Source organism: Bufo bufo, chromosome 1, assembly GCF_905171765.1.
Source record: "Bufo bufo chromosome 1, aBufBuf1.1, whole genome shotgun sequence".
Lineage (NCBI taxonomy): Eukaryota > Metazoa > Chordata > Amphibia > Anura > Bufonidae > Bufo > Bufo bufo.
In genome coordinates this window covers 838,983,148-839,127,326 of record NC_053389.1, presented here as the reverse complement: position 1 = coordinate 839,127,326, position 144,179 = coordinate 838,983,148, and the positions used below count along the sequence as shown (strand labels likewise).

The 144,179-nt window shown below is 49.1% G+C and overlaps 4 protein-coding genes and 3 non-coding genes across 7 annotated transcripts in view; 6 read left to right on the top strand and 1 right to left on the bottom strand.

Annotated features, from left to right (window-relative positions):
* Positions 1-29,455: 29,455 nt before the first annotated feature.
* SENP3 (SUMO specific peptidase 3) lies at positions 29,456-64,826 on the top strand. The gene is made up of 11 exons (XM_040415366.1): positions 29,456-29,623; positions 40,303-40,705; positions 40,785-40,985; positions 42,699-42,810; positions 48,455-48,602; positions 49,186-49,233; positions 49,624-49,701; positions 51,629-51,766; positions 63,989-64,072; positions 64,150-64,200; positions 64,281-64,826. Exons 2-11 carry the CDS (start codon positions 40,312-40,314, stop codon positions 64,389-64,391), a joined length of 1,365 nt encoding a protein of 454 aa, XP_040271300.1. The 5' UTR covers positions 29,456-29,623; positions 40,303-40,311; the 3' UTR covers positions 64,392-64,826.
* A 4,238-nt stretch (positions 64,827-69,064) lies between these two features.
* On the top strand, positions 69,065-77,894 carry EIF4A1 (eukaryotic translation initiation factor 4A1). Its single transcript, XM_040415364.1, has 11 exons — positions 69,065-69,162; positions 74,531-74,579; positions 74,663-74,795; positions 74,876-75,015; positions 75,273-75,441; positions 75,666-75,775; positions 76,053-76,196; positions 76,410-76,547; positions 76,762-76,851; positions 77,137-77,216; positions 77,434-77,894. Exons 1-11 carry the CDS (start codon positions 69,140-69,142, stop codon positions 77,576-77,578), a joined length of 1,221 nt encoding a protein of 406 aa, XP_040271298.1. The 5' UTR covers positions 69,065-69,139; the 3' UTR covers positions 77,579-77,894.
* Positions 70,197-72,323, bottom strand: LOC120986684 (serine/arginine repetitive matrix protein 5-like). Its single transcript, XM_040415365.1, has 4 exons — positions 72,067-72,323; positions 71,479-71,893; positions 70,404-71,056; positions 70,197-70,369 (listed from the first exon to the last, which is right to left on the bottom strand). Exons 1-3 carry the CDS (start codon positions 72,133-72,135, stop codon positions 70,620-70,622), a joined length of 921 nt encoding a protein of 306 aa, XP_040271299.1. The 5' UTR covers positions 72,136-72,323; the 3' UTR covers positions 70,197-70,369; positions 70,404-70,619.
* LOC120987537 lies at positions 75,844-75,983 on the top strand. Its single transcript, XR_005776128.1, has one exon. It is a non-coding gene; the product is annotated as a small nucleolar RNA SNORD10 (small nucleolar RNA).
* Positions 77,895-81,874: 3,980 nt separating the features above from the next.
* Positions 81,875-82,014, top strand: LOC120987535. Its single transcript, XR_005776126.1, has one exon. It is a non-coding gene; the product is annotated as a small nucleolar RNA SNORD10 (small nucleolar RNA).
* Positions 82,015-82,619: 605 nt separating this feature from the next.
* On the top strand, positions 82,620-82,759 carry LOC120987536. Its single transcript, XR_005776127.1, has one exon. It is a non-coding gene; the product is annotated as a small nucleolar RNA SNORD10 (small nucleolar RNA).
* A 42,356-nt stretch (positions 82,760-125,115) lies between these two features.
* Positions 125,116-144,179, top strand: part of CD68 (CD68 molecule) — a 20,343-nt gene continuing 1,279 nt past the window's right edge. The window contains exons 1-5 of the mRNA XM_040415363.1: positions 125,116-125,280; positions 141,952-142,167; positions 142,480-142,700; positions 143,068-143,178; positions 143,317-143,374. Of these exons, the coding sequence (XP_040271297.1) occupies positions 125,199-125,280; positions 141,952-142,167; positions 142,480-142,700; positions 143,068-143,178; positions 143,317-143,374 (688 nt within the window). The 5' untranslated portion in view covers positions 125,116-125,198. The remainder of the gene's footprint in view (positions 125,281-141,951; positions 142,168-142,479; positions 142,701-143,067; positions 143,179-143,316; positions 143,375-144,179) is intronic.

Here is a 144,179-nt window from a genome sequence, read left to right as displayed (position 1 = left end):
GTTAGTAAGCCATTCACCGTGGCCCCTGTAAAGCTGAGCAGGAGGAAGGAGCCAGTGGGTTTTATTTCCTTTTAGGTCATGACAAAGCCAAGATCTTACACCATAAAGATATCCCAGGATCCTGCCGGCTTACTGGGCTGTATACAGAGCGTGGCCTCTGTCCCTCAGCTTCTCCAGTACTCTGTATACCACCTCCCTTCTCTGAAGACCATTCCGGTCCGTGTGGCTTTCCTGAGAATGTATGCAATTACCCGGTCTGATGCTATATGTGATGGGGTGCGACTTCTGCACAGTCTGACTCTATCCAAACGGCGCTGCCATCGTCAGACTGTTTAATGACACGCCCCCAACTGGTAACACCCATCTGTACCTTTACTGCAGCCTCCTAGTAATTTATTTATAACTTCTAGTAGAAATAACAGAGGAACGGCACAACATAGAGCCATGAGAATAGATGCTCTAGAATTGTCATTACATGGGGAATACAAGGGGTTACGGAGAGGGCCCCTTTAGGTAGTTTACTGCTGTGTCTGCGGCCTCTCAATCCTAGACAGGTCCAGCTCAGCCGAACGTGGGAAGTTGAGCTTGGTTCTGGATGGGAGACCTATGCTTCCACTCAGCGGGTGCTGTCCTTCATGAAGTAAAAGTGGATAGGTCACCAATATCAGATCGGCCGATCAGCTGTTCGTACGAGCGCTGCCTTCTTTTCACCGTTTACCTGCTCCTCAGAGCTGAGCCAGTGTAATTACATCTCAGTCGATCTATTCAGGCCCACTGGACGGCTCCTTCCTATTCAGGCCTACGGGACGGCTCCTTCCTCTTCAGGCCTACTGGACGGCTCCTTCCTCTTCAGGCCTACTGGACGGCTCCTTCCTCTTCAGGCCTACTGGACGGCTCCTCCCTCTTCAGGCCTACGGGACGGCTCCTCCCTCTTCAGGCCACGGGACGGCTCCTCCCTCTTCAGGCCTACGGGACGGCTCCTCCCTCTTCAGGCCTATGGGACGGCTCCTCCCTCTTCAGGCCTACGGGACGGCTCCTCCCTCTTCAGGCCTACGGGACGGCTCCTCCCTCTTCAGGCCTACGGGACGGCTCCTCCCTATTCACGCCTACGGGACGGCTCCTCCCTCTTCACGCCTACGGGACGGCTCCTCCCTCTTCACGCCTACGGGACGGCTCCTCCCTCTTCACGCCTACGGGACGGCTCCTCCCTCTTCACGCCTACGGGACGGCTCCTCCCTCTTCACGCCTACGGGACGGCTCCTCCCTCTTCACGCCTACGGGACGGCTCCTTCCTCTTCACGCCTACGGGACGGCTCCTCCCTCTTCACGCCTACGGGACGGCTCCTCCCTCTTCACGCCTACGGGACGGCTCCTCCCTCTTCACGCCTACGGGACGGCTCCTTCCTCTTCACGCCTATGGGACAGCTGAGATGTAATTGCACTGCCCAGAACTGAGGTTTGCTGACAGTGGGCAGGTAATCAGTGAAGAGAAGGCAGCACTTGTACGAGCGCTGGTTTCTCTTCAAACATCTCATCGGTGGGTTGCTGGTTATAGATCCCAAATCTGATATTGATCACCTATCTTGAGAATAGGTCATAAATATTAAAGCGTACATCCCCTTTAAAGATACAACCACTGACTTTTAGCTGATGAGTGACACACCGCTGACATCAGCATTTCGGTCACTATTTTATACCGCCCTCAGTGAGGTCAGCATAAAGTTGATGACAGGTTCCCTTTAAATGTGTGATATTCTGCTACCTCCCAAAAACCAAGGAGAGTGCATTTAGTGGCCATCCAGGGCTGCATAAAGGACTGAAATGGGAGATTAGATGGAACTTCTCTGACCTGTGGGGTGGTGTCCCAAAAGCTGATTTAGCAGTGGCAAAACAGTGGCTGTATTTCCCTCAGGGAAGTCATCACATCTGAAGACATGGATAGGAAAGTACATTCATTATTAAAAAATAAAATACCTCACCTTCAGCGGCACGTAAAACCGCCTGACATCTATTTCTAGGACAAGGGCACTGCAAATCGTGTCAAGCTGGGTAAAAGCAGAGCCTCGGGGACAGAACCTACCCTTACTGAAGTCTACATCTGGGTTCCTCTGTGAACATTAAAAAAAATAAAAACATTTCCTCTACATTCTTGGCAGAAGAGCTATTGGGGTCAAACAGTGGCCTGCTAATGTACAGTACCAATCCAAGACCCATTGTCACAGGTAATGGGGAGGGGAAAACACAAGATAACACACAGAAGGAAATAGACCGGAGTCTAGGCCTCAAAGCTAAGGGAGAGGGATGGTGACCTCCTAGGAATTCCTAGACCTCTCCCCGACTCCTGCCAGTATGAGTAGACCCTGAAGGTGGAAATACTCATACACTGGAACCTAAGCCCTGGAAATCCCAAGGAGTGGTGGCAGGGAATGAGACTACGGGTTCCTTCCCAGATGAAGGAACCAGCGTCTCCCTGAGGCGTAGAAAACTACAAACACAAGCGAACAACAAAATGCAAAACAAAATGCACTTAGCTTAAAGAAGAATGGAGGAGCAGGAGATCCAAAGGAACAACACACCAGCTCAACCAAGCAGGAAATATCAACCGCATGGTAAGCAGTGTGAGTCAGAACTAAATAGAGCCTCAGTAATGATCACAAGCTGCACCTGACAAGAGGTGTGGACATTACCAAACAACGACACTGCAAGGAGAAAACAGAGACTGTCAGATACCCTCACGTGCCGCCAGTCTCTCAGATCTTTTCACCTCTGTCATAGGAGATACATTACCCCCCCCCCCCCCCCCTCTACAGGCGACCTCCTGACACCCAGGGCCGACTTTATCAGGATGCGCCCTGTGAAAGGCCTTCACAAGGCGACTGGCATTAACGTCGGTCGCAGGAACCCACATTCTTTCCTCTAGACCATAACATTTCCAGTGCACAAGATACTGAAGAGATCAACGGAGAATTTGTGAGTTCACTATCCTGGCAATCTGAAATTCAAGATTACCGTCCACCAAGACAGGAGCAGGAGGAAAGGAGGACGGTTCAGCAGGTTCGACATATCTTGTGAAAAACATTATGAATTTTTAAAACCTGCGGAAGTTCAAGATGAAAAGCAACCGGATTAATAATTGCAGAGATCTTATGTGGCCCAATAAACCTTGGGCCCCACTTCCAAGAAGGTACCTTCAACTTAATGTTTCTTGTGGACAGCCACACAGAATCACCCACTCTCAGGTCCGGACCACTCATACGTCTATTGTCAGCCATACGTTTATACTTTTAGCCCTTTTTTTTATATTTTTTGGTTTTGAATTTTCTGCCAAATAGATGACAACGAAGAGGAAAATCATTCCTCTTCAGGTATACCAGAAGTCTCAGTACCAGAAAATGTGCCAAACAGACTCCTGCCTACAGTTATTCATGGCAAACTCAGCCAAGAACAAAAATGAAGACCACTCCTCCTGATTCTCTGAGACAAAACATCTCAAATAAGTCTCCAGATTCTGGTTAGTGCGCTCCGTCTGTCCGTTTGACTGAGGATGAAAGGCCGAAGAGAAGGACAATTGTACCCCCAGGCGAGTACAGAACGCCTTCCAGAATCTGGAAACAAATGGAGTCCACCGATCAGACACCACATCAGAGGGAATGCCATGTAGCTTCGCGATGTTATCGACAAACACTTGTGCGAGAGTTTTAGCATTAGGTAGACCTGATAATGCTATAAAGTGCGACATCTTGCTGAAGCAATTAACAACCACCAGAATCACAGTTTTGGAGGAAAAAAGGAGATATAGGACGGCTCACCTTCTCACTAGTGATGTATAGGTGCTCCAAGCTGGTGTTACACCCAACACACCAGATGGGAAATAGAGGAGATATGCAAAAATGGATGGGCACTCTGATAGATGGAGTCACGTAGGGCTCAAGTATGTCACTACAATTTTATTTATGAGAAATAACACATTACAATAAAGTATCTGTCGACATTTTATATTTTTTATTCATTTTTATTTATTTTCTTTATTTATTTTATCAATTTTATTGCTCATATATTTGATGTATTTTGGCAGCCATATGTCGTGATAGAGACTTTATTGTAATGTGTTATTGCTCATAAATAAAATTATAGTGACATACTTGAGCCCTACGTGACTCCATCTATCAGAGTGCCCATCCATTTTTGTAGAATCACAGTTTTCCCTGAGGAATTAGGCAAATCTGTAATAAAGTCCATGGACAAATGAGTCCACGGTCGGGACGGGATAGACAAGGGAAGTAGAGATCCTGAAGGCCGAGTATGGGTCACCTTGGCACGCGCACAAGCTGACACATAACCCTCAACACATTTACACAACCCCGGCCACAAGAATCTCTGGGAAATGAGATCAACCGTGGATCTGCTCCCAGGGTGTCCTGTAAGAACAGTACTGTGATGTTCTTGAAATACCTTGTGCCGTAGTTCCTAAGGAACAAACAACTTCCCTGAATCAGGTGCATATCCCTGGGTCGCTTTGACGGTCTTAACCAAAATTAAATCTGGTAAAAAAACAACGACCATCTGGCTTGCTTTGGGTTCCGACGTTTAGCCGACTCCAGATAAGCCAGATTTTTGTGATCAGTAATTACCGTAATGGGATGAATTGCTCCTTCCAACCAATGACGCCATTCCTCAAAAGCAGACTTAATGGCCAGCAACTCTCTATTACCTACATCATAATTTCTTTCAGCAGTAGAGAGGTTTTTTTAGATAAAAAAAAAAGCACATGGGCACTATTTGCTAGCAGAAGGACCCTGCGACAAGACTGCTCCTACCCCACCAGTAGGACCAGAGGCAAAACATTCCTCACTGCTGAAAAGGCAAATAATGCCTCATCAGACCAGACTGAGACAGCCGAACCTTTCTTAGTCATATCTGTTAATGGTTTAGCAACAGTCGAGTAATTCAAGATAAATTTACGGTAGTAGTTGGTGAACCCCAAAAATTGCATGAGCGCTTTCAGATTTTCGGGTCAATCTCACTCCAACACAGCACAGACTTTTTCCGGATCCATACGTGCACTTCAGGGACCGCAAATACACACTTCTCCATCTTAGCATACGTCCTGTCTCACATGATCCTGATGCGTCTCCATGTCGGGGGAATAAATTAAAATATCATCCAGATACACCACCACAAACCTGCCCACCAGATGATGAAAGATGTCATTGATGAAATGTTGAAAAACAGCAGGATCATTGGTCAACCCAAAAGAATGACCAAATTCTCAAAATGACCTTCAGGGGTATTAAAGGCCGTCTTCCATTTGTCCCCCTCCTTGATCCTTACCAGATTATATGCCCCCTTTAAATCCAACTTAGCGAACACCTTGGCACCGACAATCTGATTGAACAAATCTGGGATCAAAGGAAGAGGATAGGGATCACGGACAGTAATGCGATTAAGCATTAAACAGAAGTCCAAACATGGCCTAAGAGTCCCGTCCAAAGAAGAACCCTGCAGCCACTGGTGATTTGGATGGTCTAATATGACACTAGCCAAGCTCTCGTGATATATTCTCGCATGGCAACTCTTTTGGGTTCAGAAAGATTATACAACCGAGAATTGGGCAATCTAGCTCCGGGAATAAGGTTGACGGGGCAATCATACTCCCGATGTGGAGGCAACTCCTGGTCTCCACTTTCAGAGAATACATCAGAAAAATCTGAAATAAAAGAAGGTACTATTTTAGTGGTTACAACAGAAAGGGACATGCTAAGACAGTTGTCTATACAAAAATCACTCCAATCAAGAATCTGTCTCGCTTGCCAATCGATGATAGGGTTATGTTTGGATAACCACGGTAAACCTACCACCAGAGGAGCAGGCAGACCCTCCAGCACAAACCATGAAATGGATTCTTGATGAGAATCTCCCACCTTTAGGTGAATTTCCTGCACCATTTGTGACAAATACTTTTGTGAGAGTGGAGAGGAATCAAGCGCAAACACCGAAATATTTTTGTCTAATGTGCTTGTTGTCAAACCATGCATACGGACAAATTGGCCATCCACTAGGTTAACCCCTGCCCCACTGTCAATAAATACTTCAATTCCCACAGTTTTGGAGTCTAGCGTCACCTTGGCAGGCAGGAGAAATCGGGTGAATTACAAAAGTACATTCTCAGATTCCCCACCCACACCACCAAGAGTGAGAAGAGGACTAAACACATTCGTTTTTTTCCTTTTTCACCTTGACATTTAACATAAGGACATACGTTAACAAAATGTCCCCCTTTACCTCAGAAAAAGCAGAGTCTTTTTTTAACCCTAACGTTTTTATTACCAGGTCCAGGAGTGACTTCCCCCAACTGCATTGGCTCATCATCAGACATGAGCTCAAATGCCTTCCTACCCAAAATGTCAGAAGAGGCCGCTTCCTCATATGATAGTGCATATGATAGTGGAACCTTAGATCTCTCCCTCAGGCGTCTATCAATATGTACAGCCAGAGACATGGCTGCCTCCAATGACTCTGGATATTCGTGAAATGACAATGCGTCTTTCAAGTTCTCGGATAACCCTTGACAGAATTGACTACGGAGGGCTGGGTCATTCCACACAGTATCCATCTCCTAAATTCAGAGCAACAGCAACTCAGCAGAATGCTCTCCCTGCCGTAAACCACGCAACTTAGTCTCGGCCAGGGAGACCCGATCGTAGATAAGTCCCAGAGCTCTGAAAAATGTATCTACCGACCGGAGGGATTGTGATCCGGTCGGCAAAGAAAAAGCCCAAGACTGAGCATCACCTTTCAGTAATAAAATAATAATCCCCACTTTTGGCCATTATTTCTGCTCAGCGTTAATCGACTTTCATCAGTGAACAGCACTGAAGCCTACTGGTCCCTCATCCAGCGGAGATGACAAGAGATGACGCCTGTGCCTGGTGGTGTGGTCAGGTACCTTGCAGGTCGTCTAGCACGCAGACCACGCTGATGTTAATAGTTTTGAATAGTCCGATGTGACACTTGGCTGCCTCTCACCTCCCTTAAATGTGCCTGGAGTTGTGTGGTATTTATCATCTAGTTGCGCAGGGCATTGTTCACAATGAATCGGTCATCAGTGTGGGATGTGGCCAAAGGACATCCACTTCTCTGCCTGTGACTCTTCCAGTCTCTGTATCTCCGATACAACCTGCTGATGACTCTGTGACACTCTAAGCTCAGTGGCCACTTACATCTGAGAACATCGCGCTTAAAGCCTCACAATGGCGAGGTCTTGGTCTCATGATGTCAGAATGTGAGCAGCATGATGAGGAAGACTGTTTAAATGCCAATTCTAATTGAACTAAGAAATTTATTGGGCGATTCATGGATCAAACACTTGTTATGAAATTTGACGTTAAGCTCCTTGTTAGAGAACAGTAAGTTATGCAAATAGTATCGAAACATTGAACAGTTGGACATGTGCATTCAGAAGGTTAGAGAAGGTCACATTAGGTTCTCCTGTAAAGGTTAAAGGGCATTTTAGGTTCAACCTGAAATTTCATCCACAAGCCAAATATCCCTAACTTTTTGTGAGTAGTGTATATCCATAGCTTCTGTTATTGCTCAGAGTGTTTAGGAAGAGTCTGGAGGAGCAGACAGAAGTCATAGTCCTTCTCTTATTATGGCCTCACTTGGCTTGGTTACCGTTTCTGGGATCACTCTCGAAGGACAGTTACTGGAGTCTGCCAGGTATTCCACTCCTTCTCTTCCAAAAGGGGTTTCTTCTGCTTCATCCATACAAGTTGCATCTCACGGTGTAGAATCTGGCATGAACAACCTGTTAAACCTTGGATTTCCAGTGAGGTTGTTAACGCTATTCTAGCTGCCTGAAGGCCTACAAAGTTTCTCACCACCATCTCTTCAAGGTTTTCATTCAGGGCCTTAAAGAGGTCCAGACATTATAAACTAAGTATCAGGATATGTAGGGCATAGTGCAGGGATCTAACTGGGCGCCGCTATTTTTCCTGGGCGCCGCTCCATTTGCCCGCTGTGGCCCCCGTTGTATTCTCCCGCCTGGTATGGTTATTTTAGCATCGGAGCAATGAGGAGGAGACCAAGTCTTTCTCTGTGGGTGTCTCCTTTTTCCTGGCTGTGAGCTGTCCAATCGCAGCAGAGAGTGTCAAAGCCAGGGAGGAAAAAAAACTCACCTTCTCCGTGGCTGTGACGCGCTCCGCTGCGATTGGACAGCCAGGGAGAAGGAGACGCCCACAAAGAAAGACTCAGTCTCCTCCTCACTGTTCCGATGCAAAAATTAGTGGATTAGATCTGGACCCATTAATTTCAATGGGGGCCACAAAAAATGTGCACAGCACACATGTGTTGTCCGCATCTGTATGTTCGTCTGTCCTGCAAAAAAATAGAATATGTCCTATTCGTATCTGTTTTTTTGGATAAGAATAGGCATTTTGACAATAGGGCCCGTAGATATTGCGGGTTGCACACAGCCAGTATCGGTATTTTGTGGATTCATGGGTTGTGGACTAAAAAATACATACAGTCATGTGTATGAGGCCTAAAACATTGGGTTCATCATTTTCAAGATCCTCTTGACAGTTGTCATCACCTCTATAAGGCGCATTAGTGAACTACAGGATTCGTACATACAAGTGACCTTATTTCAGAGATCCAGGATCCGCCAGGTCAGGGGCAGGAAGAATGGCACTCCCTTAATGTCAGAAGTACAGTGTCAGCATATATCCAAAGGACAGATACCTTCAGAAAATCTGAGCCCTCATTTCTTCAGGATCAAGGCCAGAGAGCAAATAATGCCACTAGCTCGGTGGACCAGGGTATCTATCGAGAAGAGCCACCAGTTGCACCAGTCACTTCACCTGCTCCACTGCCATGTCCTGGGCTGAACTGGAGCACAAACCACTGGAACAAATCTGCCACATGCTTAACATCTTCACCATTGCGGAAGGATTACAGGATGGGTATTCTCACTACATAGGCATCTATTTAGAAGAATAGAATATTTGAATGGGGTCTTCTATCCCACCCACTGGGGACCTACAATGCATTGCTTTGTAGGTCCCATTCTGACTGTGCTGCAGTAGGACGTCCAGTAAAACAAAAATGTATTTACCTGAAACTTTCATTTCCTGTAGTCCAAGGGCAGCACAACTTCCCCTCCCTTTAATAAAGCTGTATAAAAATACACCGGCTCCTTCCTCCTGCTCAACTTTATAGGGGCCACGGTGGTTGGTTAATTGATTGATCATTTCTTGCTAGTTGTACATAGGGGGCTTTAAACACACTCATGACTGTGCTACCTACAGACAATGAAGATTTCAGGTAAATACATTTTTGTTACCTCTTCACACAATCTCCAGTCCACAGCCTGTCCTCTCCATACATCTCTGACCTAATCTCCTGATACCTCCTCACATATATTCTCCAGTCCACAACCTGTCCTCTCCATACATCTCTGACCTAATCTCCTGATACCTCCCCACATGTAATCTCCAGTCCACAACCTGTCCTCTCCATACATCTCTGACCTGATCTCCCGATACCTCCCCACATGTAATCTTCAGTCCACAACCTGTCCTCCCCATACATCTCTGACCTAATCTCCTGACACCTCCTCACATGTAATCTTCAGTCCACAGCCTGTCCTCTCCATACATCTCTGACCTAATCTCCCGATACCTCCCCACATGTAATCTTCAGTCCACAGCCTGTCCTCCCCATACATCTCTGACCTAATCTCCTGACACCTCCTCACATGTAATCTTCAGTCCACAGCCTGTCCTCTCCATACATCTCTGACCTAATCTCCTGACACCTCCCCACATATAATCTCCAATCCACAGCCTGTCCTCTCCATACATCTCTGACCTAATCTCCTATCTCCTCACATATAATCTCCTGTCCTCTCCATACATCTCTGACCTAATCTCCTGATACCTCCTCACATATAATCTCCTGTCCTCTCCATACATCTCTGACCTAATCGCCTGACACATCCCCACATGTAATCTCCAGTCCACAACCTGTCCTCTCCATACATCTCTGACCTAATCTCCTGATACCTCCCCACATGTAATCTCCAGTCCACAGCCTGTCCCCTCTATTCATCTCTGACCTAATCTTCTGACACCTCCCTACATGTAATCTCCAGTCCACAACCTGTCCTCTCCATACATCTCTGACCTAATCTCCTGATACCTCCCCACATGTAATCTCCAGTCCACAACCTGTCCTCTCCATACATCTCTGACCTGATCTCCCGATACCTCCCCACATGTAATCTTCAGTCCACAACCTGTCCTCCCCATACATCTCTGACCTGATCTCCCGATACCTCCTCACACAATCTCCAGTCCACAACCTGTCCTCCCCATACATCTCTGACCTAATCTCCTGACACCTCCTCACATGTAATCTTCAGTCCACAGCCTGTCCTCTCCATACATCTCTGACCTAATCTCCTGATACCTCCTCACATATAATCTCCAGTCCACAGCCTGTCCTCTCCATACATCTCTGACCTAATCTCCTGATACCTCCTCACATATAATCTCCTGTCCTCTCCATACATCTCTGACCTAATCTCCTGACACCTCCTCACATGTAATCTTCAGTCCACAACCTGTCCTCCCCATACATCTCTGACCTAATCTCCTGACACCTCCTCACATGTAATCTTCAATCCACAGCCTGTCCTCTCCATACATCTCTGACCTAATCTCCTGATACCTCCTCACATATAATCTCCAGTCCACAGCCTGTCCTCCCCATACATCTTTGACCTAATCTCCTGATACCTCCTCACATACAATCTCCAGTCCACAGCCTGTCCTCCCCATACATCTCTGACCTAATCTCCTGATACCTCCCCACATGTAATCTCCAGTCCACAACCTGTCCTCTCCATACATCTCTGACCTGATCTCCTGATACCTCCCCACATGTAATCTCCAGTCCACAACCTGTCCTCTCCATACATCTCTGACCTGATCTCCCGATACCTCCCCACATGTAATCTTCAGTCCACAGCCTGTCCTCCCCATACATCTCTGACCTAATCTCCTGACACCTCCTCACATGTAATCTTCAGTCCACAGCCTGTCCTCTCCATACATCTCTGACCTAATCTCCTGATACCTCCCCACATATAATCTCCAATCCACAGCCTGTCCTCTCCATACATCTCTGACCTAATCTCCTATCTCCTCACATATAATCTCCTGTCCTCTCCATACATCTCTGACCTAATCTCCTGATACCTCCTCACATATAATCTCCTGTCCTCTCCATACATCTCTGACCTAATCTCCTGACACCTCCCCACATGTAATCTCCAGTCCACAACCTGTCCTCTCCATACATCTCTGACCTAATCTCCTGATACCTCCCCACATGTAATCTCCAGTCCACAGCCTGTCCCCTCTATTCATCTCTGACCTAATCTTCTGACACCTCCCTACATGTAATCTCCAGTCCACAACCTGTCCTCTCCATACATCTCTGACCTAATCTCCTGATACCTCCCCACATGTAATCTCCAGTCCACAACCTGTCCTCTCCATACATCTCTGACCTGATCTCCCGATACCTCCCCACATGTAATCTTCAGTCCACAACCTGTCCTCCCCATACATCTCTGACCTAATCTCCTGACACCTCCTCACATGTAATCTTCAATCCACAGCCTGTCCTCTCCATACATCTCTGACCTAATCTCCTGATACCTCCTCACATATAATCTCCAGTCCACAGCCTGTCCTCTCCATACATCTCTGACCTAATCTCCTGATACCTCCTCACATATAATCTCCAGTCCACAGCCTGTCCTCTCCATACATCTCTGACCTAATCTCCTGATACCTCCTCACATATAATCTCCTGTCCTCTCCATACATCTCTGACCTAATCTCCTGACACCTCCTCACATGTAATCTCCAGTCCACAACCTGTCCTCTCCATACATCTCTGACCTAATCTCCTGATACCTCCTCACATATAATCTCCAGTCCACAAGCTGTCCTCTCCATACATCTCTGACCTAATCTCCTGATACCTCCCCACATGTAATCTCCAGTCCACAGCCTGTCCCCTCTATTCATCTCTGACCTAATCTTCTGATACCTCCTCACATATAATCTCCAGTCCACAGCCTGTCCTCTCCATACATCTCTGACCTAATCTCCTGATACCTCCTCACATATAATCTCCAGTCCACAGCCTGTCCTCTCCATACATCTCTGACCTAATCTCCTGATACCTCCCCGCATATAATCTCCAATCCACAGCCTGTCCTCTCCATACATCTCTGACCTAATCTCCTGATACCTCCTCAAATATAATCTCCTGTCCTCTCCATACATCTCTGACCTAATCTCCTGACACCTCCTCACATGTAATCTCCAGTCCACAACCTGTCCTCTCCATACATCTCTGACCTAATCTCCTGATACCTCCTCACATATAATCTCCAGTCCACAAGCTGTCCTCTCCATACATCTCTGACCTAATCTCCTGATACCTCCCCACATGTAATCTCCAGTCCACAGCCTGTCCCCTCTATTCATCTCTGACCTAATCTTCTGATACCTCCTCACATATAATCTCCAGTCCACACCCTGTCCTCTCCATACATCTCTGACCTAATCTCCTATCTCCTCACATATAATCTCCTGTCCTCTCCATACATCTCTGACCTAATCTCCTGATACCTCCTCACATATAATCTCCTGTCCTCTCCATACATCTCTGACCTAATCTCCTGATACCTCCTCACATATAATCTCCAGTCCACAGCCTGTCCTCTCCATACATCTCTGACCTAATCTCCCGATACCTCCCCACATGTAATCTCCAGTCCACAGCCTGTCCCCTCTATTCATCTCTGACCTAATCTTCTGATACCTCCTCACATATAATCTCTAGTCCACAGCCTGTCCTCTCCATACATCTCTGACCTAATATCCTGATACCTCCCCACATATAATCTCCAGTCCACAGCCTGTCCTCTCCATACATCTCTGACCTTATCTCCTATCTCCTCACATATAATCTCCAGTCCACAACCTGTCCTCTACATACATCTCTGACCTAATCTCCTGATACATACCCACATATAATCTCCAGTCCACAGCCTGTCCTCTCCATACATCTCTGACCTAATCTCCTGATACCTCCTCACACAATCTTCAGTCCACAGCCTGTCCCCTCTATTCATCTCTGACCTAATCTTTTTATACCTCCCCACATGTAATCTCCAGTCCACAACCTGTCCTCTCCATACATCTCTGCGCTGATCTCCTGATACCTCCTCACATGTAATCTTCAGTCCACAGCCTGTCCCCTCCATACATCTCTGACCTGATCTCCTGATACCTCCTCACATGTAATCTTCAGTCCACAGCCTGTCCCCTCCATACATCTCTGACCTAATCTATTGATACCTCCTCACACAATCTACAGTCCACAACCTGTCCCCTCCATACATCTCAGACCAAATCTCCTGATGCTTCCCCACATATAATCTTCAGTCCACAGCCTGTCCCCTCCATACATCTCTGACCTAATCTCCTGATACCTCCCCACATGTAATCTCCAGTCCACAGCCTGTCCTCCCCATACATCTCTGACCTAATCTCCTGATACCTCCCCACATGTAATCTTCAGTCCACAGCCTGTCCCCTCTATTCATCTCTGACCTAATCTCCTGATACCTCCCCACATGTAATCTCCAGTCCACAGCCTGTCCTCCCCATACATCTCTGACCTAATCTCCTGATACCTCCTCACACAATCTCCAGTCCACAACCTGTCCCCTCTATTCATCTCTGACCTAATCTCCTGATACCTCCTCACACAATCTCCAGTCCACAGCCTGTCTCCTCCATACATCTCTGACCTAATCTCCTGATACCTCCCCACATGTAATCTTCAGTCCACAACCTGTCCCCTCTATTCATCTCTGACCTAATCTCCTGACACAATCTCCAGTCCACAGCCTGTCCCCTCCATACATCTCTGACCTAATCTCCTGATACCTCCCCACATGTAATCTCCAGTCCATAACCTGTCCTCTCCATACATCTCTGACCTAATCTCCTGATACCTCCCCACATGTAATCTTCAGTCCACAGCCTGTCCTCTCCATACATCTCTGACCTAATCTCCTGATTCCTCCCCACATGTAATCTCCAGTCCACAACCTGTCCTCTCCATACATCTCTGACCTAATCTCCTGATACCTCCCCACATGTAATCTTCAGTCCACAACCTGTCCCCTCTATTTATCTCTGACCTAATCTCCTGACACAATCTCCAGTCCACAGCCTGTCCCCTCTATTCATCTCTGACCTAATCTCCTGACACCTCCTCACACAATCTCCAGTCCACAACCTGTCCTCTCCATACATCTCTGACCTAATCTCCTGACACCTCCTCACATGTAATCTCCAGTCCACAACCTGTCCTCTCCATACATCTCTGACCTAATCTCCTGACACCTCCTCACATGTAATCTCCAGTCCACAACCTGTCCTCTCCATACATCTCTGACCTAATCTCCTGATACCTCCTCACATAATCTCCAGTCCACAACCTGTCCCCTCCATACATCTCTGACCTAATCTCCTGATACCTCCCCACATGTAATCTTCAGGCCACAACCAGCCCTCTCCATACATCTCTGACCAAATCTCCTGATACCTCCTCACATAATCTCTGTGGCGAAACCAACCTCGCCACTGGGTTTTGGAGGGGCCTGGTTGCCAGCCTCTTGCCCCAGGATTATGGGCCCTCTCATCAGCCCATGCTAAACTTAAACCCCATGGCGATTTGACTGTGTTTGTGGCATCTGAGCGCTGTTTGGATATATTGAGCGCTCAGATCCAAGCCATCTGGGGATATGTTAAATGTCTATGTTTACTGTAATGGTTGGGACATTGTATGTTTGAGTATTGATGTCTGTCCTATTGTCTCCATGTGTGTATTGGCGATTTCCCTTTGTCCTGAGAGATAATTGAATTACTCCTCGGTTGTCTCCAGGACAGAACACATTGTGTATTCTCCTGCCTGTGATAATTACATCAACCCATTGTGTAAGGTAATTGTATAACAGGCAGAGGGGAGGATTTTGTGTGGGAGTGTTTTACTGTATTGTACGTGTTTATTGGCTGTTTTTACAAAACCCTGTGGGTGGTACTAGTGTGTAACAATGTTATATAAGATCAATAAACACACAGCTCTGGCTGACCACTGCTTGACCCTCAACACGGAGCCTCGTCTCGTTCTTGGGGGGATTCACTGTATGCTGTTAGAGACTGATTGCTAGGAGTGTAAGCCGCTTGGGTGCGTTTCCTATTCGTCTGCTAGCAGCTATTCGTGAGGTTCCGTTCGGAGTTTGGAGCATTCCCTTGTATGCCGTTACAATTGGTGGCAGCGGTGGGATCGTTCTCACAGCCAGAAGGACAGCTACAGGAGACACCATTCCCTGGAATTACAATTTGAGGGCAACGCATGTCCCAGTACAGCGACCCGGACAGCAGCAGGATGGAACCAGCAGTGGCATACGATGAGAAATCAAATCTAAAGTCCCTTTACAGACCCTCGGGATATAATATTCGATATGCTTAACGGTCTGTCAGACCAAAAAAATATATATCTTTATTTAATCCATTTAAAATATATGCTCAATAAGGAAACTCTTAATGTTAAAATTATCAGGGTTCAGTGAGATATCAAAATTTGTAAACTCCTGTCTGCTGATAGTTGCTAGTAGCAACTCATGGAACTTGTCCAAAACCAGCCCTTATTTTGTATTGATGTACCTCACTTGTGCATTAGCTATGAGCGTATTAGAATCAGGAGGCTGATAGGTGGATGGTTTGCGCCACTTTTCAGGACAATTTTAATCAACCAACATTGGATATTTATGAAATGTAGATCTTAGTTTTTATTTTTATTTATTTATTGTTTGTTTGTTTTGGTGTTTAGATGTCGATCTCACCAGCTGATTTTACATAACAGCTTGCACACAAAATCTAAATGTATCAGCTTTTCAGGGCCTTCAATAGCTCTTGATATGCCTGTGTTTTGAGGATGTTGCAACTTGGGCAACAAAATATCAATTGTTTATCTCCTCATATATAAACACTCTGCACGCTGATACAGGTCACTGGTGAGCGTGCTACTTTCCTACTGACTGCTAGTTGCCTGCTGCCTTATAATTATTCTGTTCTCTGTGAGAGTTAATATTTAACTCAATGTTGGATGAACTGTCTGCTTGTCCACCACCATTTACACTGCCTATAACCTGCTGGTAAACGCTCCTAATAATCGTGGGTCTCTATCACTGGCCGCTGTCTAAAATGGTAAGCGCTGAACTAATGCACCCCTCCCGACATGTTTCGCCACTTGCGTGGCTTTGTCAGGGGAAGTGGGGTATTAGGCGCCTAATACCCCACTTCCCCTGACGAAGCCATGCACCAGTGACCTGTATCAGCTTGCAGATGGCTTATATATGTGTCACGGATGGTGTTGCAGAAAACTGGAAGTTATAAATAAACATCCGACTGACTTGATCCCCAACTAAGGAAGATATGGGTGAGCCCTATAAAACCCCTAGAGCTCTCCCTGACTGCTATGCCCATGCAAAGATCTTTATGATAGAGGATTGCATGCCCTCGTACCTAGACTGTGTGACACCTGAAAACCCTATAATAGTGAGGGGACTCGACCACCAGCTCCTTGCACTTAATACGGAAGGAGTCAGGGTCACCTACAATCAAGCCAGCAGGGAAACACAAATAAAGGAAAAAGACTTATCTGAGGAACCAGCAGTTGCAGCCTCTGGCAGTGAACACAATCCAGGAAGTAGTATAAACCGCAAAGTGAGGCAGTATGGGAGGGAATATAAAGGGAGGCAATCAGTGTAAATAGGTGACAGCTGGGAGAAGGAAAGGAGATGACAAAGTGAAACCAAAACAAAGAACATCATGCAAGAGGTAGAGAAGAACGTCTGCCAGAGCTTCTCAGAGTCATATCAGTGAGTGGTTTAACAACAGAGGAATAATTCAAAATTAACTTTCTGTAATAAATGGCAAAACCCAAAAACCGCATCAGCGCCTTCTGATTCTCAGGAAGCTCCCAATCAAGCACAGCGCGGACCTTCTCAGGGTCCATCCGAAAACCAGAAGCGGAGAGAAGAAAACCAAGAAATTGAATCTCCGGAACCGCAAACACACATTTTTTCAGTTTAGCGTACAATTTATTCTCCCGCAGAATCAGCAAGACCTGACGTAGGTGATCCCGATGAGTCTTGAAATCAGGAGAAAAAAATCAAAATGTCATCCAGATACACCAGTACAAATTTCCCCATTAAATAATAAGAAATGCTGTTCACAAAATGTTGGAAGACGGCCGGAGCATTCATCAAACCAAAGGGCATAACCAAATTCTCGAAATGACCCTCAGGGGTATTGAAGGCCGTCTTCCATTCGTCCCCTTCCCTGACCAGGTTGTATGCCCCTCTTAAATCCAACTTAGAAAAAACCTTAGCCCCAACAATCTGGTTAAACAGGTCCGGGATCAGAGGAAGCGGATATGGGTCACGAATCGTGATACGGTTCAGCTCCCTGAAATCCAGACAAGGTCTTAAAGAAGCATCTTTTTTCTTAACAAAAAAAAAAACAGCGGCAACAGGTGACTTCGAGGGTCGTATGTGTCCCTTTCTCAGGCTCTCAGAGATATAAGCACGCATCGCGACCCTCTCACGTTGGGAGAGATTGTATAAACATGATTTTGGCAGTTTGGCGCCTGGGATGAGATTAATAGGGCAGTCGTACTCCCGGTGAGGGGGCAACTCCTGGACACCACTCTCGGAAAACACATCCGAAAATTCAGAGAGAAAAGATGGCACAGTCTTGGTAGAAACCTCTGAAAGAGACGCCGTGAGGCAATTCTCTCTGCAAAACTCACTCCAACCATTTATTTGCCTCGCTTGCCAATCAATGGTGGGGTTATGTTTAGTGAGCCAGGGTAGCCCCAACACTAGAGGAGTAGGTAATCCGCTAAGGACGAAACATGACATATCCTCAACATGAGCGTCATCCACAGTCAAACGGATATTGTGAACTATGCCCTTTAACGATTTCTGAGAAAGTGGAGCGGAATCGATAGCAAAAACAGGAATATCCTTTCCCAAAGTGCACACCTGGAAACCATGAGTTATAGCAAATTGATTATCAATGAGATTGACAGCTGCTCCACTATCCACAAAAATCTCACAAACAATGTTCTTGCTCTCTAGCGCCGCCCTGGCAGGTAGGACAAAACGGGAACTACAAGCAAACGGCAAACCTTCAATTTCCGCATCAACCTTGCCGATAGTAACAGATGGAACGTTTTTAGAGGGTTTTTTCTTTGTTTCTTTATTACTCTCAGAAAACTCCCTGAATCTCCTAGAGGGGCAAACATTTGCCAAATAATTTATACCCCCACAACAGAAACAAACCCTCCTCTGAGAGCTGAATCCTCTACTATCAGAGGCAAGCAAACCCAGCTGCATGGCCTCCTCCTCAGAGGGGATTGAGACAGACTGAGACCCCTGCGCACTGAATGAGACCGCCCCACTGTCCTTGGACTGAATATGACAGGAAGGAGTGGTCTCTCCTCTCTCTCTAAGACGCCTGTCAATACGAACAGCTAGAGACATGGCAGACTCCAACGAGGCAGGTCTCTCATGAAAAGCAAATGCATCTTTCAATCCCTCCGAAAGACCATGGCAAAATTGACTTCGGAGTGCAGCATCATTCCAACCAGTATCAGCTGCCAATCTCCGAAATTCTGAACAATATATCTCTGCGGACTGTTTACCCTGGCATAAAAGACGCAGTTTAGATTCAGCCAGAGCAATACACTGAGGAAGGGGTGTATACCCTGAAACGCATTTGGGCAAGTCAGGACAGTGAGCCTTCTCTCTCCCCCAAGTATTGCAAGTGACCGAGCAGTGACTACGTCGGTTGGGGTGATCTGCAGAGCCAGTCTCATATTGAGGTGTTTGCAAGCATAACAAGATACGCCACTACAGCTTCAGCTGGTGAGTCACGTGAGACGTCACGCTCTGACTCTATACTACGTGGGACGCCGCGTTCAGCTGTGTTTGGCTGTTACCTTGCTTTACCATAACGAGCACACTGTAGGCATATGGTAAGAAGCATTCACTGCTATCATTTTTGCTACATTTGAAAAGCGCTACAATCTGCTACATTTGTGCTATATCTGCAAAGTGATTATCTCCAGGACTTGGTCTAACCATCTATTTTCCTGCCCTGGAGGTTTTTGAGGCTGGACATTGTGTGGCAATTTATCTCCATTTGGTATCATTTATCCACATGCTCCTGGAACTGCATTACCTGCTGGGACTCATTCTCATTGTGGGCAGTGTCCCATGAACTTTTGAACTTTCATGTGCAACAGTTTTTTCAGGTTTCCACCCTTTTATCTTCATTGCTATTGATTTGATGTTTTTATGCATGACAATTGGATGTGATGTGTGTTATATGTAACAAATTTTAATTGTTAAATATTTTATCTTGATTACCGCCTTTTGTTCCCTTATCCGGAGTGCCCCTCATTTCTCTACTACAATCCGGGTCATCATATATCTGTCCCCACCGGCAGCAAAAAGGCCCAAGACTGAGCGTTATCCCTGAGCAGCGAGATGATGATCCCCACCCTCTGCTCCTCATCACCATAGGAATGGGGAAGTAGGCGAAAATGGAGTTTGCAAGCCTCTCTAAAGCAAACTAAATTCTCACTACCCCCGGAGAACGTATCCGGAAGCGAGATCTTAGGCTCAGAACAAACTCCATGAACACAAGCAGAACCGGTCACCTGAAACTGAGACACAGTTTTACGGAGATCTGCTACCTCCAGTGAAAGACCCTGCATGCGTTCAATCAAGGCTGAAACGAGATCCATACTTAAGACAGTATTGGCAGTTTATAATGTCACGGATGGTGTTGCAGAAAACTGGAAGTTATAAATAAACATCCGACTGACTTGATCCCAAACTAAAAAACATATGGGTGAGCCCTATAAAACCCCTAGAGCTCTCCCTGACTGCTATGCCCATGCAAAGATCTTTATGATAGAGGATTGCATGCTCTCATACCTTATACTGTGTGACACCTGAAAACCCTATAATAGTGAGGGGACACGACCACCGGCTCCCTGCACTTAATACGGAAGGAGTCAGGGTCACCTAGAATCAAGTCAGCACGGAAACACAAATAAAGGAAAAAGACTTATCTGAGGAATCAGCATTTGCAGCCTCTGGCAGTGAACACAATCCAGGAAGTAGTATAAACCGCAAAGTGAGGCAGAATGGGAGGAAATATAAAGGGAGGCAATCAGTGTAAATAGGTGACAGCTGGGAGAAGGAAAAGAGATGACAAAGTGAAACCAAAACAAAAAACATCATGCAAGAGGTACAGAAGAATGTCTGCCACAGCTTCTCAGAAAGCTGGCGGTGACAATATGAGGAGATAAACAATTGATATTTTGTTGCCCAATTGCAACATCCTCAAAACACAGGCATATCAAGAGCTATTGAATGCCCTGAAAAGCTGATACATTTGGATTTTGTGTGCAAGCTGTTATGTAAAATCAGCTGGTGAGATCGACATCTAAACACCAAAACAAACAAACAATAAATAAATAAAAATATATAAAAAATAAAAACTAAGATCTACATTTCATAAATATCCGATGTTGGTTGATTAAAATTGTCCTGAAAAGTGGTGCAAACCATACACCTATCAGCCTCCTGATTCTAATACGCTCATAGCTAATGCACAAGTGAGGTACAGTACAGACCAAAAGTTTGGACACACCTTCTCATTCACACACCTGAACCCAATCGAGATGGTTTGGGGTGAGCTGGACCGCAGAGTGAAGGCAAGAGGGCCAACAAGTGCTAAGCATCTCTGGAAACTCCTTCAAGACTGTTGGAAGACCATTTCAGGGGACTACCTCTTGAAGCTCAGCAAGAGAATGCCAAGAGTGTGCAAAGCAGTAATCAAAGCAAAAGGTGGCTACTTTGAAGAACCTAGAATATGACATATTTTCAGTTGTTTCACACTTGTTTGTTATGTATATAATTCCACATGTGTTAATTCATAGTTTTGATGCCTTCATAGTCATGAAAATAAAGAAAACTCTTTGAATGAGAAGGTGTGTCCAAACTTTTGGTCTGTACTGTACATCAATACAAAATAAGGGCTGGTTTTGGACAAGTTCCATGAGTTGCTACTAGCAGCTATCAGCAGACAGGAGTTTACAAATTTTGATATCTCACTGGACCCTGATAATTTTAACATTAAGAGTTTCCTTATTGAGCATATATTTTAAATGGATTAAATAAAGATATATTTTTATTATTAGTTAGAGACCCCTAAAGGGATTTTTTGGTCTGACAGACCGTTAAGCATATTGAATACGATGAGGAAGACCTGGATGGCCGGGATGCATTAAGCAAAGGCATCTGGTACCAGGCCCTGGATAATATACAGGGTGGGCCATTTTTATGGATACACCTTAATAAAATGGGAATGGTTGGTGATATTAACTTCCTGTTTGTGGCACATTAGTATATGTGAGGGGGGAAGCTTTTCAAGATGGGTGGTGACCATGGCGGCCATTTTGAAGTCGGCCATTTTGAATCCAACTTTTGTTTTATCAATAGGAATTTTGGGAATTTCACACGAAAAACAATGGTGTGCTTGGTTTTAACGTAACTTTATTCTTTCATGAGTTATTTACAAGTTTCTGACCACTTATAAAATGTGTTTAATGTGCTGCCCATTGTGTTGGATTGTCAATGCAACCCTCCTCTCCCACTCTTCACACACTGATGGCAACACCGCAGGAGAAATGCTAGCACAGGTTTCCAGTATCCGTAGTTTCAGGTGCTGCACATCTCGTATCTTCACAGCATAGACAATTGCCTTCAGATGACCCCAAAGATAAAAGTCTAAGGGGGTCAGATCGAGAGACCTTGGGGGCCATTCAACTGGCCCACGACGACCAATCCACTTTCCAGGAAACTGTTCATCTAGGAATCCTCGGACCTGACACCCATAATGTGGTGGTGCACCATCTTGCTGGAAAAACGGAGGGAACGTGCCAGCTTCAGTGCATAAAGAGGGAAACACATCATCATGTAGCAATTTTGCATATCCAGTGACCTTGAGGTTTCCATTGATGAAGAATGGCCCCACTATCTTTGTACCCCATATACCACACCATACCATCAGTCTTGGAGGGATCTATCCACTGTGGGTTAGTGTCAGACCAATAGCGGTGGTTTTGTTTGTTAACTTCACCATTCACATAAAAGTTTGCCTCATCACTGAACAAAATCTTCTGCGTAAACTGAGGGTCCTGTTCCAATTTTTGTTTTGCCCATTCTGCAAATTCAGTGCGCCGATCTGGGTCATCCTCGTTGAGATGCTGCAGTAGCTGGAGTTTGTAAGGGCGCCATTTGTGAGTAGCTAATATCCGCCGAAGGGATGTCCGACTAATGCCGCTCTCCAGTGACATGCGGCGAGTGCTACGCTGTGGGCTCTTGCTGAATGAAGCTAGGACAGCCACTGATGTTTCTTCATTAGAGACAGATTTCATGCCTCCACATTTTGGCAAATACAACACTGAATCAGTTTCACGAAACTTAGCAAGCAGTTTGCTAACTGTAGCATGGGAGATGGGTGGTCTCGTAGGGCGTCTTGCATTGAAATCTGCTGCAATGACCCGGTTACTGCATTCACCAGACATCAATACAATTTCTATCCGCTCCTCACGTGTTAACCTCGGCGACATGTCAATGGCTGTAAACAAAGAGAAACTTGTAAATAACTCATGAAAGACTAAAGTTACGTTAAAACCAAGCACACCATTGTTTTTTGTGTGAAATTCCCAATAAGTTTGATGTGTCACATGACCCTCTTCCTATTGAAAAAACAAAAGTTGGATTCAAAATGGCCGACTTCAAAATGGCCGCCATGGTCACCACCCATCTTGAAAAGTTTCCCCCCTCACATATACTAATGTGCCACAAACAGGAAGTTAATATCACCAACCATTCCCATTTTATTAAGGTGTATCCATATAAATGGCCCACGGTGTAGAATACCAGCGGGGTGAGAGTCTCCCCAGTAATAAGCAGCGGTTGCAGAAGCAAGTGGCCCTGCGGATGCCCTTCCTGGGAGAGCAGCCCCTGGAGGAATGGGTGAAGGAACTAGAGCACCGGGTATGGCAGGAGCTATGGCTGGAGGATGCCTACCAGGCGCTCTGGTGGTATATGGCACAGTATATACCCTGGACAGCCGAACATGGCAAGCCAGAGGGAGAGGAGTTTTATGGTCCTGGCTTGTTATGGGAGTCCTTTGCAGAGCCTGACTTCGGGAGCCCTGCACAGTCCAGACTTCAGGACATTTTCTATGAGAGGGAGGCTAGGCATGAGTGGGAAGACCCCCATGAGGTAGAGCAAGACCTGGCTCACCTAGCAACTCTGGAGTGGGAACTGGAGCAGGACTACCGAGATCTCTTCCACTCCATTGGGAAGGCTCAGCAGGACAGTAAGGTGACAGACCCAGGTGCAGAGCCCTTCAGCTGGGAGGATATTGTGGAGGTGTACTGGGAAGAACCCAAGGTGGCCGGTGGAGATGGGACCGAGGTCACTCCACCAGTCCTGCAGGGAATTGGGAGCCCAGTCTCCATTCCCCAGTGGAAGGCGGAGTTACAGGGGGCAGAGACAGTCGGTCCTGTCCCCCAGCGGCAGAGTGTCCAGCAGGGAATAGAGAGCCCAGTCTCCTTTCCCCAGCAGCAGGACACTGTATTGGGAGCGGAGACGGTCGGTCTCCCTCCCCAGAGGCTGGAAATATGTATGGGAGAGAAGCTTGTTACCCCCTCTCCCTATTGGAAGTGTGAATTGCAGGGAATTGGGAGCCCAGTCTCCATTCCCCAGCGGCAGCTTAACGCACCAGGGGGAGACAGTAAGCCCCACAACCGTGCAGATGGGACCGTGGTCTCTGCACTCACAGCACAGGGGGTAGGGACAGTCGGTCCTGTCCGCCAGCAACAGGGCTGTTGTCACGACGGGGAGTGGGGGAAACCCCCCACCGTGCGGTGTCAGAGGGTAAAGGGATCAGCCTGGCCAAAAGGAGTGATAAGGGAGCAGGTCACCTCCTACCGCGTCCCTAATCCTCTCCCTGACTATTAACCGTATGAGCGGACCCCGATGGTAGGACGGCTCATACTCTGGATTCCTAGAGACCCTAAGTCGCCCTGGTAATCCCTCACCAAGGAGCAGGGGAGAGTCTCTATCTGAGGCCAGGCTGCAAGGAGAGGGGAACACATACAGCATAAGGAGATGGCAGGTAAGTGAGACCAGTAACACACTTACCTGCCACAGACACACTGACTGGAACCTGTGCACTAGTGCTAGTGTCCACACCAACATTAAAGGACACAGCACACACCACAAACCACACAGGGACCCAGGACACCATAGCTGCAATAAACGTGAGACACCATAGGAACATCTATGACCACAAGGGTGGCCCTCACTGGACAGATGGAATATGAAGACCAGAAGGATGACTCCAGCATACACCATGGCTGGAGGACCCCCCAGCTTCAGGCATCGAGCAGAGGCTAAATAGCCCAAGCAGCCGCACCCACACAGACACACACTAGGAAGAGAGTTAACCCTTCCAACACCAGACAAGGGGAGGAAGCCACTTAAAGGGGAAGTGCACACACAAGCATACAAATCCACATGTTACCACCGGCAACAGCATGGGTGGCAACCATGTCCCGGCAATCACCCAGAAGGCCGAGACACTGCCACTGCATACTCTCACAGCAACACGTTGCCATGGGCAACCACAAGTGTAGCAACAGTATCACAGCGAAAACCAAAGGCCGTGACAGCTGTTTAGCCAAAGGGGAGACAGTTGGTCTCCCCCAACAGCAGCATGGTGGTTTATCTAAAGGTGAGACAGTCAGTCTCCCCCTCCAACAACCAGGCTTCTTCCGTGGTAGCGCTGGCACCAGGGCAAAGTACCGCTGGTCTCTGCCCACTCAGCAACCCACCAAGGCAGTCTACCAGTCCCCCACGCAGCCGTGGTGAGGCACATGGACATGGACAAGTTTATCCCTTGCTCAGGTGTAGTAACCATTTATTGTGGGTGGGCTGTACTGCTGTGTCTATGTTTACTGTAATGGTTGGGACATTGTATATTTGAGTAGTGTTGTCTGTCCTATTGTCTCCATGTGTGTATTGGTGATTTTCCTTTGTCCTGCGAGATAACTGAATTACTCCTCGGTTGTCTCCAGAACAGAAGACATTGTGTATTCTCCTGCCTGTGATAATTACATCAACCCATTGTGTAAGGTAATTGTATCACAGGCAGAGGGGAGGATTTTGTGTGGATTCACTGGGGAGACTCTCGCCTCGCTGGTATTGTACATTATCTAGGGCCTGGTACCAGATGCCTTTCCTTAATGCATCTCGGCCATTCAGGTCTTCCTCATCATATGCCACTGCTGGTTCCATCCTGCTGCTGTCCGGGTCGCTGTACTGGGACATGCGTTGCCCTCAGATTGTAATTCCAGGGAATGATGTTTCTTTGTAGCTGTCCTTCTGGCTGTGAGAACGATCCCACCGCTGCCACCAATTGTAACTGCATACAAGGGAATGCTCCAAACTCCGGACGGAACCACACGAATAGCTGCTAGCAGACGAATAGGAAACGCACCCAAGCGGCTTACACTCCTGGCAATCAGTCTCTAACAGCATACAGTTACATGTTTATGCAACAGCTGCACAGTTAAATATTCTTATGTCTTTTGCTACCATGTGGCTAATGGAGTTTTGCCGCTGCCCTTGGAGATAAATTGGATTACTTCCCAATTGTCTCCAGGACAGAAGACATTGTGCATTCTCCTGCCTGTGATAATTACATTAACCCATTGTGTGAGGTAATTGTATCACAGGCAGAGGGGAGGATTTTGTGTGGGAGTGTCTGAGTGTATTGTACGTGTTTATTGGTTGTTTTACAAAACCCTGGGGTGGTACTAGTGTGTACCAATGTCATATAAGATCAATAAACGCACAGCTCTGGGTGACCACTGCTTGACCCTCAACACGGAGCCTCGTCTCGTTCTTGGGGGGGATTTATTGTATGCTGTTCCAGTTCGACTGCTAGGAGTGTAAGCCTTTCCTGTTCGGCTGTGTGCAGCATTCATATGGTTTCCAGTTCGGGAGTTTGGTGTCTTTAGTAGCTGCCTTTGCATCTGGAAAGGGAATATCTCTTAAACGGCTTTTACCCCCTTTTATGCCCGGGGTGGCGTTACAATTTGCATATGTATCAAATTGTTTTTTTTACACAATAAAAGCACACAGAGCTATGGGGACTGGGTATTGTGGATGTGCTAGCGGCCATCTAGCAACCCATGTCCTCAGCTCTATACCCAAAATCCCGGTGACAGGTTCCCTTTAATTACAATACACAAGATAACACTCTTGGCCATTGTCTTGGTAAAGACACAATGTCTACTTGTAAGCCATGTGACCCAGCCCCTGTTTGTGAGAGCGTTATCTGTAGTTTGTGTTCCTGCATAAAAGGCCGAGCTGTGGCCATCAATAAAGTAGTTCTTCTTCACCCTCAATCTAGAGTCTTGTCTCTTATTGGGGGTAACAAATATACAGATATCACTACTGGATGCTGAGAAGACTCCTCAATAATCGGGAAAGGACACCCTCCAGCGGTGGAAACCCCTCTATGCTCCGGGGTAACCTCTACAAGCATACACTGCTATTACCCCATATACATCTAGTATACACTGATATTACCCCATATACATCTAGTATACACTGATATTACCCCATATACCTCCAGTATACACTGATATTACCCCATATACATCTAGTATATACTGATATTACCCCATATACATCTAGTATACACTGCTATTACCCCATATACATCTAGTATACACTGCTATTACCCCATATACATCTAGTATACACTGATATTACCCCATATACCTCTAGTATACACTGCTATTACCCCATATACATCTAGTATACACTGCTATTACCCCATATACATCTAGTATACACTGATATTACCCCATATACATCTAGTATACACTGATATTACCCCATATACATCTAGTATACACTGATATTACCCCATATACATCTAGTATACACTAATATTACCCCATATACATCTAGTATACACTGCTATTACCCCATATACCTCCAGCATACACTGATATTACCCCATATACATCTAGTATACACTGATATTACCCCATATACATCTAGTATACACTGATATTACCCCATATACATCTAGTATACACTGATATTACCCCATATACCTCTAGTATACACTGATATTACCCCATATACATCTAGTATACACTGATATTACCCCATATACATCTAGTATACACTGATATTACCCCATATACCTCCAGTATACACTGATATTACCCCATATACCTCCAGTATACACTGATATTACCCCATATACATCTAGTATACACTGATATTACCCCATATACCTCCAGCATACACTGATATTACCCCATATACCTCCAGTATACACTGATATTACTCCATATACCTCCAGTATACACTGATATTACCCCATATACCTCCAGTATACACTGATATTACCCCATATATCTTCAGCATACACTGATATTACCCCATATACATCTAGTATACACTGATATTACTCCATATACATCTAGTATACACTGATATTACCCCATATACATCTAGTATACACTGATATTACTCCATATACATCTAGTATACACTGATATTACCCCATATACATCTAGTATACACTGATATTACCCCATATATCTCCAGCATAAACTATTACCCCATATACCTCCAGTATACACTGATATTACTCCATATACATCTAGTATACACTGATATTACCCCATATACCTCCAGCATACACTGCTATTACCCCATATACATCTAGTATACACTGATATTACCCCATATACCTCCAGTATACACTGATATTACCCCATATACATCTAGTATACACTGATATTACTCCATATACATCTAGTATACACTGATATTACCCCATATACATCTAGTATACACTGATATTACCCCATATACCTCCAGTATACACTGCTATTACCCCATATATCTCCAGCATACACTGATATTACCCCATATACATCTAGTATACACTGATATTACCCCATATACCTCCAGCATACACTGATATTAAACCATATACCTCCAGCATACACTATTACCCCATATACATCTAGTATACACTGATATTAACCCATATACATCTAGTATACACTGATATTGCCCCATATACCTCCAGTATACACTGATATTACCCCATATACCTCCAGCATACACTGATATTACCCCATATACCTCCAGCATACACTGATATTACCTCATATACATCTAGTATACACTCATATTACCCCATATACATCCAGTATACACTGCTATTACCCCATATACATCTAGTATACACTGCTATTACCCCATATACATCTAGCATACACTGATATTACCCCATATACCTCCAGTATACACTGCTATTACCCCATATACATCTAGTATACACTGATATTACCCCATATACCTCCAGTATACACTGATATTACCCCATATACATCTAGTATACACTGATATTACCCCATATACATCTAGTATACACTGATATTACCCCATATACCTCTAGTATACACTGATATTACCCCATATACCTCTAGTATACACTGATATTACCCCATATACCTCCAGTATACACTGCTATTACCCCATATACATCTAGTATACACTGCTATTACCCCATATACATCTAGTATACACTGCTATTACCCCATATACATCTAGTATACACTGATATTACCCCATATACCTCTAGTATACACTGATATTACCCCATATACATCTAGTATACACTGATATTACCCCATATACATCTAGTATACACTGATATTACCCCATATACCTCCAGGATACACGTGACTATAGGGGGAGGGGACACATTACAGAGGCGGGGAGATTAAACTAGTTTCCAAGGATACGAGTCATGTGACCCAGTGGATCAGACCACGTGGGGCTCCCAGTGAAAGTAACAATGGCTGGCCACGTGCCCGGCCGCTCTGGGTGTTCCAAGATGGCGTCAGCCCATACTGGGGGATGTGAAGGACGCTGCAGGACCCCGGGCACGGCCTTCGAAGACCCGACAGCCCCTCGGGTGACAGGGACTATACAGGGAGGTTTACTGGAGCACCAAGATGGCGCCCAGTGCTTTATACCGAATCCTAATGCCGCATTAGAGAGGTTAAAGATGGCGGCGCTTCCGGGATGGGGGCGGTGTTACCATAGCGATCCGGTCCCACTCCCTGCAGGAGGCGGCGGCGCGATGTTGTGACGTTACTGTCGTGCGACTGCCTGACCGACGACGACAGAGAGAAAAGAGCGCGACCCGGTGACCAGGGAGGGGATGAGAGGACGCGGGGGAGCCTGGAGAGCAGCAGCGGACGTGTATGTGAGGGGCTGACCCGCGCCCCATTGTGTCACTGCCCCTCCATGACCTGCACCCCTGATATCACTGAGCCCCCTCCATGACCTGCACCCCTGATATCACTGAGCCCCCTCCATGACCTGCACCCCTGATATCACTGAGCCCCCTCCATGACCTGCACCCCCTGATATCACTGAGCCCCCTCCATGACCTGCACCCCTGATATCACTGAGCCCCCTCCATACCCTGCACCCCTGATATCACAGTGCCCCCTCCATGACCTGCACCCCTGATATCACTGAGCCCCCTCCATGACCTGCACCCCCTGATATCACTGAGCCCCCTCCATGACCTGCACCCCTGATATCACTGAGCCCCCTCCATACCCTGCACCCCCTGATATCACTGAGCCCCCTCCATGACCTGCACCCCTGATATCACTGAGCCCCCTCCATGACCTGCACCCCTGATATCACTGAGCCCCCTCCATACCCTGCACCCCCTGATATCACTGAGCCCCCTCCATGACCTGCACCCCTGATATCACTGAGCCCCCTCCATGACCTGCACCCCCTGATATCACTGAGCCCCCTCCATACCCTGCACCCCTGATATCACTGAGCCCCCTCCATGACCTGCACCCCTGATATCACTGAGCCCCCTCCATGACCTGCACCCCTGATATCACTGAGCCCCCTCCATACCCTGCACCCCCTGATATCACTGAGCCCCCTCCATACCCTGCACCCCCTGGTATCACTGAGCCCCCTCCATGACCTGCACCCCTGATATCACTGAGCCCCCTCCATGACCTGCACCCCTGATATCACTGAGCCCCCTCCATGACCTGCACCCCTGATATCACTGAGCCCCCTCCATACCCTGCACCCCCTGATATCACTGAGCCCCCTCCATACCCTGCACCCCCTGGTATCACTGAGCCCCCTCCATGACCTGCACCCCTGATATCACTGAGCCCCCTCCATGACCTGCACCCCTGATATCACTGAGCCCCCTCCATGACCTGCACCCCTGGTATCACTGAGCCCCCTCCATGACCTGCACCCCTGATATCACTGAGCCCCCTCCATGACCTGCACCCCTGATATCACTGAGCCCCCTCCATGACCTGCACCCCTGATATCACTGAGCCCCCTCCATGACCTGCACCCCCTGATATCACTGAGCCCCCTCCATGACCTGCACCCCCTGATATCACTGAGCCCCCTCCATACCCTGCACCCCCTGATATCACTGAGCCCCCTCCATGACCTGCACCCCTGATATCACTGAGCCCCCTCCATACCCTGCACCCCCTGATATCACTGAGCCCCCTCAATGACCTGCACCCCTGGTATCACTGAGCCCCCTCCATACCCTGTACCCCTGATATCACTGAGCCCCCTCCATGACCTGCACCCCTGATATCACTGAGCCCCCTCCATGACCTGCACCCCTGGTATCACTGAGCCCCCTCCATACCCTGCACCCCCTGATATCACTGAGCCCCCTCCATACCCTGCACCCCTGATATCACAGAGCCCCCTCCATGACCTGCACCCCTGATATCACTGAGCCCCCTCCATGACCTGCACCCCTGATATCACTGAGCCCCCTCCATGACCTGCACCCCTGATATCACTGAGCCCCCTCCATGACCTGCACCCCTGATATCACTGAGCCCCCTCCATACCCTGCACCCCTGATATCACTGAGCCCCCTCCATGACCTGCACCCCTGATATCATTGAGCCCCCTCCATGACCTGCACCCCTGATATCACTGAGCCCCCTCCATGACCTGCACCCCTGATATCACTGAGCCCCCTCCATGACCTGCACCCCCTGATATCACTGAACCCCCTCCATACCCTGCACCCCTGATATCACAGAGCCCCCTCCATACCCTGCACCCCTGATATCACTGAGCCCCCTCTATGACCTGCACCCCTGATATCACTGAGCCCCCTCCATGACCTGCACCCCCTGATATCACTGAGCCCCCTCCATACCCTGCACCCCCTGATATCACTGAGCCCCCTCCATGACCTGCACCCCTGATATCACTGAGCCCCCTCCATGACCTGCACCCCTGATATCACTGAGCCCCCTCCATGACCTGCACCCCTGATATCACTGAGCCCCCTCCATGACCTGCACCCCTGATATCACTGAGCCCCCTCCATGACCTGCACCCCTGATATCACTGAGCCCCCTCCATGACCTGCACCCCTGATATCACTGAGCCCCCTCCATGACCTGCACCCCTGATATCACTGAGCCCCCTCCATGACCTGCACCCCTGATATCACTGAGCCCCCTCCATACCCTGCACCCCCTGATATCACTGAGCCCCCTCCATACCCTGCACCCCCTGATATCACTGAGCCCCCTCCATGACCTGCACCCCTGATATCACTGAGCCCCCTCCATGACCTGCACCCCTGATATCACTGAGCCCCCTCCATACCCTGCACCCCTGATATCACAGAGCCCCCTCCATACCCTGCACCCCTGATATCACTGAGCCCCCTCTATGACCTGCACCCCTGATATCACTGAGCCCCCTCCATGACCTGCACCCCCTGATATCACTGAGCCCCCTCCATACCCTGCACCCCCTGATATCACTGAGCCCCCTCCATGACCTGCACCCCTGATATCACTGAGCCCCCTCCATGACCTGCACCCCTGATATCACTGAGCCCCCTCCATGACCTGCACCCCTGATATCACTGAGCCCCCTCCATGACCTGCACCCCTGATATCACTGAACCCCCTCCATGACCTGCACCCCTGATATCACTGAGCCCCCTCCATGACCTGCACCCCTGATATCACTGAGCCCCCTCCATGACCTGCACCCCTGATATCACTGAGCCCCCTCCATGACCTGCACCCCTGATATCACTGAGCCCCCTCCATACCCTGCACCCCCTGATATCACTGAGCCCCCTCCATGACCTGCACCCCTGATATCACTGAGCCCCCTCCATGACCTGCACCCCTGATATCACTGAGCCCCCTCCATACCCTGCACCCCCTGATATCACTGAGCCCCCTCCATACCCTGCACCCCCTGATATCACTGAGCCCCCTCCATACCCTGCACCCCCTGATATCACTGAGCCCCCTCCATACCCTTCACCCCCTGATATCACTGAGCCCCCTCCATGACCTGCACCCCTGATATCACTGAGCCCCCTCCATACCCTTCACCCCTGATATCACTGAGCCCCCTCCATACCCTTCACCCCTGATATCACTGAGCCCCCTCCATACCCTTCACCCCTGATATCACTGAGCCCCCTCCATACCCTGCACCCCCTGATATCACTGAGCCCCCTCCATACCCTGCACCCCCTGATATCACTGAGCCCCCTCCATACCCTGCACCCCCTGATATCACTGAGCCCCCTCCATGACCTGCACCCCTGATATCACTGAGCCCCCTCCATGACCTGCACCCCTGATATCACTGAGCCCCCTCCATGACCTGCACCCCTGATATCACTGAGCCCCCTCCATACCCTGCACCCCCTGATATCACTGAGCCCCCTCCATACCCTGCACCCCCTGATATCACTGAGCCCCCTCCATGACCTGCACCCCTGATATCACTGAGCCCCCTCCATGACCTGCACCCCTGATATCACTGAGCCCCCTCCATACCCTGCACCCCCTGATATCACTGCCCCCTCCATGACCTGCACCCCCTGATATCACTGAGCCCCCTCCATACCCTGCACCCCCTGATATCACTGAGCCCCCTCCATACCCTGCACCCCCTGATATCACTGAGCCCCCTCCATGACCTGCACCCCTGATATCACTGAGCCCCCTCCATGACCTGCACCCCTGATATCACTGAGCCCCCTCCATACCCTGCACCCCCTGATATCACTGCCCCCTCCATGACCTGCACCCCCTGATATCACTGAGCCCCCTCCATGACCTGCACCCCTGATATCACTGAGCCCCCTCCATGACCTGCACCCCTGATATCACTGAGCCCCCTCCATGACCTGCACCCCTGATATCACTGAGCCCCCTCCATGACCTGCACCCCTGATATCACTGAGCCCCCTCCATACCCTGATATCACTGAGCCCCCTCCATACCCTGCACCCCTGATATCACTGAGCCCCCTCCATACCCTGCACCCCTGATATCACTGAGCCCCCTCCATGACCTGCACCCCCTGATATCACTGAGCCCCCTCCATACCCTGCACCCCTGATATCACTGAGCCCCCTCCATGACCTGCACCCCTGATATCACTGAGCCCCCTCCATGACCTGCACCCCTGATATCACTGAGCCCCCTCCATGACCTGCACCCCTGATATCACTGAGCCCCCTCCATACCCTGCACCCCTGATATCACTGAGCCCCCTCCATACCCTGCACCCCCTGATATCACTGCCCCCTCCATGACCTGCACCCCTGATATCACTGAGCCCCCTCCATGACCTGCACCCCTGATATCACTGAGCCCCCTCCATGACCTGCACCCCTGATATCACTGAGCCCCCTCCATGACCTGCACCCCTGATATCACTGAGCCCCCTCCATGACCTGCACCCCTGATATCACTGAGCCCCCTCCATGACCTGCACCCCTGATATCACTGAGCCCCCTCCATGACCTGCACCCCTGATATCACTGAGCCCCCTCCATGACCTGCACCCCTGATATCACTGAGCCCCCTCCATGACCTGCACCCCCTGATATCACTGAGCCCCCTCCATGACCTGCACCCCTGATATCACTGAGCCCCCTCCATGACCTGCACCCCTGATATCACTGAGCCCCCTCCATGACCTGCACCCCTGATATCACTGAGCCCCCTCCATGACCTGCACCCCTGATATCACTGAGCCCCCTCCATACCCTGCACCCCCTGATATCACTGAACCCCCTCCATGACCTGCACCCCCTGATATCACTGAGCCCCCTCCATACCCTGCACCCCCTGATATCACTGAGCCCCCTCCATACCCTGCACCCCCTGATATCACTGAGCCCCCTCCATGACCTGCACCCCCTGATATCACTGAGCCCCCTCCATGACCTGCACCCCTGATATCACTGAGCCCCCTCCATGACCTGCACCCCTGATATCACTGAGCCCCCTCCATGACCTGCACCCCTGATATCACTGAGCCCCCTCCATACCCTGCACCCCTGATATCACAGTGCCCCTTCATGACCTGCACCCCCTGATATCACTGAGCCCCCTCCATACCCTGCACCCCCTGATATCACTGAGCCCCCTCCATGACCTGCACCCCTGATATCACTGAGCCCCCTCCATGACCTGCACCCCTGATATCACTGAGCCCTCTCCATACCCTGCACCCCTGATATCACTGAGCCCCCTCCATACCCTGATATCACTGAGCCCCCTCCATACCCTGATATCACTGAGCCCCCTCCATGACCTGCACCCCTGATATCACTGAGCCCCCTCCATACCCTGATATCACTGAGCCCCCTCCATGACCTGCACCCCTGATATCACTGAGCCCCCTCCATACCCTGCACCCCCTGATATCACTGAGCCCCTCCATACCCTGCACCCCCTGATATCACTGAGCCCCCTCCATACCCTGCACCCCTGATATCACTGAGCCCCTCCATACCCTGCACCCCTGATATCACTGAGCCCCCTCTATACCCTGATATCACTGAGCCCCCTCCATACCCTGCACCCCTGATATCACTGAGCCCCCTCCATACCCTGCACCCCTGATATCACTGAGCCCCCTCCATGACCTGCACCCCCTGATATCACTGAGCCCCCTCCATACCCTGCACCCCCTGATATCACTGAGCCCCCTCCATACCCTGCACCCCTGGTATCACTGAGCTCCCTCCATTCCCTGCACCCCCTGATATCACTGTGCCCCTTATATCACCGTGCTCCCCTCCATACCCTTCACCCCCTGATCTCACTGAGCCCCTCTCCATACCCTGCACCCCCTGATATCACTGAGCCCCTCTCCATACCCTGCACCCCCTGATATCACTGAGCCCCCTCCATGACCTGCACCCCCTGATATCACTGAGCCCCCTCCATGACCTGCACCCCTGATATCACTGAGCCCCCTCCATACCCTGCACCCCTGATATCACTGAGCCCCCTGCACCCCCTGATATCACTGAGCCCCCTCCATGACCTGCACCCCCTGATATCACTGAGCCCCCTCCATGACCTGCACCCCCTGATATCACTGAGCCCCCTCCATACCCTGCACCCCTGGTATCACTGAGCTCCCTCCATTCCCTGCACCTCTGATATCACAGTACCCCCTCCATACCCTGCACCCCCTGATATCACTGTGCCCCCTCCTTCCCCTGCACCCCCTGATCTCACTGTGCCCCTTATATCACAGTGCTCCCCTCCATGACCTGCACCCCCTGATCTCACTGAGCCCCCCTCCATACCCTGCACCCCCTGATATCACTGAGCCCCCTCCATACCCTGCACCCCTGATATCACTGAGCCCCCTCCATGACCTGCACCCCCTGATATCACTGAGCCCCCTCCATGACCTGCACCCCTGATATCACTGTGCCATCTCCATACCCTGCACCCCTGATATCACTGAGCCCCCTCTATGACCTGCACCCCTGATATCACTGAGCCCCCTCCATACCCTGCACCCCCTGATATCACTGAGCCCCCTCCATGACCTGCACCCCTGATATCACTGAGCCCCCTCCATGACCTGCACCCCCTGATATCACTGAGCCCCCTCCATGACCTGCACCCCCTGATATCACTGTGCCCCCTCCATGACCTGCACCCCTGATATCACTGAGCCCCCTCCATGACCTGCACCCCTGATATCACTGAGCCCCCTCCATGACCTGCACCCCCTGATATCACTGAGCCCCCTCCATGACCTGCACCCCTGATATCACTGAGCCCCCTCCATGACCTGCACCCCTGATATCACTGAGCCCCCTCCATGACCTGCACCCCTGATATCACTGAGCCCCCTCCATGACCTGTACCCCTGATATCACTGAGCCCCCTCCATACCCTGCACCCCCTGATATCACTGAGCCCCCTCCATGACCTGCACCCCCTGATATCACTGAGCCCCCTCCATGACCTGCACCCCCTGATATCACTGTGCCCCCTCCATACCCTGCACCCCCTGATATCACTGTGCCCCCTCCTTACCCTGCACCCCTGATATCACTGAGCCCCCTCCATGACCTGCACCCCCTGATATCACTGAGCCCCCTCCATACCCTGCACCCCTGATATCACTGTGCCCCCTCCATGACCTGCACCCCCTGATATCACTGAGCCCCCTCCATACCCTGCACCCCTGATATCACAGTGCTCCCCTCCTTACCCTGCACCCCCTCATATCACTGAGCCCCCTCCATACCCTGCACCCCTGATATCACAGTGCTCCCCTCCTTACCCTGCACCCCCTCATATCACTGAGCCCCCTCCATACCCTGCACCCCTGATATCACTGAGCCCCCTCCATGACCTGCACCCCCTGATATCACTGAGCCCCCTCCATACCCTGCACCCCTGATATCACAGTGCTCCCCTCCTTACCCTGCACCCCCTCATATCACTGAGCCCCCTCCATACCCTGCACCCCTGATATCACAGTGCCCCTTCATGACCTGCACCCCTGATATCACTGTGCCATCTCCATACCCTGCACCCCCTGATATCACTGAGCCCCCTCCATGACCTGCACCCCTGATATCACTGAGCCCCCTTCATACCCTGCACCTCTGATATCACTGAGCCCCCTCCATACCTTGCACCCCCTGATATCACTGTGCCATCTCCATACCCTGCACCCCCTGATATCACTGTGCCCCCTCCTTACCCTGCACCCCCTGATATCACTGTGCCATCTCCATACCCTGCACCCCTGATATCACTGAGCCCCCTCTATGACCTGCACTCCTGATATCACTGAGCCCCCTCCATACCCTGCACCCCCTGATATCACTGAGCCTCCTCCATGACCTGCACCCCTGATATCACTGAGCCCCCTCCATGACCTGCACCCCTGATATCACTGAGCCCCTTCCATACCCTGCACCCCCTGATATCACTGAGCCCCCTCCATGACCTGCACCCCCTGATATCACTGAGCCCCTTCCATACCCTGCACCCCCTGATATCACTGAGCCCCCTCCATGACCTGCACCCCCTGATATCACTGAGCCCCCTCCATGACCTGCACCCCTGATATCACAGTGCCATCTCCATACCCTGCACCCCCTGATATCACTGTGCCCCCTCCTTACCCTGCACCCCCTGATATCACTGTGCCCCCTCCTTACCCTGCACCCCCTGATATCACTGTGCCCCCTCCTTACCCTGCACCCCCTGATATCACTGTGCCCCCTCCATGACCTGCACCCCTGATATCACTGAGCCCCCTCCATGACCTGCACCCCCTGATATCACTGAGCCCCCTCCATACCCTGCACCCCTAATATCACTGAGCCCCCTCCATGACCTGCACCCCCTGATATCACAGTGCCATCTCCATACCCTGCACCCCCTGATATCACTGAGCCCCCTCCATACCCTGCACCCCCTGGTATCACTGAGCCCCCTCCATACCCTGCACCCCTGATATCACTGAGCCCCCTCCATACCCTGCACCCCTAATATCACTGAGCCCCCTCCATGACCTGCACCCCCTGATATCACAGTGCCATCTCCATACCCTGCACCCCCTGATATCACTGAGCCCCCTCCATGACCTGCACCCCCTGATATCACTGAGCCCCCTCCATGACCTGCACCCCCTGATATCACTGAGCCCCCTCCATACCCTGCACCTCTGATATCACAGAGCCCCCTCCTTACCCTGCACCCCCTGATATCACTGTGCCCCCTCCTTACCCTGCACCCCCTGATATCACTGTGCCCCCTCCTTACCCTGCACCCCCTGATATCACTGAGCCCCCTCCATACCCTGCACCCCCTGATATCACTGAGCCCCCTCCATGACCTGCACCCCTGATATCACTGTGCCCCCTCCATACCCTGCACCCCCTGTTACACTGAGCCCCCTCCATACCCTGCACCCCTGATATCACTGTGCCCCCTCCATACCCTGCACCCCCTGTTACACTGAGCCCCCTCCATACCCTGCACCCCCTGATATCACTGAGCCCCCTCCATGACCTGCACCCCTGATATCACTGAGCCCCCTCCATGACCTGCACCCCTGATATCACTGAGCCCCCTCCATGACCTGCACCCCTGATATCACTGAGCCCCCTCCATACCCTGCACCCCTGATATCACTGAGCCCCCTCCATACCCTGCACCCCTGATATCACTGAGCCCCCTCCATACCCTGCACTTCTGATATCACTGAGCCCCCTCCATACCCTGCACCCCCTCATATCACTGAGCCCCCTCCTTACCCTGCACCCCCTGATATCACAGTGCCCCCTCCATGACCTGCACCCCCTGATATCACAGTGCCCCCTCCATGACCTGCACCCCCTGATATCACAGTGCCCCCTCCATGACCTGCACCCCCTGATATCACAGTGCCCCCTCCATGTCCTGCACCCCCTGATATCACAGTGCCCCCTCCATGTCCTGCACCCCCTGATATCACTGAGCCCCCTCCATACCCTGCACCCCTGATATCACTGAGCCCCCTCCATACCCTGCACCCCCTGATATCACAGTGCCCCTTCATGACCTGCACCCCCTGATATCACAGTGCCCCTTCATGACCTGCACCCCCTGATATCACTGAGCCGCCTCCATGACCTGCACCCCCTGATATCACTGAGCCGCCTCCATGACCTGCACCCCCTGATATCACTGAGCCCCCTCCTTACCCTGCACCCCCTGATATCACTGAGCCCCCTCCATACCCTGCACCCCCTGATATCACAGTGCCCCCTCCATACCCTGCACCCCCTGATATCACAGTGCCCCCTCCATACCCTGCACCCCCTGATATCACAGTGCCCCCTCTATACCCTGCACCCCCTGATATCAGTGCCCCCTCCATACCCTGCACCCCCTGATATCAGTGCCCCCTCCATACCCTGCACCCCCTGATATCACAGTGCCCCCTCCATACCCTGCACCCCCTGATATCACAGTGCCCCCTCCATACCCTGCACCCCCTGATATCACAGTGCCCCCTCCATACCCTGCACCCCCTGATATCACAGTGCCCCCTCCATACCCTGCACCCCCTGATATCACAGTGCCCCCTCCATACCCTGCACCCCCTGATATCACAGTGCCCCCTCCATTCCCTGCACCCCCTGATATCACAGTGCCCCCTCCATACCCTGCACCCCCTGATATCACAGTGCCCCCTCCATACCCTGCACCCCCTGATATCACAGTGCCCCCTCCATACCCTGCACCCCCTGATATCACAGTGCCCACTCCATGACCTGCACCCCCTGATATCAGTGCCCACTCCATGACCTGCACCCCCTGATATCACTGTGCCCCCTCCATACCCTGCACCCCCTGATATCACTGTGCCCCCTCCATACCCTGCACCCCCTGATATCACTGTGCCCCCTCCATACCCTGCACCCCCTGATATCACAGTGCCCCCTCCATACCCTGTAATATTGCAATGTGGACCCGGTCGGAGTCCTGCGTTTCTTCTGTGGGGGTGGTGCCATGAGGTATCTCTGCTTTGTCTTGCAGCTCCCCACGATGAGGCACACCCCAGTCCAGCGCCCCTTTGCCAGCCACTTCCTGCCTCCCGGGAAGCACGATAAGCTGTTCAGCATCCAGGAAGATGGCTGCTGGGAGACGGAGGAGTCCCCCCAACTGAAGACCACATGCAGGCAGCCCCCGCGACAGCGGCGAGGGCGGAGACAGCGGCTGCGCGTGTTGCGTTCTCTGTGCATGCGCCTCTACAAGAAGACAATCTCGCTGCCCTTCTACTGGAAGATATGGGGCAGTTTGGGGGGACGCAGGAGACGTTTAGGTGCCAGGAGGAGGGAAGGAGGAGGCGGCTCAGCCGGGATGGAGGTGGGAAAAGCACAACGCCTGGGACCTATGGAGGAGCCGTCACTGGCCAATCACATTGCTGAAGAGGATGGCGGTAAGTAGCGTGTACGTGTCGGCTTATGTCCTCTGTCCGTGCGACCCATCCCCCATCACCTGCTTCTTTTTACCATCAGGTCCAATGCTTGGACTTCCCAACGGTTTCTCCCCTCTCCCCCTTGAGTCTGAGACCATCCTCATCAGCAACGTGTGCAGCATCGGGACACCGGACGGTCCTACCCCAAATGGACCCCACAACCAGGGAGGCTTAACCCTATCTGTAGAGAAGGAGGTCCCGACCCCAGCGTTAACCGAGGAGCATGTGGCCTGCGTGCAAAGTGAGTTCATCACCGCAGCCGCCGTTCACACCGCGAGCAGCTCCTGGTGTGTACGGTAAATGCAGGCCGCCTCCGCCTGACTGGCACCATTCACTGCGAAATTGAGAAAAGCTATTTGGTCATTTTGATATATAGAGTTCATCGAAGTCCCGGGCTGTCATGACACCGGATCAATTGTGTCAGCTGTAAAAAAACAAAACGCCAGAACCCACCACAAGTGGAGTGGGCCCATCTCATGAGCCCATTCCATAAACCTCTTCTGCTATTACATGTCAGGAAGGGGTTAAATGTCAGCGACCTATTATACACACGTTCCATACACCTTAAGATTGGGTTGGTCCCTCTTCTTGGAAGGTCAGCCCTCTGCTCCTCTGGGAAGACTTTTTACAAGATATTGGGGGGATTTTTGCCCAATATCCAGGACACCATTTGTGAAGTCAGACCCCGATGGTGGAGGAGAGGGCCCGGCTCCCAGTCTCCGCTCTGGTGTTGGATGGGGTTAAGGTCAGGGCTCTGTGTGGCCAGTCGGGTTCTTCCAGACTCCCCCAGCCATGTCTTTGTGGAACTTGCTCTGTGCACTGGGACTCTGTCCTGGAGGAGCAGAAAAGGGCCTTCTCCAAACGGTCACCATACACTTATCCACAATGTCTCTTCTGCTAAAGCTTTAAGGTTTCCTTTAACTGGAACTAAAAGGCCGAAGCCGACCCCTGAAACCCCCCCCCCCCCCCCTAGCATTACCCCTCCCTTACCAGACTGTAAGGCACATAACGTTCTCCAGATAGAGAAGTGTGATTGGTCACTGCACAGAAGTCCACTGGTGCCGTGATTTAGACCCTCTATCCCACGCCTGGCATCGTGTGTGGTGATGTAAGGCTGGCACGCAGCAGCTATGGAAACCCATGCCATGAAGTTCTTGGAGATCTGGACTACAGTTATGGTGTCCGCAGAGTGTTGGTGACTTAAGCACTTGTTCCTCAGCACCCGACAGCCCTGCTCAGTAACTTTTTGGTCTCCAGTTCATGGCTGAGTTATTCTGGTTCCTTCTACTTTACAAAATTATAGCATGGCTAGAGGCTGGATGTTATACACCTGTGGTAATGGTAGACTGCATGGCTGGATGTTATACACTGTGGTAATGGTAGACTGCATGGCTGGATGTTATACACCTGTGGTAATGGTAGACTGCACGGCTAGAGGCTGGATATTATACACTGTGGTAATGGTAGACTGCATGGCTAGAGGCTGGATATTATACACCTGTGGTAATGGCGGACTGCATGGCTAGAGGATGGATGTTATACACCTATGGTAATGGTAGACTGCATGGCTGGATGTTATACACTGTGGTAATGGTAGACTGCATGGCTAGAGGCTGGATGTTATACACTGTGGTAATGGTAGACTGCATGGCTAGAGGCTGGATGTTATACACTGCCGTAATGGTAGACTGCATGGCTAGAGGCTGGATGTTATACACTGCGGTAATGGTAGACTGCATGGCTAGAGGCTGGATGTTACACTGTGGTAATGGTAGACTGCATGGCTAGAGGCTGGATGTTATACACCTGTGCTATTGGGGCTGAAGTCAATGATGTGGGACCTGATGTGAACTCCATGTAGTGGATGCCATGTTCTGGATGAGCAGGCTTTCTAGATTACTGGCGTTGTCTTGTGGGGGGCTGCGGCGGCTGATGCTACCTTCTCCTCTCCCAGGTATCCTGGACCAGTTCCTCCAGACGTACGGCAGTCTGATTCCGCTGGGGACGGACGAGGTGTTGGACAAGCTTGAGGATGTGTTCCAGCAGTCATTCTCCACCCCCTCCAGGTACGTGTAGTTCAGGACTGTGTGACGTCACACACTGCGACCTTCTAAGCGTGGACGTACATGTCACGTGGGAAAGAAACTGCTAACCAGTATCCAATGTAAATGGAAGATGATGGGAGTATTACTGACCACATCTGTTTTCCCCCTCGCCTATGACAGCACCCATGGAGAGACCGCCTCCTACTCCTCAGGACAGGAAACAGGAACCAGAAACCGCTTTAAAAGAGGGACCGCCCTCTCCACCACCAATTCTGTTTACTGTCTTAAGGGGACAGTAGGGAGTCGGAAACCGTCAATAGATGGAGCTGCAGGCGCCCCGACTGTGTAGGAGGGCTTACCCGTCCCCCGACTGTGTAGGAGGGCTTACCTGTGCGCTGTAAGTCTCCTTTAGGCTGAGTTCACACGGGCGCAATGTGGGAGGTGAACGTATTGCACCCGCACTGAATCTGGACCCATTCATTTCTATGGGGCTGTGCACACGAGCGGTGATTTTCACACATCACTTATGCATTGCGTGAAAATCGCAGCATGCTCTATATTCTGCGTTTTCCACGCAACGCAGGCCCCATAGAAATGAATGGGGCAAGCAAGTGCGGATGCGGTGCGATTTTCACGCACGGTTGCTAGGAGACGATTGGGATGGAGACCCGATCATTATTATTATTTTCCCTTATAACATGCTTATAAGGGAAAATAATAGCATTCTGAATACAGAGTGCATGGTACAATAGGGGTTAAAAAAAATAAATAATTAAACTCACCTTAATCCACTTGATCGCGGAGCCGGCTTCTCTTCTGTCTTCTTTTTTGCTGATTGCAGGAAAAGGACCTGTGGTGATGTCACTCCGGTCATCACATGATCCATCACCATGGTAAAAGATTGTGATGGACCATGTGATGACCGGAGTGACGTCACCACAGGTCCTTTTCCTGCAATCAGCAAAGAAGGAGACAGAAGAGAAGCCGGGCTGCGCGATCCAGTGGACTAAGGTGAGTTTAATTATTTTTTATTTATTTTTTAACCCCTCCAGCGCTATTTTACTATGCAATCTACAGAACACCGATCCCAAGCCCGAACTTCTGTGAAGAAGTTCGGGTTTGGGTACCAAACATGCCGATTTTTCTCACGCGAGTGCAAAACGCATTACAATGTTTTGCACTCGCGCTGAAAAATCGTGCATGTTCCCGCAACGCACCCGCACCTTTTCCCGCAACGCCCGTGTGAACTCAGCCTTAGGAGCCGCTGCTAAGTCTGGGCCTCTTTCTCCCTCCTCCCTGCTCCGCACCTTCTCGGCCCAGGGGGGTGTTTTTACCTTTCTGCCTCTGCTGCCTGGACAGTGATGTACCTCCGGTGGAGGGAAGCTATCCCTGTAAGCCGGAAGTGGGGGGGGGGGGGGGGCTGGCGTGCGCGCCCGGGTGAGAAAAGCCGAGCCAGCTCACTGCCCTGCTGGCTGAAGAAGCGGGAAGTTCCTCCGTTTGGAAGATCCAGTGTCTGAACATGGAGCAGTCTCCGCGCACAGAAGCCACTGAAACCACCAATGATATGCCGATACCGCGGTGGGGTAAGAGGGGTGATCCCCCATGTGCTTGTGGTTGTTTACTCATGGGGGTCATCTTCTGTGTCTGAGTCTAGAAAGGTCTCCAGATCAAAGGACAAGCGGTGTGCTATATGTAAAAAGAAACTACCCTCTGCCTGGGCGAAGCCCCTTTGCCAGGCTTGTGTGAGCAAGTTAATGGAGGAGAAAGCTCCGTCTCTGATGGGCAGCATCACGCAGATGATCTGAGAGAAGGTTTAGGAGTTGGTTAGCGGTCTGCTCAAAAGCCGCCCTAGTACCTCTGCAGCGGCATCAAATCCCCCCTCCAGCGACACTGATGTACTTTCTGGATTGGAGGAAGAGGGAGAATTTCTTTCATCAAATGAGTCCTCTGAGGAAGCCGCTCATACAGAGAACATTAATTCCCTAGTAAAGGTTGTGCGAGCTGCTATGGGATTAGATGACCCAAAGCCGACGCAGTGGATGAAGGATCACATTAAAGGGGGTACCCCTAGGTATCATCATTTCCTACTTTTTATAATGCCCTAGATTTTATGGCGGATGCTTCGGCCAACTCCCTAAGATTATCGGCCAGGGCTTCCGCTTTATCCAATGCTGCCCGTAGGGCTATCTGGTTGAAAAGCTGGAGCTGAGATGCTAGCTCGAAGGCTAAGCTTTGTGGCATTCCGTGTCAAGGGGAATTCTTATTTGGCCCGGTCCTCGATGATCTTCTTGAGAAGGCCTCTGATAAAGAGGGGTTTTCTTTCCATCAGTCAGCCCCCCAAAAAATCTTTCCTCCCCAAGTTTAACAGGGAAGTTTTCAGAGGAAGAGAAAGATCTAGACAATATATAGGAGCGGCAAAAAAGTCGGAGGCCTCAAAAAAGCAGCCCCAATGATGCCAGGCCTCTGGTGGGCGGTCGTCTGTCTCACTTTTCAAGTCGGTGGCAAAAAATCTCCAACAGCCCATGGATAAATGCTCTTATAAAAGAAGGCTTAAAATGTAATTTTCAGAGGCTTCCAGAAGACAGATTTGCGTTGACAGACGATCGTGCAGACCCCACAAGGCAGGCAGCCATTATTTCAGAGGTTTATTCCCTATAGCAAAAAAAGGATTGGTGGAGGTTCCAAATCAAGAAGAGGCAAGAGGATTTTACTCAACTTTTTTTTTTTTTTTGTAAAAAAAAGCCGAAAGGTTCTTTTAAGTTTATCATGGTATGAAAACGTCTGAACAGTTTTTTGGTGAACGAAAAACTTCGGATGGAATCCATCGGGTCAGCAGTGAACTACCTCTTCCCAGATTGTTACATGGCCACAGTGGATCTCAGGGATGCTTATTATCATGTTCCTATCCATCCCCACCACCAAAAGTTTTTGAGAGTAGCAGTTCTCTTAGAGAGCGGAATTATGCATTTCAGGCCCTTCCCTTTGGACTGTCTCAGGCAACAAGGGTTTTTACGAAGATCATTGCAGAGATGATGGCTGATGTGAAAGGGAATTATCACCAAGTCCTTCTCTATCTAGACGATTTTCTGCTCCTCGCCCAGTCAGATCACATCTTGGAAGTACAGATTACCTGGTTGAGAGAGGTTCTGGACAAACTAGGATGGGAGATAAGCTTAGAAAAGTCCAGTTTGGAACTGAGTCAAAAGTGCAGTTTTTTTGGGGATGATCTTAGATTCAAAGTCCCAGAGGTGTATTTTGCCCTTACACAAAGCTCTGCTGATCTCCTCAAGGATTCAGAACCTTCTTTCTCGGCAGGTAGTTTCCCTACGAGAAGCCATGTCGGTGCTGTGGCTGATGACTGCCGCGATTCCAGGAGTGGAATGGGCCCAGTACCACTCAAGGCCCCTTCAGATTCTGGAGGTTTGGGACAGGCGTACTCTCTCTCTGGATCGGGAGTTTCAGCTATCATCCCAGACGTTGCTTCCTCTAGAGTGGTGGATGAATCTTCACAATCTACATAAGGGTGTTCCCTGGCACAGAGATGCCGTCCTCTCTTTGACCACGGATGCCAGCCACTTCGGTTGGGGAGCCCATGTAGAGTCTCTGCTACTGCAGGGAACCTGGGACTTCGGTTCCCGTACTCAGTCTTAAAATTTCGGAGAACTGAATGCTATCAGATTAGCATTGACTCAGTCTTCCGTTAATCAGGGGCAGAAATGTCAGGATCTACGCGGACAATATGACAGCAGTTGCCCATATCAACAAGCAGGGTGGTACCAGAGCTCAAAGTCTGATGACCCTAAGCCACCATGTTTCAGGCTAGCGGAGGATTTTCTCATCTCTTTCTGCAGTGCATCTAAAAGGGGTAGACAACGTAGAAGCAGATTTCCTCAGCCGTCATAAACTATGCCAGAGCGAGTGGTCCCTAGATCAGGGGGTTTTCAACAAAATCTCGGCCTTATGGGGCGTCCCGGAAATAGACCTCTTTGCCACCAGGTCAAACAGGAAGGTGGAGGGGTTCTTTTCTCTGTCACCAAGAGATCAACCGAAGGCTGTAGACACGTTGGCTCAGTCCTGGAGAAGGGGTCTTCTTTATGCCTCCCCCCCCCCCTGCTGAAGCTGTTGCCAAGGGTACTCAAAAAGGTAAGTCATAGCCCCTTTTGGCCAAGGAGGGTGTGGTTTTCAGGGCTCCACAGAATGTCAGTCGCCACCCTCTGGGTTCTTACAGTTTTCTGGGGTCTTTTAGCTCGGGGACCAATTCTTCACCCTGAAGTGGAGTTTTCATCTGACTGCCTGGTTTTTGAGAGGGAAATTTTAAAAAGAAGGGGTCTCTCTGATGAGGTCATCACTATGTTGGCTGGTCGTAAGAAGGTCACTTCTGACATTTATTTGAGGATTTTGAGGGCTTTCTGCAGATTTGCCGATTTAAACCAGTGGATGTTCTGGAGGCTCTAGATATTCCTTTTGTCTTACATTTTTTACAGGAAGGTTGGAGAAAAAAACTTAGACCGGGCACTTTAAAGGTGCAGATCTCAGCCTTAAGCGCCCTATTTGAATTTAAATTAGTGGGGTCATCCCTTGGTAAAGAGATTCATCACTGCAGTTTTAAAATTATCCCCAGTTTGCAAAAATAGGATCCCTCCTAGGGATCTAAACTTGGTTCTTTCAGCCCTGACGTCAGATCCTTTTGAGCCGATAGACAATATTTCCACTAAGATGATCTCCCTAAAGCTGCCCTTTCTCCTAGCTATTACCTCTGCTAGACGGGTTAGTGAGATGGCTGCTCTTTCCATTGACCAGCCTTACTTAAGGATCTTGGAGGATCGGGTGGTTCTATCTCCTGATCCTTCCTTTTTGCCAAAAGTGTCTTCCTCTTTTCACCGTACCCAAGAGATAGTTCTTCCCTCCTCCTGTGCTTCTCCGAAAAATTGAGAAGGATACGGAGTTTCATTGTTTAGACGTGAGGAGATGTTTAATTAATATCTGCAGGTCACGCAGCCATGGAGGTCTTCCTCCCGCCTGTTGCTTTTGCTTTCAGGGTAGTAAGAGGGGCTCCGCTGCATCTTCCCAGACTATCGCTAGATGGATCAGGCAGGCTATTTACTTAGCATACTATTCCAAGGGAGCTCTTCCATTATCTGGGTTCGGGGCTCACTCTACTAGATCAGTCTCTACCTCTTGGGCAGAGACGGTCTCCGCTTCTATAAAGCAGATTTGCAGGGCTGCCACATGGAGTTCCCCACATACTTTTTTCAAATATTATAAACTTCAGCTTCCTTCTAATGAAGGCCTGATATTTGGCCGTAAAGTACTTCAGGCCGTTGTCCCACCCTAGATAGATCTCGCTTATATCTCCATGGGTGCTGTCATAGGCAAGGGGGAAAAATGAGATTACACTTACCGGTAATTGGTTTTCTTTGAGCCTATGACAGCACCCGGCTAATTCCCTTCCCAACAAATAAAAAAATGTATATCTTAGTTCTCGGAAAAGCACTGGAGGTGGAGAGGGTGGTCCCTCTTTTAAAGAGGTTTCTGGTTCCTGTCCTGAGGAGTAGAAGGTGGTCTCTCCATGCTGTCATAGGCTCAAAGGAAACCAATTACCGGTAAGTGTAATCTCACTTGTGTAATCTGCTGGGTGGTTAATGTGTGCGTACATGTTCTGCAGGAAGGCGGTCGTCCAGCACGTCATCCAATCGTATCAGCGTCTGCCCGGGAACAACCTGGTGCGCAGCTTCCGTGTTACATACAAGAGGCATGTGCTGAGCATGGACGACCTGGGGACGCTGTACGGTCAGAACTGGCTCAACGACCAGGTAAGTACAGGACGCTGGAGTACTGTAGAGGTGTGTGTCGGGTCAGTAGAGGATGCAGGTGCGGTGGAGAGGTGTGTCGGGGTCAGTAGAGGATGCAGGTGCGGTGGAGAGGTGTGTGTCGGGGTCAGTAGAGGATGCAGGTGCGGTGGAGAGGTGTGTCGGGTCAGGAGAGGATGCAGGTGCGGTGGAAAGGTGTGTGTCGGGGTCAGTAGAGGACGCTGGAGTACTGTAGAGGTGTGTGTCGGGGTCAGTAGAGGACGCTGGAGTACTGTAGAGGTGTGTGTCGGGGTCAGTAGAGGATGCAGGTGCGGTGGAAAGGTGTGTGTCGGGGTCAGTAGAGGATGCAGGTGCGGTGGAAAGGTGTGTGTCGGGGTCAGTAGAGGATGCAGGTGCGGTGGAAAGGTGTGTGTCGGGTCAGTAGAGGATGCAGGTGCGGTGGAAAGGTGTGTGTCAGGGTCAGGAGAGGACGCAGGAGTACTGTAGAGGTGTGTGTCGGGGTCAGGAGAGGATGCAGGTGCGGTGGAGAGGTGTGTGTCGGGTCAGTAGAGGATGCAGGTGCGGTAGTGACGTCTTCTCTTTGCAGGTGATGAACATGTATGGAGACTTGGTAATGGACGCAGTGCCAGAGAAGGTGAGTCGTTTCCTGCGCGGTGCGGTGGCTTCCGTTTACGTCCTCCCCCCGCCCCCCTCAGTTGTAGTAGTTGTTTGCCTGCTGTGTACAGTGCCCCCAATAATGCTGTCTGGTGGTCCCTGCTTGTGCCCTGCCCTCCAGTAACCCCATAGCTCCCCACCAGGTGAGTACTGTCCCCATCGGGCCCCTGGGGTCCCTCCTGGGTCAGATCTACTGCCTCTCTACCTGTTTCTTACCCCTCCTCGCTCTTGGGCTGCACCCACTGATGACAGGACACTATAGGCATCTAGAGAATGAAGTGCGCTGCCCGGGGGAGGGGGAGCGCTCAGCATGCAGGGATGATGGGAGTCTGCCGCCCGGCGCCGTCTCATCCGTTACTTCTTCTTCCAGGTTCACTTCTTCAACAGCTTTTTTTATGACAAACTAAGAACAAAAGGATATGACGGAGTTAAGAGGTGGACAAAAAACGTGAGTACTGCACCCCCACCAGCGTGGTGCCCATGTCACATGTAGAGCTGGGGGTCACGTATGAAGCCTGTCGCGTTCTTACATGCAGATGACACGGACAGGTAATGAGTATCGCCAGCTTCCCAGTGGTTGGACCCGGTGACCCTGCTTTATCTATAGTCTTCAGCTCCCATCCTTGTGAGGAAGACGTAGGGTCAGAGAGTGGGGACGCGGCTGCCCCTTCAGACTACAGGGGGTCGTCTGTTACACCTGCGCTGGAGCTGTGTGCCGGAAACGGTCTTCATATGTGATCGCCGACGTAGTCCGCCATGCAGCAGGTGTCACCGGTCATTACGACTACTCCCTGCTGTGGTGATGGCGATCTGTCACCAAGTCCTCTGTATATTTGGGACTAGTACCCGGGACTTGGGAGTCTCCAGAGTGAGGCGTGCGCGTCAATCGGGTATTGATGGCATGATTTCGGATCCTTTATGGCGGCGTATAGAGGCGTCGTTATGGAAAGTATCTGGACCTAACTATGTTAGAGCCGGAGAAGCAGAGCTGATGAGTGTTTAGTAGACCCCCAGATTACATCGGGCATCAGTATCCGATCGGCGAGAGTATAACACCCAGCATCCCTGCCGATCAGCAGTTTGAAGAGGCTGTGATGCTCAGTGCGCGCTGCGGTCTTTTCCTAGTCCAGTGACTTCACATTCATGGGTCACACGGCCTAGTGAGTGGGACTGAGCTGCAATACCAAGCACAGCCACTATGTACTGGGTGGCGCTGTTCTTGGTAAGCTGCGAGGAGGCTGTAGCGCTTGCCAGAAAACAGCGGAACGGCAGGAGTGCCGCGTGTTTGACCCCCGCTGATCTGATACTGATGACCCCATCCTGAGGATCTAAATCTCGGGAATACTCCTTTAATCCCCAAAGACGCTGGGAAGTGACCGACTATTTCACAGCTGGCGTGAGCTTGTAAGATCTGAGAATCTGCAGAGATCCCAGAGGTGGGAGGTAAATGACGGCAACGTCTCTGATTCAGTGTCCCCCACCAGTATGGATGGACGTTCTCTTACATTACAGCAGGATGATGATGATGGCACCACCACCTCGCTGCCTGACCGATTCTATCATAAAGAGTTGAAGCCAAGTTACTGAGGGGAACGTGGATTACCCGGGGCGGACCCTTAACGTAGGACATGGCCAGCTAGAAGCATACAGATTAACCTCTCGTTGGCGTACAGTCCAGGGCCCAGGACATGGAGTAGACAAAGACTTCTAGGAGCAACGAGGGCGTGGCCATTACACTTGGAGCCTCTGCAAATGCTGCACCCTCTGCACTTTCAGAGAACAGAGCCTCTAGGTGTAATGACGACGCCCCCATTGCTCCTAAAGGCTCATTTGCATTCAGTAAGGGCGCATTCACACGACCGTAGACAAGAATAAGACATGCTCTCTATTTGTGGGGCAGTGGAAGGGATCTACATGGTGTGCTGTCCGCATCTTTTGTGGCCCCATTGAAATGGGTTTGTGTAAATATCATTTTTCTCGCCATGGGGCCAATGCAGACGCCTTCAGCCGCTAGGACGCACATGCAACACGTCCGCCTGTGTCCTAGGTACAAATCTGCTGACAGAGGCCCTTTAAAATCTCTGCTTTACCTGCAATTTGTGCGTCAGTCGGCTGCCAGGGGTGGGTGGCGTTTAGTCTGAATTTGACGGAAATGGTGTGTATGCAGGCAGCATTTCTAGGATACTCTGCCTGTAGTGTCCACCATCTTGGCTGAGGTTCTGGTTTCCTCCCACCCTCCATATGCTACTAGAAATTAGATGGTGAGCCTGCAGCTACCTGCCCTCCAGGCAGCCATGTTTCTGTGGTCCCAGATCTCCTTACTGCGTGAACTTGGTTGCTTGTCTTCTGACCCCATGTCTCCTCCTTGTTTCCAGGTTGATATATTCAGTAAGCAGCTGCTGTTGGTTCCCATACACCTGGAGGTTCACTGGTCTCTGGTCTGTGTGGACGTCACTAAGCGGACCATTACTTATTTCGATTCCCAGCGCACCCTGAACAGGCGCTGCCCCAAGGTATGTCTTGTATACAGCAGTGTTTCGTGGTCATGGGGGTATCCAGGCCAGGTGTGTAACGTCATATATTCTTTCTCATAATGATTTCTTACTGCTAATCCATTAGGTCAGTGGTAGTCCCAAAGGTCCATTCACACAGGCTTATGATTGCACAAACCATTGCACTTCGTTTGTTGTAAACCTGCGCAGTGATCTGCCGAGAACTGACCTTGTTCTTCAGGGCGTCTTTTATGATCGGTCCCATACAGTGCTGTGAATGGAGCTAAACACACTCCATTCATTATATTGTCGATCTGCGTTTCACATTCAGGGGTCATCATCTTGCTGGGCGATAAATCGCCTTCCAAGTGTCTGTTCTTGCAGTAGCAGGCTTGTCTTCTAGCCATCCACTTTACAATCTGCCTGCACGTGGCACCCAGGACCTGCTGCAGAGAAGCCTCCATATAACGTCCTTCTGACACTGCATCGGTAGAATTAGCAGACTTTCCAGTTTGATTGCCCATGCTAGGAAGTATTTTTTCTTTGGCACCATTGAAGTTGGCAGGATGCTCCTCCTCAGCAGCTGGCAGCATTGTGAGCTTACAGGTATTTCCATTTCATCACCATGACGGCCACACAGGAGGTTGACCCATGACCTCTGTAGGGGCAGGAACAGAGAAGAGGTTAAATTGCCCCCTCCCTCCTCCGTTCCCCAGTGTTCCTGTCCCTACTGAGGCCAGGGGCAGAGAAGAGTCTCCCTGCGTGTCAGGGAGATGAAGAGGAAACTATCCTTGCGAGAGCTCCCCAGCCCGCCGGCGGCCGAGTGCTTATGCTGGGCTGGGGGGTATCGGGAGGACTCGTTCCGGTTCATCTGGAGCCTGCTCCCGGGCCGCATAATTCCTCCTCTCCCCCCGGTGGGGCAGGCATGCGCGCACGCCGACGTCTATTATTGATGACGTCGCTTCCGGGTCCCGGTCATGTGACCAACCCGGAAGTCTTCATGGACAGGATGGAGCGGTATATGAAGCTGGCAAGCCAAGGCAGACGCTGATCTGAGGTCTGAGTAAGTACCAGTTATTCCACTGGCACCCCCAGCATGTCGGGTCCTGAGCTGCAGGTTTCTTCTGAGCCTGATGCCCCCTTACCGCCTCCCGTAAGTTCCCCTGGTGGGATCCCTATTACCTAAATTGCTTAACTTGCTTGGTAATTCTCATGTCTTCCCTGACTGCTCTCCTCCTCTTTTATTCTTTCATATCCCAAGGTTAAGGAGGCACAGAAAAAGATTAAAAAGCCTTCCCGCTGTTTATCTTGCTCAAAAAAATTACCTGAAGGATATGCAAAAAAGTTGCGCAAAGACTGCATTTCGGATGTAATCCGCCAAGAACAGCCCTCTTATGGAAAGCATCTGATTGGTGGTTCAGGAGGAGCTGAGAGCCGCCAGGTCCGGGGTACCTGATCCCTAACCTCCAGCTAAACGGACGAGGATAAGAGATTTCTCTTCTTCGGATTCGGACATGGAGGATGAGGCCTCAGGACGCCTCCCTTTCCGAAGGAGAAATTTCGGAAGGTGATAGGAAATTCTATTTTTCTGCTATGGAGATGCACGACCTATTAAAAGCGGTTCGTGCCACCATGGGGATTGAGAAGCCCCCTAAAACTCATTCCATCCAGGACGAAATGTTCGGAGGGCTAAGAGTAAAAAGGGCAATGTTATTTCCCATAAATGAGAACATCAGAGACATGGTGTTGGAATATTGGTCCGAACCGGAGAAAAGATTGGGAATATCCAAAGAATTCAAAAACCGTTTAGTCTTTGATCCATCTCAGTCTAAACTGTTTGATGAAACCCCAAAAATAGACGTCCAGGTGACTAAAGTAAATAAGAAGACTGCTTTGCCATTTGAAGACGCTGCTCAGCTTAAAGACACCATGGAACGCAAAGCGGACGCCCTTCTAAGAAAATCATGGGAGGCATCCATGTACGGGCTCAAAACGAAGATAGCTGCCACGTCTGTGGCCAGATCCATGTTCCTGTGGTTGAACGAATTGGAGAATCACTTAAGGAACAGAACTTCTAGGGAAGAAATCCTTCAGTCTTTACCGTTACTGAAATCTGCTACAGGGTTTTTAGCTGACGCCTCGGCCGAATCCATTAGATTCAGCACCGGGGATGCGAGTTTATCTAATGCTGCTCGTAGAGCGCTATGGATGAAGTCCTGGTCTGGGGACAAAGCCTCCAAGATGAAGCTCTGTTCTATCCCCTTCTCAGGGGAATACGTGTTTGGCCCTGTCTTAGACAAAATCCTAGAGAAGGCCACGGATAAAAAGGGCTTCCCAGAAGATAGGCCCTATAGAAGGAACCAGTCCTTTCGTCCTTACGCCAGCCAGAACAGGTCCTATAAGGGCAAATCAGGCCGCTGGGCCTACCCTAAAGGGGGTAAAGGTAGGGGATTCCTTTTTAAACCCCAGACTAAGTCTGACGATAAGCAATGACGCCATTGTTTAGGGAAGACTGAGGGATTTCCTCGGCCCCTGTGAAAAAATAACAAAAAATCCCTGGGCTCTGGAAATCATTCGGTCAGGATACAAAATAGAGTTCACTTCCATCCCCTCAATTCGTCATCACAAATGTAGATTCCAGACGAAACATTCTTTCAGGTATCCAAGAACTAGTGGAAAAAGGAGTGGTTGTTCCAGTCCCAGTTTCCCAATTAAAACAGGGATACTATTCAACTTTATTTCTAGTAAGAAAGAAGGATCGTTTCGCACGATAATAAACCTGAAGCACTTGAACAAATTTGTCCTATACAGGAGATTCAAGATGGAATCCCTGAAGTCGGTAATCCCCCTGATAAATATGGGAGCAGTTATGTGTTCGGTCGATTTAAGGGACGCATATTATCATATCCCAACCATCAAAAATTCCTGCGATTCGCAGTTCAGGACTTACACAACCGGATCCTTCACTTCCAGTTCACAGCCCTCCCATTCGGGATCTCATCCGCTCCGAGACTCTTTACAAAACTGGTAATAGAAATGGTGGCACCTGAGAGACAAGAGGGACTCAACATAGTACTATACCTGGACGACTTTTTGATTATAGGCGATTCAAGATCTCTCCTTCTACCTCACTTAGAAAGATTTTTGTCCCGTCTAGCGGAGCTGGGCTGGATAGTGAACAGGTCAAAGTCTGTCCTGCATCCCTCCATGAGCATGACCTTCCTAGGTGTAACCCTGGATTCACAAAAACAAAACCTTTCTCCCTCAGGTCAAGATCCAGGCTCTCAAACAGAAGGTAAAAAGATTCCAACTGAAGAGTATGTTCTATAAGAGGCGATGAGCCTCTTGGGCCTTCTAACTTCCTGCATCCCCTCAGTAGAATGGGCTCAAGCACATTACCGTGTCATGCAGAGCTGGATTCGGTGGAACAAAAAATTTGGATATTTAGACCCCAGGTTGCGGATCCCAAGCTCCGTGAAAATATCCCTATCCTGGTGGACAGTGGATAAAAACTTGTCCAGGGGAGTCCCATGGAGCAGAACCCCATCTGTCACAATCCTCACTGACGCCAGCAACTCGGGTTGGGGGGAAAAGGTCGAGGACCGATACTACCAGGGCTCCTGGGGGAAAGAAATGTCCAATCAATCTTCCAATTTCAGGGAACTGTACGCTGTCTGGAAAAGCCTGAATGCAGCCAGGGAGCTTCTAGAGAACCGCCACGTAAAGGTCCTATCGGACAACATGACAACTGTCTCATACCTCAGACACCAGGGAGGTACACGCTCAAAGAGACTCCAGAGCATTGCGGAAGAAATATTCTCCTGGGCAGAGAAAGAAGTGAGGTCCATCTCGGCAGTCCACTTGAAAGGCTCTCTGAACCAGGAAGCAGACTTCCTCAGCAGATGGAAAATAGACCACTCAGAGTGGTCATTGAAACAAGAAGTGTTCGAGGCGATAACCAGGAGATGGGGCCTCCCTACGATAGACCTATTCGCTTCAAAAGAAAATGCAAAAATAAGAACATTCTGCTCGCTGAACCCAAGAGACCACCCCTGGAGAATCAATGCTCTATCACTGACTTGGAATTGGGGCTTGGCATATGCCTTCCCCCCCCTCTCCCCCCTGATCCCGAGAATAATTCAGAAAATCATGGAGGGGAGGACGACTGTCATACTGATCAAACCTTTCTGGCCAAAAAGGAGCTGGTTCCCCCTACTCCGGAAACTAGCAATAGAGGAACCCTGGAAGTTACCACCCATCCGGGACCTTCTTCACCAAGGCCCCATCCTTCACCTTCACCCAGAGTTCTTCAAGCTCACAGCCTGGATCCTGAGGTCGCCATACTGAAACACCAAGGTCTTTCTGACAGAGTCATTTCTACAATGAAATACTGTCGGAAAAAAGTGACATCAGCAATATACCTTAAAATATGGAAAAGGTTAGGTTCCCTGAGGTTTGGTTCTTTTTCCCCAGACCATGAGCCAAACATTCAGAAAATCCGGGACTTCCTACAGAACAGCCTGGAGATGGGGCTTACTCCCTCTACATTGAAGGTGCAAATCTCTGCACTTAGTACCTTCTTTGACGTCAGTCTAGCTGATCATAGGTGGATTAAGCGGTTTATCAGAGCAGCAATCAGGCTGAGGCCCTCCCTAAGATCCCGTACTCCTACCTGGGACCTAAACCTAGTCCTTAACGCACTTATGCATCCTCGCTTTGAACCCCTGGAAGACTGCACAATAAAAATACTCTTTAGACTGCATTTCTCATAGCCATTACGTCTGCCAGACGGCTGGGAGAGATACAAGCACTCTCCATAAGAGAACCTTATCTCACCATCTCAGACGACAAAATCATCTTTAAAACTAGATGCGGGATTTATGCCCAAGGTAGTCTCCAACTACCACAGAAGTCAGGAAATCATCCTCCCATCCTTTTGCGACAAACCAAGAAACCAGAAGGAGTGCGACTTCCATACTTTTGACGTCAGACGCACTGTACTGAGATACCTGGAAGCCACAAAAGACTTTAGAAAATCTGACAGTCTTCTTATCCAGTTTGCAGGAAAGAATAGGGGCTCGAAGGTCTCTAAGTCATCCATTGCCCGATGGATTAAAGATACCATCTTTCTCTCCTACAAGCTTCAGAACCTGGATCCACCCATGAATGTTCGGGCCCATTCTACTAGAGCAGTCTCCACCACCTTTGCAGAAAGAGCGGGAGCTTCGCTAGATGACATTTGCAGGGTGGCTACCTGGTCTAGCATACACACTTTCATCAGACATTACCGCTTAGACTTATCCAGGTCTTCTGACCTTTTACAATGGACGCAAGGTCCTTCAAGCGGTTGCCCCCCCCCCCCCCCCCCCTAAAATGTATAATTTTATAATTCTCCTGTGTGGCCGTCATGGTGATGAAATGGAAAACCGGAATTAGACTTACCGGTAATTTTGTTTCCATGAAATCACCATGACGGCCCGTATTTCCCTCTTTCTTTTTGGTATGAAGTAATACCGTGTGTCTCCCCTTCGGGGTATGATGTAATACCTTTGAATATATTTCTACTTATGATTCTGGCACTCAGTAATCTTTGAAACACTGGGGAACGGAGGTGGGAGGGGGCAATTTAACCTCTTCTCTGTTCCTGCACCTACAGAGGTCATGGGTCAACCTCCTGTGGGGCCTTCATGGTGATTTCATGGAAACAAAATTACCGGTAAGTCTAATTCCGTTATTATATTTTACTGAAAGTTTTGAGCACTGACGTGGTCTATAAAGCCCCCTGGCTAGCTTCAGAATTACACTTGAAATCCGTTCCAGGGACACAGGTTTAAGGGCCTTATTCTTCCACATGCTACAACTATTCAAACCATAGGCTCAGAGCTGATCGTTAAAGGGGTTGTCTGCTCCTTCCCATCTTCAGGATATCAGATCAGCAGGGGTCCGTCAGCCTGCACCCACCCTGGTCAGCTGCAGCAATAAGTGCTGGAACTACCCGGCTCTGTCCATTATGTATAGGACAGAAGTGGTTACTGCGGCCCTGCTCCGACTGAAGAGAATGGACCTCCAGCAGTCACAAAGGAAGCAGCCGAGATCTTCTCCTTCCTTGGCCAGATAGTCATGCGATCTCTGCAGGACCCATCCCAAGAATAGGTTGCAAACAACGTTAGTCAGGAACACATGGACCCCAAAGATGGCCTTTGCCCCAGTGTATTCACCAATCTCTGTCAGCATTGGGGTGTACGCCATACATTGTCCCTGTGGCATCTTGACCCAAGATACCACCATTTGTCACCAGGGCACATTAACTCATTCCAGAAGAGGCATTGGTGGTGAATGAAGCTAAGCAAGAGATACGAGAATCATCAGTGATTATAATGGCTGCTAATGGTCTGTGCTTGATGCCATCTCTCTTGGGTACAGCTGGTGGGAGCGCTCACCTGGTTCCCTGCTCTGCCTCCACAGACCCATGCGCAGCAGCATTCCTCTGCACTTCCCAGTGGACAGCACTGCTCGCCCTCCTCTCGCAGGCTGAGACTTGCTTCTCTCCGGCTCTGCCTCTCACTACCCATAAGGCGTGTGCACTCTCCAGCTTTTAAAGGGCCAGTGTGAATACACCAGCCCACAATTAGCCACCCTTGGGTATTTATGGCACCTTCCCTTGTGGGAGGGTGCATGAGCAGTAGGCCCAGGTGGCTGCTTTCTGGGAGGGCCTGTCAGGGCACATCACCCTGGGATCACCTGCATAGATTTCATTAGGGAGTATGTTTGAGAGAAGTTCCAGAAGCACCTGCTTCCTTCCTCCTCGACTCCTGCTCATGAGCCCACGCAGCTGAACAGTCAAGCTGTCCTGAGGAGGTTCATCAGCAAAGACCATTTGTGCTTATACTGCTGCGACGAGGGTCCTCGAGACGAGAAATGGCAGTGATTAAGGCCGGTAGGAGAGATGACCCTGTCCCTAATGATAGTCATGCAGTAATGCCTGGTTTACTGAACAGGCCTTCCTGGATTCCAGGTCAGCGTGTAAATTCCTGCATTGGGCGTTGGTGACCCAGCACTGCATGCCAACTGTCCACTCTTGCTGGGATTGCCATGGCTCAACCTTCATGCTGCTGTGATCAACTTGTATAACGAGCAGGTTCTACATAGGAGCCCAGAATGTCATTCATGGTGTCTGACTGTTTTGCACCCAGGTTCCTCAGAGTTTGCATGGTTTGTCTCCAACCTATGCCAGCTATGCTGACGTGTTTGAAAGAAAAGACGCTCGGGACCCTGCCACCTCATTGGCCATATGATTGCCTGAACCCACCCCACCTTATGGTCGTGAATCTCCGGCCTTGTCAGACTATATAAAAGAATAGACTAATGTGCTATGAAGAAGATCATTATGAAGAATAATTAGCCTCTGTCATTGATTTCCGAGCTCTTCAACAGGATTCACTAATTGGATCTGCTAGAGGCCCATAATTTTAGTCCACATTTGTGAGGAAGACGAGTGGAAGATCGCTGTTAACACTTGTGACAGACATTGAGTGCTACATCATGCCCCTTGGTCTCTACAACGCGCCCACTGTCTTTCGGGAGATCAGCAAGAATGTATGTGTGTGATCTTGACAACATCTTGATTTACACACGTGACCTGACTACACACCAGAGACATGTTCGCACCATCCTCCAGCATCTACAGGAGAACAGGGTGTATGCAATATTTAAAACATGATATTATTATTTTTTTTTTTTTTTTAAAGAACCTTCCTACCCTTCCTGGGTTATAGAATTTCTGATGAACCCAGAAAAGCTGACGGCAGTTGTGGACAAGCCTCATCCTATGGGTCTGACAGCCATACAGTGGTTCCCCTGAGCTTTGCCAACTACTACTGTCAATTCATTGCTCAGTTTTCAACTCCCGCCACCACTATATCTGTTCTTGGAAGAGGGTGAAGGCAGGGGATGGACACGACATGTTAAGACTGCGCTTCTGTCTTTCAAGCAGGCCTTCTCCTCCGCTTTGTTTCTGCACTTCCCAGATGTCTCAAAACAATTGTTTCTGGGAGAGGATGTGTCCTCAGTGGGAGCCATAGCTGCCCTTGCCCAGAAAGGTTCTTCTGGTAAGATGGTCACCTGCATTTCTTATTTTTTTTGCAAAGTCCTTCCTGCTTCTGGATGGCGTCTGTCTTCATTTGCACAACCCGTAAGAACCTAATTTATCGTCAGTTGGCTCAGTGTCTCAATCCTTCTAAGCTTGGTAGTTGCTGTTTTTTTGCCAGATTTTATTTTGTCTTTCACTACCATTCTGCCAAGAAAAATACCAAGGCAGATGCCCTCTCTCATTCCTTCAACTCTGCTGATCGTGTAGAGGGGCCCCAGCATACTATTTACCCTGCCCAAATTGCCTCAATGAGGACTATCTTGGGAAGACATTATGTTCCTGTAGCCAAGAGACAGATCCTTGCCCAGGAGCATAAATCTAGATTGACCGGACATCCTGGTTACCTTAAGACGTAAGACCTCATTTTCAGATACTATTGGTGGACTTCTTTTTCCTAGGACAGCCAAGACTTTGTTGCCTCCTGTGTCATGTGCCCACAGCAGGTCTCCTAGGCAGAGGCCTGTGGGTCTACTCTTCCCTCAGCCAGTAACTGACTCTCCATGGCACAGGGGAGGATAAGACCCACAGGCAAGCATCGCTTTTCCAAGATGGCACATTCTATTCCACTGGCCAGTCTTTCTTCTGCAGTTCAGCTGGCTATTTTGTTAATCAGACAAATCTTCCAGCTGCAATGTCTGCCTCTACACATTTGTCTCTGACAGAGACGTACAGATAATGTCTAGATACTAGAGGTCTCTTTTGCTAGTCGCTGGGCATCGAGTTGGACCTTTCATCTGCCTACTATCCCCAGTCCAACACACAGGTGGAACAAATGAATCAGATCTTGGAGAACTATCGTCACCATTTTTGTTTCTTTTAGTCAGGACACTTGAGTGTCCTTGCTTCCTTGGGCAAAGTTTTCCAAAAACAGCCACTCAAGTGAGTCCACGGGCATGTCGCTACTTTTCATTGTACATGGTCAGCACCTGCGTACTCATCTTCCTATTTCTACCTCCTCTTATGTAGCAGCTGGAGAGACTACTTCGGGAATTTCCTTCAGATTTAGAGAGACTAAAGCAGGGGTGGCCAACCTTACAGAGCCAAAAAAAAAAAAACTTGACTACCAGGAGCCACAAGCTATACATTTACACAAGAGTCACCGTATTTTTCGCCCTACAAGATGCACCTAGGTTTTAAGAAAAATAAGATAAAAATATTTTTCATCTTATCTGAGGTCTGCTAAAAAATTTTTTTTCTTATTTTTCATTAGCAGAGAAAAAAAGAAAATATATATTTTTCATAAGACCTCAGATCAGACTCCTAAATCAGATCCCCAATCCTCATCAGGCCTCCAAATCAGACCCCCAATGCTCGGATCTGACAACACAAATCAGACTCCCAGTGTCAGACCCTCAGTGCTCAGATCTCTCCCTTCTCAGATCTGACCCTCTCTATGCTCAGACCTGACTAACCCATGCTCAAACAAACCCCTCATGCTCAGATCTTCCCCCTCATGCTCAGATCTCCCCCCCCCCCCCCCCCCATTGCCCAGATCAGGAGCCCCCCCCCCATGCTCAGATCAGACCCCCATGCTCAGTTCTATCATTTAAAAAAATCTCTTCCCTCTCCTGATCAGGCACTGGGCTCCTGCTATTTTGCAGGTCTGACACGCTCTCCACTGTGACCTGATGAGCTCAACATCAGGTCATAGTGCGTGTCTCCACGTACTACGTTCTTACACTGTGTGCATCAGGACATAGCGGAGAGTGAGCTGGAGCTGCAAAGTAGTAAAAGTGCCCGGTCAGGAATAGAGATCTGAGCATGGAGTGGAGAGTGAGCCGGCCTGACTACTTCCCGGCTCCACAGCTAGAGCCGCACTTGAAAAGCAAAGAGCCGCATGTGGCTCAAGAGCCACAGGTTGGCCACCCCTGGCCAAGGCATTGGCTTCTGTAAAAAGGTCAGCAGGCAAAGGATTTGACACCATGCTTCTCTTCTGGAGACTGGGTCTGGCTATCCTCCAGGAATATTCACTTGAAATTTCCCTGTTACAGATTTGTTCTCAATTCTTGGGTTCATTTGAGGTGTTAACACACAAATCAATTAAGCCAAGAAAAGCTTTGATGACCACCATCTCTTCGCATCTATAACTCCTTCTGTGTGTTATCTCAAGCTCTTGGTCCTCAATTGCTACTCCAGATCCTCTGTTTCTATTCCTGCCCCAGTCAGTCCTGAAGATGAGTTTGAGATGAACAGATTTGGAAGGAAGACTAGGAAGGGTTTTGGTCCAGAGACAAGGTCCTGGGAATCTGTTGAGAAACAACGTTTTCTTCAGTGGTCTAAAGAAGGGGGGAGGGGGGGGGGGGTAGCGTGGAGCTTGGGCACGGCCGTCGTAGCATGCACCTGGTTCCTTGCTCTGCCTCCTGTGCGCCCCGTGCTCTACAGCATTCCTCTGCACCTTCCCAGCAGGTATGGCTGTTTCTTGCCAACTCTGCCTCTAGGACATGTGTGTGCTCTCAGGCTCGTAAAGGGTCAGTGCATGCGCACCCTAATATTCTGAAGCCTATAGTTGGTTATCCTTGGGCATTTATGGCACTTTCCCTTGTTGGAGGGTGCCTGAGCAATAGGTTCTATTTTTCTGCAGAGGTGCACTACTTGTCTTGTTCACTCACCCGTGTGCCGATTTCTGTTTGACTCTGGATTTCACCCTTTGTCTGATGTTCATACTGACCCTGAGCTGCCTGCCCTTGAGTTGTCCCTGATGACTGTTTTTGCCTGACTCCTCGATTCACTGCACTGGCATCTCTTGAAATTTTATGGCTGCAGCACTTTACGGCATAGGAGTTGAAGCCGCCAACCTAAAATCCAGTGGGCTATTAACAGAGTCTTCCAGAATATGTACATCGCCTATTCTCTCATTTATCATTGTGCTTGGAAAGCCTACTTTCTTTGGTGTGAAGAAAGATCGATCTCCCCTGTGTCTTTTTTTTTTTTTTTTTTTTTTTTTTCATACTTTAGATGTGGGACTAGCCCTTAGTTTCTTGAAGGATCAGGTCTCTGCCCTTTCCATCCTTTTATTAAAATCTTGGCTCTTCAAGGCCAGGCCCTCAAGGGATTTGGACTTGGTATTGGATGTTCTTCAATTTTACACCTTTTTTTTTAGGCTGTCTGGCATATTTCCTTGCATCTCGTTGTCTGGAAGGTAACTTTTCCAGTTATGGTGACCTCTATCAAGAAGGTCTTTGAGTTGGCGGCAGTCTCCTGTCGCTCCTTACCATTCACCAGAACATGACTGTTCTGCACCCGAAGCCTTACTTTCAAATGTCTTATTCGCGTTCCACCTTAATTCAAAGATTTTTACCGTTATTCTATAGCTCCCATCCTAGGGAGCGTAAGATGTCTTGTGTGCCATCCATCTGGTTCTGTTACCTCTGCCTTCAGGCGACTGGACTTTGTCATCTCATATGGATGATGTAAGGGGTTCCCAGCCTTATAGACAACTATTTCTTGTGAGAGCAGCTGGGCCATAGGTGAGGTGTACACTCTACCTCATCTTCTCGCCGCACCTTCTGCTAATTCTGCAAGATGAACACTTTTGCATGAACAGTTTCGGGCCCTTAGTTGCCTGAACTAGATGTATTACCTGTGTTTGGTTTTTCCAGGCCTGTGCTAGGACGTCCCATGAACGTCTCTTTTCTTTTAGGTTTAAGTTGTCCCTTTTTTCTTTTTGGGCAGTGTTCTTATCTGTTCTTGGTTATGTGACATCTGTGCATTTGTGCTTCTCCTATTCCTGGGGTACAGACTGATAAGCTTCGTGTCTATGTGCTAGATATAAAGTCTGCTCCTCCTATGCAGGCTATATCTGTCGTGTTATGGCCTGTGGCCTTGGTTTCCTGTGTCCTTAAATTAAAGAGGTTTTACGGCGAGTATAAAAATTATCCTTAGTCTTGAAAATCGTCTTCCCCCGACTGGTACTTTTTACCATGTCCCAGACACGTTTGCAGCGCTTTGTGCCAGGAAGCTGCCGTATAAGCCCTAGGGCCATCTGTGTGCAGGTGTATTTTTATAGATCTTATTGCTCAACTTCTTTCCAAAATTGCCTTCTATGATCAGATAAGGTTCCTGCTCTGTGTAATGTGAATTGTCTCCTCTGACAGCACATAGCCAAATATCTGCAGGCTGAAGCGATAAAGAAGGAGCGACCAGAGTTTTTCAGTGACTGGAAGGGATACTTCAAGATGGTAAGTGCCGGAACACCCTCGGGTCATTGCGGCTGATTGCCAGGAGCTTTATGCTAATTGTTTTTCTTGCATTTCAGAATGTTGCGCGCCAGAATAACGACAGCGACTGTGGGGCATTTGTGCTGCAGGTTAGACGCCTCTCCTCCCCGCGTTCTAGTAGAGATCAGAGGATGGATAACTTAGCATCTGTCTCTTCTCTCTCCGACAGTACTGCAAGTTCCTCGCCTTGGAGCTCCCGTTTACATTCGGGCAGCAGGATATGCCAAAACTGCGGCGCCAGATGTACAAGGAGCTTTGTCACTGCAGGCTGACGATGTGAAAGAAGATGTTACGTGAAGCGTCTGGACTGAGCCAGGATCGTACAGTCTCCTCGAGGGTTCCTCTGCCATGTGTAACTGCCCACTCCATGTCTGCACTGTGGACAGCCTCCGCAGTGGCCTCAACCCTTCAGGGGCAATCTGGAGCTTTCACTTGTAAATTGATTTGTGGAGTTCAGAGTTTTTTTTTTTTTTTTTTTTTTTTAAACACCTCCCAAGGTCCATCCTGACCCCTGCTCCTCCCCCCTTTTTACCCGCAGACCATCCTGGTCTGCGTCCATCCAACCGGTTTCACCCTTCTAAAAAGTAACAGGCCCTCTTTGTGTCTTATATATTTTTTTTTTTTTTCCTCTTTTTGTATTTTTTTTTTTATTTAAACTGTTTCTGGGGAAAAAAATTTGTAGGATTTTTGTTTTTTGTCAAAAAACAGGAAAATAAAAAATGAATAAAAAGTTCTATAGAAAACGTGTCCTACAACTGCTCGCATTGACTTACTGTGACAGACGGGCGTTTTTAGTGTGAAACATGAGTGGCGGTATTTCTACGGCCTGTGGTATACAGGGGGATCACCTTACTAGAACAGTGTCTGTCATCACTAGGCCGAGCCGGGCACCTCCACATAAGAATGCACATGAAGGAGAATGGTGGGGTCCATCTTCTAGGATCTTTCCACCGTCTGCTGCCCGCCGTTATTACGTGGTGTTGGTGGTCACATGATCTAGCTGCAGTGCTCACAAAAAAAAGCTTCATTTTCTGCCAACCAGCGGCGCCTTTTCATCACATGAACAAGTCCCATATGCGTCACCCATAGACCAGGAGCCCAATGTCCCGTCGGCATCCCAGCAATGGCTTTCATAGCTGCAAGTGTTAACACTTTCACTACCAGGCCTATATTGGCGACAACATTTTTATCTTTTTTTTCCTCCCTGCCTTTCCAAGAACCATAACTTTTTTACTTTTCTGTGTTCACAGCAGTGTGAGGGTTTTTTTCCCTTTCATGCCACAAGGGTCTGATGGGTCCAGAGTGAGGGGAAGAGGGGTCTGGAGGATGATGGAGAAGGTCCAGAGTGAGGGGAAGAGGGGTCTGGAGTATGATGGAGAAGGTCCATGGTGAGGGAAAGATGGGGCTGGAGGATGATGGAGGGGTCCAAAATTAGGGGAAGAGGGGTCTGGAGGATGATGGAGAAGGTCCAGAATGAGGAGAAGAGGGGTCTGGAGGATGATGGAGAAGGTCCAGAATGAGGAGAAGAGGGGTCTGGAGGATGATGGAGAAGGTCCAGAGTGAGGGGAAGATGGGTCTGGACGATGATGGAGAAGGTCCAGAGTGAGGGGAAGATGGGTCTGGAGGATGATGGAGAATGTCCAGAGAGAGGGGTCTGGAGGATGATGGAGGGGTCCAGAGGGAGGGGAATATGGGTCTGGAGGATGATGGAGGGGTCCAGAGTGAGGGGAAGAGGGATCCAGAGTGGGGTCTGAAGGATCCAGAGTGGGGTCTGAAGGATGATGGAGAGGTCCAGAGTGAGGGGAAGAGTGGTCTGGAGGATGATGGAGAAGGTCCAGAGTGAGGGGAAGAGTGGTCTGGAGGATGATGGAGAAGGTCCAGAGTGAGGGGAAGATGGGTCTGGAGGATGATGGAGAAGGTCCAGAGTGAGGGGAAGATGGGTCTGGAGGATGATGGAGGGGTCCAGAGTGAGGGGAAAATAGGTCTGGAGGATGACGGAGAAGGTCCAGAGTGAGAGAAAGAGGGGTCCAGAGGGAGGGGAATATGGGTCTGGAGGATGATGGAGAAGGTCCATGGTGAGGGAAAGATGGGGCTGGAGGATGATGGAGGGGTCCAAAATGAGGGAAAGAGGGGTCTGGAGGATGATGGAGAGGTCCAGAGTGAGGGGAATACGGGTCTGGAGGATGATGGAGAAGGTCCATGGTGAGGGAAAGATGGGGCTGGAGGATGATGGAGGGGTCCAAAATGAGGGGAAGAGTGGTCTGGAGGATGATGGAGAAGGTCCAGAGTGAGGAGAAGAGGGGTCTGGAGGATGATGGAGGGGTCCAGAGTGAGGGGAAGATGGGTCTGGACGATGATGGAGAAGGTCCAGAGTGAGGGGAAGATGGGGCTGAAGTATGATGGAGAGGTCCAGAGTGAGGGGAATATGGGTCTGGAGGATGATGGAGAATGTCCAGAGAGAGGGGTCTGGAGGATGATGGAGGGGTCCAGAGTGAGGGGAAGAGGGATCCAGAGTGGGGTCTGAAGGATGATGGAGAGGTCCAGAGTGAGGGGAAGAGTGGTCTGGAGGATGATGGAGAAGGTCCAGAGTGAGGGGAAGAGTGGTCTGGAGGATGATGGAGAAGGTCCAGAGTGAGGGGAAGATGGGTCTGGAGGATGATGGAGAAGGTCCAGAGTGAGGGGAAGATGGGTCTGGAGGATGATGGAGGGGTCCAGAGTGAGGGGAAAATAGGTCTGGAGGATGACGGAGAAGGTCCAGAGTGAGAGGAAGAGGGTTCCAGAGGGAGGGGAATACGGGTCTGGAGGATGATGGAGAAGGTCCATGGTGAGGGAAAGATGGGGCTGGAGGATGATGGAGGGGTCCAAAATGAGGGAAAGAGGGGTCTGGAGGATGATGGAGAGGTCCAGAGTGAGGGGAATACGGGTCTGGAGGATGATGGAGAAGGTCCATGGTGAGGGAAAGATGGGGCTGGAGGATGATGGAGGGGTCCAAAATGAGGGGAAGAGTGGTCTGGAGGATGATGGAGAGGTCCAGAGTGAGGGGAATACGGGTCTGGAGGATGATGGAGAAGGTCCATGGTGAGGGAAAGATGGGGCTGGAGGATGATGGAGGGGTCCAAAATGAGGGGAAGAGTGGTCTGGAGGATGATGGAGAAGGTCCAGTGTGAGGGGAAGATGGGGCTGGAGGATGATGGAGGGTTCCAGAGTGAGGGGAAGAGGGGTCTGGAGGGCTCCAGAGTGAGGAGAAGAGGGGTCTGGAGGGCTCCAGAGTGAGGAGAAGAAGAGGGGTCCAGAGTGAGAGGAAGAGGGGTCTGGAGGATGATGGAGGGGTCCAGAGTGAGGGGAATACGGGTCTGGAGGATGATGGAGAAGGTCCATGGTGAGGGAAAGATGGGGCTGGAGGATGATGGAGGGGTCCAAAATTAGGGGAAGAGGGGTCTGGAGGATGATGGAGAAGGTCCAGAGTGAGGGGAAGAGGGGTCTGGAGGATGATGGAGGGCTCCAGAGTGAGGGGAAGAGGGGTCCAGAGTGAGGGGAAGATGGGTCTGGAGGATGATGGAGAAGGTCCATGGTGAGGGAAAGATGGGGCTGGAGGATGATGGAGGGGTCCAAAATTAGGGGAAGAGGGGTCTGGAGGATGATGGAGAAGGTCCAGAGTGAGGGGAAGAGGGGTCTGGAGGATGATGGAGGGATCCAGAGTGAGGGGAAGAGTGGTCTGGAGGATGATGGAGAAGGTCCAGAGTGAGGGGGAAGAGGGGTCTGGAGGATGATGGAGGGGTCCAGAGTGAGGGGGAAAATGGGTCTGGGGGATGATGGAGAATGTCCAGAGTGAGAGGAAGAGGGGTCTGGAGGATGATGGAGGGGTCCAGAGGGAGGGGAATATGGGTCTGGAGGATGATGGAGGGGTCCAGAGGGAGGGGAATATGGGTCTGGAGGATGACGGAGAAGGTCCAAGGTGAGGGAAAGATGGGGCTGGAGGATGATGGAGAAGTTCCAGAGTGAGGTGAAGATGGGTCTGGAGGATGATGGAGGGCTCCAGAGTGAGGGGAAGAGGGGTCTGGAGGATGATGGAGGGGCCTGGAGAATAGGGGGGTCTGGAGGATGATGGAGAAGTTCCAGAATGAGGTGAAGATGGGTCTGGAGGATGATGAAGGGCTCCAGAGTGAGGGGAAGAGGGGTCTGGAGGATGATGGAGGGGCCTGGCGGAGGACTATAGGTGATTGGAGTCAGACAGCTGGCATTGACTTTCACCCTATGGAGGGCTCTGGGGTCAGTCTAAGTCCCATCTGGCTCCACGAGTTCTAATGGTGGCCAGGCAGAAGGGAAGGCATGAGGTTGCTAGGCAACCAGGGCAGGTACAGAAGAAGCGTGGGAGGTGACAGGAGACGAGATGGAAGAATGGCGACACGCAGGTGAGGGCCATGTCAGCGCTGAGGTGGCAGATGTGACAGTAAACATGGCGCCCACCCTCACTCGGTACTGAACACTAACCGAGAGACATTTTCTGTGAAGAAGCAGACAGAACATCACTTCCTGGAGCAGGGACACATGGGCGGGAACCTCCCGAGCTGCTTCACCCAATCAGTCGCTAGTGTTGCTGGAGTGGCAGGCATCTAAACCAATGACGAGCCACAATATATTGAGCGACATCAATGTGACCTAATAAGCGATCGAGACAATTGGCGGGTTTTGCCACGGGAGGGGGGGCACGTCACGTGCCGTCTCTAACCAATGGCTGGTAACGCGGAGGAATGAAGGTGTTGAAAGGGGGGCCAGAGGGAGAAAAAAAATCCGTCGCAACTAGGGGCGGCGCTCTGTCACGGGGGGGCGCCAATAGTTTTTCGAGCCGGCTCTCTTTTATGTGATAGGCATCCAATACAACCAATCAGCGTGAAGCCGGCTAGTCCTACAGCCTGGACGTCTGAGCACCACTTTCTGCCTCAACCAATAGGAACGCAGCTGGGCGGAGACAAAGGGAGACTATATATACAGCGGTCGCCGGCTTCTCGGAAGCTTCCGCTCTGAAGAATGTCTGCGAGCTACGACAACCGGTGAGTAGTGAGGCGGGCCCGGCGCGCAGGCCTCGGCTGGAGCTCATGGCGGCCGCCCGGCTGCCTGCTGTGTGAGGGGACAATCCGCCTGGCCTTTTTGGCTTTCTTTTCTCGGCGGCCTCCGCGATGTCGGCCTCCCCGCTCCGCCATGTGTCGGGCGTGTCACCCCAATCCGCTCTCCCCGCGCGGTCGTCGGTCTGACTTCGCGTCCCATCACCCGCCTCGGGTAACTCCTGGTGTCGGGTGTACGTGTACGGGCGCCCTCCGCCTATCGGCACGTGGCCTCGTCGGGAGGAGAACGAGGGGGAGGGGCGTAGACAAGATGGCGGCGGCTGCCGAGCAGAAGGGCTTCCCTCTAAGATGGCGGCCACTTCCGGTGCTGCACGTGGCCAAGGGCAGGGTTAGCGGGGGGAGGGCAGGGGGGTCTCCGGAGAGGAGCCTAAAATGTTATAATGTCATATCCTGTCACAGAATAACACCCGGGGCGGGCAGTACATGATAATGGGGGCAAATGGGCCCCTGTACGTTATAATGTGGGGGGGCAGTGCATTATATCTGATTACTGAGCTGTGGACTATAATGGGCCCCTGTACGTTATAATGTGGGGGGGCAGTACATTATAATGGGGTGCAAATGGGCCCCTGTACGTTATAATGTGTGGGCAGTGCGTTATATCGGTGATTACTGAGCTGTGGGCTATAATGGGCCCCTGTACATTATAATGTGGGCGGGCAGTACATTATATCTGATTACTGAGCTGTGGACTATAATGGGCCCCTGTACGTTATATCTGATTACTGAGCTGTGGGGTATATAATGGGCCCCTGTATGTTATAATGTGGGGCGGGGGGGCAGTACATTATCTGATTACTGAGCTGTGGACTATATAATGGGCCCCTGTACGTTATAATGTGGGGTGGGGGGGGGGGCCAGTACATTTTATCTGTGATTACGGAGCTGTGGACTATATAATGGGCCCCTGTACGTTTATAATGTGGGGGGGGGGGGCAGTACATTATATCTGTGATTACTGAGCTGTGGGCTATAATGGGCCCCTGTACGTTATAATGTACTGCCCCCACATTATAATCGGTGACTACTGAGCTGTGGGGTATAACACACAGGACACCATTAGAAGTGATTTCGGAGGGTGGTACTGCCTGTGCCCCCTATTATATAATGCCCCTGTGTACACAGTTGGGGGGTGCTCTCCTCTTTGACATGTAATGTCTGCTATTAACCCATCCTTGTCCATGGGGACACCTGAGAAGTCTAGCTCGGTGGGTTCCAGGTTCGGAGACCCACAATCTCCAGAACAAGGAGATGAACCCCCCCCCCTTATTGCTGACTCTGCTCGTAGACTTTCTGTTCATCGCTTCCTGCGTCATGGAGAGAACACGCTAAGCTCGCGCTCCTCTCCCCTAGAGGTTGTGGGGGTCCCGGCTTCTGGTGTGTCCCTATGACATCAGGACTTGAATACTCCCTCCCCCGTCATGGCGGTCGGTGTGGCTGCAGATGGTCCTTAGAAGGGTTTCTCTGAATCGATTAAAACCCCTCTTCCTGGCACCAATACCTTTGGGGACACTGTCCTTCCTAGAACCACTACATACTGGGGACACCCCACAGGACCAGCCGTGACTGCTGAGCCTGGTCCTCATGTCCTTCCTAGAACCACTACATACTGGGGACACCCCAGAGGACTGGCTGTGACTGGTGAGCCTGGTCCTCATGTCCTTCCTAGAACCACTACATACTGGGGACACCCCACAGGACCAGCCGTGACTGCTGAGCCTGGTCCTCATGTCCTTCCTAGAACCACTACCTACTGGGGACACCCCTGAGGACTGGCTGTGACTGGTGAGCCTGGTCCTCATGTCCTTCCTAGAACCACTACCTACTGGGGACACCCCACAGGACTGGCTGTGACTGGTGAGCCTGGTCCTCATGTCCTTCCTAGAACCACTACATACTGGGGACACCCCTGAGGACTGGCTGTGACTGGTGAGCCTGGTGCTCATGTCCTTCCTAGAACCACTACATACTGGGGACACCCCACAGGACTGGCCGTGACTGCTGAGCCTGGTCCTCATGTCCTTCCTAGAACCACTACATTCTGGGGACACCCCACAGGACCGGCCGTGACTGCTGAGCCTGGTCCTCATGTCCTTCCTAGAACCACTACCTACTGGGGACACCCCACAGGACTGGCTGTGACTGGTGAGCCTGGTCCTCATGTCCTTCCTAGAACCACTACATACTGGGGACACCCCTGAGGACTGGTGAGCCTGGTCCTCATGTCCTTCCTAGAACCACTACATACTGGGGACACCCCACAGGACTGGCCGTGACTGCTGAGCCTGGTCCCCATGTCCTTCCTAGAACCACTACATACTGGGGACACCCCAGAGGACTGGCCGTGACTGCTGAGCCTGGTCCTCATGTCCTTCCTAGAACCACTACATACTGGGGACACCCCAGAGGACTGGCTGTGACTGCTGAGCCTGGTCCTCATGTCCTTCCTGGAACCACTACATACTGGGGACACCCCAGAGGACTGGCTGTGACTGCTGAGCCTGGTCCTCATGTCCTTCCTAGAACCACTACATACTGGGGACACCCCACAGGACCAGCCGTGACTGCTGAGCCTGGTCCTCATGTCCTTCCTAGAACCACTACATACTGGGGACACCCCACAGGACTGGCTGTGACTGCTGAGCCTGGTCCTCATGTCCTTCCTGGAACCACTAACAGGACCGGCCGTGACTGAGCCTGGTCCTCATGTCCTTCCTGGAACCACTAACAGGACCGGCCGTGACTGAGCCTGGTCCTCATGTCCTTCCTAGAACCACTACATACTGGGGACACCCCACAGGACTGGCCGTGACTGAGCCTGGTCCTCATGGCCTTCCTGGAACCACTACATACTGGGGACACCCCAGAGGACCGGCCGTGACTGCTGAGCCTGGTCCTCATGTCCTTCCTAGACCCACTACATACTGGGGACACCCCCACAGGACTGGCTGTGACTGCTGAGCCTGGTCCTCATGTCCTTCCTGGAACCACTAACAGGACCGGCCGTGACTGAGCCTGGTCCTCATGTCCTTCCTGGAACCACTAACAGGACCGGCCGTGACTGAGCCTGGTCCTCATGTCCTTCCTGGAACCACTAACAGGACCGGCCGTGACTGAGCCTGGTCCTCATGTCCTTCCTGGAACCACTAACAGGACCGGCCGTGACTGAGCCTGGTCCTCATGTCCTTCCTGGAACCACTAACAGGACCGGCCGTGACTGAGCCTGGTCCTCATGTCCTTCCTGGAACCACTAACAGGACCGGCCGTGACTGAGCCTGGTCCTCATGTCCTTCCTGGAACCACTAACAGGACCGGCCGTGACTGAGCCTGGTCCTCATGTCCTTCCTGGAACCACTAACAGGACCGGCCGTGACTGAGCCTGGTCCTCATGTCCTTCCTGGAACCACTAACGGGACCGGCCGTGACTGAGCCTGGTCCTCATGTCCTTCCTGGAACCACTAACGGGACCGGCCGTGACTGAGCCTGGTCCTCATGTCCTTCCTGGAACCACTAACGGGACCGGCCGTGACTGAGCCTGGTCCTCATGTCCTTCCTGGAACCACTAACGGGACCGGCCGTGACTGAGCCTGGTCCTCATGTCCTTCCTGGAACCACTAACGGGACCGGCCGTGACTGAGCCTGGTCCTCATGTCCTTCCTGGAACCACTAACGGGACCGGCCGTGACTGAGCCTGGTCCTCATGTCCTTCCTGGAACCACTAACGGGACCGGCCGTGACTGAGCCTGGTCCTCATGTCCTTCCTGGAACCACTAACGGGACCGGCCGTGACTGAGCCTGGTCCTCATGTCCTTCCTGGAACCACTAACGGGACCGGCCGTGACTGAGCCTGGTCCTCATGTCCTTCCTGGAACCACTACATACTGGGGACACACCACAGGACCGGCCGTGACTGCTGAGCCTGTTACCCTAGTATGTACTGCCCCCACATAACGCTGGTTACAGGGGGCTATACCTGTAGACCCCAGTATTATGTACTGCCCCAGATGACGCTGATTACGGGGGGCTATACCTGTAGACCCCAGTATGTACTGCCCCAGATGACGCTGATTACGGGGGGCTATACCTGTAGACCCAGTATTATGTACTGCCCCAGATGATGCTGATTATGGGGGCTATACCTGTAGACCCAGTATTATGTACTGCCCCAGATAATGCTGATTACGGGGGGCTATACCTGTAGACCCAGTATTATGTACTGCCCCAGATAATGCTGATTACGGGGGGCTATACCTGTTACCTGTAGACCCAGTATTATGTACTGCCCCAGATAATGCTGATTACGGGGGGCTATACCTGTAGACCCCAGTATTATGTACTGCCCCAGATGACGCTGATTACGGGGGGCTATACCTGTAGACCCCAGTATTATGTACTGCCCCAGATGATGCTGATTACGGGGGGCTATACCTGTAGACCCCAGTATTATGTACTGCCCCAGATGACGCTGATTACGGGGGGCTATACCTGTAGACCCCAGTATTATGTACTGCCCCAGATGACGCTGATTACGGGGGGCTATACCTGTAGACCCCAGTACTATGTACTGCCCCAGATGACGCTGATTACGGGGGGCTATACCTGTAGACCCCAGTATTATGTACTGCCCCAGATGATGCTGATTACGGGGGGCTATACCTGTAGACCCCAGTATTATGTACTGCCCCAGATGATGCTGATTACGGGGGGCTATACCTGTAGACCCCAGTATTATGTACTGCCCCAGATGACGCTGATTACGGGGGGCTATACCTGTAGACCCCAGTATTATGTACTGCCCCAGATGACGCTGATTACGGGGGGCTATACCTGTAGACCCCAGTACTATGTACTGCCCCCACAACACTGATTACGGGGGGCTATACCTGTAGACCCCAGTATTATGTACTGCCCCAGATGACGCTGATTACGGGGGGCTATACCTGTAGACCCCAGTACTATGTACTGCCCCCACAACGCTGATTACGGGGGGCTATACCTGTAGACCCCAGTATTATGTACTGCCCCAGATGACGCTGATTACGGGGGGCTATACCTGTAGACCCCAGTATTATGTACTGCCCCAGGTAACGCTGATTAGTGGACCATTGTCGCCCAGTCCACTGCCAGTTGGTCTTTACTGCTTTACCACTACAGTCTTCAGTAGTGCAGTCTCGGCATGGGGTGGTGGGTGCCCTAGGGGGTCTCTGTTCCTGTGGTGGTCCACATGGCAGCCCCCTGTCCTCGCCCATGTGCCAGTCGCTGGTTCTCCTGTGTGATGTGAACTGTTTTCTTTCAGATCTAGAGACAATGGGCCCGAGGGCATGGAGCCTGATGGCATCATTGAGGTAGGTGCCAGCTGCTGGGAGGATAGGTCTTGTGTACCCCCACCAGTGGCAGGACCCAGTATAACACGCTCTCTCCTGCACAGAGCAACTGGAATGAGGTGGTGGACAGCTTTGATGATATGAATCTCTCCGAATCCCTCCTGAGAGGAATCTACGCCTATGGTTTTGAGAAACCGTCTGCAATTCAGCAGCGAGCTATTCTACCTTGTATCAAGGGTGAGTACGGACACGTGGCTTCCATGATGGGAGTATTTGTCCACTGATCACATGGCTTACCATGCTACTGGGTCTTGCAGGTTATGATGTGATCGCCCAGGCTCAGTCTGGCACTGGGAAAACAGCAACGTTTGCCATTTCCATCCTCCAGCAGGTTGAGCTGGATATGAAGGCAACACAGGCCCTAGTGCTGGCGCCGACCAGAGAGCTGGCACAGCAGGTGAGTGTCCCTGATGCATTTCAATTCCTGGCTGCGGGCTCGCTGGCTGCGCTGAATCCCCCTTCCCTCCTGGCTGCGCTGAATCCCCCTTCCCTCCTGGCTGCGCTGAATCCCCCTTCCCTCCTGGCTGCGCTGAATCCCCCTTCCCTCCTGGCTGCGCTGAATCCCCCTTCCCTCCTGGCTGCGCTGAATCCCCCTTCCCTCCTGGCTGTGCCCCCCCCCTTGCACTGAGTTCAGTCTGTGCTTTTTCCCTCCAGATCCAAAAAGTGGTGATGGCTCTTGGAGACTACATGGGTGCCTCTTGCCATGCCTGCATTGGAGGCACCAATGTGCGGGCAGAGGTCCAGAAGCTGCAGTCAGAAGCCCCGCACATCATCGTGGGCACTCCTGGCAGAGTCTTCGACATGCTGAACAGGCGTTACCTCTGTGAGTACCTGGGGACTGGGCACCCCTCACCCCCTGTCACTGGGCAAGGACTCGTCATGTGACGTGTGATCTTATATCTGACAGGGGCAGAGCAAATGACCTCCATATTCATCCCAGTGCAGTGGTCATGTGACTGTCCGCTGGTTCATGCTATGGGGACATGTTCCTCATTCCACTTCTGAGACTTGTAGTTTTCAGTAGTAATTTTAGTGTCTCTTGTGCAGCCCCAAAATATATCAAGATGTTTGTCCTGGATGAAGCTGATGAGATGTTGAGCCGAGGATTCAAGGATCAGATCTACGACATCTTCCAGAAGCTGAGCAGCAATGCCCAGGTATGGTGGGGTGTGGTGAGCGCTGGTATTGTCATACATCAGTCACGATGGGTGCCATGTTGTGGGCAGTTCTGATGATGATATCCCATGCGTGTCATCTGAGGCCCATGTCTCTCTGCAGCAGCTCTCTGGTCTGCGTCCTGCAGGCCAGAACAGTCTGGGGCAGAGGATTCTGGGAAAAATGATCACACCATTTATATCTGAAAACTGACAGCCCTGGATTTTGAGGACCACTTTGTAGTGTCCACCTGGTGTAACCCTTGGTCCCCCCTCTCAGGTGGTGCTGCTCTCGGCCACCATGCCTTCAGACGTGCTGGAAGTTACCAAGAAGTTCATGAGGGACCCTATCCGCATCCTGGTGAAGAAGGAGGAGTTGACGCTGGAAGGTATCCGGCAGTTCTACGTCAACGTGGAGCGGGAGGTGAGCGCGCGGTGTAACGTGCCTGCAGCCCCTGTCACTGGGCAAGGACTCGTCATGTGACGTGTGATCTTATATCTGACAGGGGCAGAGCAAATGACCCCCATATTCATCCCAGCGCAGTGGTCATGTGACTGTCCGCTGGTTCATGCTATGGGGACAGGTCTTGGAGGCTGCGAGGACGCAATATCTCACCTGTGCCACTTAACTTTGCAGGAGTGGAAGTTGGACACACTATGTGACTTGTACGAGACCCTAACCATTACACAGGCCGTTATCTTCATTAACACCCGCCGGAAGGTGGACTGGCTGACGGAAAAGATGCACGCCCGGGACTTCACCGTGTCTGCGCTGGTAGGTTCTGCCGCCGCTGCCTTCCTGTTTTGTCCCCTGTTAACTGGGCAAGGGCTCGTCCTGTGACGAGTATTCTTATATCTGGCAGGGGTATATAATGGTCACCCCATATTCATCCCAGCACAGTGGTCATGTGACTGTCGGCTGGTTCATGCTGTGGGGACACTGCGCACACGCCAGTCATACTGTTTAACTTATTCTGTCTCCTCCTCAGCACGGCGACATGGACCAAAAAGAGCGAGATGTGATCATGAGGGAATTCAGGTCTGGCTCCAGTCGCGTCCTGATCACTACTGATCTGCTGGTGAGTGCCTGGTCGCCATCTTGACTCTTCTAGTCCTGAGATGTCACGGTCTGTCCCACGTGGTGACGTCTACCTTATTCCTCGTGTTCCCGGTGAGCGGGGCAGAACTGCTGTGCTCCACCTTCCTGCTGCTCCGTCTCTTGGTCTGGTGTAGAGGAGGTTGATGGTTGAATCACTATTGGTCCAGAGTGTTGGACTGTGGCTTTGCTGGTGGTCTAGGGCAGTGAAGGGGGAGGGTACCATGCCTTCTCTTGTATATCCTGTAATGCTGTCGCCTTCCTCCAGGCCCGTGGTATTGATGTGCAGCAGGTGTCCCTGGTCATCAACTATGACTTGCCAACCAACAGAGAGAACTACATTCACAGGTAAGTCGCCGCTCCGCGGGCAGCGCCAGGTGAATTCCCTCTCTGCGCAGCCACCATGCTGAGTGCAGAACGTAGACACCTGGCAGATTAACGCGACCATGCTCCACCGCGATTACTGCTGCCGCTAGCTTCTCGCAACTTAAACATGGCCGACATAACGAGCAGTATCTGCTGGCAGTGGCTGCGTCCATACTCACTCCTCACCTCTCTCCCCCAGGATCGGCCGCGGTGGCCGTTTCGGTAGGAAAGGAGTTGCAATCAACATGGTGACCGAGGAAGACAAGCGCACATTAAAGGACATAGAGACTTTTTACAACACAACCATTGAGGAGATGCCAATGAACGTGGCAGATCTGATCTAGACCCCCCAGAAGGGGAGAAAAAGGAAAAACAGAAAAAAACCGTATAATGGAAAATACAAAAAATACCCCCTGCCCCAGACGGCAGGGGCAGGGGGAGCACAGCTCCGGGCGCCCCTCCCCCTGTATGCCATGATTCCTATTCAGTTTTGTTTCCAATAAATGTTATTTTGAGGTTATTGTGGCCGTAATCCTTGTGCTCGTGTCTTCTTCATAAAGTGAACACTAATCCTCCCTTCCCACCAAATCAGTGGACCAAACCCCCCGACCCCGAAATTGGAACTCAATTTGGATATTCTTTTTACAAAAGTTTCCCCCCCAAAAAACCCTAAAATTGACCTTTTATTTGCTCTTCTGTATAGTATTTATTAAATAAAGCCTGTTTTTGCAATATAGTTTGTCTCATGCTTTCCCCCCTCCCTTGTTCTCCCCTCCCCCTCCTCGGCCCCTTTAACCACCCTTACCCCCCTCCCCTTCCCTTTTTAATGCTGTTTTTGGTGGGAAATGGGTGACATGCCATCAAGCTGGGTGATCGCTGCACAGTCGGGGTCCTGTAAGACCCCACAGTATTGTCAGCTGATCCCGCCGCTTTCTGCACCCCAGCTTGACGCCATGTTCAGAGGGTTAAAATGGATTTTAGAGAACTGATGTGTTTATTGCAGCAATCAAAGGTCTTGCGGTTTTACTATGAATAGCTGTACACTGACATGAAGCAGCCCTCGTCTGAGAGCTGCTGCAGGGGAAAGCATGGTGGGAGGACTAGTCACAGCCATATGGGAACTAGGGGTACTTTCACACTTGCAGCAGAGTGATCCGTCCAGACGTGTGCCGACTGAACAGGATCTTGATCAGTCTTACAAATGCCATCAGTCAAAAAAATGCATTGAAATGCTGGATCGGTCTTTCTGATGTCGTTCGGCATTTTCACTTTTCGGTCTGCGCGTGTGCAGACCGGAAGGACGGATCTGGCACATATGACATCGTTCACACCGTCTCGGTGCAGCTCTGTCGCATCTGAGTGATTGGGGCTGAACTGCAGTGCTACCACATGGACAGCGCTGTGCTTGGTGAGGAGCAAAGAGGCTGCGGCGCTCACTGGGACATCGCGGTCTCCTCACACAGCGGATTGGTGGGGGTGTCGGGAGTCAGACCCCCACCATCTCATAACTGAGTACAGATGTCATATGTTACCTGCACTCCTATGTAACACCCCACGTAACAGTGAACTGGGGTGTTACATAGGACTGCATGGAACATCTACATTATCTGCACAGAGCTAGCACTGTTATCTGGGCTGTTACATAGGACTGCAGGTGACAAATTAAAATTTTAGTTGCCAAATTTAACATGCATAAGATTATGATAAAGACTTGGAGAAGATGAGACACAGGGCACAGCGGTGAGCCCGCTCTACCTATAGGGGAATACAGCATCACATGCCTCACATCCAGGGACATCTCCTGTCATGTAGACCTGCTTTCTTCTCCTCCGTTTGACCCAGTCCACCATAACTAATTCTTTCAGCCACATCTAGGCTCTGCAGAGTTTGGCTTACCATGCTACTGGGTCTTGCAGGTTATGATGTGATCGCTCAGGCTCAGTCTGGCACTGGGTAAACAGCAACGTTTGCCATTTCCATCCTCCAGCAGGTTGAGCTGGATATGAAAGCTACACAGGTGCTGGCGCCGACCAGAGAGCTGGCACAGCAGGTGAGTGTCCCCGATGCATTTAAATACCTGGCTGTGGGCTCGCCTGCTGCACTGTATCCCCCCCCCTCTTCTGGCTGTGCTGTATCCCCCTCTTCTGGCTGTGCTGTATCCCCCTCTTCTCCTGGCTGTGGGCTCGCCTGCTGCACTGTATCCCCCCCCCCTCTTCTGGCTGTGCTGTATCCCCCTCTCCTCCTGGCTGTGGGCTCGCCGGCTGTGCTGTATCCCCCTCTCCCCCTAGCTGTGGGCTCGCTGGCTGCGCTGTATCCCCCTCTCCTCCTGGCTGTGGGCTCGCTGGCAGCGCTGTATCCCCCTCTTCTGGCTGTGGGCTCGCCGGCTGTGCTGTATCCCCCTCTCCTCCTGGCTGTGGGCTCGCTGGCAGCGCTGTATCCCCCTCTCCTCCTGGCTGTGGGCTCGCTGGCAGCGCTGTATCCCCCTCTCCTCCTGGCTGTGGGCTCGCTGGCAGCGCTGTATCCCCCTCTCCTCCTGGCTGTGGGCTCGCTGGCAGCGCTGTATCCCCCCCTCCTCCTGGCTGTGGGCTCGCTGGCAGCGCTGTATCCCCCTCTCCTCCTGGCTGTGGGCTCGCTGGCAGCGCTGTATCCCCCTCTCCTCCTGGCTGTGGGCTCGCTGGCAGCGCTGTATCCCCCTCTCCTCCTGGCTGTGGGCTCGCTGGCAGCGCTGTATCCCCCTCTCCTCCTGGCTGTGGGCTCGCTGGCAGCGCTGTATCCCCCCCCCCCCCTCTCCTCCTGGCTGTGGGCTCGCTGGCAGCGCTGTATCCCCCCCCCTCTCCTCCTGGCTGTGGGCTCGCTGGCAGCGCTGTATCCCCCCCCTCTCCTCCTGGCTGTGGGCTCACTGGCAGTGCTGTCTCCCCCTTCCCTCCTGGCTGTGCCCCCCTCCTTGCTCTGAGTTCAGTCTGTGCTTTTTCCCTCTAGATCCAAAAAGTGGTGATGGCTCTTGGAGACTACATGGGTGCCTCTTGCCATGCCTGCATTGTAGGCACCAATGTGCGGGCAGAGGTCCAGAAGCTGCAGTCAGAAGCCCCGCACATCATCGTGGGCACTCCTGGCAGAGTCTTCGACATGCTGAACAGGCGTTACCTCTGTGAGTACCTGGGGACTGGGCACCCCTCACCCCCTGTCATTGGGCAAGGACTCGTCATGTGACGTGTGATCTTATATCTGACAGGGGCAGAGCAAATTTTAGTTGCCAAATTTAAAATGCATAAGATTATGATAAAAAAGACTTGGAGAAGATGAGATGCAGATAACGGCGGTGAGCCCACTCTACATATAGGGGAATACAGCATCACATACCTCTTGCATCCAGGGACATCTCCTGTCATGTAGACCTTCTTTCTTCTCCGTTTGACCCAGTCCACCATAACTAATTCTTTCAGCCACATCTAGGCTCTGCAGAGTTTGGCTTACGGTGCTACTGGGTCTTGCAGGTGATGATATGATCGCTCAGTCTGGCACTGGGTAAACAGCAACGTTTGCCATTTCCATCCTCCAGCAGGTTGAGCTGGATATGAAGGCAACACAGGCCCTAGTGCTGGCGCCGACCAGAGAGCTGGCACAGCAGGTGAGTGTCCCCGATGCATTTCAATTCCCGGCTGTGGGCTCGCCTGCTGCACTGTATCCCCCCTCTCCTGGCTGTGGGCTCGCCTGCTGCACTGTATTCCCCCCTGTCCTGGCTGTGGGCTCGCCTGCTGCACTGTATCCCTCTCCTCTCCTCTCCTGGCTGGGCTCGCTGGCTGGTGCTGTATCCCCCTTCCCTCCTGTCTTTGGGCTCGCTGGCTGGTGCTGTATCCCCCTTCCCTCCTGTCTTTGGGCTCGCTGGCTGGTGCTGTATCCCCCTTCCCTCCTGGCTGTGGGCTCGCTGGCTGGTGCTGTATCCCCCTTCCCTCCTGGCTGTGGGCTCGCTGGCTGGTGCTGTATCCCCCTTCCCTCCTGCCTGTGGGCTCGCTGGCTGGTGCTGTATCCCCCTTCCCTCCTGCCTGTGGGCTCGCTGGCTGGTGCTGTATCCCCCTCTCCTGGCTGTGGGCTCGCTGGCTGCGCTGTATCCCCCTTCCCTCCTGGCTGTGGGCTCGCTGGCTGCGCTGTATCCCCCCTGGCTCTGGGCTCACTGGCTGCACTGTATCCCCCCTCCTCCTGGCTGTGTGCCCCCCCCTCTTCTTGCACTGAGTTCAGTCTCTTTTTTTCCCTCTAGATCCAAAAAGTGGTGATGGCTCACCAGCTTCTGGTCCAGAAGCTGCAGTCAGAAGCCCCGCACATCATCGTGGGCACTCCTGGCAGAGTCTTCGACATGCTGAACAGGCGTTACCTCTGTGAGTACCTGGGGACTGGGCACCCCTCACCCCCTGTCATTGGGCAAGGACTCGTCATGTGACGTGTGATCTTATATCTGACAGGGGCAGAGCAAATGACCCCCATATTCATCCCAGTGCAGTGGTCAGCCGAGGATTCAAGCCGAGGATTCAAGGATCAGATCTACGACATCTTCCAGAAGCTGAGCAGCAATGCCCAGGTATGGTGGGGTGTGGTGAGCGGTGGTATTGTCATACATCAGTCACGATGGGTGCCATGTTGTGGGCAGTTCTGATGATGATATCCCATGCGTGTCATCTGAGGCCCATGTCTCTCTGCAGCAGCTCTTTGGTCTGCGTCCTGCAGGCCAGAACAGTCTGGGGCAGAGGATTCTGGGAAAAATGATCACCATTTATATCTGAAAACTGACAGCCCTGGATTTTGAGGACCACTTTGTAGTGTCCACCTGGTGTAACCCTTGGTCCCTCCTCTCAGGTGGTGCTGCTGCTCTCGGCCACCATGCCTTCAGACGTGCTGGAAGTTACCAAAAAGTTCATGAGGGACCCGATCCGCATCCTGGTAAAGAAGGAGAAGTTGACGCTGGAAGGTATCCGGCAGTTCTACGTCAACGAGGTGAGTGCTCGGTGTAACATGCATGCAGCCCCTGTCACTGGGCAAGGACTCGTCATGTGACGTGTGATCTTATATCTGACAGGGGCAGAGCGAATGACCCCCATATTCATCCCAGTGCAGTGGTCATGTGACTGTCCGCTGGTTCATGCTATGGGGACATGTTCCTCATTCCACTTCTGAGACTTGTAGTTTTTAGTAGTAATTTTAGTGTCTCTTGTGCAGCCCCAAAATACATCAAGATGTTTGTCCTGGATGAAGCCGATGAGATGTTGAGCCGAGGATTCAAGGATCAGATCTACGACATCTTCCAGAAGCTGAGCAGCAATGCCCAGGTATGGTGGGGTGTGGTGAGCGGTGGTATCTTCATACATCAGTCACGATGGGTGCCATGTTGTGGGCAGTTCTGATGATGATATCCCATGCGTGTCATCTGAGGCCCATGTCTCTCTGCAGCAGCTCTTTGGTCTGCGTCCTGCAGGCCAGAACAGTCTGGGGCAGAGGATTCTGGGGAAAATGATCACCATTTATATCTGAAAACTGACTGCCCTGGATTTTGAGGACCACTTTGTAGTGTCCACCTGGTGTAACCCTTGGTCCCTCCTCTCAGGTGATGCTGCTCTCGGCCACCATGCCTTCAGACGTGCTGGAAGTTACCAAGAAGTTCATGAGGGACCCGATCCGCATCCTGGTGAAGAAGGAGGAGTTGACGCTGGAAGGTATCCGGCAGTTCTACGTCAACGTGGAGCGGGAGGTGAGCGCGCGGTGTAACGTGCATGCAGCCCCTGTCACTGGGCAAGGACTCGTCATGTGACGTGTGATCTTATATCTGACAGGGGCAGAGCAAATGACCCCCATATTCATCCCAGCGCAGTGGTCATGTGACTGTCCGCTGGTTCATGCTATGGGGACAGGTCTTGGAGGCTGCGAGGACGCAATGTCTCACCTGTGCCACTTAACTTTGCAGGAGTGGAAGTTGGACACACTATGTGACTTGTACGAGACCCTAACCATTACACAGGCCGTTATCTTCATTAACACCCGCCGGAAGGTGGACTGGCTGACGGAAAAGATGCACGCCCGGGACTTCACCGTGTCTGCGCTGGTAGGTTCTGCCGCCGCTGCCTTCCTGTTTTGTCCCCTGTTAACTGGGCAAGGGCTCGTCCTGTGACGAGTATTCTTATATCTGGCAGGGGTATATAATGGTCACCCCATATTCATCCCAGCACAGTGGTCATGTGACTGTCGGCTGGTTCATGCTGTGGGGACACTGCGCACACGCCAGTCATACTGTTAACTTATTCCGTCTCCTCCTCAGCACGGCGACATGGACCAAAAAGAGCGAGATGTGATCATGAGGGAATTCAGGTCTGGCTCCAGTTGCGTCCTGATCACTACTGATGTCCCTGGTCATCAACTATGACTTGCCAACCAACAGAGAGAACTACATTCACAGGTAAGTCGCCGCTCCGCGGGCAGCGCCAGGTGAATTCCCTCTCTGCGCAGCCACCATGCTGAGTGCAGAACGTAGACACCTGGCAGATTAACGCGACCATGCTCCACCGCGATTACTGCTGCCGCTAGCTTCTCGCAACTTAAACATGGCCGACATAACGAGCAGTATCTGCTGGCAGTGGCTGCGTCCATACTCACTCCTCACCTCTCTCCCCCAGGATCGGCCGCGGTGGCCGTTTCGGTAGGAAAGGAGTTGCAATCAACATGGTGACCGAGGAAGACAAGCGCACATTAAAGGACAGAGACTTTTTTTTACAACACAACCATTGAGGAGATGCCAATGAAGGTGGCAGATCTGATCTAGACCCCCCCAGAAGGGGAGAAAAAGGAAAAAACTGTATAATGGAAAACACAAAAAATACCCCCTGCTCCAGACGGCAGGGGGAGCACAGCTCCGGGCGCCCCTCCCCCTGTATGCCATGATTCCTATTCAGTTCAGTTTTGTTTCCAATAAATGTTATTTTGAGGTTATTGTGGCCGTAATCCTTGTGCTCGTGTCTTCTTCATAAAGTGAACACTAATCCTCCCTTCCCACCAACCCCCCCCCGACCCCGAAATAGGCCTGAAGCCTATGGCGGTGATCGGCGGCGGGGCAGGAAACTATGCGCTCCCGTGCCCCGCTGTAGTTTGGGTCGGCGTTGGGCACCACAGCACCAATTATAATCCGCCGCTGATGGTTGGTTCCTGCCCTATGACATCATCAGCCTCACATATGATCTTGCCTCTTGTGTCTGTCTCCTCTGCACCCATGTCTGACACCTGAAGGCCTGGTCATACACGGCACCCCGTCAGTTTCTGCTCTGCGGACAGGAGCTAGATCTGTTTTTGGAAGAGCCATGATGTCATCTGTGTCACATGACTCATCCTGGAATCTCATCAAGCTATGTACACGTCAGACACACCCAGATTCCGGCGAACTTTGGGTGCAGGGTTTATATTAGACTAAGGTTATAATTAGTGTAGTCACCAGGAACCAGAATCCCGACCGACGTCACTGACCGGCTCTCAATGGATTGATATTAAATAAACCCAAAGGAGAATTCTCTGGATTACAGCAATGGACGATGACCAGGGTTCAAGCACCACAGGGGCACTTTATGTGGGTACAGTGGTCCTCCCTGGTCAGATCAGCATATAATATAACAGATGATTATAAGTCATGACATCCTGAATTTCTCTGCTTTGTCATGGACGGTCAACATTTTATAATGGAGAAGACCTCGGTGTAACATCTGCAGTCATCTTTCTCTGCAAAAATGGTCAAGTGTGGAACATGGCGCCACCTAGTGCCTGTAAGAGGAAATGTGAGGTCAGCCTCTCATCCAGCTTGTCCTCTTTACCTGAGGCCAAAGACTTGCACATGCAGTTCTCTGTACAGGCTGAGATGCAAAGAGCCCATCAGTGGAATTGATTCTGGGAGCCCAATCGAAGACCACATTGAGACATTACCTGTACCTTGTTCTCCCTCATGCGCAGCTGTAGCATCACTCCCTGCGATGATGCTGGTGGATCCTGTGGGCTGTGATCCAATTTACACAGAGTAAACTGGGTCGTAGAATCAAAACCTAGAAACCTAGAATGTGTCGGCAGATAAGAACCATTTGGCCCATCTAGTCCGCCCAATATACTGAGTACTATGGATCGCCCCCGGCCCTATCTTATATGAAGGATGGCCTTATGCCTATCCCATGCATGCTTAAACCCCTTCACTGTATTTGCAGCTACCCCTTCTGCAGGAAGGCTATTCCATGCATCCACTACTCTCTCAGTAAAGTAATACTTCCTGATATTACTGTTAACCCTTTGCCCCTCTAATCTAACACTATGTCCTCTTGTAGCAGTTTTCCTTCTTGTAAATCTTCTCTCCTCTTTTACCTTGTTGCTTCCCTTTATGTATTTAGCAGTTTCTCTCATATCCCCTCTGTCTCTTCTTTCTTCCAAGCTTTACATGTTAAGGTCCTTTAATCTTTCCTGGTAAGTTTTATCCTGCAATCCATGGACCAGTTTAGTAGCTCTTCTCTGAACTCTCTCCAAAGTATCAGTATCCTTCTGGAGATATGGCCTCCAGTACTGCGCACAATACTCCAAGTGAGGTCTCACCAGTGTTCTGTAGAGCGGCATGAGCGCCCCCCTCTGTCTACTGGTAATGCCTCTCCCTATGCACCCAAGCATTCTGCTAGCATCTCCTGCTGCTCTATGACATGGTCTGCCTACCTTTTAACCACCTCCCGTCCGCCCATAGGATATAAACGTCCTATGGGTGACAGCAGGGCAACCCAGAGAGAAGGCAGGGACAGTGCCCAGGTGTCCCTGCCTTCTAGATCGCTGCATCTCACCGAGAGCTGTGTATGCAGAGCAGGAAACGCTATGAGCTCCCTGTTCCGGCTCGGCGGGCATGTGACCGCCGGGACCGGAGAGTGCAGGGGCTGTGTGAGGTCTTTTAGAGACCTCGATCAGCCCTGCTCTGAGGCTGTACAGCCTCTCTGGGGGGTGCATTTCCACTGTAACTAGGGCTACTATATCAGCCCCAGTTACAGGAGAAATCAACAGTGAAAAAAAAAAGTGAAGCAAATGTCCCCCAGAGGTCTTGTATGACCCTATGGGGGACGAAAAGTGTAGAAAAAAATAAAGTTGAAAAAATAAAATAAAAAAAAGTAGTAAAAAAATGTTAAAAATAGAAAAAATAAGATAAAATAGACATATTTGGTATTGCCGTGTCCGTAAAAACCAGCTCTATAAAAATATCACATGAGCTAACCCCTCAGGTGAACACCGTAAAAAAACAAAAAAAAAAATGTCAAAACAAGCAATTTTTGTCACCTTGCATCACAAAAGGTGCAACACCAAGTGATCAAAAACGCGTATGTCCCACAAAATGGTACCAATAAAACGGTCACCTCATCCCGCAAAAAATGAGCCCCTACATAAGAAAATCTCTCAAAAAATAAAAAACTATAGCTCTCAGAACATGGACACATATAATAGCATTTTTGAAACAAAATTTTTTTTTTAAGTGTAAAACTTTAATAAATGAGAAAAAGTATACATATTAGGTATCGCCACGTCCGTAACAATCTGCTCTATAAAAATGTCACTTGACCGAACCCCTCGGGTGAACGCTGTAAAAATAAATAAATAGAAACTGTGCTAAAACAACCAATTTTTTGGTCACCTTGCCCCATAAAGTGTTATAATGAATGATCAAAAAATCATATGTACCCAAAAATCGTACTAATTAAACTGGCACCTTATCCCCTAGTTTCCAAAATGGGGTCACTTCTTGGGAGTTTCTACTGTAAGGGTGCATCAGGGGGCTTCAAATGGGACATGGCATCTAAAAGCCATGTGGAGTTCCTTTTCTTCTGCGCCCTGCCGTGTGCCCGTACAGCAGTTTATGACCACATGTGGGGTGTTTCTGTAAACCGCAGAATCTGGGTAATAAATATTGAATAGATAGGGTTGTAGCCAGCTCACCTCAACGTTGTGCACGGAGCGGACTCAAGCCAGTCCTTTTGGAAACAGGAGAAAATGAAAGAAATGCTCCAGCACTACGGTAGATGGTATAAAAGTCCCGGTCTTTAATGTCACCAAGAATCCAGGTGAGTACAGCAATCACAAAAAACACTGGTGTTCCCCGGTTCCCCGGATCTACGCGTTTCGAACAGTCGTGTTCTTAGTCATGATCCTAAGTGTGTCTCATGTTCCAAGCTAAAATACTGTTCACCTGCCACCATCACCGCCTAGTAAGGGAGGAGTATGGTGAAGCAAGGCGTGCAGTACAATCAGCTGGGTCCATGGGAGACACCTGTGTAAACCCAATCACATGTTAGACAATTCAAATCCCAATAGTGCTCCATACAAACATTACAAAGTTGCATAGAAAAAGTATACACAAACAAACATCTTTCAATGTACATGAGTAACCAATATAAAATCCTCTGTAATCCTTCTCTCCACACATATCCAAAACAGCGCTTTTGTTTCGTGCAAGTAATATGGCAATAAGAAAAATGTCAGAAGATGTGACGGGCAGAAAAACTCCAAACAAAGTTCCGCGCCACAGAGCAGTTTTCATAATATTATATTCCTTATTTTCTTGTTTAATCAAATTTTCTTATAACTCATATGTCCATCTGTTGGTTTCACTATCCATCTGATATATCGGTATAGGATAATTATCTGTCTCCGTCACATTTGAAAATCGCATGGTGTGAACTAGGACCAAACTCTATGCTAAAAAAGAAACTTTTATCGGACAACATGCATTCCAAATTTAGTTATATAACGTGGTTGCAGTATATCATACATATAAAGCCAATTATCTGGTAAGTGCAATTGGATTTTGCACACCAGATATTCCCAAAATCAGGGTCTATGTCTGTTTCTATTTAAATCGGCTAGATACGGCAATAACATTGATCCCAGAAAAATACATTGGGGATCCTGATATAAAATGCAATATATGTATTGTTCGTAATCCCATCACATCATTAGAACATGAATTATTTATGATACGTAAAACTTGAGCGACATATATAAAAAAAAAACAAAAGCGCATATGCGTTTGTGCTGTGCTATATGTCATTCACAACTTGCAGAGATCAACCTGTAATATACAAGTGTTCTACAGTCATCATTTCTGTGTTCTAATATACAAGGTGTGCAGGAGATTCATGTCCCACCTGCTATAGAGTTGGTCAGTGTGAATACCATATATCGCATATGCGTCTTTGGTTCTGACATTGATGTCATCTGTTTCATGGGAGCATGTCAGTGGGGAGAGAAAAATGGACACAAGAGGAAAGAAGAAAAACTGGGGATTAAAATGAACATATAAATATATATGTTGGGTATAAAAACATATAGCAAACCAGACAAATGCTGCAAGTCAGTTTCAATACAGGTACATTAGTTCCTTTTTGAGATTGAGGCACAGAGGATATCTGGTGCTCAATCTCCATATCCAAAACGCCTCTCTGAGAAGAATTTTTTGTTTCAGATTCCCACCCCTTTTTGGCAAAGCAACACGTTCGAAGGCAAATGTACTAAAATTGTCCACATTACGTCCATGCACATTTATGAAGTGGTTGGCTGCATTCGATATGCCTGTTGCTGATGGATTGCAAATATAATTCAGGTGTTCTCTCAGTCTATCTTTGAATTTTCTGCTTGTGCAGCCAACATATAATAGATCGCACAATGTGCATGTAATAATGTAGACAACTCCAGTTGTACCACAATTTATGTAGCTTCTGATGGGGAATCTTTCTGAATGAGATGAATTAAAAAATTCTTTAGTATTTATAGTAAATTTGCATGTTTTACATCTGGGGCCCCCACATTTTGAAAAACCCGTGTATTTTAACCACGTAGGTGGATCTTTAACCTGAATTGGACTATACATATAGAGGGTGAAAGCGACTTGCCCAAAGTATTAGGTCTTTTTGATACCACACGGCATCCATTCTGTAGGGCTTCTCTCAGGACTTTATCCTCATACAAGATGGGAATACATTTTTGAATTATCTTCTTAATTTCGGAAAATTGTCTACTATAAGTCAAGACCAATGTTGGTATGGGCTTATTAGTTTGAGCCTTTTCCAATAGGGCACATGTATTATTATGCCCACCATTTTCCTTCTCATCTTGTTGAGGATAATTATGCCTGATGGGCAATCTTTTTTTATATTTGAAAACAGATGACATCAATGTCAGAACCAAAGACGCATATGTGATATATGGTATTCACACTGACCAACTCTATAGCAGGTGGGACATGAATCTCCTGCACACCTTGTATATTAGAACACAGAAATGATGACTGTAGAACACTTGTATATTACAGGTTGATCTCTGCAAGTTGTGAATGACATATAGCACAGCACAAACGCATATGTGCTTTTGTTTTTTTTTTATATATGTCGCTCAAGTTTTACGTATCATAAATAATTCATGTTCTAATGATGTGATGGGATTACGAACAATACATATATTGCATTTTATATCAGGATCCCCAATGTATTTTTCTGGGATCAATGTTATTGCCGTATCTAGCAGATTTAAATAGAAACAGACATAGACCCTGATTTTGGGAATATCTGGTGTGCAAAATCCAATTGCACTTACCAGATAATTGGCTTTATATGTATGATATACTGCAACCACGTTATATAACTAAATTTTGAATGCATGTTGTCCGATAAAAGTTTCTTTTTTAGCATAGAGTTTGGTCCTAGTTCACACCATGCGATTTTCAAATGTGACGGAGACAGATAATTATCCTATACCGATATATCAGATGGATAGTGAAACCAACAGATGGACATATGAGTTATAAGAAAATTTGATTAAACAAGAAAATAAGGAATATAATATTATGAAAACTGCTCTGTGGCGCGGAACTTTGTTTGGAGTTTTTCTGCCCGTCACATCTTCTGACATTTTTCTTATTGCCATATTACTTGCACGAAACAAAAGCGCTGTTTTGGATATGTGTGGAGAGAAGGATTACAGAGGATTTTATATTGGTTACTCATGTACATTGAAAGATGTTTGTTTGTGTATACTTTTTCTATGCAACTTTGTAATGTTTGTATGGAGCACTATTGGGATTTGAATTGTCTAACATGTGATTGGGTTTACACAGGTGTCTCCCATGGACCCAGCTGATTGTACTGCACGCCTTGCTTCACCATACTCCTCCCTTACTAGGCGGTGATGGTGGCAGGTGAACAGTATTTTAGCTTGGAACATGAGACACACTTAGGATCATGACTAAGAACACGACTGTTCGAAACGCGTAGATCCGGGGAACCGGGGAACACCAGTGTTTTTTGTGATTGCTGTACTCACCTGGATTCTTGGTGACATTAAAGACCGGGACTTTTATACCATCTACCGTAGTGCTGGAGCATTTCTTTCATTTTCTCCTAATAAATATTGAGTTTTGTTTGGCCGTTAACCATCGATGTGTAAAAGGGTTTCTATCACTTGGTATCACATATTTAGGTGTCAGACACTAGCGATCCGCTAGTGTCTGCTCTAACAAACCATCCTAATATGATAGGTTTTGGGGCAGCCGTTTCGCTAAAATAACAACTTATATCTATATGCTAATGAGCCTCTAGGTGCTATGGGGGCGTCATTAGCACCTAGAGGCTCCGTCTACCTTCATAAACTGCCGCCGCCCAGCGCGTCCCTCCAGCCGGCCCATCTCCTGCTGAATGCGATCCTCTCCGTGCGCGACTCTGTTCGGCGCATGCGCAGTGAATGTCTGACCGCTTCCCTGCTCAGACATCTCCACTGCGCCTGCGCCGATGACATCATAGTGCTCCGAGGAACAGGCGCAGTGGAGATGTCTGTGCAGGAAAGCGGTCAGACATTCACTGCGCATGCGCCGAACAGAGTCGCGCACGGAGAGGATCGCATTCAGCAGGAGATGGGCGGGCTGGAGGGACGCGCTGGGCGAAGCAGTTTATGAAGGTAGACGGAGCATCTAGGTGCTAATGACGACCCCATAGCACCTAGAGGCTCATTAGCATATAGATATAAGTTCTTATTTTAGCGAAACGGCTGCCCCAAAACCTATCATATTAGGATGGTTTGTTAGAGCAGACACTAGCGGATCGCTAGTGTCTGACACCTAAATATGTGATACCAAGTGATAGAAACCCTTTAAAGAAAAAATTGGATTAAAATGGAAAATCTGCCAAAAAAGTGAAATTTAAAAATTTGATCTCCATTTTCCTTTAATTCTTGTGGAACGCCTAAAGGGTTAACAAAGTTTGTAAAATCGGTTTTGAATACCTTGAGGGGTGTAGTTTCTACAATGGGGTCATTTATGGGGGTATCCACTATGTAGGCCCCACAAAGTGACTTTAGATCTGAACTGGTCCTTAAAAAGTGTTTTTTGGCAATTTTCTTAAAAATTTGAAGAATTGCTTCTAAACTTCTAAGCCTCTAACGTCCTAAAAAATAAAATGACATTTCCAAAATGATGCCAACATAAAGTAGACATATGGGGAATGTTAAGTAATAAATATTTTATGAGGTATCACTTTCTGTTTTAAAAGCAGAGAAATTGAAATTTAGAAAATTGCGATTTTTTTTTTTTTTTTGGGGTAAATTTGGGATTTTTTCAGAAAAAAAGGTGAAATATTTTGACTCAAATTTATGACTATCATGAAGTACAATGTGTCACGAGAAAACAATCTCTGAATGACTTGGATAAATAAAGGCGTTCCAAAGTTATTACCACATAAAGTGAGATATGTCAGTTTTGCAAAATTTGGCCTGGTCAGGAAGGGGGCAAATGGCCCAGATGGCAAGTGGTTAAGTCTTCTGAAATAATGACCCCTGAACCCCTTTCCTCAGATACTGAGGTTAGGACTGTATATTCTGCTCTTGGGTTTTTACGCCCTAGGTGCATTATCTTGCACTTATCAACATTACATTTTAGTTGCCAGATTTTTGACCATTCCTCTAGTTTTCCTAAATCCTTTCCCATTTGGTGTATCCCTCCAGGAACATCAACCCTGTTACAAATCTTTGTGTCATCAGCAAAAAGACACACCTTACCATCGAGGCCTTCTGCAATTTCGCTGATAAAGATATTAAACAATATGGGTCCCAGAACAGATCCCTGAGGTACCCCACTGGTAACAAGACCATGGTCTGAATATACTACATTGACTACAACCCTCTGTTGTCTGTCCCTCAGCCACTGCCTAATCCATTCCACAATATGGGAGTCCAAGCACAAAGACTGCAGTTTATTGATAAGCCTTCTGTGTGGGACAGTATCAAAAGCCTTACTAAGGTCCAGATAAGCGATGTCTACTGCACCTCCGCCATCTATTATTTTAGTCACCCAATCAAAAAAATCAATGAGATTAGTTTGACATGATCTCCCTGAAGTAAACCCATGCTGTTTTTCATCTTTCAATCCATGGGATTTTAGATGTTCCACAATCCTCTCCTTAAGTATGGTTTCCATTAATTTCCCCACTATTGATCAGGGCCGGGCCGGGCCGACACAGAGCGCAGGCCAGCTCCCCAGCCTCTGGGCGGCCGTCGCTACTGCTGCCGCGAATGCCGGGCTGCCTGGAGGACGGAGGGAGTAGTGAGCACTGCACTGACTTACGTGCTCCCTCCCTGCTCCGCCTCCTGGCTCGGCCGCTCTGGTCTCTGCTGTCTGCTCAGTCGACGCTTACTGGCTGCGTACAGCGCGCGCACTTTGACCTGACGCGCTGGGCAGCTCAGCCTCTGTTGGTGGTGGACCTTGTCCCAGCCCTGCTATTGATGTCAGGCTTACTGGCCTATAGTTGCCCGATTCCTCCCTACTACCTTTCGTGTGAATGGGCACAACATTTGCTAATTTCCAATCTTCTGGGACGACTCCTGTTGCCAGTGATTGGTTAAATAAATCTGTTAATGGTTTTGCTAGTTCACCGCTGAGCTCTTTTAATAGCTTTGGGTGTATCCCATCAGGCCCCTGTGACTTATTTGTATTGATTTTAGACAGCTGACTTAGAACCTCTGCCTCTGTAAAGACACATGCATCAAAGGATTCATTAGACTTCCTTCCTAACTGAGGTCCTTCTCCTTCATTTTCCTTTGTAAAAACTGAGCAGAAGTATTCATTGAGGTAGTCAGCTAGTTCTTTATCTTCTTCTATATACCTTCCTTCTTTTGTTTTTAATTTGGTAATTCCTTGTTTTAGTTTCCTTTTTTCATTTATGTATCTGAAGAATGTCTTATCGCCTTTTTTCACTGACTGAGCTAATTTCTCTTCTGCCTGTGCTTTAGAAGCTCTTATAACTTGTTTGGCCTCTCTCTGCCTAATCTTATAAATTTCCCTGTCATCCTCTTTTTTTTATAATTCCTAAATGCTATCTTTTTGTTTTTAATGATTTTGGCCACTTCTGCTGAGTACCACAGTGGTCTCTTCCTTTTTTTGCTTTTACTGACAAGCCTAATGCAATTTTCTGTTGCCTTCAATAGTGCCTCTTTTAAGTAGTCAATAGTGCCTCTTTTAACTTTTGTTTTTGTGTGGTGTGACTCAGTCACTGTACTTATAGTAAACCACACTGACTGGTGATCACTAGATCCCAAGCTTTCCCCTACAGTAATATCAGATACCAAATTCCCATTTGTGAATACTAAATCTAAAATGGCCTCCTTCCGGGTTGGCTCCTCAACTACTTGCTGTAGAGATAATCCCAGTAGGGAATTTAGAATATCTGTACTCCCGGCAGAACTAGCTATTTTGGTTTTCCAGTTTACATCAGTTAGATTGCAGTCTCCCATAATGATAACTTCCCCCTTCAATGTCATTTTAGCTATTTCCTCAACTAGTGATTATGCATTCTTCACTCCGGCCCCCCGCAGGAAGGGATAAACTGCAGTGGATCCCCAGATTACATTCACCCAGAATAGTCTTGGATTGACAGTTGTGATGTAGCAGACGTACAAAAGTAGACAGAGGTGAGCAGCAGGAAAACCAAGGGTGTAGAATGAAGCAAAGCCAAATGAGGACCGTGGAACAAGTAGTTCTAGGCAGAAGTTCATGCAAAAGAGTCATCATGGTGAAATTCATGATCAGCAACCAGTCAAATGCTAGGAGAGAACCTATACTCAGGCAAGGACAATGGGCAGAACCCAAGTTTCACATGCTACTTGTATATCATTTTCAGGTGTGATGGCAACCTGGCGCTACAGAGGACCAGGAAGGAGCCTCCAGGTTAGGGCAACCACCTGTTCCCTTACGTCCCAACAGCGGTACAACTGGGCTACTACTGCCCCTGTGGACAATCAGGACAGGTGGAACTTTTATTAATTAAATCAAAATAAAGTGATAATTAACCAATTAGGCCCCTATAAAGACCTCCCCAAACACACACACTGTGCGGTTGTTTTCTGCGGACAGAAGGGACAGGTGGTGGTCTTTTGGAGACCAATTTCTCTATTTTCTGTTCCTGCAGTTGACCGTGAGGTCCGGCGTTTGGTTCCTCTGGGCTACGTTCTCCTTGTGAGACAGTGGTTTAGGTTACCTGTGGGTAGAGAGTTGAGGTAGCATTTTTCTTACCTACCCTGCGCCACCGCCGCCTGTGGTCTTGGCGTCTTTACCTCGCTTCGGGCGTCGGAGGGGGGGGGGGGGGAAATCGGGGAATTGCCGAACTTCCGGTCCGGGTCCATACCGGAAGTGCTGGTTTAAAATTATTATCTCTGTGTCACTTTCTGGTGGTGTAAGGCTCTGACGTCAGAGGGGAGGATTGTCTCCTCCACCATGGCTATTTAAGTAGCTCACTTTTTCTTCAGCAGTCTCTCCGTTCACTCCTTGTTGGGAGAGTTGCTGACACTGTTGTGCTCGCGCACGAGACTGAGCTGACGCTACCTGCTAATTCTCCAGCCTGCTGGTATTCGTTATTTCGTAAATATTTTTTCTGGATTATTCAAATGTCTTCTCCAAGCTCGGGGGAGGTGCCCTCTTCCGGACGGAAGTCCTCTTCCAAGCGCAGGCACCTGACGTGTTGGGGCTGTAGCTAGTGATGGACGAACATCGGCCGGGACGATTCGCGAACGCGATCAAATATTCGCGAACCACCTTAATGGCAGGCGGAACTGAAAAACCTTCAGGTCATTATTGCAGCCACCAAATACTTACAAGAAGTGCACAAATCGTCCCACAACATGGACAGCGACATACCAGAGGGGGGGTCGATGGCAAAAATTCCCACAAAAAAAATATGTATTTTAATCGTGGGCCATTTTTATGCGTCTTAAAGGGAAACTATCAAAAATGTGGCCTGCTGGAGCCTAGAATTTTTTTAGGCCACGGGAATACAGGCCCCAAAAATGAGGCATTCACCGTACATAAAAGATCAAGTGATTATATGGCCGGAGGTATATTAGACGGGCTTTAGATATTAATTGTACTGCAGGCCAGTTCAAATAGATGTCAAATACATATGTTTAAACAAACAAAAAATATTTAATTGGATTAAAAACATGGCTAACGAAATCCCCCCTCTTGAAAAAATGATAGTTGAAATTTGATAACACGTGGTCGTCACAGGTGTTGAATTACTCCGAGGCCCCAAACATTACGCTTTCACCGGACAGAAAAGGCCTTTTATGCCTCATTATTTACCTAAGACACGGACCATTCTTTGTTCTGGGTGGTGGCGGATATTTGTGGACTGTCATGAAAAAACTCAATTACACGTGGTCGTCACAGGTGTTGAATTCCTCCGAGATCCATGCCTCATTAATTTTTTTGAAATGTGAGGCAGTCCACAATGTTGTGAGCTACACGAGTGCGCTTATCGGTCACGATCCCCCCTGCTGCACTGAACGTCCTTTCGGACAGGACACTTGACACTCAGGCCAAGAGTTTCATAGAAAATTGTGCCATTTATGGCCACAGGTCAAGCCTGCCCACCCAGTAGTCCAGGGTTTCCTCGCTTCTCAGAGCGTCCACATCGGCCGTTAACCCGATGTAGTTGGACACCTGCCGGTCTAGGCGTTCCCTGAGGCTGGATCCGGAGGGCGGCTGTCGATGGGTTGGCTGCAAGAATGATCTCATATCAGAAGTGACCAACACATCTTCAAACTGCCCTCTTCTTGCAGGCGCTGTAGGATTGGTACTCGGAACTGTTTCTCTGTGGGTGGAAATTCCTCTGCCAGCGCCTGCAACAGCAGAATGCAGCATCTCTTGCAGCAAGGCCTGGAAATGCTGCATTCTGACAGCCCTCTGTGATGCTGGTAACATGTCCGCCATTTTGTGTTTGTACCGGGCAGCGGCGGATTAAGTGCATGATAGGCCCGGGGCTGTCTAACCAACTTGGGCCACCCCCCCCCCCCCTCCATTTTAGTTTAGTTTTTTTTTGTATGAAGAGGCTGCGGTGCTTAGGCCATATGACATCTTCAGACAAAAAATAATACCCCAAATTGGGTCCTAAACTGAAAAATTTGGTCGCCAATTTTAAAATACATATAATTATAATAAAAAAGACATGGAGGAGAATACAGCACCACATACCTCTTACATCCAGGGACATCTTCTGTCATGTAGACCTTCTCTTTCCTCTTCTCCTCAGTTTGACCCAGACCACCATGGCAAATTCTTTCAGCCGCATCTCGTCTCTACAGTTTGTAACACAGACACGTTAGATTTCTCAATTTTTCCATCAACCTCCCCATCCTGGTGTCCCCACAGTGTCATCCTGCTGCCACCCCCAATACTGTGCCCGTTGTGCTCCCAATGCCCCAGGAACTATACTGCTGAAAAAATAGTGACCCTAATAGACATAATTGGGGTAATTTATCAAACTGGTGTAAAGTAGAACTGGATTTCCAAAAGAGCTGTCAAATATGAAAGGTGGAATCTGATTGGCTGCTATGGGCACCTAAGCCAGTTCTACTTTACACCAGTTTGATAAATTACCCCAAATGTTCCTATAGTGTCCACAGCAGCTATAATGTCCCCTAGAGACCCCCCAGTAATAATAACACCTTATATTGTGCTCCAGGTAATAATCCCTGTATAGTGTCCCCAGAAATAATAGAATTGCCCCTACAGTGCCTCCCCAATAGCAACACCCCATATAGTAATTTACACCACACTGCCCCCACATAATAATCCCTCCATAGTAATTTGCCCCCACACAGTAATTTCCCCCAAACTGCCCCCATATAGTAGTTTGCCCTCTACATAGTAATTTCCCCCACACTGCCCCCACATAGTAATTTCCCCCACACTGCCCCCACATAGTAATTTCCCCCACACTGCCCCCACATAGTAATTTCCCCCACACTGCCCCCACATAGTAATTTCCCCCACACTGCCCCCACATAGTAATTTCCCCCACACTGCCCCCACATAGTAATTTCCCCCACACTGCCCCCACATAGTAATTTCCACCACACTGCCCCCACATAGTAATTTCCACCACACTGCCCCCACATAGTAATTTCCACCACACTGCCCCCACATAGTAATTTCCACCACACTGCCCCCACATAGTAATTTCCACCACACTGCCCCCACATAGTAATTTCCACCACACTGCCCCCACATAGTAATTTCCACCACACTGCCCCCACATAGTAATTTCCACCACACTGCCCCCACATAGTAATTTCCACCACACTGCCCCCACATAGTAATTTCCACCACACTGCCCCCACATAGTAATTTCCACCACACTGCCCCCACATAGTTATTTGCCCCCACACTGCCCCCACATAGTTATTTGCCCCCACACTGCCCCCACATAGTTATTTGCCCCCACACTGCCCCATATAGTTATTTGCCCCCACACTGCCCCATATAGTTATTTGCCCCCACATAGTAGTCCGGCTCCCATAATAATTTAGCCCCACATTCCCCCTCCCATGTACCCGAGGTCTCTTCCCTAATATCTCCTCCTCTGTGTGTCGTCCCCCACATGTCCCCCAAAGTAGGCACATGAAATAAAAAAAATAAAAAATGGGGGGAAAAAATGAAAAGCTAAATACTCACTGTCCAGGGCCAGGCACTTGATCGCAGACGAAGGCGGGATGAGGCAGGTGTGCACATGTCAATGTGCTGTGCCTGGGCCGGGATTTCACTACCGCATAGGCCTCAGGCCTACTAGGCCTGAAGCCTATGGCGGTGATAGGCGATGGAACAGGGAGCTATGCGCTCCCGTGCCCCGCCGCAGTATGTGGGCGTTCGGGTCAGTGCTGGGCCCGGGGCTGCCGACCCGAACGTCCCTATTGTAATCTGCCACTGGTTCCGGGGGTCTAAGTACATTGCCACCCAGTACAGGTCCTTGCCGTTTATGCTTTTTATACGGGGGTTCCACTCCAAACAGTGGAGCATGAAGGCCCCCATTTGCACTAAATTGGAAGAGGTGGTGCACCCTGGCTCCTGCTCATCGCCCAGGAGAATGTGGTCCTCAGTCTCCTCCCCCTGCCACGGACAACACCAGGGATCCCAGAAACGTTTAAAGCCTGCTCTTCTTGCTCCTCCTCCACCCAGCCACTATCCTCCTCTGAATCCTCTTCAGACTCCTGCTGACTTGTCTCAGATGGAGTACCCCCCCCCCCCCCTGGGAATTCATCCAGCATTGCAACTTCCTCATCTTCCTGCTCCTCGACGGCTTGATCAATGACACGACGCAATGCACGCTCCAGAAATAAGGTGTAAGGTACGATGTCACTGATGGCGCCCTGGCTGCGACTGACCAGTTTGGTGATCTCATCAAATGGCCTCAGAAGTCTGCATGCTTCACGCATGAGCAGCCCCTGGCGTGGTGAAAAGAAACCAAGCTCCCCAGGACCTGTCCTGCCGCAGAGTTTGTACAGGTAGTCGTTAACGGCACGTTTCTGCTGGAGCAGCCAATTAAGCATATACAAGGTGGAGTTCCAGCGCGTCGGTCAGTCACAAATCAGACGTCTGACAGGCAGATGGTGTCGCCGCTGAACGTCAGCAAGGCCATGGCCGTGTAAGATCTTCTAAAATGGCCAGAGATTTTCCTGGCCTGCCGCAAGACGTCCTAGACCCCGGGGTATTTGGCAACGAATCGCTGCACGACTAAGTTCAGGACGTGTGCCATTTTTCCCTGTTTCAGCGCGTTCAGCAGATTGGCACCGTTGTCGCACACCACTTTACCAATTGCCAAATTGAGCGGGGTTAGCCACTGATCGCCTGTGACCGCAGAGCTGAAAGCAGTGCAGGACCGGTGTGGATCTTGGCTTCCAGGCACAACAGCCGCAGCACAGCATGGCAACGTCTCACCTGGCACGTCGAATAGGTTCTGGGGAGCTGGGGGGGGGGGGGGGGGGTGCAGCGGAAGAGATGGTAGCAGTGGAAAAGGAGGAGTCAGCCGAGGAGGAGATGGAGTAGGAGGAAGAGGAGAAGAAGAAGAGGCAGGCCTGCATGCAATCCGTGGCAGTAACACCAAATCCACACAGGTGCCACGGGTTACATGCTTGACGGCCGTCAGAAGGTTCACCCAGTGGGCAGTAACAGTTATATCCCTTCCCTGCCGGTGTTTGCTAGACCACGTGTCTGTGGTCAGATGTATCTTGGGACCGACACTTTGTGCCAGAGATACATTCACTTGCCACTGAACGTGGCCATATAGCTCTGGGATGCCCTTGCGGGAGAAATATTCTTCTTCCGGGGACCTTCCATTGCGGTGTGCCAATGGCCACAAATTTTCTAAAGGCCTCCGAGTCCACCAATTTATATGGCAGTAGTTGGCAGGCTAGCAGTTCCGACAAGCCGGTGGTCAGCCGTTGGGCAAGAGGGTTATCCGGCGTCATCACTTTTTTACGCTAGAACATTTGGGCCACGGAAGCCTGCCTTGTGCTAGATGAACGCGACAACGGCAGGTGGAAGGTGGAGGTGAGGACAAATGGGAGGAGAAGGAGAAGAGGCAGGACGTTGAGCGCCGGGAGTGTGGGTTCTGAGGGCGTTGCTCCCACTGGGCTCGGTGATGGGAGGCCAGGTGCCTTCTCGTCCCTAGGTGAGTGTTGGGCTTATCGTGAATTATGCGTTGACGGCACAGGCTGCAGATGGCAACACTATTGTCAGCAGTGGACACATTAAAAAAAGCCCACACTGCGGAGCCATGTGCCGGCGTCCTGGGAGCACCAGATGTGACCGTGCATGGTGGATGGCTCGCTCCAGATACATTTGCAGTCTGCTTTTTGCCTCCTATGCACTGCGAGTTCTGCCTGCTTCTCCTCCCGATCTGCTGCTCCGTCCATCGACACGTCATCATCGTCACCTTCACCACCACTGACATTAGAGATCTCGGAGTAGGCAGCAACAGCGGGGACCACCCTGCTTGTCGTCAGACTGCTGGGTGGCAGCCGTTGTTACCTCCTCATCCGATGCCAAGAATGGCTGCGCATCGGTAAGGTCTGGGAATGGATGGGAAAATAATTCCTCTGACTCGAGCAGAGGGGCTATGGTGGTGGTGGTGGTGGTGTTTTTGGGGGTGCACACAGCCGAGAGTGAGGAGGGTGCAGAAGCGGAAGGCTGAGTGAGCCACTCAACCAACTCTGGTGCGTCCTTTGACGTAATCGCACGCAACTTCCCACTTAGGCTCCGGCCTGGTGCACCTGCCCGACCCCTACCACCCCTGCGGAACGGCCTGCCTCTTCCTCTGCCTGTCATTTTCTGAATGACCCGGTGACAAAAGTCCTTATAGAAGAGCAGTATTTGTGGAAAGCAGGTATATAGAACCCCTTAATCAGTTTTTTTGGGGGGGCGACTGGTATATCACACCAGTTGCAATTAGTTGTTCCAATGGCGTTTGTCCCTCTGTATAGCTGCAGTATCTCAGCAGAACCGCACACAACTGCTGCACAATACAAATGAACTACACTGCTCAAAAAAATAAAGGGAACACTTAAACAACACAATGTAACTCCAAGTCAATCACACTTCTGTGAAATCAAACTGTCCACTTAGGAAGCAACACTGAGTGACAATCAATTTCACATGCTGTTGTGCAAATGGGATAGACAACAGGTGGAAATTATAGGCAATTAGCAAGACACCCCCAATAAAGGAGTGGTTCTGCAGGTGGTTCCCACAGTCCACTTCTCAGTTCCTATGCTTCCTGGCTGATGTTTTGGTCACTTTTGAATGCTGGCGGTGCTTTCACTCTAGTGGTAGCATGAGACGGAGTCTACAACCCACACAAGTGGCTCAGGTAGTGCAGCTTATCCAGGATGGCACATCAATGCGAGCTGTGGCAAGAAGGTTTGCTGAGTCTGTCAGCGTAGTGTCCAGAGCATGAAGGCGCTACCAGGAGACAGGCCAGTACATCAGGAGACGTGGAGGAGGCCGTAGGAGGGCAACAACCCAGCAGCAGGACCGCTACCTCCACCTTTGTGCAAGGAGGAACAGGAGGAGCACTGCCAGAGCCCTGCAAAATGACCTCCAGCAGGCCACAAATGTGCATGTGTCTGCTCAAACGGTCAGAAACAGACTCCATGAGGGTGATATGAGGGCCCGATGTCCACAGGTGGTGGTTGTGCTTACAGCCCAACACCGTGCAGGACGTTTGGCATTTGCCAGAGAACACCAAGATTGGCAAATTCGCCACTGGCGCCCTGTGCTCTTCAAAGATGAAAGCAGGTTCACACTGAGCACATGTGACAGACGTGACAGAGTCTGGAGACGCCGTGGAGAACGTTCTGCTGCCTGCAACATCCTCCAGCATGACCGGTTTGGCATTGGGTCAGTAATGGTGTGGGGTGGCATTTCTTTGGAGGGCCGCACAGCCCTCCATGTGTTCGCCAGAGGTAGCCTGACTGCCATTAGGTACCGAGATGAGATCCTCAGACCCCTTGTGAGACCATATGCTGGTGCGGTTAGCCCTGGGTTCCTCCTAATGCAAGACAATGCTAGACCTCATGTGGCTGGAGTGTGTCAGCAGTTCCTGCAAGACGAAGGCTTTGATGCTATGGACTGGCCCGCCCGTTCCCCAGACCTGAATCCAATTGAGCACATCTGGGACATCATGTCTCGCTCTGTCCACCAACGTCACGTTGCACCACAGACTGTCCAGGAGTTGGCAGATGCTTTAGTCCAGGTCTGGGAGGAGATCCCTCAGGAGACCGTCCGCCACCTCATCAGGAGCATGCACAGGCGTTGTAGGGAGGTCATACAGGCACGTGGAGGCCACACACACTACTGAGCCTCATTTTGACTTGTTTTAAGGACATTACATCAAAGTTGGATCAGCCTGTAGTGTGTTTTTCCACTTTAATTTTGAGTGTGACTCCAAATCCAGACCTCCACGGTTGAAAAATTTGATTTCCATTTTTTTTATTTTTGTGTGATTTTGTTGTCAGCACATTCAACTATGTAAAGAACAAAGTATTTTAGAAGAATATTTAATTAATTCAGATCTAGGACGTGTTATTTTTGTGTTCCCTTTATTTTTTTGAGCAGTGTATATAGAAATTATATTATAGGTATATCGCACCCCTGCCTCAATCAGATTTTTTTTTGGGGGACGACTGGTATATCACACCAGTTGCAATTAGTTGTTCCAATGTCGTTTGTCCCTCTATATAGCTACGGTATCTCAGCAGAACCGCACACAACTGCTGCACAATACAAATGCACTATAATATACTTTCTATGTAAGAAAGTATATTATAAGTATATCACACCCCTCTGTATATCACACCTATCGATATCACACCTATACCAGTCTTTAAAAGGACTTTTGTGGCCCTATTAGCTAGCGTTTGGTGTCCCTAACAGCCTGTCCTGCTCCACACAGCGACCTCTCCCTACACTGGCAAAAGACTGAATGTAAAATGGCAGCCAGATCGGGTTTATTTATAGGGTGGGGGTTTGTCCATGTGCTGAAACTTCTCAATTGGCTGTCCTGTCCCACCTGATGGATGTGTCATGGGTGAAAATTCTGCACAATGCAAAGAATATGGTGCCGGTGGACATCGCCATATGTTCGCCTGTTCGGCGAACAGCGAACTAGCAAAGTTCGCCGCGAAACGACCGCCGGCCGAACTGCAAGGCCATCTCTAGCCTTGCTCCTTGACAACTATATCTATAACAAATGTCAGAGTTGTCGCCCCCCTCCAGATCCTGAGCCCCAGTCTCTGGACATGATAACCTGGGTAAAAGAATTTGTGGGCAAGTCCATATCTGACGCATTAGCCCAGAAAAGGCCTAGACATAGTTCTCCTAGGAGATCTTCATCTTTTGGAGAAGACCTGATGATTGTTGATGAAGCCCATTCCTCGGCTTCAGATAGTGAGGAAGATGAGGACACTACCACCCAGATATTACCGGTGGAAAAAGTTCAGCGACTATTAAGATCCATCAGGTCAAGGGACCAGGATGTTGATCAAGGAGAAGCTTCTACAGCCACCTCTAGGGGGCCTAAGGCCTTCAAAGTGGAAGAGTCGCTCAAAAGTTTGATGACAACTGAATGGAAGCATCCAGAAAAGGGACTGGTAATATCTAAAAGATTTAAAACTTTATATCCCCTAGTCCAAAGGCAACTGGACCAGTGGGGTCCTCATCCCAAGGTGGATTTAGCCATATCCAAGCTGTCAAGATGCACTGTGGTTCCTGCTTCTGAGGATGGTCCTAATCTCCAGGATCCACTGGATAGAAGAGTTGAATGCACTTTAAGAAGAATCTATTCTGCCGCATCTGCTTCAGTTGCAGTTGCGTCCTTGGAGGTTGCTAATTTTCTCAGGAAGAAGCTCCTGGAAATTCAAACAGATGTAGCATCTGGCGTGGCTAGAACGGATATCAGTTCTCAGTTCAGGTCTGCTCTTTTGAGAGTGGATTTCTTGAGTAAGGCAGCATCTGTCTCTGGAAGGCAGACAATGCCTCTTAGTACAATCTCCTTGGTCTCCCTTACGAACCAGGGAGACTATTTGGGTCTAAGCTAGATACAGTTGGATTATGGAGGGACTCTCTGATAAAAAAAAAAAAAAGAATGTGTCTCCCTCAGCAATCCTTTAGGGGGAGAGGTAGGCAATTTAGGGGATCCAGATCCCAATCCTACCATAGATTCTGCAGAGGACAAGGCTCTTGCGGCAGAGGAAATCCTCACACCGAGGACCCTATGGAGAAGAAGTCGAGCCTTTGACGCCATCTCTACTCCCCTGGCAGGTCTTATTGTAGACCCTCTAATTTCCCCCAGCTTGCTCACTCCTGTAGGCGGACGTCTCCGCCATTTCCTAAAAAATTGGGAACACATAATTTCGGACCAGTGGGTCCTTCAAGTTATAAGAGAGGGGTACAGAATACGTTTTTTAGCCCCTCCTCCTTCAAGGTTCGTGAGGACCTCACTCCTCTCTCCTGTAAAACAGGCGTGCTTAGAACAATCCATCCTTCTTTACCTACAAAAGGAAGCACTAGAGGAAGTGCCCTCTGCAGAGAAAGGATCCAGTATTCCCCCGTGTTCCTTGTACCCAAGCCGGACGGGAGCTGGCGAATGATAATAGATCTTCATTACCTGACCCGTTTTATAACCCAAAAGCGGTTCAGAATGGAGACCATTCGCTTGGTCATACAGGTTCTGCAACCAGGGGATCTCATAGTCACCATCGACCTCAAGGATGCATATCTTCATATACCCATTCATCCGGATCACAGAAGATACCTACGGATTGCTGTCTCTCTCAGGGGCACTGTCAGACATTTTCAGTTTGCTGTCCTGCCCTTTGGAATCTCTTCTGCCCCCCACACCTTCACAAAGGTTGTGGTCGCTATAGTGGCAGCCTTGAGGCTAGGGGGTTAGAAATTATTCCTTATCTACACGACTGGCTACTAAAAGCCTCGTCTCTAGATATGTTGCAGAACCATCTTCATCGGGCTCTTACTTTTCTCCAGAATTTGGGCTGGATAATAAATTGGGAGAAGTCCGAGATCGTACCAGCAACATCAAGAAGATTCTTGGGGTTCATAATAGACTCCTCTTGGATGACTCTCTCCCTCACTCCAGAGAGCCGCCAGAAAGTAATCAGAGCTGCAGTGTTTCTGATGGTCCCCCATGTGGTTTTCATCAGAACCTTGATGAAGATGTTGGGCCACGTCAGCAACTGCAGAGGCAGTCCCTTGGGCCCTAGCACACTTGTGCCCTCTTCAGTTCAGTCAGAAGTGTTGGGCCTGTGTGAACCGCAAGCCTACTGGGTTAGACAAGAAATGCACCCTGTCTCTTCGGGTATGCCGCTCCCTCAGGTGGTGGAAGCAGCTGAAAGATAGGAGATCCTTGATTCCACCCCAGTGGATCATGTTGACCACAGATGCATCCCTTCTAGGTTTGGGAGCCCATCTGGAATAAGTTCCAGTACAGGGTACTTGGACTCCCCAAGAGATCCAAATGTCATCAAACTTAAGAGAATTAAGAGCGGTCCGGTTGACGCTCCTACACTTCGCGTCTCAAGTCTAGGGCAAGGCAGTCAGAGTTCGCTCAGACAATATAACGACAGTATTCTACATAAACAGATAGGGAGGAACGAGATCTCAACCTCTCCTCCAGGAAGTGGGATTAATCCTGTCTTGGGCAGAGAAGAACCTTACCCACCTAGCCGCAGTTCACATCAGAGGAACTCTCAATGTGGTGGCGGATCGCCTAAGTCGAAATTTTCCGGTGCCAGGCGAGTGGTCCCTAAGCCAAAAAGTCTCCCATCAGATTATGCAACGGTGGGGAATGCCAGAGATCAATATTATGGCGACAAGGTTCAACGCCAAGGTGGCCAGATTCTGCTCCCTACACAGGAAGGACAATCTTTGGCAGGTAGATTCTCTGTCCATTCCGTGGAGGTTCAGGCTGGCCTATGTATTCCCTCCAGTCTCCATGATACCAACAGTATTAATGAAACTCAGGCAACACCAGACCTCAGTGATCGCCATCGTACCCTTCTGGCCGAAGAGGTCTTGGTTCACCCAGCTCAGGCACATGAACCAGGGGCAATATTGGAAGCTTCCCCAGGCAGGACCTAGTACATCTGGCAGGGTCCTGCCTAGACTTGAAGAGTCTCAACCTTCCGTGAGACGGTGTTTAACAGTGAAGCGGTGCCCGTACAAGTACAGCTGCAACCGTTGCAGCGCCCAGACAATGGCTAGACACTCCTTCTCCATTGTGGAGTACACCACCTCCATCGGCAGGAGCTTCCGACTCAGGTACAAAACGGGGTGTTCCTGGCCCATAGTGTCGACCTGGCTGAGTACAGCACATAGGCCAAAATCACTGGCGTCGGTCTGTACTATAAACGGCCGCGTGAAGTGGGCTGCCTGTAATACAGTAAAGCTCGAGAGGGCGGCCTTCAGCGCCCGGAAGGCTGTCTCGCAGTCGTTTGTCAAATCAACTGCGGAGGGCAGTTTTTTTTTGGTGAGGTCCATCAAGGGCTTTGCTAGGCTACTATAGTGGGGAACGATCCTCCTATAGTACCCGGCGGAGCCCAGGAAGGACATCACCTGTTTTTTGGTCCTTGGGGTGGGCCAGAATGCGATGGCATCCATTTTTCCAGGGTCCCCCTGCCTACCCGGTGCCCCAGGTAGTGGACCTCGCTCATGCCCAGCTGGCACTTTTCCAGCTTGATGGTCAAGCCTGCCTGGCGGATCCGCCCGAGCACCTGCGTCAGGTGCTCTAGGTGATCCTCCCATGTGGGACCGAAGACGGCAATGTCATCCAGGTAGGCGGCTGCGTACTCTTCAAGTCCCTAGGATGTCTCGGTGGCTCTTGTTGAGTGCACTTTGCCATCAAGCAGAGACTCAAGCTCTTGTAAGGCATACCAGCTGTGACGAATACCACATCTCGTGCCCGCTTGACGTCGCCTACGTCGAGCTCACGAGATGCGGTATGGTCACGGGTTATTAAAAACGGGACGTTACGCCCTCCAGAGGAGCAGGTAAGGTCAGTTTGGTACAGTTTACACATACACCTCCTGTCCACGCGGGGACAGAGAGCCAACATGTCATAATTAAGGAGCGAAATATGAGGGTCCGAAACGTGTAGACTGTATTCTTGCTTATGAGGATTGGAAAGTTTTTACCGCATCAATAAAGTGTCTCCTGTTGTTAAATAGCTGGATTTTTTCATAACATTTTTTACTAATTTGCAGCAACAGCCGTGTCCATGCTGGTGTCCGTGCTCACAACAGGTGCAACAGGTGACAGCTGCTTATTCTTAATATTGACATGCCAAAAGGTGAATCAAATGACAATCACGGCTGCCAGTAAATAATAATCCATTTTCCTCACACCAGCATTTTATTAGATCCCTTATCTATCTGGCAAGAGTAGGTTTACAAGCCTTCTTGCCCTTAATTAGCCCCTGGAATTGGAGAAATAAAGCTTCCGATTGACAAAAAGATTGAGTTGCTTGGAAGAAGGTAATGAGATCTTTTAATATTCGGATGATGGGAAGTATCAGAGCTACTGTCATCTTGAGGATGTAAGATGGGCTTATTTAGGGTAACATCAGATTGGTACATGAATGTTTTAATATGATCCGCAAGTTCTAGGAAGGATTATGATAGGAGCATCCTAACTTCCGGATATCAATGGATGTTGTGAACACTTCCCTTCAAACCGAGCACTTATGGCAGTGAGATGAACGTTAAGTGTTAGTCCTTTATTATGTCCCTCCTGGAGAAACTAAAGAATTGAGGAGATAGCATCTGGAGTTCTGTGTTTTTTGATACACCAGTTAAGAAATATCCTTCATACACAAGAATATACCTTAAAGGGTTGTCTCAGTTCAACAAATGGCATTTATCATGTAGAGAAAATGAATACAAGGCACTTACTAATGTATTGCAATTGATTATATTGCCTCTTATGCTGGCTGGATTCATTTTTCCATCACATTATACACTGCCTGTATTCAGGGGTTACGATCACCCTGCAATCCTGCAGTGGTAGTCGTGCTTGCACACTATAGGAAAAGCTCCGACCTCTTCAAAGGCTGGGTGTCAAGGTCTTACCTTGTCCTCATGGTGGCAGCCATTTTGGACATATGCAGACTGCAGTCTCTTATAACCTCTGAGTGCATCATCACTTGCCTGCTGCCTGGGCGTCGCACAGTGATGATGTGGCAACACCTGACTATATCAGTCTGCTCAGGCTTCAGGTTCATTGCCCTTGCGTTTGTGCTCCAAGGTGCATCTCTGGCAGTGTGAGCTCCTTGTGTGTTCCTGTGTATGATCCAGCCTGGCTGACGTTTCCTCTGGCTCTCGACCCCCGCATCGGCAGACGTACCCGCTTTGGATCTGACCCCGGCTTGGACGACTACCCGCTTTGGACCTGATTCCGGCCTGGGCGACTACCTGCATTGGGCTTCACCGGCTTTTTCCTAACCTCGCTGTCCCTGATTAATGTTTATTTATGTTCCTTTAAATAAACTCCTTTATTTTACCAGCGTTTGCATGTGGTCTGGTTTCTTGGCTCCCGTGACATTATGCAAGGGCCATGAATCCTGCCGATTCAGGTACTCCCACGCTCCCTATGCTGGTCTACAGGCTCAATCAACAAGATCACCTTTTGGGTCAGTTCGCTCAGGCGTTAAGATGTTGCACGCACTGCACACCTTCCTCCTGGTGCTACTGGGTCGGTGGTTCCTCCTGCTGCTGCTCCCATTACCACTCCTGCAGTTGCAGCTGAGGTCCCTGTTTCCAGAGGGATGACTGGTTCAGCCCTCCTGCCGCAGCGATATGGGGGTGAACCAAGTCAGTGTCCTGGTTTCCTAAACCAAGTGGGCATATATTTTGAGATGGTCCCTCAGGCGTTTCCTTCTGATCAGTCCAAAGTGGGCTTCCTGATTTTGTTGCTCTCGGACAAGGCCTTGGCCTGGGCGAATCCCTTATGGGAGAACGATAAACCTGTGATAAGCGATTACCCGAGTTTTGTTGCCTCCTTTCGCAGGGTATTCGATGTACCTGCTCGTTCTGCCTCTGCTGCAAAGCAGCTCTTGTCCATTCAACAGGGCATATGAACCTTAGCTGAATATGCCATTGAATTCCGTATGCTGGCTGCAGAGGTGGGTTGGAATAATGAAGCACTGTTGGCTGCTTTAATGCATGGTCTCTCTAATACATTGAAGGACGAGGTTGCAGCTAAGGATCTCCCTGATCAGCTCGAGGCTCTCGTTTCCTTCCTGATTTTGATCGATACCGGGCTCAGGGAGAGGCCTTCGTTTAAGGAGCGCCTGCGGAGGCCTCCTACCAGATTGGCTCCCATGTTTTCTTTCCGACCCATTCCTCTCTCACCTCCCACGCCTCCTGGGGATGGTGCGTCTGGCAGTGAACCTATGCAGCTGAGATGCACTCGCCTTTCTGAGGCTGAGCAGGCCTTTAGGAGGAGGGAGAGCCGGTGCCTGTATTGCGGTCTCAGTGGGCATTTCCTGAAGTCATGCCCGACCCGTCCGAGAAACGCTCGCACCTAAGGTCCTGTCGGGGGCTGATCTTGGGTCGATTTCCTCGTCCACGGCTTCCCGTAAAGGTAAACCGCTGATCACAGTTGTCCTCTCCTGGACAGGGGGCACAGCAGTTACTCAAGCATTGGTGGACTCCGCTGCTGGCGGTTATTTTATTGACAGTACATTTGTTGCTGCAAATTCCATACCCCAGCAGCCTTTTGTTACTCCACTGGCCATCGATGGGAGACCTCTGCGACCGTTGCAGGTTACCCACTAGACTGTTCCGGTTGATATGGCGATTGGGGCTGTTCACAGGGAATCTGCCTGTTTTCAGATTATTTCATCTCCGCACTACTCCATGGTTTTGGGGTTCCCTTGGCTTCAACGGCACAATTCGACCTTTGATTGGCAGTCGGCCGAGATTCTCTCTTGGTCTCCACAGTGTGGCCCTGTTTGCATAAATGGGCCTGTTAAGGTACTTTGTACCTCCTCGGATTCTGTGTTGCCTCCTGAATATCTTGATGTATTTGACAAGATGCGCGCTGGTGCCCTTCCTCCTCATCGTCCCTATGATTGTGCTATAGATCTGCAACCCGATGCCATTCCCCCTCGTTCGACCTCCTCAAGGGAGCAACAGTCTTTACCAACCTTGACCTAAGGGCAGCATATAACCTCGTAAGGTTCAAAGAGGATGACAAGTGGAAGATCACGTTTAACACCAGAAACGGTCATTATGAATATCTGGTCATGCCTTTTGGCTTGTGCAATGCGCCCACTGTCTTCCAGAAGCTCATTAATGATGTCTTTCGCAATATGTTGCAGCAATGTGTGATGGTATATTTGGATGACATCCTGGTTTATTCGGACTCCATTGAATCCCACTACCTGGATGTCAGACAGGTGCTTTAACGGTTATGTAGGAATGGGCTTTTCTGTAAGCTTGAGAAATGTGAATTTCAACTGCCTCAGGTTGCTTTCTTGGGCTACATAATTTCTGCTGAAGGGTTCTCCATGGACCCTCAGAAGGTTTTGGCAGTTATGCAATGGCCTCGCCCCTGTGGTCTCCGTTCCATTCAGCGTTTCCTTGGGTTTGCCAACTATTATCGGAAATGTATCAGGAACTTTCCACATTGGCCAAACCCATCTCAGATCTGACTAAGAAGGGCAGCGATCCCCACAATTGGACGCCTGCTGCTTCCCAGGCTTTTGAGGGCCTCAAGTCTGCTTTCGCTTTGGTTCTGATTGTGTCTCATCCCAATCCTGGTTTGTCCTTTGTCCTAGAGGTGGATGCGTCTGAGACAGGAGTAGGCGCCCTCCTGTTGCAGTATCGGACACCTGATGGACCCTTGCTTTTTTGTGGGTTCTACTCTAAGAAGCTGTCTCCAGCAGAATGCAATTACAAGATTGGAGACAGAGATCTCTTGGCTATCATCCTGGCTCTCAAAGAGTGGAGATACTTGCTCGAAGGTTCTGCGGTTCCGGTTGTCATTCTCACCGACCATAAGAATCTGACATATCTCTCAGAGGCCAAGAGGCTTACACACCGTCAGGCTAGATGGACCTTATTCTTGTCTCGTTTTAACTATGTGGTCTCCTATTTGCCTGGCTCCAAGAATGTTAAGGCTGATGCCTTGTCTCGCCAGTATTCTGAGTTGTCCAGGGAGGACTCTGTGCCGACACCAGTCATACCTTCCGATCATATCCTGGCTGCAATCCGCACCAACTTGACCTCTCCTCTTGGGGAATGGATCTTGGCTGCTCAGTCCAATGCACCCACGGTGAGACCTGCGGATCATCCTGGAAAGAATCAGATGTCCTGGGCTGTTTCTCGTCAGTTCTGGTGGCCGTCTCTCCGCACTGATGTTGCCGTGTATGTGGTTGCGTGTTCTGTCAGTGCGCAGAACAAATATTCCCACCGCCTACCCTTGGGTCTACTGCATCCCATTCCCAATTGGAAGCGTCCCTGGTCTCACCTGGCCATGGACTTTATTGTGGAACTTCCTGCATCCCGAGGTAACACGGTTATCCTCGTGGTTGTCGATCGGTTCTCCAAGATGTGCCACTGTGTTTTGTTTAAGAAGCTGCCTACCGCTCAGGAGCTGGCCTCGGTGTTTGCCAGGGAGGTCTTCCGTTTACACGGGTTGCCTAAGGAGATTGTCTCAGACCGGGAGAGCCAGTTTGTCTCTAGGTTCTGGCGTGCCTTTTGTTCTCAGTTGGGTGTTCACCTCTCCTTCTCCTCAGCCTACCATCAGCAGTCTAATAGTGCCGCTGAGCGTTCCAACCAAGCCCTGGAGCAATTTCTCCGCTGCTATATCTCTGACCATCATGACAATTGGGTTAATCTGCTGCCCTGGGCGGAGTTTGCAAGGAACTCTGCCATCAACTCATCCTTTCTGTGGGCAATCATGAGGAGTATGAGATTAGCAGCATCCTGGATTCTCGTCTGCTCCAAGGTCGAGTCCAATTCCTGGTTTACTGGAGAGGTTATGGTCCTAAGGAGTGCTCCTTGGTTTCCTCCGCTGATGTTTGGGCGCCCTCCCTTCTACGTGCTTTCCATAGAAACCGTTTTTTGCTCCGCGGAGAGGCCATTGAGGGGAGGGTACTGTTAAGGTCTTACCTTGTCCTCCTGGTGGCAGCCATTTTGGACATATGCAGACTGCAGTCTCTTATAACCTTTGAGTGCATCATCACTTGCCTGCTGCCTGGGCATCGCACAGTGATGATGTGGCAACACCTGACTATATCAGTCTGCTCAGGCTTCAGGTTCATTGCCCTTGCGTTTGTGTTCCAAGGTGCATCTCTGGCAGTGTGAGCTCCTTGTGTGTTCCTGTGTATGATCCAGCCTGGCTGACGTTTCCTCTGGCTCTCGACCCCGCATCGGCAGACGTACCCACTTTGGATCTGACCCCGGCTTGGACGACTACCCGCTTTGGACCTGATTCTGGCTCGGACGACTACCTGCATTGGGCTTCACCGGCTTCTTCCTAACCTCACTTTCCCTGATTAATGTTTATTTATGTTCCTTTTAATAAACTCCTTTATTTTACCTGCGTTTGCATGTGGTCTGGTTTCCTGGCTCCCGTGACACTGGGACCATGGGAGTGCGCATAAGCCAGTACTTTTTCCTATAGTGTGCAGGCACGACCACCACTGCTGGATTACAGGGTGGTCATAACCATGGAAACGAGCAGTGTATAATGTAATGGAAAAATGAATTCAGCCAGCAAAGGAAGCAACATGGACAATCACAATACATTAGTAAGTGCTTGGTATTAACATTCTCTTTATGCTGTGAATCCTGGACAAATCTTCTGGCACTTTTGGTTAACTTTCTCTACATGATAAATGCTATTTGCCGAACGGAGACAACCCCTTTAACAGTACTCGGCTTCCTGGAAGACAGAGGAGTATCAACTACCTTATCCGATGGGCCCTTATTTTTTAGAGTTTGCTGTTCAGCATCCAAGCAGTCAAATGAAGATGATGTAGGCTGAGATGGAGGAGACGATAAAGCGGAGGCTTCCAATACTGGCCTTCTGAGAGGGCTAAGGCCAGAGGAAACCAGGCCCTTCTAGGCCAGAATGGGAGAATCGCAATAGCTTCCACATTTTGGTCCCTGACCTTCCTCAGGACCCGAGGGATTAGGCCCCTTGCAGATGAGCGTGTGTGGATTAGGTCCGGATGCGTTGTGAATGCGTTTAGTGAAAACAGCGCGATTTTACAAAGTCCTTCAGTTTTGTCTGCTTTTGCGTTCGGTTGTTCCGTTTTTATCGCGCAGGTGCAATGCGATTTAATGCGTTTTGCACGCGCGTGATAAAAAACGGAATGTTTACAAACAACATCTCTTAGCAACCATCAGTGAAAAACGCAAGCAAGTGCGGATGTGATGCAATTTTCACACAGCCCCATTCACTTCTATGGGGCCAGTGTTGCGTGAAAATCGCAGAATATAGAACGCGCTGCGATCTTCACGCAACGCACAAGTGATGCGTGAAAACCAACGCACATGTACACAGCCGCACTGAAATGGGTCTGGATTGCGTGTGGGCGCAATGCGTTGGCATCACGTATTGTACCTGCAAGGAATACTCTCTCATGTGAAAGGGGCCTTAGAGGGAGAGCAGGGAAGGCACAAAGAAATAGAGCCCGAGAGCCCGTCTACTGCAAGCGGTCAATCCTGTCTGCACGCTGTTGTCATCACATCCAGAACTGGAGACCCCATTTACTTATCTGATGGAAACCAGTCTGAGAGTCCATTCTCCAGGAGGTGAGACACACCGCCAATCCTCTGCCGAATTGAGATGACGATGTGTATGAGCGGATGGAGGATGGGTTATCTCCATTCCATCTTTAGGGATACATTTGGTGCCCCCGTTTTGTTCAGATGACAGATGGAAGGCTGTCTGACTGGACTGGCTCATGATTACGGTGAAGAATTGGTTGACAATGTATGAGAGCCAATCATATAGCCCTTAGTACCGTAGTAATGGGACGTTAACGAGCTGCTCGTCTTCATCAGATTTAATCAGGGCAGCACTTCGTCTTTATCTAGTAGATGGGTGTCATCTGCTGCCATCTCCTCGGCGGAGGTCAGAAATGATTTCACCTTCAGAAACATGAGAATCAGGCCCAGGAGAGGGCGCCCTTTCCCTCCTTTCAGAAGAGGCAGCATGAGGCCTCCTGCACACAGATACCAGCCATGGGGATGCACTGCCAGGATAGCCAAGCAATCTACCCCTCGACAGAGTCTTAGGGACAGTGGGGACCAGTTCTCATGCTCGTCTGTTTTTTAGGGCTCATGCACACGGCCATAAGTGTTTTTTTGGTTCGCAAATCGTGAATCTGCAAAAACATGGATGCCGGCCGTCTACGCGCTGCCATTTCCTTTTTCACTTCAATAGAAATTCTATTCTCTTCTGCTAAATGGACAAGAATAGAACATGTTCTGTCTTTTCAGTGAGGCCGCGGAACCGACACACGGATGCAGACGGCACGCAGTACGCTGACCGCATGCTTTGCAGTCCTCTACTACATAGCGGTGTTCTCTGGTCGATTCTCGACATATTTACTGGGTGGAGGCCAGCTCTCCGCTGGTCCCCATTATAGTTAAGCTTCGGGCAATGCCGGAATACAGAGGTCTGGTAGCCGGATACTAAGCGCCAGTGTGTGACTAGCCTTACATGAAACAGCAGCTCCGCGGTATCCTGCCCTCCTCACAATGTTATGGGGGTGCTGTGGAGGTCACCATTATTATAGAGGTGCTGTGGAGGTCACTGTTATTATGGAGGTGCTGTGGAGGTCACTGTTATTATGGAGGTGCTGTGGAGGTCACCGTTATTATGGGGGTGCTGTGGAGGTCACCATTATTATGGAGGTGCTGTGGAGGTCACCGTTATTATGGAGGTGCTGTGGAGGTCACCGTTATTATGGAGGTGCTGTGGAGGTCACCGTTATTATGGAGGTGCTGTGGAGGTCACCGTTATTATAGAGGTGCTGTGGAGGTCACCGTTATTATGGAGGTGCTGTGGAGGTCACCGTTATTATAGAGGTGCTGTGGAGGTCACCGTTATTATGGAGGTACTGTGGAGGTCACAGTTATTATGGAGGTGCTGTGGAGGTCACTATTATGGAGGTGCTGTGGAGGTCACAGTTATTATGGAGGTGCTGTGGAGGTCACTATTATGGAGGTGCTGTGGAGGTCACCGTTATTATGGAGGTACTGTGGAGGTCACTGTTATTATAGAGGTGCTGTGGAGGTCACTGTTATTATGGAGGTGCTGTGGAGGTCACTGTTATTATGGAGGTGCTGTGGAGGTCACCGTTATTATGGGGGTGCTGTGGAGGTCACCATTATTATGGAGGTGCTGTGGAGGTCACCGTTATTATGGAGGTGCTGTGGAGGTCACCGTTATTATGGAGGTGCTGTGGAGGTCACCGTTATTATAGAGGTGCTGTGGAGGTCACCGTTATTATGGAGGTGCTGTGGAGGTCACCGTTATTATGGAGGTACTGTGGAGGTCACAGTTATTATGGAGGTGCTGTGGAGGTCACTATTATGGAGGTGCTGTGGAGGTCACAGTTATTATGGAGGTGCTGTGGAGGTCACAGTTATTATGGAGGTGCTGTGGAGGTCACAGTTATTATAGAGGTGCTGTGGAGGTCACCGTTATTATGGAGGTGCTGTGGAGGTCACCGTTATTATGGAGGTACTGTGGAGGTCACAGTTATTATGGAGGTGCTGTGGAGGTCACTATTATGGAGGTGCTGTGGAGGTCACAGTTATTATGGAGGTGCTGTGGAGGTCACAGTTATTATGGAGGTGCTGTGGAGGTCACAGTTATTATGGAGGTGCTGTGGAGGTCACCGTTATTATGGAGGTACTGTGGAGGTCACTGTTATTATAGAGGTGCTGTGGAGGTCACTATTATGGAGGTGCTGTGGAGGTCACCGTTATTATGGAGGTGCTGTGGAGGTCACTGTTATTATGGAGGTACTGTGGAGGTCACAGTTATTATAGAGGTACTGTGGAGGTCACTATTATGGAGGTGCTGTGGAGGTCACCGTTATTATGGAGGTGCTGTGGAGGTCACTGTTATTATGGAGGTGCTGTGGAGGTCACTGTTATTATGGAGGTGCTGTGGAGGTCACTGTTATTATGGAGGTGCTGTGGAGGTCTCCGTTATTATGGAGGTGCTGTGGAGGTCACTATTATGGAGGTGCTGTGGAGGTCTCTACTGATTTGGAGGCACAGTGGATGCCACTGTTATGGGGGCACTGTGGCTGTTACTGATATGTGGGCACTGTAGCTGTCAATGATATGGGGGCACTGTGCCTGTTACTGGTAAGGGGGCACTGTGGCTTTTACTGGTAAGGGGACACTGTAGCTGTCAATGATATGGGGGCACTGTAGCTTTCAATGATATGGGGGCACTGTAGCTGTCAATGATATGGGGGCACTGTGGCAGTCAATGATATGGGGTCACTGTGCCTGTTACTGGTAAGAAGGCACTGTGGCTTTTACTGGTAAGGGGACACTGTAGCTGTCAATGATATGGGGGCACTGTAGCTTTCAATGATATGGGGGCACTGTAGCGGTCAATGATATGGGGGCACTGTGGCAGTCAATGATATGGGGGCACTGTGCCTGTTACTGGTAAGAAGGCACTGTGGCTTTTACTGGTAAGGGGACACTGTAGCTGTCAATCATATGGGGGCACTGTAACTGTCAATGATATGGGGGGCACTGTAGCTGTCAATGATATGGGGGCGCTGTAACTGTCAATGATATGGGGGCACTGTAGCTGTCAATGATATGGGGGCACTGTTAGAGTTGAGCGAACACCTGGATGTTCGGGTTCGGCCGAACTTCCCGGAAATGTTCGGGTTCGGGATGCGAACCCGACCCGAACTTCGTCCCGAACCCCATTGAAGTCAGTGGGGACCCGAACTTTTGGGCACTAAAAAGGCTGTAAAACAGCCCAGGAAAGAGCTAGAGGGCTGCAAAAGGCAGCAACATGTAGGTAAATCCCCTGCAAACAAATGTGGATAGGGAAATGAATTAAAATTAAAATAAAAAAAATTAAAATGACCCAATATCAATTGGACAGAGGTCCCATAGCAGAGAATCTGGCTTCACGTCAGCAGAGAATCATTCTCTTCATGCCATAGCAAAGAATCTGGCTTCATGTCAGCAGAGAATCAGTCTCTTCATGCCATAGCAGAGAATCTGGCTTCATGTCAGCGCAGAATCAGTCTTCATGTCATAGCAGAGAATCAGGCTTCACGACACCCACCACTGGAACAGGCCACTGTCACACATTTAGGCCCCGGCACCCAGACAGAGGAGAGCGGTCCCGTAACAGAGAATCTGGCCTTATGTCAGCGCAGAATCTGTCTTCATGTCATAGCAGAGAATCAGGCTTCACGTCAGCCACCACTGGAACAGGCCACTGTCACACATTTAGGCCCAGGCACCCAGGCAGAGGAGAGAGGTCCCGTAACAGAGAATCTGGCCTTATGTCAGCACAGAATCTGTATTCATGTCATAGCAGAAAATCAGGCTTCACGTCACCCACCACTGGAACAGGCCACTGTCACACATTTAGGCCCCGGCACCCAGACAGAGGAGAGCGGTCCCGTAACAGAGAATCTGGCCTTATGTCAGCGCAGAATCTGTCTTCATGTCATAGCAGAGAATCGGGCATCACGTCACCCACCACTGGAACAGGCCACTGTCACACATTTAGGCCCAGGCACCCAGGCAGAGGAGAGAGGTCCCGTAACAGAGAATCTGGCCTTATGTCAGCACAGAATCTGTCTTAATGTCATAGCAGAGAATCAGGCTTCACGTCACCCACCACTGGAACAGGCCACTGTCACACATTTAGGCCCAGGCACCCAGGCAGAGGAGAGAGGTCCCGTAACAGAGAATCTGGCCTTATGTCAGCGCAGAATCTGTATTCATGTCATAGCAGAAAATCAGGCTTCACGTCACCCACCACTGGAACAGGCCACTGTCACACATTTAGGCCCCGGCACCCAGACAGAGGAGAGCGGTCCCGTAACAGAGAATCTGGCCTTATGTCAGCGCAGAATCTGTCTTCATGTCATAGCAGAGAATCAAGCTTCACGTCACCCACCACTGGAACAGGCCACTGTCACACATTTAGGCCCCGGCACCCAGACAGAGGAGAGAGGTCCTGTAACAGAGAATCTGGCCTTATGTCAGCGCAGAATCTGTATTCATGTCATAGCAGAGAATCAGGCATCACGTCACCCACCACTGGAACAGGCCACTGTCACACATTTAGGCCCAGGCACCCAGGCAGAGGAGAGAGGTCCCGTAACAGAGAATCTGGCCTTATGTCAGCACAGAATCTGTCTTAATGTCATAGCAGAGAATCAGGCTTCACGTCAGCCACCACTGGAACAGGCCACTGTCACACATTTAGGCCCAGGCACCCAGGCAGAGGAGAGAGGTCCCGTAACAGAGAATCTGGCCTTATGTCAGCGCAGAATCTGTCTTAATGTCATAGCAGAGAATCAGGCTTCACGTCACCCACCACTGGAACAGGCCACTGTCACATATTTAGGCCCCGGCACCCAGACAGAGGTGAGAGGTCCCGTAACAGAGAATCTGGCCTTATGTCAGCGCAGAATCTGTCTTCATGTCATAGCAGAGAATCGGGCATCACGTCACCCACCACTGGAACAGGCCACTGTCACACATTTAGGCCCAGGCACCCAGGCAGAGGAGAGAGGTCCCGTAACAGAGAATCTTGCCTTATGTCAGCGCAGAATCAGTCTTCATGTCATAGCAGAAAATCAGGCTTCACGTCACCCACCACTGGAACAGGCCACTGTCACACATTTAGGCCCCGGCACCCAGACAGAGGAGAGCGGTCCCGTAACAGAGAATCTGGCCTTATGTCAGCGCAGAATCTGTCTTCATGTCATAGCAGAGAATCAAGCTTCACGTCACCCACCACTGGAACAGGCCACTGTCACACATTTAGGCCCCGGCACCCAGACAGAGGAGAGAGGTCCTGTAACAGAGAATCTGGCCTTATGTCAGCGCAGAATCTGTATTCATGTCATAGCAGAGAATCAGGCATCACGTCACCCACCACTGGAACAGGCCACTGTCACACATTTAGGCCCAGGCACCCAGGCAGAGGAGAGAGGTCCCGTAACAGAGAATCTGGCCTTATGTCAGCACAGAATCTGTCTTAATGTCATAGCAGAGAATCAGGCTTCACGTCAGCCACCACTGGAACAGGCCACTGTCACACATTTAGGCCCAGGCACCCAGGCAGAGGAGAGAGGTCCCGTAACAGAGAATCTGGCCTTATGTCAGCGCAGAATCTGTCTTAATGTCATAGCAGAGAATCAGGCTTCACGTCACCCACCACTGGAACAGGCCACTGTCACACATTTAGGCCCCGGCACCCAGACAGAGGAGAGGTTCATTCAACTTTGGGTTGCCCCACAATATAATGGTAAAATGAAATTAAAAATAGTATTGAATGAGGAAGTGCCCTGGTGTAGAATAATATATTGTTAAGGGGAGGTAGTTAATATCTAATCTGCACAAGGGATGGACAGGTCCTGTGGGATCCATGCCTGGTTCATTTTTATGAACGTCAGCTTGTCCACATTGGCTGTAGACAGGCGGCTGCGTTTGTCTGTAATGACGCCCCCTGCCGTGCTGAATACACGTTCAGACAAAACGCTGGCCGCCGGGCAGGCCAGCACCTCCAAGGCATAAAAGGCTAGCTCTGGCCACGTGGACAATTTGGAGACCCAGAAGTTGAATGGGGCCGAACCATCAGTCAGTACGTGGAGGGGTGTGCACAGGTACTGTTCCACCATGTTAGTGAAATGTTGCCTCCTGCTAACACGTTCCGTATCAGGAGGTGGTGCAGTTAGCTGTGGCGTGGTGACAAAACTTTTCCACATCTCTGCCATGCTAACCCTGCCCTCAGAGGAGCTGGCCGTGACACAGCTGCGTTGGCGACCTCTTGCTCCTCCTCTGCCTTAGCCTTGGGCTTCCACTGGTTCCCCTGTGACATTTGGGAATGCTCTCAGTAGCGCGTCTACCAACAAGCGCTTGTACTCGCGCATCTTCCTATCACGCTCCAGTGTAGGAAGTAAGGTGGGCACATTGTCTTTGTACCGGGGATCCAGCAGGGTGGCAACCCAGTATTCCGCACACGTTAAAATGTGGGCAACTCTGCTGTCGTTGCGCAGGCACTGCAGCATGTAGTCGCTCATGTGTGCCAGGCTGCCCAGAGGTAAGGACAAGCTGTCCTCTGTGGGAGGCGTATCGTCATCGTCCTGTGTTTCCCCCCAGCCACGCACCAGTGATGGGCCCGAGCTGCTTTGGGTGCCAACCCGCTGTGAACATGCTTCATCCTCATCCTCCTCCACCTCCTCCTCATCCTCGTCCTCCAGTAGTGGGCCCTGTCTGGCCACATTTGTACCTGGCCTCTGGTGTTGCAAAAAACCTCCCTCTGAGTCACTTTGAAGAGACTGGCCTGAAAGTGCTAAAAATGACCCCTCTTCCTCCAGGGCCACCTCCTCCTTCATCATCGCCCTAAGTGTTTTCTCAAGGAGACATAGAAGTGGTATTGTAACGCTGATAACGGCGTCATCGCCACTGGCCATGTTGGTGGAGTACTCGAAACAGCGCAACAGGGCACACAGGTCTCGCATGGAGGCCCAGTGATTGGTGGTGAAGTGGTGCTGATCCGCAGTGCGACTGACCCGTGCGTGCTGCAGCTGAAACTCCACTATGGCCTGCTGCTGCTCGCACAGTCTGTCCAGCATATGCAAGGTGGAGTTCCACCTGGTGGGCACGTCGCATATGAGGCGGTGAGCGGGAAGGCCGAAGTTACGCTGTAGCGCAGACAGGCGAGCAGCGGCAGGGTGTGAACGCCGGAAGCGCGAACAGACGGCCCGCACTTTATGCAGCAGCTCTGACATGTCGGGGTAGTTGCGAATGAACTTCTGCACCACCAAATTCAGCACATGCGCCAGGCAAGGGATGTGCGTCAAACCGGCTAGTCCCAGAGCTGCAACGAGATTTCGCCCATTATCGCACACCACCAGGCCGGGCTTGAGGCTCACCGGCAGCAACCACTCATCGGTCTGTTGTTCTATACCCCGCCACAACTCCTGTGCGGTGTGGGGCCTGTCCCCCAAACATATGAGTTTCAGAATGGCCTGCTGACGTTTACCCCGGGCTGTGCTGAAGTTGGTGGTGAAGGTGTGTGGCTGACTGGATGAGCAGGTGGAAGAAGAGGAGGAGGAAGCTGAGTAGGAGGAGGAGGAGACAGGAGGCAAAGAATGTTGCCCTGCGATCCTTGGCGGCGGAAGGACGTGCGCCAAATAGCTCTCCGCCTGGGGCCCAGCCGCCACTACATTTACCCAGTGTGCAGTTAGGGAGATATAGCGTCCCTGGCCGTGCTTACTGGTCCACGTATCTGTGGTTAGGTGGACCTTGCCACAGATGGCGTTGCGCAGTGCACACTTGATTTTATCGGACACTTGTTTGTGCAGGGAAGGCACGGCTCTCTTAGAGAAGTAGTGGCGGCTGGGAACAACATACTGTGGGACAGCAAGTGACATGAGCTGTTTGAAGCTGTCTGTGTCCACCAGCCTAAATGACAGCATTTCATAGGCCAGTAGTTTAGAAATGCTGGCATTCAGGGCCAGGGATCGAGGGTGGCTAGGTGGGAATTTACGCTTTCTCTCAAATGTTTGTGAGATGGAGAGCTGAACGCTGCCGTGTGACATGGTTGAGATGCTTGGTGACGCAGGTGGTGGTGTTGGTGGTACATCCCATGTTTGCAGGGCGGCAGGTGCCAACGTTCCTCCAGAGGCGGAGGAAGAGGCCGAGGCGGCGGCAGCAGCAGCAGCAGAAGAGGCAGAGGCGGCAGCAGCAGAAGATGTAGCAGGGGGAGCCTGAGTGACTTCCTTGTTTTTAAGGTGTTTACTCCACTGCAGTTCATGCTTTGCATGCAGGTGCCTGGTCATGCAGGTTGTGCTAAGGTTCAGAACGTTAATGCCTCGCTTCAGGCTCTGATGGCACAGCGTGCAAACCACTCGGGTCTTGTCGTCAGCACATTGTTTGAAGAAGTGCCATGCCAGGGAACTCCTTGAAGCTGCCTTTGGGGTGCTCGGTCCCAGATGGCGGCGGTCAGTAGCAGGCGGAGTCTCTTGGCGGCGGGTGTTCTGATTTTTCCCACTGCTCCCTCTTTTGCTACGCTGTTGGCTCGGTCTCACCACTGCCTCTTCCTCCGAACTGTGAAAGTCAGTGGCACGACCTTCATTCCATGTGGGGTCTAGGACCTCATCGTCCCCTGCATCGTCTTCCACCCAGTCTTGATCCCTGACCTCCTGTTCAGTCTGCACACTGCAGAAAGACGCAGCAGTTGGCACCTGTGTTTCGTCATCATCAGAGACGTGCTGAGGTGGTATTCCCATGTCCTCATCATCAGGAAAAATAAGTGGTTGTGCGTTAGTGCATTCTATCTCTTCCACCCCTGGGGAAGGGCTAGGTGGATGCCCTTGGGAAACCCTGGCAGCAGAGTCTTCAAACAGCATAAGAGACTGCTGCATAACTTGAGGCTCAGACAGTTTCCCTGATATGCATGGGGGTGATGTGACAGACCGATGGGCTTGGTTTTCATGCGCCATCTGTGCGCTTTCTGCAGAAGACTGGGTGGGAGATAATGTGAACGTGCTGGATGCACTGTCGGCCACCCAATTGACTAATGCCTGTACCTGCTCAGGCCTTACCATCCTTAGAACGGCATTGGGCCCCACCAAATATCGCTGTAAATTCTGGCGGCTACTGAGGGTCCACTAACACCACCACGACCATGTCCACGTCCGCGTCCCTTATTAGATGTTTTCCTCATTGTTCCCGTTCACCACAATTTTGAGAATGGCAAATTTGGGAATGCTTTTTCAACCCAGAACAAAAAGTCTGCTTTTACGGTCACTACAAATAACTTGACCAGCTAAAACTGTGCAGATTTGGTTGAATAGAGATGTGAGACCTGTTTTTTTTTGCGCTGTGTGACAGTTATAGGTTTAATCACAGAATGACACTTCTATCAGCACGCTAGCGTGTGTCTTAAGTTTTTCTGAATGATACTATCAATAACTTCAATGTAAGATTTTCTTTTTGGGATAGATTTCAAGTAGGCCTGAAATACCACAAACTAGTTATTTTGAGAATGGCAAATTTGGGAATGCTTTTTCAACCCAGAACAAAAAGTCTGCTTTGACGGTCACTACAAATAACTTGACCAGCTAAAACTGTGCAGATTTGGTTGAATAGAAATGTCAGGTCTATTTTTTAGGCGCTGGGTGACAGGCTCAACTTGCCCCTGATGTAATATATGGCCAAAAAATAACCACACTGTTGATGGTTAAATGCACTTGGGTGACACAGGCTCAGCCTGCAGCTGATGTAGTATATGGCCAAAAAATAACCAGACTGTTGATGGTTAAATGCACTTCGGTGACACAGGCTCAGCCTGCAGCTGATGTAGGATATAGCACAAAATAACCACACTATCGATGGTTAAATACACTTGGTGATAGCTCGTGCTGGCGCACCACAAGTCACAAAATGGCCGCCGATCCCCCTAGAAAAAAAGTGATCTAAAAACGCTCTGGGCAGCCTCAAAAAGTGAGCAAGTCAATAATAGCACTTCAATGATCCACAGCTGCAGATCGATCACAGAATGAAGTCTTTTGGAGGAGTTAATCTGCCTAATCTCGCCCTAACGTCACAGCTGCAACCTCTCCCTATACTGATCATAGCAGAGTGACGTGCGGCGCTACGTGACCCAAGCTTATATAGAGGCTGGGTCACATGGTGCACTGGCCAATCACAGCCATGCCAATAGTAGGCAAGGCTGTGATGGCCTCTTGGGGCAAGTAGCATGACGCTTGTTGATTGGCTGCTTTGCAGCCTTTCAAAAAGCGCCAAGAAAGCGCCGAACCCGAACTTTTACGAAAATGTTCGGGTTCGGGTCCGTGTCACGGACACCCCAAAATTCGGTACGAACCTGAACTATACAGTTCGGGTTCGCTCATCCCTAGGCACTGTAGCTGTCAATGATATGGGGGCACTGTAGCAGTCAATGATATGGGGGCACTGTGGCAGTCAATGATATGGGGGCACTGTGGCAGTCAATGATATGGGGGCACTGTGGCAGTCAATGATATGGGGGCACTGTGGCAGTCAATGATATGGGGGCACTGTGGCAGTCAATGATATGGGGGCACTGTGCCTGTCAATGATATGGGGGCACTGTGGCTTTTACTGGTAAGGGGAGCACTGTAGCTGTCAATGATATGGGGGGCACTGTAGCTGTCAATGATATGGGGGGCACTGTAGCTGTCAATGATATGGGGGCACTGTAGCTGTCAATGATATGGGGGCACTGTAACTGTCAATGATATGGGGGCACTGTAACTGTCAATGATATGGGGGCACTGTGGCAGTCAATGATATGGGGGCACTGTGGCAGTCAATGATATGGGGGCACTGTGGCAGTCAATGATATGGGGGCACTGTGGCAGTCAATGATATGGGGGCACTGTGGCAGTCAATGATATGGGGGGCACTGTAGCTGTCAATGATATGGGGGCACTGTAGCTGTCAATGATATGGGGGCACTGTAGCTGTCAATGATATGGGGGCACTGTAGCAGTCAATGATATGGGGGCACTGTGGCAGTCAATGATATGGGGGCACTGTGGCAGTCAATGATATGGGGGCACTGTGGCAGTCAATGATATGGGGGCACTGTGGCCGTCACTGTTACGGAGTGCAGAGGACTGTATCGGGGCTGCACTATGGGCTTTGAGCCAGAAGACCCATCAATCACAGCCTCTTCCTCATCTCATTTCCCTTTACTGACACTAAAAAAGAGAAGTGAGTGTTGTCGAGATCACATGACAAGAGACTGTTGAGAGGCACCTTCACAGCAACAGACAGCGCAGGGAAGAGTAGACTGCCGGTGAAGACATGGGAACACCAAGGACCAAGACTGGGGCTTCAGCAATGGGAAAGCTGTGCAAAATAATCATCTTCTGCCTCTACGTACCAGGTACTACAATCCCAACATCTCCTCCTACAAGGTACTACAATCCCATGTACTTATACAGGATACATCTCACTATACACAGCACATGTTACTGTACAGAGTCCATGTACTTATACAGGATACATCTCACTATACACAGTACATGTTACTGTACAGAGTCCATGTACTTATACAGGATACATCTCACTATACACAGCACATGTTACTGTAGAGAGTCCATGTACTTATACAGGATACATCTCACTATACACAGTACATGTTACTGTACAGAGTCCATGTACTTATACAGGATACATCTCACTATACACTGTACATGTTACTGTACAGAGTCCATGTACTTATACAGGATACATCTCACTATACACTGTACATGTTACTGTAGAGAGTCCATGTACTTATACAGGATACATCTCACTATACACTGTACATGTTACTGTAGAGAGTCCATGTACTTATACAGGATACATCTCACTATACACAGCACATGTTACTGTAGAGAGTCCATGTACTTATACAGGATACATCTCACTATACACAGCACATGTTACTGTAGAGAGTCCATGTACTTATACAGGATACATCTCACTATACACAGTACATGTTACTGTAGAGAGTCCATGTACTTATACAGGATACATCTCACTATACACAGAACATGTTACTGTACAGAGTCCATGTACTTATACAGGATACATCTCACTATACACAGCACATGTTACTGTAGAGAGTCCATGTACTTATACAGGATACATCTCACTATACACAGCACATGTTACTGTACAGAGTCCATGTACTTATACAGGATACATCTCACTATACACTGTACATGTTACTGTAGAGAGTCCATGTACTTATACAGGATACATCTCACTATACACAGCACATGTTACTGTAGAGAGTCCATGTACTTATACAGGATACATCTCACTATACACAGCACATGTTACTGTAGAGAGTCCATGTACTTATACAGGATACATCTCACTATACACAGTACATGTTACTGTACAGAGTCCATGTACTTATACAGGATACATCTCACTATACACAGCACATGTTACTGTACAGAGTCCATGTACTTATACAGGATACATCTCACTATACACAGCACATGTTACTGTACAGAGTCCATGTCCTTATACAGGATACATCTCACTATACACAGTACATGTTACTGTACAGAGTCCATGTCCTTATACAGGATACATCTCACTATACACAGCACATGTTACTGTACAGAGTCCATGTACTTATACAGGATACATCTCACTATACACAGTACATGTTACTGTAGAGAGTCCATGTCCTTATACAGGATACATCTCACTATACACAGTACATGTTACTGTAGAGAGTCCATGTACTTATACAGGATACATCTCACTATACACAGCACATGTTACTGTACAGAGTCCATGTACTTATACAGGATACATCTCACTATACACAGCACATGTTACTGTAGAGAGTCCATGTACTTATACAGGATACATCTCACTATACACAGTACATGTTACTGTACAGAGTCCATGTACTTATACAGGATACATCTCACTATACACAGCACATGTTACTGTACAGAGTCCATGTACTTATACAGGATACATCTCACTATACACAGCACATGTTACTGTACAGAGTCCATGTCCTTATACAGGATACATCTCACTATACACAGTACATGTTACTGTACAGAGTCCATGTACTTATACAGGATACATCTCACTATACACAGTACATGTTACTGTACAGAGTCCATGTCCTTATACAGGATACATCTCACTATACACAGCACATGTTACTGTAGAGAGTCCATGTCCTTATACAGGATACATCTCACTATACACAGTACATGTTACTGTAGAGAGTCCATGTACTTATACAGGATACATCTCACTATACACAGCACATGTTACTGTAGAGAGTCCATGTACTTATACAGGATACATCTCACTATACACAGCACATGTTACTGTACAGAGTCCATGTACTTATACAGGATACATCTCACTATACACTGTACATGTTACTGTACAGAGTCCATGTCCTTATACAGGATACATCTCACTATACACAGTACATGTTACTGTAGAGAGTCCATGTACTTATACAGGATACATCTCACTATACACAGTACATGTTACTGTAGAGAGTCCATGTACTTATACAGGATACATCTCACTATACACAGCACATGTTACTGTAGAGAGTCCATGTACTTATACAGGATACATCTCACTATACACAGCACATGTTACTGTAGAGAGTCCATGTACTTATACAGGATACATCTCACTATACACAGCACATGTTACTGTACAGAGTCCATGTACTTATACAGGATACATCTCACTATACACAGTACATGTTACTGTAGAGAGTCCATGTCCTTATACAGGATACATCTCACTATACACAGTACATGTTACTGTACAGAGTCCATGTACTTATACAGGATACATCTCACTATACACAGCACATGTTACTGTACAGAGTCCATGTCCTTATACAGGATACATCTCACTATACACTGTACATGTTACTGTAGAGAGTCCATGTACTTATACAGGATACATCTCACTATACACAGCACATGTTACTGTAGAGAGTCCATGTCCTTATACAGGATACATCTCACTATACACAGCACATGTTACTGTACAGAGTCCATGTCCTTATACAGGATACATCTCACTATACACAGTACATGTTACTGTACAGAGTCCATGTACTTATACAGGATACATCTCACTATACACAGTACATGTTACTGTACAGAGTCTGTGTACTTATACAGGATACATCTCACTATACACAGCACATGTTACTGTAGAGAGTCCATGTCCTTATACAGGATACATCTCACTATACACAGCACATGTTACTGTAGAGAGTCCATGTCCTTATACAGGATACATCTCACTATACACAGCACATGTTACTGTACAGAGTCCATGTACTTATACAGGATACATCTCACTATACACAGCACATGTTACTGTAGAGAGTCCATGTCCTTATACAGGATACATCTCACTATACACAGTACATGTTACTGTAGAGAGTCCATGTACTTATACAGGATACATCTCACTATACACAGTACATGTTACTGTAGAGAGTCCATGTACTTATACAGGATACATCTCACTATACACAGTACATGTTACTGTAGAGAGTCCATGTACTTATACAGGATACATCTCACTATACACAGTACATGTTACTGTAGAGAGTCCATGTACTTATACAGGATACATCTCACTATACACAGTACATGTTACTGTAGAGAGTCCATGTACTTATACAGGATACATCTCACTATACACAGTACATGTTACTGTAGAGAGTCCATGTCCTTATACAGGATACATCTCACTATACACAGTATATGTTACTGTAGAGAGTCCATGTATTTATACAGGATACATCTCACTATACACAGTACATGTTACTGTACAGAGTCCATGTCCTTATACAGGATACATCTCACTATACACAGTACATGTTACTGTAGAGAGTCCATGTCCTTATACAGGATACATCTCACTATACACAGTACATGTTACTGTAGAGAGTCCATGTCCTTATACAGGATACATCTCACTATACACAGTACATGTTACTGTAGAGAGTCCATGTCCTTATACAGGATACATCTCACTATACACAGTACATGTTACTGTACAGAGTCCATGTCCTTATACAGGATACATCTCACTATACGCAGTACATGTTACTGTAGAGAGTCCATGTACTTATACAGGATACATCTCACTATACACAGTACATGTTACTGTACAGAGTCCATGTACTTATACAGGATACATCTCACTATACGCAGTACATGTTACTGTACAGAGTCCATGTCCTTATACAGGATACATCTCACTATACACAGTACATGTTACTGTAGAGAGTCCATGTCCTTATACAGGATACATCTCACTATACACAGTACATGTTACTGTACAGAGTCCATGTCCTTATACAGGATACATCTCACTATACACAGTACATGTTACTGTACAGAGTCCATGTCCTTATACAGGATACATCTCACTATACACAGTACATGTTACTGTAGAGAGTCCATGTACTTATACAGGATACATCTCACTATACACAGTACATGTTACTGTACAGAGTCCATGTCCTTATACAGGATACATCTCACTATACACAGTACATGTTACTGTACAGAGTCCATGTCCTTATACAGGATACATCTCACTATACACAGCACATGTTACTGTACAGAGTCCATGTACTTATACAGGATACATCTCACTATACACAGTACATGTTACTGTAGAGAGTCCATGTCCTTATACAGGATACATCTCACTATACACAGTACATGTTACTGTAGAGAGTCCATGTACTTATACAGGATACATCTCACTATACACAGTACATGTTACTGTACAGAGTCCATGTACTTATACAGGATACATCTCACTATACACAGCACATGTTACTGTACAGAGTCCATGTACTTATACAGGATACATCTCACTATACACAGTACATGTTACTGTACAGAGTCCATGTACTTATACAGGATACATCTCACTATACACAGTACATGTTACTGTACAGAGTCCATGTACTTATACAGGATACATCTCACTATACACAGTACATGTTACTGTAGAGAGTCCATGTCCTTATACAGGATACATCTCACTATACACAGTATATGTTACTGTAGAGAGTCCATGTATTTATACAGGATACATCTCACTATACACAGTACATGTTACTGTAGAGAGTCCATGTCCTTATACAGGATACATCTCACTATACACAGTACATGTTACTGTAGAGAGTCCATGTCCTTATACAGGATACATCTCACTATACACAGTACATGTTACTGTAGAGAGTCCATGTCCTTATACAGGATACATCTCACTATACACAGTACATGTTACTGTAGAGAGTCCATGTATTTATACAGGATACATCTCACTATACACAGTACATGTTACTGTAGAGAGTCCATGTCCTTATACAGGATACATCTCACTATACACAGTACATGTTACTGTACAGAGTCCATGTCCTTATACAGGATACATCTCACTATACACAGTACATGTTACTGTACAGAGTCCATGTCCTTATACAGGATACATCTCACTATACGCAGTACATGTTACTGTAGAGAGTCCATGTACTTATACAGGATACATCTCACTATACACAGTACATGTTACTGTACAGAGTCCATGTCCTTATACAGGATACATCTCACTATACACAGTACATGTTACTGTACAGAGTCCATGTCCTTATACAGGATACATCTCACTATACACAGTACATGTTACTGTAGAGAGTCCATGTACTTATACAGGATACATCTCACTATACACAGCACATGTTACTGTAGAGAGTCCATGTATTTATACAGGATACATCTCACTATACACAGTACATGTTACTGTAGAGAGTCCATGTCCTTATACAGGATACATCTCACTATACACAGTACATGTTACTGTAGAGAGTCCATGTCCTTATACAGGATACATCTCACTATACACAGTACATGTTACTGTAGAGAGTCCATGTACTTATACAGGATACATCTCACTATACACAGTACATGTTACTGTACAGAGTCCATGTCCTTATACAGGATACATCTCACTATACACAGTACATGTTACTGTACAGAGTCCATGTACTTATACAGGATACATCTCACTATACGCAGTACATGTTACTGTAGAGAGTCCATGTACTTATACAGGATACATCTCACTATACACAGTACATGTTACTGTACAGAGTCCATGTCCTTATACAGGATACATCTCACTATACACAGTACATGTTACTGTACAGAGTCCATGTCCTTATACAGGATACATCTCACTATACACAGTACATGTTACTGTAGAGAGTCCATGTACTTATACAGGATACATCTCACTATACACAGCACATGTTATTGTACAGAGTCCATGTCCTTATACAGGATACATCTCACTATACACAGTACATAGTTGATTAAAAAAAATGGCTGCACAAACATTTCACATACAAATAGAGCTGAGAAATGGGCATCATTCTAAATTAAAGTGCTCACTGCAAAAACCCTGTCAAGTAGAAGGCAATTTTCCTCATTTTAGGGGACAAAAAAATATCTTCCCGACTCCAATCAGAATAACTCCCTGGATCAACAACCTCTTACAGTATAGAGTCCATAGTCTCACTGCTCTTACAGTAAAGAGTCCATAGTCTCACCGCTCTTACAGTAAAGAGTCCATAGTCTCACTGCTCTTACAGTAAAGAGTCCATAGTCTCACTGCTCTTACAGTATATAGTCCATAGTCTCACTGCTCTTACAGTAAAGAGTCCATAGTCTCACTGCTCTTACAGTAAAGAGTCCATAGTCTCACTGCTCTTACAGTAAAGAGTCCATAGTCTCACTGCTCTTACAGTATAGAGTCCATAGTGTCACTGCTCTTACAGTATATAGTCCATAGTCTCACTGCTCTTACAGTAAAGAGTCCATAGTCTCACTGCTCTTACAGTATAGAATCCATAGTCTCACTGCTCTTACAGTAAAGAGTCCATAGTCTCACTGCTCTTACAGTATAGAGTCCATAGTCTCACTGCTCTTACAGTAAAGAGTCCATAGTCTCACTGCTCTTACAGTAAAGAGTCCATAGTCTCACTGCTCCTACAGTAAAGAGTCCATAGTCTCACTGCTCTTACAGTAAAGAGTCCATAGTCTCACTGCTCTTACTGTAAAGAGTCTATAGTCTCACTGCTCTTACAGTAAAGAGTCCATAGTCTCACTGCTCTTACAGTAAAGAGTCCATAGTCTCACTGCTCTTACAGTACAGAGTCCATAGTCTCACTGCTCTTACAGTATAGAGTCCATAGTCTCACTGCTCTTACAGTATAGAGTCCATAGTCTCACTGCTCTTACAGTATAGAGTCCATAGTCTCACTGCTCTTACAGTATAGAGTCCATAGTCTCACTGCTCTTACAGTAAGGAGTCCATAGTCTCACTGCTCTTACCGTAAAGAATCCATAGTCTCACTGCTCTTACAGTAAAGAGTCCATAGTCTCACTGCTCTTACAGTAAAGAGTCCATAGTCTTACTGCTCTTACAGTAAAGAGTCCATAGTCTCACTGCTCTTACAGTAAAGAGTCCATAGTCTCACTGCTCTTACAGTATAGAGTCTATAGTCTCACTGCTCTTACAGTAAATAGTCCATAGTCTCACTGCTCTTACAGTAAGGAGTCCATAGTCTCACTGCTCTTACAGTAAAGAGTCCATAGTCTCACTGCTCTTACAGTAAAGAGTCCATAGTATCACTGCTCTTATAGTATATAGTCCATAGTCTCACTGCTCTTATAGTATATAGTCCATAGTCTCACTGCTCTTATAGTATATAGTCCATAGTCTCACTGCTCTTATAGTATATAGTCCATAGTCTCACTGCTCTTACAGTAAAGAGTCCATAGTCTCACTGCTCTTACAGTAAAGAGTCCATAGTCTCACTGCTCTTACAGTAAAGAGTCCATAGTCTCACTGCTCTTACAGTAAGGAGTCCATAGTCTCACTGCTCTTACAGTAAATAGTCCATAGTCTCACTGCTCTTACAGTAAAGAGTCCATAGTATCACTGCTCTTACAGTAAAGAGTCCATAGTCTCACTGCTCTTATAGTATATAGTCCATAGTCTCACTGCTCTTACAGTAAAGAGTCCCATAGTCTCACTGCTCTTACAGTATATAGTCCATAGTCTCACTGCTCTTACAGTATAGAGTCCATAGTCTCACTGCTCCTACAGTAAAGAGTCCATAGTCTCACTGCTCTTACAGTAAAGAGTCCATAGTCTCACTGCTCTTACAGTAAAGAGTCCATAGTCTCACTGCTCCTACAGTAAAGAGTCCATAGTCTCACTGCTCCTACAGTAAAGAGTCCATAGTCTCACTGCTCTTACAGTATAGAGTCCATAGTCTCACTGCTCCTACAGTAAAGAGTCCATAGTCTCACTGCTCTTACAGTATATAGTCCATAGTCTCACCGCTCTTACAGTATAGAGTTCATAGTCTCACTGCTCTTACAGTAAAGAGCCCATAGTCTCACTGCTCTTACAGTATAGAGTCCATAGTCTCACTGCTCTTACAGTAAAGAGTCCACAGTCTCACTGATCTTACAGTAAAGAGTCCATAGTCTCACTGCTCTTACAGTAAAGAGTCCCATAGTCTCACTGCTCTTAACTGGCTAATATACAACTGAAACACTAGGATTTAGGGCCCTGCTCTCAAGAGCTTACAATCTATGAGGATTTGGGGGTGACACATCAGGTAGTTGATTGTGATAAGTAGGAATCAAGCCATTATTTAACTGACGGGATTGGTGCCGGCCGATCTGCTTCGGGTTCGGGACTTCTAGAGGATCGAGTTTAGGCCAGAGGAGTTGGTGGGGAAGAGGTTTAGTCTGGGAAAAGTCATTTTAGGTAGCTTGATAAGCCTGCATGAAAAGATGTGTTTTTAAGGCAGGCTTGAAGGTGGAGAAGTTGTGAATTGACCTAACCTAATATTCCGGGGAAGAGTATTCCAGAGAGTAGGTGCAGCTCGAGAAAAGTCTTGAAGACGGGAGTGAGAGGTACGAATTATGGAGGTTATTAATCTTAGGTCGCTAACAGAACGGAGAGCACGAGTAGGGTGGTAGATGGAGATGAGGGAGGAGATGTATGGAGGTGCAGCACTGTGGAGAGCACAAGTAGAGTGGTAGATAAGGATGAGGGAGGAGATGTATGGAGGTGCAGCACTGTGGAGAGCACGAGTAGGGTGGTAGATGAAGATGAGGGAGGAGATGTATGGAGGTGCAGCACTATGGAGAGCAGGAGTAGGGTGGTAGATGGAGATGAGGGAGGAGATATATGGAGGGGCAGTACTGTGGAGAGCACGAGTAGGGTGGTAGATGGAGATGAGGGAGGAGATGTATGGAGGTGCAGCACTGTGGAAAGCACGAGTAGGGTGGTAGATGGAGATGAGGGAGGAGATGTATGGAGGTGCAGCACTGTGGAGAGCACGAGTAGGGTGGTAGATGGAGATGAGGGAGGAGATGTATGGGGGCGCAGCACTGTGGAGAGCACGAGTAGGGTGGTAGATGGAGATGAGATGTATGGAGGTGCAGCACTGTGGAGAGCACGAGTAGGGTGGTAGATGGAGATGAGGGGGGAGATATATGGAGGTGTAGCACTGTGGAGAGCACGAGTAGGGCGGAGATGGGCTACCAGTGAAGTGACTGGCACAGACTAGTAGCATCAGTGCAGCGGTTGAATGGATAGATGATCCTGACCGCAGCATTTAGGACAGACTGAAGAAGGAGAGGTTAGTGAGAGGGAGACCGATTAGTAATGCGTTGCAGTAGTCAAGACGAGAATGAATCACGACAACACAGGAGCCCAGAACTGTACACAGTCCTCCATGTGTGGTCTGACTAGTGATGTATAAAGTTGCAGGACTATGTTCTCATCACTGCCATCTATGCCTCTTTTGATGCAACCCATTATATTATTGGCCTTGGCAGCAGCTGCCTGACACTGGTTTCTACAGTTAAAGGGGTCCTCTCACTTCAGAAAAATGTATTTATCATGTAGAGAAAGTTAATACAAGACACTTACTAATGTATTGTGATTGTCCATTTTGCTTCCTTTGCTGGCTGGATTCATTTTTCAATTACATTATACACTGGTCATTTCCATGGTTACGACCTCCCTGCAATCAAGCAGTGGTGGTCATTAATGATGGCCTTGCGATTCGCCCGGCGGTCGTTTCGCTGCGCACTTTGCTCGTTCGCCGAACATATGACGATGTCCGCCAGCGGCATATTCTTTGCATTGTGCAGAACTTTGACCCATGACACATCCTACAGGTGGTACAGGACAGCCAATTGAGACGTTTCAGCACATGGACACACCCCCTACCCTATAAATAAACCCGATCTGGTCGCCATTTTACATTCAGTTTTTTTGCCAGTGTAGGGAGAGGTTGCTGTGTGGAGCAGGGACAGGCTGTTAGGGACACCAAACGCTAACTAATAGGGCCACAAAAGTCCTTTTAAGGACTGGTACAGGTGTGCTATCGATAGGTGTGACATACTGAGGGGTGCGATATACTTATAATATACTTTCTAACATAGAAAGTATATTATAGTGCATTTGTATTGTGCAGCAGTTGTGTGCGGTTCTCCTGAGATACTGCAGCTATACAGAGGGACAAACGCCATTGAAACGACTAATTGCAACTTGTGTCATTTACCAGTTGCTCCCCCAAAAAACGGATTAAGGGGTTCTATATACCTGCTTCCACAAATACTGCTCTTCTCTAGGGACTTTGGCACAGGGTCATATTGAAAATGACAGGCAGAGTAAGAGGCAAGCCGTTCCACAGGGGTGGTAGGAGTCGGGCAGGTGCAGCAGGCCGGAGCCTAAGTGGGAAGTTGGAGAAGGTGCATGCGATTACGTCAAAGGACGCACCAGAGTTGGTTGAGTGGCTCACTCAGCCTTCTGCTTCTGCACCCTCCTCATCCTCTGTATCAGCACCCTCCTCACTGTCTGCTGTGTGCACCCCCAAAGACACCACCACCACCATAGCCCCTCCACTCAAGTCAGAGGAATTATTTTCCCATTAATTTCCAGACCTAACCGATGAACAGCCATTCTTGGCATCAGATGAGGAAGAGGTGGTAGCAATGGCCGCCACCCAGTGGTCTGATAACTGTACCCAGATCAGCCCAAGGAGGGAGGTCCCCGCTGTTGCTACTCTGAGATCTCTGTCAGTGGTGGTGAAGGTGCCGATGACGTGTCGATGGACGTCACATAGGTGCCCACAAGCAAGGAAGAGGAGGGGAGTTCAGAGGGAGAGACAGAGCAGCAGAGAGGGAGAAGAAGGAGGAAAAGCAGGCAGAACTCGCAGTGCCCCGGAGGCAAAAAGCAGACTGCAAATGTATCTGGAGCGAGCCATCCACCATGCACGGTCACATCTGGCGCTCCAGGACGCCCGCACATGGCTCGCAGTGTGGGCTTTTTTTAACGTGTCAGCTGCTGATAATAGTGTTGCCATCTGCAGCCTGTACTGTCAACGCATAAGTCGCAGTAAGCCCCACACTCACCTAGGGACGACGCCTTAAGAAGGCACCTGGCCTCCCATCACCGTGCCCAGTGGGAGAAAACGCCATCAGAACCCACAAAGCTACACTCCCGGCGCTCCACGTCCTGCCTCATCTCCTTCTCCTCAATCCTCCCATTTGTTCTCCACTCCACCTTCCACCGTGCCGTCGTCGCGTTCATCTGGCACAAGGCAGGCTTCCGTGGCCCAAATGTTCGAGCGTAAAAAAATGATGACGCTGGATAATCCTCTTGCCCAACAGCTGAACACTGGCTGTTATATAAATTGGTGGCCTTTGGCACACCGCAATGGAAGGTCCCCGGAAGGAAATATTTCTCCCGCAAGGGCCTCCCAGAGCTATATGGCCACGTTCAGTGGCAAGTGAATATATCTCTGGCACACAGTGTCGGTGCCAAGATACGTCTGACCACAGACACGTGGTCTAGCAAACACGGGCAGGAAAGGTACATAACTTTTAATGCCCACTGGGTGAACCTTCTGACGGCTGTCAAGCATGTAACCCGTTGCACCCGTGTGGATTTGGCGTTACCGCCACGGATTGCATGCAGGCCGGCCTCTTCTTCTCCTCCTCCTACTCCATCCTCCGTCTCCTCCTCGGCTGACTCCTCCTTTTCCACTGCTACCGCCTCTTCCGCTGCACCCCCCAAGCTCCCAGAACCCATTCGACGTGCCAGGTGAGACGTTGCCATGCTGTGCTGTGGCTGTTGTGCCTGGAAGCCAAGCGCCACACCGGTCTTGCACTGCTTTCAGCTCTGCGGTCACAGGCCGATCAGTGGCTAACCCCGCTCAATTTGACAGTTGGTAAAGTGGTGTGCGACAACGGTGCCAATCTGCTGAGCGCGCTGAAACAGGGCAAAATGACACACGTGCCGTGCATGGCACACGTTCTGAACTTAGTCGTGCAGCGATTCGTTGCCAAATATCCCGGGGTACAGGACGTCTTGCAGCAGGCCAGGAAAATCTCTGGCCATTTTAGAAGATCTTACACGGCCATGGCTCGCCTTGCTGACGTTCAGCGGTGACACCACTTGCCCGTCAGACGTCTGATTTGTGACTGCCCGACGCGCTGGAACTCCACCTTGTATATGCTTGATAGGCTGCTCCAGCAGAAACGTGCCGTTAACGACTACCTGTACGAACTCTGCGGCAGGACTGGTTCTGGGGAGCTTGGCTTCTTTTCACCGCACCAGTGGCTGCTCATGGGCGACACATGCAGACTTCTGCGGCCATTTGATGAGATCACCAAACTGGTCAGTCGCAGCCAGGGCGCCATCAGTGACATCGTACCTTACGCCTTATTTCTGGAGCGTGCATTGCGTCGTGTCATCGATCAAGCCGTCGAGGAGCAGGAGGATGAGGAAGTCGCAATGCTGAATGAATTCCCAGGGGGGGGCTACTCCATCAGAGACAAGTCAGCAGGAGTCTGAAGAGGAGTCAGACGAGGATGGTGCTAGGGCGGAGGAGCAAGAAGAGCAGGCTTTAAACTTTTCTGTGATCCGTGGTGTTGTCCGTGGATGGGGTTAGGAGACCAAGGACGACATTCTCCTGGGCGATGAGCAGGACCCGCTCCACCCGCTTCCAATTTAGTGCAAATGGGGGCCTCCATGCTCCAGTGTTTGAAGAGGGACCCCCGTATAAAAAGCATAAAGAGCAAGGACCAGTACTGGGTGGCAACGTACTTAGACCCCCGGTACAAACACAAAATGGCAGACATGTTACCAGCATCACAGAGGGCTGTCAGTATGCAGCATTTCCAGGCCTTGCTGCGAGAGATGCTGAATTCTGCTGTTGCGGGCTCTGGCAGAGGGATTTCCACCCACAGAGAAACAGTTCCGAGTACCAATCCTACAGCGCATGCAAGAAGAGGGCGGTTTGAAGATGTGTTGGTCACTTCAGATATGAGATCATTCTTGCAGCCAACCCATCGACAGCCGCCCTCCAGATCCAGCCTCAGGAACGCCTAGACCGACAGGTGTCGACTACATCGGGTTAACGGCCGATGTGGATGCTCTGAGAAGCGAGGAACCCCTTAACTACTGGGTGTGCAGGCTTGACCTGTGGCCAGAGTTGGCACAATTTGCCATGGAACTCTTGACTTGCCCCTCGTCCAGTGTCCTGTCCAAAGGGACGTTTAGCGCAGCGGGGGGGGGGGGGGGGAATCATGACCGATAAGCGCACTCGCCTAGCTCATGACAGTGTGGACTACCTCACATTTCTAAAAATGAATGAGGCATGGATCTTGGAGGAATTCAACACCTGTGACGACCACGTCTAATTGAATTTCCTCATGACAGCTCACAAATATCCGCCACCACCCAGAACAAAGAATGGTCCCTGTCTTAGGTAAATACAGCGGCATAAAAGGCCTTTTCTGTCCGTTGAATGCCTAATGTTTGGGACCTCTGAGTATATCAACACCTGTGACGACCACGTGTTATCGAATTTCAACTATTATTATTTGGTTTTTTTTCAAGAGGGGGGGATTTTTAATCCAATTTTATATTTTTTGTTCTTTTAAACATATGTATTGGACATCTATTTGTACTGGCCTGCAGTAAAATTGATATCCAATGACCGTCTAATATACCTTCAGCCACATAATTAATTGTTCTTTCCTGTCTGGTGAATGCCTAATGTTTGGGGCCTGTACTACACTGGCCTGCAGTAAAACTGATATTGAATGGCCGTCTAATATACCTCCAGCCACATAATCACTTGATCATTTATGTACGTTGAATGCATAATTTTTGGGGACTGTAATCTAACTGGCCAACTGTAAAATTGTTATACGGTGACCGCCTAATGTACCTCCAGCCACATTATCAATTGTTCTTTTCTGTACGGTGAATGAATAATTTTTGGGGCCTGTAGTCCACTGGCCTGCAGTAAAATTGATATCCATTGACCGTCTAATATACCTCCAGCCACATAATCACTTGATCTTTTATGTACGGTGAATGCATCATTTTTGGGGACTGTAATCTAACTGGCCAACAGTAAAATTGTTATACGGTGACCGCCTAATGTACCTCCAGCCACATTATCAATTGTTCTTTTCTGTACGGTGAATGCCTAATGTTTGGGGCATGTACTACACTGGCCTGCAGTAAAACTGATATTGAATGACCTTCTAATATACCTCCATCCACATAATTACTTGTTCTTTTCTGTACGGTGAATGCATAATGTTTGGGACCTCTGAGGAATTCAACACCTGTGACGACCACGTGTTATCGAATTTCAACTATTATCATTTTTTTTTTTTCAAGAGGGGTTATTTCGTTAGCCATGTTTTTAATCCAATTTTATATTTTTTGTTCTTTTAAACATATGTATTGGACATCTATTTGTACTGGCCTGCAGTAAAATTGATATTCATTGACGTCTAATATACCTCCAGCCACATAAATCACTTGATCTTTTATGTACGATAAATGATAATTTTTGGGGCCTGTAGTCCACTGTTTTTTTTTTTTAAACATAATTTTTATTGGTATACCACATTTAGTGACATAAATCAGAGTATTGGGTAGTGTTGACATGGTAAATCCATATATAAAATAATAATAATAGAACGGAAAAAGAAATAATAATTTAACAAATAACATGAGGGTTATGATATATCAGTGAGGTTCAAGGGGTATATTCTACAGCATATCAGTTGTACCAGGAGTCAGACCGGTTAGGTTCCCAAGAGTTAGATTTCTAAGAAAGGAGATTATCAGTGATCGGGCAGCATTTTCAAGCATATGACCATCTAATAAAACTCCAGCCACAACATAATTACTTGTTCTTTTCTGTCCGGTGAATGCCAAATGTTTGGGGCCTGCAGTCCACTGGCCTGCAGAAAAATTTATATCCAATGACCATCTAATATACCTCCAGCCACATAATTGTTCTTTTCTGTCCGGTGAATGCCTAATGTTTGGGGCCTGTACTCCAGTGGCCTACATTAAAATTTGTATCCATTGACCGCATAATGTACCTTGAGCCACATAATCACAATTTCTTTTATGTCAGGTGAATTCCTAATTTTTAATGACCGTACTCCCGTGGCCTAAAATAAAAATTTTCTAGGCTTCAGCAGGGCACATTTCTGAGAATTTCCCTTTAAGACGCATAAAAATGGCCCCTGATTAAAATACATATTTTTTGGGGGGAATTTTTGCCATTGATCCCCCTCTGATATATCACTGTCCATGTTGTGGGACGATTTGTACACTTCTTGGTGGCTGCAAATATGACCTGAAGGTTTTTCAGGTTCGTCTGCCATTAAAGTGAAAGGGGCCCGCAGCGAACTTGTGGTTCGCGAACATTTGATTGCGTTTGTGCGATCGGGAATCGTCCCGACCGATGTTCGTCCATCACTAGTGGTCATGCTTGCACACTGTAGGAAAAAGTAGTAGCCTACGTGCGCTCCCACTGTCCTGACCACCAGAGAGGCCAGTGGTTTTTGCTATAATATGCAAGCACGATCACCACTGATGGATTTCAGGGTGGCCATAACCATGAAAACAAGCAGTGTATAATGTCATGGAAAAATGAATCCAGCCAGCAAAGGAGGCAATATGGAGAATCACAATACTTTAGTAAGTGGCTTGTATTAACTTTCTCTACAAGATAAAGGCCGTTTGCTGAAGTGAGAGGACCCCTTTAAGTTTGCTGTTCACTAAATGTGGATTCCTAACCTTCCTCCCTTCATCATCATCATCCAGATGTGGCTCATGGTGAAATACATATAACCAAAAGGTCTAACTTACATTCATCCAACCCCATTTGCCTTCTAAGCTCAAATGCCTTATTCCAAAATGAGGGCTATGCTATCACAACTCCGCAAACTGCACAAAATGAGCTACGAGCTTCAGACCCTCATCCTTCTAAATGTCTTAGATCTTATAAGACATCTTAGTTCAGGTGGCTGTATTCTTAAAAAACTGGATACTGAGGGTGACGGTCCAAACTGTCTCGTATCTCCTAGAGTCATCTATGCAGATCTCTTGTGTAAGTAGTCTATTAAAGGATCCAATCCTCAATGCTTGGAGCCATACACCCCTGGGAGGCAGGGAGTCTGCGAGGAGCCATGGAAGGTTGTTGTGGTCCCTTAAGGCGGCTTTACACCACACGATGATACAACCAGTACTTCCCGACAGTCGGCTGCTCATTGGGTGGAGACCTCTGTATTTACATGCAGCGATCTCCTTCACAGTATGAGGATCCCTCGTCCTCATACAGAATCATTATTTCTGTGTGGCAGATCACCATTTAGACCGCGCAATCTGCTGCCCGGGAACGATAATTGGATTGACCGGATCAACGGATAATCTAGCATTTCGCTCGTTCATCGGGTGCTCGGCAGCAGATTAAGATGGGCAAGTTGTCGGGAAGGAGCGCTTGCAGGAACAGTCCTTCTCGATAATCTGTCCGAAAATCGGGCTGTGCAAATCCTCCTTTATGGTAGATACTACGTCATTAACCACAGCCTCCTGTGTGTTTGTGTTACAGCTTGTTGTGGTGTCCAGGATCCTGCACCTACCCAAAGAAACGCAACTCCATCATGTGCGTGGTGTCCGAAGAAAACAACCACGCACCGCACAACAACACACTCCACACTACATACAACACACAGTAGTACTATGCACACTACTACAACTCATACCACTGCCCATACTAACCACACGACTACACCCCATCCCACTACACACACATCTACACCACACAATAACCACACAACTACACCCCATCCCACTACACACAGTAACCACACATCTGCACATACAAACCACACAACTACACCCCATCCCACTACACACAGTAACCACACAACTACACCCCATCCCACTACACACAGTAACCACACAACTACACCCCATCCCACTACACACAGTAACCACACATCTGCACATACAAACCACACAACTACACCCCATCCCACTACACACAGTAACCACACAACTACACCACACACAACTACACCACATGCCACTACACACAGTAACCACACAACTACACCACACACAACTACACCCCATCCCACTACACACAGTAACCACACAACTACACCCCATCCCACTACACACAGTAACCACACATCTGCACATACAAACCACACATCTACACCACACCTTACCACGGCTACAAGTCCCACCACGGTGCCTCCTTCTACAGAATACATAGTTAATGGCACCACCGGTGTATGCTTGAGGATAACAGCATCCTTCAAAATATCGTTCAATGATACTACAAAGAGAGAGGTAAGTTACCCTGCACAACCAATCTAGGTGGAAAACCACTTCTGAACATTACACAACGGCTTCGACCTACACATAATGCTGGATACCAATGTAAATTGCTTGTGTTATTTATTGTGTCTTGTACTCCAGTCACATCCAGAGCTGCATTTTCAGTACTTCAGTCCACAGTGTATCTACAGGTGATATTTTTTATATAGTTTGAGCTAAATTAGCCACAGCGCCGGCCATGATACAACTCTGAATCACTAAAAGTATATACAAAATCACAAACCTTGCATGAAAATGATGCTGGAAGCCTCACTAAGTTTCACGTAATGTTCTACTTCCTACCCGCTATCTGGTAACTGTACGATTCTCATGTATTCAGATTGTGATCCCACCAGCCCCGAGCACTCAAGCATCTGGAAACTGCTCTGCAGAGAAAGCTTGGCTGACCCTGACTTTTCCACAAGGAGAAGTCACCATGACCTTCAGACAGGTACTGAGGAGACAGGTCAGGGTGGGTAGGTGGTCGATCGGATGGTTGGGGGTCTCACACGGTCACTACTTGTCTAGCACTGATAGAGGGTGACCTGTGGTCACAGCATGGATATTAAAACTGTTTTTACTTCCACAGGACACGGAAGGGAACAAATTCTTCCTGGGCGAAGTGAATATAACCCTGAAGAATACAGGTAACGTGTACCAAATGAATAAGCCACCAAGATACTAACACTCTTGTGGGGCCTATCGTCATGCAATAATCCTGTCCATGTTCTCGTTGTGTATCCTCATGTAATAATCCTGTCCATGTTCTGGGGTGTATCCTCATGTAATAATCCTGTCCATGCTCTGGGGTGTATCCTCATGTAATAATCCTGTCCATGCTCTGGGGTGTATCCTCATGTAATAATCCTGTCCATGCTCTGGGGTGTATCCTCATGTAATAATCCTGTCCATGTTCTCGTTGTGTATCCTCATGTAATAATCCTGTCCATGTTCTGGGGTGTATCCTCATGTAATAATCCTGTCAATGTTCTGGGGTGTATCCTCATGTAATAATGCTGTCCATGTTCTGGGGTGTATCCTCATGTAATAATGCTGTCCATGTTCTGGGGTGTATCCTCGTGTAATAATCCTGTCAATGTTCTGGGGTGTATCCTCATGTAATAATCCTGTCCATGCTCTGGGGTGTATCCTCGTGTAATAATCCTGTCCATGCTCTGGGGTGTATCCTCGTGTAATAATCCCGTCCATGTTCTTCGGTGTATCCTCATGTTATAATGCTGTCCATGTTCTGGGGTGTATCCTCATGTAATAATGCTGTCCATGTTCTGGGGTGTATCCTCATGTAATAATCCTGTCCATGCTCTGGGGTGTATCCTCGTGTAATAATCCCGTCCATGTTCTTCGGTGTATCTTCATGTAAAAATCCCGTCCATTTTCTGGGGTGTATTCTCATGTAATAATCCCGTCCATGTTCTGGGGTGTATTCTCGTG

Coding starts and splice junctions, on each gene's coding strand:
- SENP3 (XM_040415366.1), top strand. CDS start 40,312: ATGAGGCACACCCCAGTCCAGCGCCCCTTTGCCAGCCACTTCCTGCCT. Junction 48,603..49,185: donor AGAACTGGCTCAACGACCAG/GTAAGTACAGGA, acceptor TTCTCTTTGCAG/GTGATGAACATGTATGGAGA. Junction 64,073..64,149: donor GGAAGGGATACTTCAAGATG/GTAAGTGCCGGA, acceptor CTTGCATTTCAG/AATGTTGCGCGCCAGAATAA.
- EIF4A1 (XM_040415364.1), top strand. CDS start 69,140: ATGTCTGCGAGCTACGACAACCG. Junction 74,580..74,662: donor AGCCTGATGGCATCATTGAG/GTAGGTGCCAGC, acceptor TCTCCTGCACAG/AGCAACTGGAATGAGGTGGT. Junction 76,197..76,409: donor ACGTCAACGTGGAGCGGGAG/GTGAGCGCGCGG, acceptor TTAACTTTGCAG/GAGTGGAAGTTGGACACACT.
- LOC120986684 (XM_040415365.1), bottom strand. CDS start 72,135: ATGAGGACCAGGCTCAGCAGTCACGGCCGGTCCTCTGGGGTGTCCCCA. Junction 71,894..72,066: donor TATGTAGTGGTTCCAGGAAG/GCCATGAGGACC, acceptor GGTTCCAGGAAG/GACATGAGGACCAGGCTCAG. Junction 71,057..71,478: donor CTGTGGGGTGTCCCCAGTAT/GTAGTGGTTCTA, acceptor TGTCCCCAGTAG/GTAGTGGTTCTAGGAAGGAC.